The sequence below is a fragment of the Seriola dumerili genome, unplaced genomic scaffold, assembly GCF_002260705.1.
Source record: "Seriola dumerili isolate Sdu_G_001 unplaced genomic scaffold, Sdu_1.0 BDQW01000025.1, whole genome shotgun sequence".
Classification (NCBI taxonomy): domain Eukaryota; kingdom Metazoa; phylum Chordata; class Actinopteri; order Carangiformes; family Carangidae; genus Seriola; species Seriola dumerili.
The window spans coordinates 4967764-5101974 of NW_019174280.1; the positions used below are offsets into that span (position 1 = coordinate 4967764).

A 134211-nucleotide genomic window follows, 5' to 3' on the forward strand; every position below is an offset into this window, starting at 1 on the left:
GGGTCTCCAATAAAGGTGCTTTTAGCTGTATCCCATCTCTTTTTCTTTAACTCTCCCTGGATCAATTTCTATTGAATATTTTTCATCCTGTCGCGCCTGACAACATGAGCAGTTGCAGTGTAGCTGTCTGTGGTCATGTAAATCTGGTGTGTGTGTGTGTGTGTGTGTGTGTGTAATTTTAGGCAAATTGTATCAATATGTCACGAGCAGGATACAAATGCATTTTTCTTATTATAACAAGTGCTTTAATAGTGTTTTTTACCTTACAATGTCTGACTGCTGTCTTCCTGCGTCTTCCTCAGAAGAGTCACGTGATGTTGCTGTGACGGTCTTCATCAGCTATTGTTTTACAGGCGTTTCATCTGTTCAATTCGGATCAAGAGAAGCAACAAGCACCACTGTTTGATTTAGGGGAGCGCCATTGAGATTCGCAAAAAACGGGCCCCAAAGGACAAGTGAACCGCGGACGAGGGCGTAGTGTCAGCCCCTCTGCATCGCCAAATATGCTACCATCTTAATCTATATTCTCCATAAAAACCCTCACTTACATCCTCCCTTCAGCTCCGTCGTCATGTGACACACCTCCCCAGTGTCTTATCTCCACGGATCGCGATCTTCACTACACCGTCTCATCGCCTCAGTTCAATGCTATCCCGTCATCTTCTACTGACGCTTTGAACTCCCTGTTAACGTTACTCGGAACCAAGCAACTTTCCAGAACTACCTTCTGTACCCGCATACATCTATTTGTACTCTGCTCGCTCTAGTATCTGTCCACACTTGTATGCTAAATTGAGCCTTAACTCCTTCGTATCTGTTGCTCCCTCAGTACATACGGCACGTCACAGCGTCCCGTGAGCCTCCTAAGTACAGAACAGGCACGTATCTACACACGCCGCGCTAGATCGCTCTGCTCCCAACAATGACAGCACCTGCCGCAGTGGTGTACATATTTGCCATATAACTGTCTATTCGGCAACTTCGACCTACAACCATACATGTTATGATCGAATGACCTTGGCCTTTTCCCAGTTCATGATGTGATTTTCCCTTTTGCAGTGGTCTGATATGGTTGATTTTAGTTCTCCTGTTCCTCAGACCCCTGCAAAACATACATTGTTGTCCACACCTGGGATGCTGTCTGTAAGGAGCGGCTGAACAGCAGGGGGCGTGGTCATCCAGTCTGTCTAAACAACAGCTGATAAGACATGTCACAGCAACATCACATGACTCTTCCGAGGAAGACTGCAGAAAGACAACAGTCGAAACATGTCAAAATTAAAAAAAACCCTTTAAAGCACTTGTCTTCGATAAGAAAAAAGCATAAATAAGTGCAGTAGAGACAAGATGAACATTTTTGAAAGGGAACAATGCAGTTCACAATAGTTTCCACTCATATGCGTACAGAAGTGGCTGAAACTATGTTTTTACCATTTGGAGGATATTTCCAACTCTGGTTATTTTTATAATCACTATTATGACTACAGTGCCTACTTCTACACATCAAGTCTCTGCCCAACAGATTTATGGTGCAGAATGGTGACAGCAAAAATGTATTTACGAACGAGTCAAAATTTTCATCTTCACAATTTAGGTCTTTAGTATACTGCTGTGTTATGGGAATCTCCCTGCTCCCACTGTTTTCATGTATCTACCACTTGTTTTTGGTTGACAGTGAGTGCTTTTTCCATTAACACACATTCTGTTGCCCCCGAATCAACTAAAAATTCAACCCTTTGACCCGTGACCTGGAGAGTGAGTGAGGCAATGCTTTATAGGCGCCTGATTTCACCATTTGATAAACTCTCTCTCTCTATGCGTGGCTTCAGAATTTCAATAGGCTTAATTGCTTAATGTAGCAGTTGTAAATCATAAATCATTACTGCATTTTTCTTTCGAATTGTCTTTACTTTGCTGGGCTGAAGAGCAGCAGGAGAACAGGTGTGTTAACGCACCTCACACAGGTGTCTTGAGTGTTCTTAGTTCTGTGTCCTGAGCTCATCCTCTGTTTGCCCTTCAGATGAGCTGGCTCCCTCTGTCATTTCACCTTTGTTCCTGAGTGCGTTGAGTGAGTTTATTTCATTATATTTTCTCAAGTCACTTTATTTTGTTGTTAAGTAGTACATGTAATCTCCTTGGTTTGTTCTCACATGATTACATCATCATTTTTCACACTCAAAGCTTTTGTATTGTGTTGAAGGCCAGAGCAGCAACACAAGCCACAGTCTGCTGGACCTGACCTGGACCGTGCCGGATCCAGATCCAGTTGTGTGTCCATGAAGAGCGACTGGTTCATGGGTCATCCTATTTAGACAATCTGTTGATGGAAGGTCAGAATTTAAAACTGTCAGAAAGACATTTCAACAAAAAAGTTAATTGCTGTGTAAATTAAAAGATTGAACCTTTTTTTCCATCAGGTTTTATCCACCATAGACATTTATCAGTTGTGTTTTTGTTTCAGGATCCAGCAGCAGAGATCAGACTCTCCTGGGAGGATGTTTATCATTAACTTTAAGGACAACATCCAATCAGCTGATCAGATGTAAGCTCTAACTGACAGTAAGACTCAGGTTATTGTAGAAAAAAGAACTAGTTTGTACAACATGATGTTCAACCATGCCTGATGCCTGTTTTCATTAGTGACCGGCTACAGAGGGTATGATAATGTTAGCTAACTTGCTCTCACCCATATTATGAATTTGTCAGGCAAATGCAGTTATTGCTAGCTGGCGATGCTAGCATCGGCTAACGATTGTGTCTGGGGTTGTTTTTTTGTTGGCTCTCGTGCACACAGAAATAACTTTATTCAGTTATGCTTCTTGTTGTGTGTTTAGTGTCGCATCCATGGGGCTTTGTGTTATTGGAATAGTTCCCCTGTTGGAATGACCTCCAACTGCAAGTCATTAGTCCGCCAATGCTATTTAATGTTTGTTGTATTGAGTTTCATCAATGAGATTTATACATCCACATTGTTGCACCTCATTTACAGCTTCCTCTCCTGAGCTGAGCTGATACTCAGCGCATTAGATGTTTAGTTTGCACCATCTAGTGGACAAATAAGAACTACATCACCTGGTTTGTGATTTGCACATGGCACAGACTGGGCTTCTGTCACAGGTTAGACTAGTTTTGATGTCACTGATGTGTTTTTAGACTTGGACTTTGAAGTTATGAGGGTGTGACTTATCCTCAGATCAACACACACAGACACCAGGACAGACGAGGAGAAGTTTTGTAAGTTCTTCTGTTTAATAAACATTTTTCACCGTTTCCCTTTGTTCGCTGCATTTTGCGGTCCAGCCTTATGTTAAAACATGACACTTTGAGGTAATGACAGTTTTAGAAAGCAGATGGTTCAGAGCTTCTTTGTGCTTGCAGTGAAGATGATGAGCCAGTTTTATTACCGTTTTACACAAACACAGTAAACAGAAACCTCAAACTGTCTGACAACAAGAGGACTGTGACATGGGTGAGGAGGGTCAGTCATATCCTCATCATCCAGACAGATTTGACGAATTACCTCAGATGTTGTGTAGAAAGGTCTGACTGGTCGCTGTTACGGGAGGTTGATTGGAGAGAGGTAGTTCATATATCCGTGAGTTACAGAGGAATCAGAAGGAAAGGAAAGTTTGCTGTTTACTGTTTTATTTGGAAAGTAATGATTAGTTTTGGAGTCTGATCTGCTCTAATGTTCTTGTGTACTCTGCTTGTTGCAGAGTAACGGTGCAACACTGACAAGTCATAAATCCATGGAGATTGTGCCAAATGAAAGATGTGAGTTTCTAGATTAAATAATTGACAACCAACTGGAGAGCAAAGAGTTGAATGCTGTAAAGGTGTGAGAAGGAAATGATTCTGTGTGATTATCAGAGCAGAAAGAACAGTTCAATTCATCCCTATTTTGCATTCCACATATGTCCAACGGGCTGAGACTCTGCTTTTATGGCTTTTATAGTTTTTATACATTACACTGTATATTGCTTATCTGTTCAAAATTGTTTTTATACTTTAAATATTGTTTCTTTTGTTGTATATTTTGTTTAAGGGCATCCTTGAAAAAGAGAGCTTGTTCTCAATGGCCTTCCCTGTATAAATAAAGGTTTGAATGAATAAATGCATGAATGAAAAAGAAAATTTAGAGGGGTTACAATTACCATGTGGTTCATCATTACTGCAGTATGCTGATGATTTAATGATCTGTTCTCCAACAAAGCAGGCCTGCGAAACAGACACAAGAGCTCTCCTGAAACACCTGGCAGAAAGTGGTCACAAGGTCAGCTCATCTGAATTACAATGGGCATCACAGAGAGTGACACCAGAGGGCAAATCCCTCTCTCCCAAACAAGCAGAAGCCTCAAACAAAGAAACAGGTTATGAGTTTCCGAGGCATGACGTCATATTGCAGACAGTCGATATCTTCCTATGCAGAAATAGAGGCTCCACTCTCAGACTGACAAAGCAGAGCACAGCATTTAATCAGCTCAAAACAATGTTACAACAGGCAAGCTGTTGATGAAAAGTTGGGTTTTTATATATTATCTGTTTTATTACAGGAGCACGGCAGACGCAGAAGGCCAACAAAATGCTTGAGAGCAGTATTAGCCAACAAGTATTACTCTGTCTGTCATACTCCTGACACCAGGAGACAGTAGCATCATTAACAAATGAAGAAAGATGCATTTTGATGTGTTTGCTGTCGAGGTTTTCTTTTCATTTAAAAAATAAGATTAAAAAAATGTATTTGCCCAAACTTTTGCAGGCAAGTGTATCATTTCAGACTAATTTGAGAAATACATGAATTTGCTGGGTGGTAGGCAACTTTTTAGAATTCTAATAACTCCATGAGGGACAGCTGAGTTACAAAAAACCTGAGAGGGCAGATTATACAGCCTATTAACGGTAATTCACGTGGCAAACTAATGGAATTACTTACTCCAGAGATTTGATGTATTCATTACTTATGTTATAACCGCATTGATGTGAAAGTAGCTAAAGAGATTATTGGAGGATGCGGGCATCGATCCCGCTACCTCTCGCATGCTAAGCGAGCGCTCTACCATTTGAGCTAATCCCCCCTGACGGAAGTTTCTCCATATATGGAAATTGACGGATAGAATGTCGAATCGTGTTCGATATATTTACATTTATTTATTTGGCAGACACTTTTATCCAGAGCGACTGACAATCGAGAGACATCACGGAAGCTCCAGTGCAGTAGGAGACCTTTAAGTTACTTTTCTACAAACCGCTAATCTGTTTTCTCTTTACGTATAAATCTTAGTAGGCAGACAGTTTTTGTATGACACGTTCTTGTTCCCAAAGCACTCATTAGATTTCGGCAATTACAGGAGCAAAGATACAAACTCACCAGCTGGGAGACAGTCATTTCGGTTCAGTCATTCTTGTAAGGCACAAGAACCAGAGCCATGGCCCTGACAATACGATACCAGGTGGACGTGTAAAAGCGACGATTACACCCGTTTCTCAAAAGTAAAAGTGTCTTTGGAGGATGCGGGCATCGATCCCGCTACCTCTCGCATGCTAAGCGAGCGCTCTACCATTTGAGCTAATCCCCCATGGTGCCGTTAGCTTTGTGACGTCATATTATATACGTAGTTTGTATACATATGGTTGGCGGCTTCCGAGTATTTTTCAATGTGATGGGTAAGAACAGACACAGTAAAGACGATTTACAGTATAGAGGATCTTTGGTAGTACTTTCCAAAGGTTCAGGAACTTCGGGGGGTGTGGTCTGCAGTGCTGAACATTTCTGACTGGTCGCGTCCTCGCTGCATTTTATTTCACCCACGATGTTTAAAAGTCAATTTTTTTTAATTATCTTTTGTGCGTGTGTGTGTGTGTGTGTGTGTGTGTGTGTGTGTGTGTGTGTGTGTGTGTGTGTGTATTGGAGCTTGGGATCACAAAGTTGCTTGTAGGGGACCTAACTTCTTGTTATCTGAATGAATAGCTAGTTACAGCCAAAAGTTTTGGATTGTGTTTGTTCATTACACCATGCAAAGACGAAGAGAGAAGATACACAACTGCACTTTTACCATATCAACTTTATATATATGTCAGCATTGTGTTTGCAGCTTTTTCCATTGCCCTCAAGTGGCCAAACATCAGTTAATGTAGCTTTAAGCTAAATCGAAAAAGTAGTAGAAAATATATCTATATATATATATTAGATGCTGGTTGCAGTGGGATTGGACGCCACAAAGCTCTTCTCAATAAGTAGATAGCATTTTTTATTGTCATGTCTGTCTCATGACAATGAAAAATGCTAATATCAAGCACAAAAGGTCAGTCTATTTGGGGTTAGGTTAAAATTATAGCAAAGACAGACAGAGAGAGAGGAGCAGAGGGTAGTAAGAGTGAAAAAAAACAGAAAAGAGAGGAGAACAAAAGAAACAAGACAATTCCCCCATGTGTCTGTTTTTCTCCTCTCTTTATTCTTCAGTCTGTGCTAAAATTGTTGTGTTCTCAAGTGGTCTGGCAGGGAATGCTGGGAATTTTGATCTACAATACAGTATAAGCAGCTCCATCTGAAATTTCTGTGTGCTCCAACCTCAGTAACTCCTCCACTGTGTCAGTCACTGCTCTGTGTTTTGTTTTTACATATAATCATGTTTCCAATTAACCAATTCTGTAACATTCTATACCTCATTTTATCGGCCAAAATCAACCCACTCTGCTTTTCAGGCATGAAACTGAACTATTTCATTTCACTTTACCCATGTGATTTGAATTAATTATGCTTCTATAGCTGGTGGCTTAATGGAACATGTCAACCTATAAGGTCAGGGTACAAAAACATCAGATATTGTTTCATAATGTTGAAGTCCATCCAAGTCTTACCTGATTTTTGGCTCCAGTGCGAAAATACACAGAGAACAGATGCTATATAGTATTGTAATGGGCTGGGTCACATGTTAATGAAACTGTGTTACTGTCTTAAGCATGTTATATTTAGTTAAGGTAGAAAGGACTTGTTATTGCAGTTACTGAGTTTTCCAGATTGTCAGTGAATGTGTGTTATGTTTAAAGGCTGTGAAGCCTGTCGGTCATCGCAGCTACCTATGAAAGTGATTTGTGTGAGATAATGTACCTGTGATTGGTAGAGAGGGAGGAGGACAAGTTGTTGTTCATTCTGGGGAGCAAGTTTACGCTGTAAAACCAGCTAAGTTTGTTGTTTTGGCGTTGGCCACGTCCCACGGTAGCCTGTGTTCTTTGGATGAATAAAGAGCTGCTGAAATAAACTAACAACCCATAGCTTCATTATTGAGGGTTGCTACAGTATTAAAGGAGAGCAAAGAAAATATGGACTGGTGCTTCAAATTATAAATTAAAATATGGGTTCAGATTGCTGTCCCAGGCACCAAAGGGAAACATACATACATACATTTTTGGCATCTCTTGACAAGACACTCATTCAAGACTGTAATTAAATTACATGGTGACAGGGAGGACAATTAACTGTCTTGGTGATAAATGATGAGTTTTGGGGAATTGGGTGCAAAGGTCTGAACAGACAATCCTACATTAGTTCAGGACATTCATTGGCCTGAAACACAGATGTGTGCTTGAGGAAAAGTGAATTCCCCCCTCTGATCCCAAGGCCCGTCAGCTGACCACCACACTCTCGTAAACCAGAGCCAGGCCTCTGCCGCGCCTTTGATCACCTTACACCTTGAAGAACTGCCTCACATTTATCACCACTTTAAAGGGGCGTTCAGAGATCTGATGATCCGCTGCATTCCTTGTTTGTTCCATCATAGTGTTTTCTCAGAAGGAGTTCGTATTTCTTAGTGTAACGCATTGTATTACAAACAAGTATCAGCTTTGGAACACTGGAAAAGAGGGTTACCTGCTATTGAATGTGCACTGTTTACATAAGAAATATACAATATCAAAGAATAATACATTTCTTTCTCATTATTTGTAACTGTTGCTGCTTCAGTAAAAATATCAAAACTTAAAGGTGCACTACACAATATTTTTATATTAGCAATGGATCACAGTGTTTGATGTGAAAGGAGGTGCTTGTAGTTATAAACCCACAGAGGATTATCACTTCTGTAGTTCCCTGAAGCTCTGGAGCATTTTAGTCTTTTAGATGATTATTTTTCAAGTCTTACAAGTTTTCTGTTTTGGTTCACTCTCACTTCTCTGCTCAGCCTTGTTTTCAGTTGCCAGCAGCTGTTTATCTCTGATAAGCCCACTGTATGCCACGATACCAGCATCTCACAAACAAAGTTAGCGGCTAGCTGTTGAGCACAGCGCAGCGTTTAGCAGAATAAGATATTCCCCTGAGCAGTTGCAAAGGACCAAAAGAGAACGAAAAGGAGAGCCAGGTAGATAGAAACATAACTGCCAATGAACCCTTAAGTTGCTCTATATGAGCTGGATGTGTAATTAGGAAGCGAATTGCTAACACATTATCCATATCATCTTTACAAGGTGACAATATGTCAGTAAGTTTGTTTCCACACCCGAATGTTTTATGCACATTTTCAATTTGCACAAAAAAATGGAGGAAAAAAAGCATAAAAACTGAGGTAGAAAAATGATGTAATGACTAAAGGGATGAAAAATGGCATCGTATTAAAACTTCAGATCTGTCTGGACCAATGAAGAGACTTACTAACATTCACATAACTGTAGTGCACACGCTCTAATTTAGATTTTTTTGTCAAACTTCTCAAATTTTGTTTCAAATTTGCATTAAAATCGGATGAAAACTTAATTACTGGTGCATTTACAATTTTTTGTGCCCCTCACAATTATCTAAAAAAAAGAAAGGATCAATCATTTTACTTTCATGACTGAAACAAAGTTTCCAAACCTCAATAAAGTGCACACCATTCGACATGAGCAGTAAGAGTATGTTTAAAAAGTATGACCCCACTTTGGCTTTTTCAATAAAAACCCCTGGTGTGTGTCTTTACAGATCCCGGCTGGTGTTTCCTCAGCGGTGTCGTTTAGAAGCAGGAAAGATGGAGGCATTCTTCCTCCCAGGGCCTGCTGTTCTTTCTTTTCCTGTCCTCTTTCCACTCTTGCTCTAAATCACCGCGGCAGGACCTGCAGGGGGCAGAGGGGAACATAAAATATGCAGCTCTGACATGCATGAAAGACTGTGATGCTGCTGTTCAGTGCAGGAGCTGAGGCAAGACAGATACAGATGAATAAATGGATGAGGGTAGGATGGATGGATACCCTGAACTAATGTCCACCCCCTTGGAGTCGGACACGTGTAGGGGGAAAAGGGGAAATGTGAGGAAGCCTGTTAGTCTTCCTTTCAAACAATGCTTCAACTACATTTCTAGAGTTTCAGTAAAGCTTTATGGCATTTTAAGGTCTGGAAAGTTCAAGTAATTGTTTCAGATGTGAAAGTTATTAAACAGATGGAGTGTAGACAGCGTTTGCAGATATATTTTAGTCTGATTATAATCCAGAATAATGGCGCTTGCCAGATATGAGCATACAACAAGTTCCAGAGAGCGTTTTAAAATAATATGATTGATAATGTACCTGATGTAATCTGAATTGTTCTGCTAAACCTTCCCATCAGGTTATTCACGGAGCACAAGAAAAACGCTGGAAGTAATTGGCAAATGCTGTTGGGCCCAGGTCTGGTTTGAATCACCTTCAAAAACACACCACTACTTCATCCTGGAGCTTCGCAGAGCCGTATCATAACTCGCTGCTTTTGTTTTTAAAGGCTGATAATTGTATTTTCACTTGCTGCCTCCTTTCACCAGGCAGTAAAATGTCCCAGGACAGACTCAGGCGATCAGTTAGGACAGGAGCAACACTTCAGACAGCCCATTGTGTGTGAGTGTGAGTCTGAGTGCAAAGAATGACGCTTCACATTAACGCTAAGACACCTGGTATATTGTGAAAGAGATATAAGCGCACAGATATGAAACACCACTGACAGTTTTATATTGCTTCAGTCGAACCTAAAAACAACTGCAGCACAGATGATTTGAACAAGGTGAGGATCAATTGGAAGAGTTACTGACCTAAACTGCCAATAGATATAATATCAGATACAAGGTCAAACTATTATTGTGATGTATATACTGTATTACAGTAGTCTTTTATAGACTATCATGTCTTTTTTAATGGGTTAGTAACTTTAGCTCTGCTGGTAATGGTGCACCACGTTGGTCCACCTGAAACGTCTCAGCAACTGCTGAGGGATGAGCCACATGGTCCCCAGAGGATGGATCCTGGAGATTTCAGTAATCTCTTGACTTTTCATCAAACTCCACTATTTGGTTTTTTCCTTTTTTTAGTATTGCGTGAAATATCTCAACAAAAACTGGATGGATTGCCATGAAATCTGATACAGATACTAAAGGTCTCCAGATGATGTATTGTACTGACATCGGTGATTCCCTGACTCAGATCTAAAGCCACAGAAAGGTCTAAATCTAAATAGGTTTAATACTTTGGCTTATGACCAAATACCTGCAAAACTAATGATATTTCCATCAGCAAAAAGGTGCTAAACTAAAGCTGGATTTATACTTGAAGCCATGGGTTACTGTGAGTCCTGCTGTGGGTACATTTGGCGTAGGTTTTGATTTATACTTGAGTATCAGATTTCACTCCTTGATAACACCACCGCTAACTGTATTGTACATAATTACGCCATGCCATGCTTTAATTATATTCCCCACTGTAACTGTCTTTATATTGTTTCATTCAATTTGTAATAAAGAGCTATGATGTGTTTATAGGACTGGGGTTATATGCAGGTAACATTATTTCTGTCTTTATGTTATTTCTTTCATCATGATAAGAGAGTGATGATTGTGTTCAGCTGCAGGTTTATGTCTCTGTTAGACCTGCATTACTGGAAAGGAGACCCCCACTGAGTCGCCCTTAAACTTCCCTAATGTTGTCTTTATTATCAACAATCCCCACCTACACCTGCAAGCAGCCCAAACTGACCAATCACAGGTCTTGTGGTCACCACATGGTTTTCTCCGTAGGTACATTTTTGAGAAGCAGCTCCATAGCTATGGCACAACCCATAAATGTGCAACTATAAATTCACCTAAAGATATGAACAATAAATATTACATAAAACATCAGCAGGTTCACATTGTCATTGACTATGTTAGCACTCAGATGTTAGCATTTACTCCACAGCACCCTTATACTGTATAACGTGCCTGTTGACTCTTCGTCTTGTTTGTCATTCACTTGCATTACAGTCACAGTTACAGTTATTACATTGATCTCTGTGATCTCACTATGTGTAAAGATTAGCTCCACCCCCCATCCACCACCATTGCTCCATCAAAACCGCTCTGAAGAAGGAAGTCAACAGGGCCAGCTCATGCAGTTACAGAAAAGTAGAAATTAGCAATCATATTGCTTCACAGTGCTTATACAAGGCAAACTGAGTGTCTGGCTCACAAAGACCAGTATCCTGGTCACCTTTCAGAGACTTAGATGTATGCTTATAGCACACACCTGACTGAGAATTAAGTATTTTTTTTAGGTATTCATTTAGGGAATAATAATGTAAGAAAAGTATAGAAAACTTTTTCGACCACAGTGTGATTGTTTGGATATAAAACAGATGAACTAAGTCATGAAGAAGTTGTTACATACATGTCAGGAAGTCCCCTTAAGGAGATTTACAGTGTAAGACAGAGAAATAAATTTTGTTTTATCGTACATTATCTACAGATGAACTCATCATGATTTGATTTTTAACATCTATATTCTCACCAGCTAACGTTCTGTTAGAAACCATCCTGGTCATCCAGTCTGGCCTGAGGTGTATACCATGTCTGATGGCTCCATATTTAATTACATGATGAAGTTCGAAATGCACCAAATGAGAAGAAGTTAAACTGTTCATAAAGATTTTTTGGGCCTTCGTTTGACGGTATAGAGAAAGACAGGAAACGTGGGGAGAGGCAGTGGGTGAGCATGGTATGATGTGCCAGAAAAGGTTGACAGCCAGAATCAAAGCGGGGGTGCTGTAGTTTTGTGGTATGTGCTTTAACCATTAGGCAAAGACCAGAAAAGAACCTTTTAAAAATGTCTCCAGTAGTTTGTGGTTGATGGACCTTGAACTACATGTGGCACATGGTAGCTAACGACAACGCCTCCGTTCTTAGACCCTGAAAAAGTGAGTTATTGGAGATTCAAGGTTTTCACCTGACAGGCGACCATAACTTTCAAGTGACCATTGCCCCCAAAAAAAGAAATAGGACTGTTTTTCAAACTGTCACCATGGCAGCTCAGAGGAAGTGTGGAGTGATTATACTGCACTACAGGGAGTGAGCTTCAAGCTCTGGGGTTTTTTTACTGGGGAGGACATAGTGTGAAATGTGTTGGCTGTGTGTGTGTGAGACATATGTATAAAAGTGTGTGTTACATTGTCTGTCAGGTCTGTTACTTCAGGTCTCGGTAAGCTATGCTTTGTTGGTGCTATTACAACTGTTTGTTTTTTTTGTTTTTGTGTGTGTGTATGTGTGCGTGCGTGTGTGTGTTTGTGTGGCAAATTAACTTCTGTCTCGTTCCATTTAGTCTTGGGCCTAAACATTCATGACAGCCCCTCACTGTTGCTGCTGACCTCCACAGCCAACAGCCTTCAGCTTGTGACCCCCGACCAGCAGGAGTCCTCTTCTCAGCACAGCAGGGAGAAGCAGCTACTGAAGCCGCAGTCACACACTTATAATGACCAAACTGGGCTTGAAGGCCTGAAATAAAGAGGTTCTGTTGCTCTGTTACTCGTAGTTTTAAAGTTAAATTTGAACCTGCGTTGTCTCACAGTGTGATCTGCTGTATATGTGCCCAGACCAACAGAAGCCATCATGGGACATTTCAGCATGGAAAATAATGAAGATGACTGTCTTCACTGATGAGAATTACTGGAGGAATTACTTCTTCCCTTTGTTTTCTAAGTATGGTATCCCTAATAATCGTTTCATGACAGTTTCAGTGTGCAAAACTCTCCTTACCTTAAAACACAAAATGCTGTTCTAGCATATATAGAGCACTACATCACAATCTTCACAATGCAGCCACCTTGCTTATGTGTAGCTGTACACAGCACTGAATCAATTTAACACATTTGCAAGCATTTATTTACTGTAACATTATCCAGCTGTGCAACATTGCGACACAATTCCATTGTAATTCCAAGAAAAAAAGGGGGCAAATATTTCTTTTGTCTTCCCTCTGATTAGAAACGTTGCTTCATATGGAGTATCTGTTACTGTGTTCAGTGTTTTTCATCATTGCAGTGTGACTGTATTTTAGATCACTAGTCCTGTCAAAATGTGGCTGTATAGTTTTGTTCAAATCCAAACTTGCATAAAAAAACGATATTTGTTACAGTAATAGTTACTGCATCCGTGTGTATCCTTTATAACAGGCCATGTCATATAGTTATAGTTATACTGTATATCTGTTTTCAGAGAGGATGAGAAATGCAGAAATATGATTGAATTTTTTTTATTGGATTTTTTAATGCAGTTAAACACAGTTAGGGTTAATACAAATGAACTAATGTTGGCTGGTGAGAGAGAGAGGGACAGGCATAGATGGGGTTAGTGGTTAGGGTGTATAGATAGATAGATAGATAGATAGATAGATAGATAGATAGATAGATAGATAGATAGATAGATAGATAGATAGATAGCTTATATTATGCTTATATTTGTGTGTGTTATATGTGTTTTTCTTCTTGGTCTCAGACTTTTGGAACCCACTGTATATCATATCAACATATTGACAGACTTCAGGATGGATATATATTTACACATCTACATTATAAGCATACATACATAAACATACATATTTGTATAGGTTAGACATACAGTATATATCAATATATGAAATTGTTCCAATTTCTAACAGGTTTCAAATATAATTTTTTGTATATGTTTTTATTCTATATTTACATATATTTCATAAATGGAAATTCATTATATGTACATATATTGCCTTTGCGTATGGGACAGGCTACTTCACAGCTATCACTGATCTTACCTCTGTCTATTTTAGCCATCACCTGACATAGCTATCAAATGTCTCCATGTGCCCCCCTTCATGTCGACCTGGCTGCGATCACAATGTAAATCAGTGAAACTGTTTACAGCAGCCGAGGACTTGGATGAGGACCTAGCTGGAATCCATGGTTCATCTCCTGTTAGCAGCCCCCTGAAGACAAAACAATGAACAGTCTGACAGTAGCACCACAAACAGGTGTTAAACATTACAGCCATTTTTTAAAATGAGCCTCTTCAGAGCTATGATGAAGTCAGACTGAATGGTTAGAGATACTGCACAGGAGTAAAATTGCCTGCAGCTGAAGCATTTGGAAGCACAGACTTGTCATAAAGACAAAATGTAGACATAACATAGAGACCCACAAAGAAAAAACAGCATGAGGCGTCCGCTGTGATGGCTATGTTGCTGTTCAAATAGATAAAGTAGCACGATGGATTTTTCCAGACAAAGTGGTTATGAGTTACTCACAGGTAGTGACACTCCTGTGGCTGGTGATTTAAGAGGCTTACAGCTAGCTCCCAAAAAATGGACAGCAGGGAATGGAGTATTTATTAAAGCTGATCTATATTAATAACTGATCTTATGACCACTCATGTCACACAGAGAGTAATCACTCCAACTCCAACAAAGGTTTGTTGTGTTACCTGCTTTCTTATAGCTAATAAGTGCGCACAACTTCATCCATGTTGGCTGGTTCAACTATATCATACAACCCCAAATATTCCCAAACAGGGAGTCAGGTGTCATCATATTTCTCAACTCAGCTGCCTGCCTGTTCTGCCTACATCATGAATGTTGTGGACCACAATACATCACATTAAGAGATCGTCACTGTCAGTTTAATAGAAAAAGGGTGAGTTGTTTTTTCACAGTATCAAAAATCATAGTTTTGGGATTTATAAAAATGTAGTATGCCTCAATATCATGATATTGCTCTGTATTCTACTTGCCTTGCACCAACAGACAAAATTAGCAGCTAGCTGCTGAACATTGTGGAGTATTTAGCAGCTAAAGAGCCACATACTTTTCTCAGGAGTTGGTGGAGACCCAAAGAGAACTATAAGAAGATTAAATGTTGGACTTACATTCATCACATGGCCAGAAAATATGACTTAAAATGAATACTATTTTTGCTCAGTGTCTGCAAGATGTGTTAATAAGCCACTGTTTGGCAGCACAACATTATGAGTTGACAATATGTCTGTAAGTTTGTTTCCATTCACCTGCGTGCACTTTCAATTTGTGTAATAGAAAGACGTGGAAGTGGAGTGGAAACAATTTAACGTAACATAAATCATAAAATTAAAATTCTCAGCCATCATTTTAACTGTCTAGTAACGCTGACTCAAAATAGCGTTAAACAATTGTGCACTTTGCCAGCTGTATACAGTAATGTATCATGGCACTAAATCAATGATAAAGTTAAGTTTAACATTGACTAAGATTGACAGAGTAATGACCACAAACATGATTGACTGACTGCTGATCTTATCCTGCAGGTTGAGTGTGAACATTTGAGTAGTTAGAAAAATTCAACTTTCAACTGCATCTCACAGTCTTCATTAGTTGAGTTAAGTTTGCTGACTTGTCCTGGAAGATACTTTTTTCAGCAGTGGTAGTGGAAGAGCAGTAGAGGACTCTTTTCACAGTTGAGAGCTGAATACCATACAAGACACCACTTCTTATAATGCTAAATGAGTTTTAGAAACAACGATGGTGGCAGAAGTTAATAACGCTCTTGTGCAGATTAAATTCCTCTGTAAACATTCTCACTGTAGGTCATGAGCAATTGAAGGCAGGCCGAGGTCAAGTAAACACGTTAGCTGGATTGCTTCAGCTCCCCAAGTAGTCGTTGGCCACCTGCTGCTTGTCTGCGTGGCTACTGGGCCTCTGGAACCATAACAGTGTTTCTGTTACTGACACTATGTATGCAAAACACATTTAATTCACACAGGCCTGCTTACAGAAATGTGTGTTCCACGTGCAAACACATAATTTGTTAAACTTGTTTTGGGTTTGTTGCCCGTATTCATCTTTGGTAATAAAGTAAGTTAGATAAAGATGTTTGGACACTATGGCACAAATCTCTCCCACACTTATATAGACCTATGCACACCCACACACACACACACAGTCGCTCTAACCTTGGCAGACACATCCATTAGACGGCCCCAGTGCTGCCGCCTGTGAAAAGTGAGATTCCCAAAGTACAGTGTGAAATTAAAGAGAAGAAATAAGGTAATGTCAAAGGAATGTTTTACCATAACATTAGGCCTGTGGAAGGAGGTGATGACTCAGTGTGTATATTTCCCACCATCCAGTGAGGCATAAAGATAACTGAAGACAGTGACAGTGATGGACAAATTAAGGCATATAGGTTAAAGGGGAAACACAGTTACAATGCATTAACAAATTGTTTGAAGTAAAACTTTCAGTGTTTTGAACCACTGAGCCATTTTTAGTCTTTCACTTGAACCCCATCAGAAAAATTTATTTGAAATGCATCCGGTGTTTGGTGATTCAAAGGTGGTGATGTTATGAGAACTGTCCTTGATAAGTCAAACCACTCTGCCTGCCAGTTCTCAGAGATAAAAAGAAATCTTGTTCGCAGATCATTGAACCCTGACTATCTCTGACTTGTTGCTGAGGTCAAGGTGGCTGGCAGTCCAACTCTCACACAGCTGGCACACATACACACACAGTTATCTGCACTGGACACTCATTAAAGGAAAATTCTGGTATTTTTCAACCTAGGTTATAAGGCCCTGGTCACACCAACATGTGAAACTGCAAAATAAAGGAGAATCATTTTAAATTCCATGATTTCCACTAACAGATGTCAAGTAAAATCTTTTTTATGTTGAGTTCAATCTTGACCTGTAAACTTGAATCTTTAACTATTAGCTAGATACTGACGACTCTAACAAGCTTGCAAACAGACAATTAGCAAGGGTGTTAGCTTGTAAAAATGTATTTCCCCTCTTCAACTACTCTTTATTGAATGAAATGTATATATATATATATATATGTATGTATATGTAATGTATAATCTTATTAGCACAAACACCAGGAGGTAATAAACTGTTCAGTACAGAGAAAATAGAGACAAGGTTCAGTGAGCTGTTCAGTTGCTGTCTCTGACTAGCATGACAGCAACTTGCTAGAGTTAGCAGTTAGCACGCTAGCTGCAGTAATTCACCAACTAGCCCTGCGAGTAGTCACATCACCAAGCTTATAGAACGAAATATTTTTATATATATTATTTTTAGAAATATTTTATTAGGAGGCAACCACCCTGCTAAACAAGCTAGCTTGGCTAAACAAGCTAGCTGTTTAGCCAAGTCATGGCCATGTCTAGAGAAGAGGTCATTGTCTGAAAGGGGACTGAGTTCAAGAGATTCTTGCTTACATTTGATATATGGCACATATCATCCTTTAAGTGGCTTCCCACTCAAGAGATCTTAAGGAATGAGCAAAGAAAACCACAAGTATAAATAACTGTCTCCCACAGACAGTCCTTTTCACACTATTCTCTACAGTATAAACAACTTTTTTTTCATCCATGGGACATACTGGAGTAGCAGTTACACCTTTGCTTTTCTTGATAATTAAAAGTGGTGAAGCCTGACACAGTGGTGTGTTGTTCTCAAACACACAGCCCTTCAGACTTCAATGTTCAAAACGGTGTGTTGAGGGCACTATTCATTCAGTACTGTTCATGTTTTTCCTTTCCATGAAATATCAGCTCTACGTTTCTCCCCATCCTGTTGGCTGCTGCTTTCTGTATGCTGTCAGAGCTGTGGGCGTTGAGGACGGTGGACCAATGTATGAATGCTGGGCTTTGTATGCTGGCACCTCTAGTGTTACCATTTAGGTGGAGGCATGAGAGGGGAAAAAACATAGGGTTCTCCTTACTACTCCCATATAAAGACTTTACTTTTAATAGGGAATTCCAGACTGGTGCTTATGATTTTTAAAATTGAAATGAGTTTTGTTGAGCTCATTCACATGAAAGCACAGAGGGGAGCTGGGAAAGTTCTAGCTTAAATAAAAAATAAGTTGTTGTAATTTGAGGTATAAGCAGTAGCAGCAATTTACATCTCACTAGTCTAAGCCTCTTACTTGGAGGGAAAATTTGCAGGAAGGGAGGTAGAGGAGGAGGGTTGGGGGGCATAGAAAGGTCTTATTGGCAGGTCTGTGAGGGCCAATAACCAACTTTGCTACTAATCGTCAGCGTGCATATTCAGGTGGCAGTATCTGTTTCAGCTAAACAACCCACCTGGACCATTTTTAAGTGAGGGTGAACTCCCACGTGCCTCGCCAGATCAATACACGTCAGCGGGGACAAAGAGCGCCTTTTAGAAAACAAAAATTCCAAGTAGCGGGAATCCAAAGTGAAACAGAGGTAGTGTGGTGTTTGCTTTGGATGGGGTTTCACTGTTACACTGTTGCCTCCCCAGCTCAACCTGCTGCTGGAGGCAATGGGAGGTGTAAGTGGTGGTTTATAGGATGGTCTACTCCTACAAACACAAACATGCACACATAGAAAGAACCAACACATTTAAAGATATTTTCTCTCCCTTTTTTCATTCTTTCTCTCTTTCACACACACAAACACACACACACACACATACACACCCACAAACACACATAAAGGAGGGCTTTCTTCACTCAAGTCTTTTGCTTTTTTAACTCTTACTCTCATTAAAGTTCCTGCTGCTGCTGCTGCTGCTGCTGCTGGTACATGAGGGAATCAGTTGAGCAGTCAGGTTGGTCCCAGTGCAGTCAAGCACAAATTTGGCCCCAGAAGACCCTAAATTCTCAAGGCTGGACATTCCCTTCTAGGGAGTTTGGAAGTAAGGCCAGCAGGGGTTTGGGATCACTTCAGTATTAAATTTTGACATTTTAAAATGGCATTATACAAGATTATTTCACTTCGGTGACGTTTTTGTAAGAGGATTATCTCTGTGGTGTGTTGTCACAGTGAATACAGCATATTGTATGACTTTATCTCCTTTTCTATCTTCTTTTTCTCTTTTTTTTCAGCTACCGTAGCCATAACAACTATCAATACACTGTCATATTCTTCTGATTACCACTGATGTTGCTGTTGGAAACATAAAACACATGACTTCCTGTGGAGATTTCTCCTGTGAGGGACCTACCAAACACCAGACAGTAAATGTTTTCATGAACTGGATATAGGTAGAATCATAGCTGTGTAATTCTAAAGTGTCACAGATATCAGTTTATTAATAATTAAAGTTATGATGGAAATGTTTTTTTTTTACTTGCAGAGAACAGACTAAGCGCTTCTGACCTTCTGCTCTGACCCACAGCACACAGAGGTTCCTGTCCTTTGCTCAGAGACACTTCTGTGAGACAGATGTTTATCATCTGGTTGAGGAACAAGCTCTATGTCTGCACCACCCTCATCTTGTGTCAGGCAAATGAAAAACTTGGAGACAGGGCATAACAAGCCTTATCTCTCTTTTTTTGTTCAGAACCCAAACATTTGACCTTCCATCTCCATTTTTCTGCACAGCACACAAAGCACAAATAAGTACTCAGCCTTTGGTAAGTAGTGTGCAGTGTAAATGTCAGAACAGGCTGTTATTCAGCCGAGATCTAGCTGTTGTTCTGAATTCAAACTAATGTTTTCCCTGGAGTACCAGCCTCTGAGTGAAAGTTCAAATGAAGGGCTGTTGCACTGAAAAAGCACCAAAATGAATCAAGTAAGCAGAGTACAGATAAAAGGTCTACTCAGTTTCAAACAAGAGTAAGGCTTTGGTTTTTTTTCCCATGGGAGAGCAATGCAATGACAAACCAGCAACCGCAAGATGTGTGCAATTGCTGCAGACACATGGTAAACATTAAGTAGCAAGTGGAACATTTATAAATGGAGAAATTGTGCTAAACTATTGTTTTAATTTACTTATTCCAACCATGTGTGTGTTACAGTGTTGAACCTCTGGTTTAGGTTCGGCGTTAAAACCTCGCAGATGGGTGCAGGGCTGATGGACTCTCACTCCTCTCTTCCTTTCAGTCTGTCTTTGTGTCTGTTTCTCTCTCCCCATCTGGCGTCCCCTGCAGATAGTGTGAGAAAATGTTTTTTACCTCTCAGTTACAGAGCACACTGAAATTACAAACAAAACTTGTTAAGGTTATTTTACTTAACATTAAAGTGGTGTTGCTGAAGTTTAGCTGGGTAGTGGTTTCCAGTTTTACTGGACTATTACTGAGTGTGTCTGCAGGTTACACAACTCCAGAAGGCCTAGTGCTGCATGGTGTGTGTATCTGTATACATATCTGTATACATACATATATATGTATATATATATATATATATATACATATGTAATATATATATGTAATTGCACATGCATACATGTGTGTGTGTGTGTGGCAAGGGCCCTGGTGCTTCAACCCCTGCGGTTTCTAATTCATTCTACCTCACATCCCCATAAACATCCTGCTGCAACTCCCTCGTGGTTTGTTTATGAGCCGAGTCTCTTCAAACAAAGCCCACACAGGAGGTCGCTTCCATCTTCTATGACGACAGGGGATTCACAACAAAAAGCATCACATCATTCACACGGTGAACCATCGCTAGCAGCTATTAAGCAGTTTACAAAGTGCCATGAAATTTAAAAAAAAACACATCAGCAGTTATCTAAAACAGCAGAACAGGACTAAATAGGAACATTCATAGAACATAAAGAATTACTGCTTTCACAGACGCCTTCAGCACTCAAGAGTAAATTAGTAGCTTACACCCTGCATCTACTTTCCATTTGCACTGCATGATTTCCCTAATAAGAATAATAATCCCATGCCTTCCATTATGCTATGGACAATATGAAACTATTTGTATGATTTGTGAAGTGGTGTAATGCACATTGAAGGGCTGCCTTATACTGAATAAACTATGAAAGTTACAGAGGGTGAACCAGTCCACTTCATCTTCATCCTCATCAGGGATGGTACCATCACCCTCACAAGAACTGTGCAAATGCATGACTTTTTGGACAAACATCCGTGACGATAAGAGCCGTGGGTAATGACCATAATGATAGAGAAATTGCTTCCCCTAAGCCCCACCCAGCGTCACTGGGACACCAGTTTCAACAGAGCAGAATAGATAGAAAGAGCCAAGACCCTGGTCTGGGTATTTATTTCTACATGTGATAGTGATGAGACTTTATCTTGAGAAAATAAACTGAAGTGTGCCTGTGAGGGTTGGAGGGTATCACATTTGACAAGATGTAAAAGTAAAAGTATAACAATGACTCTTTTCTTTAGTTTTGGGTTTGTAGGTTGTAAAATTTACAATCTGTTTTAAAGCTAGTCTAATACTGTTTATTATAATAACAATCAGTCAGATGACTATGTGTAGTGTGACAGCCTCTGTAGTCCCCTCAGCTTTACAGAGCTCTTTAGCATCATTAAGCTCATTGTTTTGCTTTTATGGCCCACAACTTTACTGTTTTGGTTCAGTTTTACTGCTCTCATTGGCGCTGTTTCCAGCCACAACACACATCTGCCCTCCAGCAACAAAAAGCTCTGATAAACCCTCTGTACGCTACCTGTCTGGGAGCAACACACAGAGTTAGCAATTAGCTGGTGAACATAATTAATTACAGAAATTGCAAGTAATCGTAATTAAAAGTAGCTGAATGTGAAAATAATGTTAGCCTCCAAGTTGTAATTCAAGGTTAGATATATTGGAAATGTATGACAGATAAAATATCTTCCATTTGGTGAAAAGAAAAACAGAAGTGTTAGCAAACCTGTAGAAAAATGACTGCAAAGCTACCATCTCTGCCAACTAGCCAACATCTAAAAAAACCAACCTATTTTAACACTAATACATTTAGTTACTCTAAAAGGAGCAGTATAGTGTTTGTGTCTGGCTTCACTTGTTAACTTCAGTCACTTGTTAAAAGTTGCAACACAGCAGAAGTAGCTAGGCTAACGCAACAAGGGATAGCCTTGGGGTTAGCACATGGGAGATTTTCCTGTTCTTCCCATTCTGCTGAGATCATGTGACTGCAGCATTAGCAGTTCACCTAAAACATGGCTCTAAAAGAATCATAATGTTGATATATGTCTGCTCTATATGTAAAAAGTCAACTGTTTTGACATTTTTCTGTTGTGGTCTTGCTACACTTTGAAAATCCCCAAACCGCTCTGAGCCGAGTAAGACAAGTTGTAAGTGGTAACTTTTTTGTAAATGGTGGTAATCTGATTTAGCAGGGCAAGTCATCATTTCTTTTACTGTTACTCTAAAAGTTAACAGAAAATGCCTGACCACCACAGCTAAATTCAACAGGATTATAGAAATGAAACATTGAATTCATCATCCTAATAGGGCTGTAATACCTTGATCATAGTCCAAGAACACAGCTCAGGTTATGGATTGTTAATGTGGGATATAAATCATGCTCCCATTATCCTCTATATCATAAAGAATTCCTGTCGCAGTATAGAGGTGAACCAGTCGAGCCCCAGAGTTTCTCATAACAGAGGTTTATGAACTTGTTTTCTGTGAGGCAATTTCACTGCAAGAGTGAATGTATTTACATTACCTTTTGTGGAATATGAACCGGCTGTTGCTAATAATTCCTATGAAACTGAAGCTTCTGACTCTTGTATCTCACCACAGTCACATTTAATTTTACGTGTTGTTTTTCTTCATCTGACGGGAATCAGACTTTAAACAACGGTAACTTTCTTTTGAAGACTATAAAAGAGTAAAGATATGTTTCAGAAACAGTGGCTCCTGCTGTGTGTGTGTAAAGTCTGAGAAAACATGAAAGTACTTTGTGTGTAAGGAATCTGAGTTTGCTTAGGACGACTGTATGTTTGCTGCACACACACCGCAGTGTGACGTATGCTGTCTCAGAAGTACATGTGGTGTAGGCACCTAAAGCCTCCAAAGGAAAAAAAAAGCCAGTCAGTTGAGTCCAGAGCTTGATGGAGGCCTAACAGAAATGCACTCATAAGACACCTCCCCCGAGGCTTCGCTCTTTTTGGTGCAGCGGAGCACAGCACACCAGCAGAGGCATTTTAAAGGTTCCTCTAAAGTGCGAAATAACAACTGGGGGTCTCCCATAATAGTTAAAACAAACAAAACACCCTGACCTGCACAAATGTGAAATGCAGGCCAAGCCTTGAAGAATGTCAACATGGCAGCCACAAAGCATTGGAATCATGCGCCGGTCAAACAGCACACACACACACACACACACACAAACACACACACACGCACACACACTCACACAAAGTCTAGATAAAGCGGTGGAGGAAGCAGTGGGAGTAGATAGAAAAGAAATGGGGTACAATAGGAACAATAGGAAGGCAAAGAATACAAGTTTTCAAAGTACACAGAATTCAGACATGTATATTAACTGTTTAGAGGAATGGTGCCCTTATCAACACATATTGTATGTTGCTATACAACAGAAAGCTTTGTTGTTTGTTTCGTTGTGTATGGCCTAATCCTGCCTATTTATAATGGCAGAGATACAGTGGTCCCCCTGAAGGAATGTTAATCTGCCCAAGGGTTTTGGTCAAGAGTCCAGCAGCCCAGCCAGCAAACGCCGCACAGTTGACAGGGTCGATCCAAGTACATCCCAATGCAAGCTGGCTCTTTAAGGAAGACGCAATTAATCTAAAGCCACAGGAAAGGAAAGAAATGCTATCCAGTTGCATTTTTTACAGATAGCCTCATAGTGCAACCACATAGACCAAAAAAGCGCCAGATTCCAGTGAAATGAAGCTAACTGTGAGGAAGGAAAGCAGAAGAGACTCATCAGCAAGTTTCTCCCCTGCAGCATCCGCAAGAGAAAATAACAGTCAACAGCACATAAAGAAAAATAAACACTTGTCACACTGTCAAATGGTGAAGAGCTCCCTGTGGACGGGGGCTCTGGGGTATCTTTACCATGAATTTTTATCACGGTTTAGGGAGCAGAAGGAGGTCAAACTGTGTGGACCCTGAATGACATGAAGTGAAAGAGTAGCAGAGCCTTTTATATGTTTTATTTTTATTAGCCATGACTGCAAGTATGGATCTAGACTAAAACCAGTTGAATTGCCATGAAATGTGGTATATTCATGGTGCCCAGAGGATGCGTCCAAATTGCTTTCCTGATCCCCTGACTTTTCCTTTAGTGGCACCATGAGGTTAACTTGTGGTTTTGAGTGAAAACCCTTAACAAATATTAAATATATTGTCATGAAACAAGGTAAACACATCCACGCTCCCTTCAGGATGAACTGAAATATATCTGTGACCCTTTATCTTTTTTGTCTCGTGCTGTCATCAGGTCAAAGTTGTAATTCTAGCCTCAGTTGCACTGTGTGATAGTGTTGGCGTGTTAAACCTAGGATGGTGCAAACACGTTATGATGCGGACTTTACAAATTAGTTTAAAGCATCGCTGTGGCCAAGTACAGCATGCCCACCCACACACACACACACACACAGTGATTGAGCAAGACATATTCACTGTACTTGCATGCCTGAATGGCAGGAAAATAAAGCATAAAAAATATGTTTTCTGTGTTTATAGGCGTATAGCACGAGTAAAACACAAGCCATTAAATATCACGTGTTGTCAGCTGATATTGGTTAAAATAGAATCGCATCTGTTCCATCTGACGCACATGAGACGGATGACTGACAAATGCAGCTGTAGACACGGCGTAGTCTTGTTAGCTGTGCAGCACATCGAATGACAATTCAGAGATTCAGCTCCCACGCAGCCGATCCTGTTATAGGATCATTGTCTTCCTCTTTGATGGTAAAGGGAATTGAAAATTAGTCAGTGGGAAAATAGCCGCAGAAAGTCCTCTGAGATGTAGAAATACATTATGCTGTGCACAAGACACATTGTTGAATGCAAACAAGCCGATAATGCTTTTCAATTCCAACGAAGTTCTACATGTGATTCTGGAAATGTTACAGATTAATCTTGGCAAACTTTGGCGAGAGGAGGAAGTCATTTAGGGAAAGAATTTGGCTGAAATTTAACAGGGTGTGACTGTGTCTATGTGTATCTGTCCAGATTCATTGCTGTCGTAACAATTATGGTTTTCAAAGAAGGGATGTGGTTGATAATTTGTCCGTTCTAATATGATGAACGCCGCTCTCCTTCAAAGCCCTCACCGTTTGTTTCAACTCACCCGTACTCCGGTTTGACTTATATCTGGTTTGTGTCATGCATCACATGGTCTGTGAGGCCTCTCTCATTCAATCTCAGTCTTATCGCATACACTGCTGCCTGGCCAGCACCTCACACTAACCACTGTTCATTTGAAAGGTATAGAGGCCAAGTTGCAGCCTGTTAATGAGCCATAAGAAAAAGTAGATCGAGCCTCCAATCACCAAACAGAGGTCACCACTCCCCAGTCTGTTTTATATGTTCCAACTTCTGTTTGGCAAGCAAGTTCAGAGGTCTGTGTGCCTTCTGTATCTGCCAGATATTCTGACTCTTTTAGCTGTCAACTAAATTAACTGTGTACTGATGGTGAGGTACCAGCTTAAAAGTGCATGAAAACCAAGACAAGTATAGCAGTCATGGAACAAATGTGCCACAGTTTGACTGGCACTGTATCTGCAGGTAACATACAGTTTATTTAGTGCATGTCCTGGTTGATATGGTTGATGCATACTGGAATTAGATAGCAAGTTACCAGGTGTCTGTTTTGCATCATGCATGTACAAGTAGTGGTCGTACGTTTGCATTATCGTCTCACCCTCCTCAGTATGCCTGGCTACGCTCTCTGTAGGGAGTCACAGAGTCTGTGACAGAGCAGCTGGGAGAGCTGATCTCATTAGTGGGCTGATGGGAGGATTGCAGAGCTGGGCATTCCTCTGTGGCAGCAGTGGAAGAGATGCGCAGCTTTTCATTGAGTAAAACAAAACTTGGAGAACAACAGAACTGTAGGAAAAGCAAATAACCTCCTCCAAAAGTTCTCACAAAAGTTAGTCATGAGGAAAAAGAAAGTTTATCTCTCTGTTTACGTTTCACCCACAGATCTCCAAAAGCGCCTATCTCATTGGCTTCCGAAAAATCCCGAAAAATGTCTCATCCGCTGACAATTAACTGTAATTATTTGAAGTTTAAACCGACATTCATTCCAGCACAGTATCTCTGACAGAACTGCTGAGATTGCAGAGGTCTATTTTTAACTTTTTGGCATGTTTGCTAAATTTGGATACAGATAATGACGGGAAGAGGTAGAAGGGGAAATGAAGTGCAATGTAAATCATGGCAAGGAGTCAAACTCCCTCTTGGCTCCAACAGTACACCAGCATTAATCACACCTCAAGAAAAGCCCCTTTATCCAAAAGATATGGAGTTGCTACTGCGTGCTGTGTGTGTGTAGCCTGTGTGTCTTTCCTTTGAGTGGGGCAGTTAGATGTCATCCACTTCTCAGACTGAAATCTGCGTCACTGATCAAAAGGGAAACAGGGAAGACAGGCTGACTGCATTAAGGTTGACTGTGATTATGAAGAGGGAGGCAAGGGAACAAGCCATCAGTGGACGCAGGGACACACATGCACACTCACTCACTCACTCCTCCATGTGCTGAATGTAATAAAGCTGCTGCTAAACCTGTGTAGGCTTACTTGAAGGGATTTTTTAGTTTTCTCTTTGCTCAATTATTAACAAATCCAAAATCTTTTAGTGTGAGTCTATGTTACTTTTTAAAAGAAAAAAAACCCCACAATTTTCCTTTAACAAATGAAAAGTTGAATTCAGTATCAGTTCAATACACTCAGGGACTTACTTGGTCTGGTGTGACCATTAGCTTATGTTGGCTAATGTTAGCTAATGTTACCTAACATTTCATATTGCTCAATAACTGACATTACTGTTTCAGTTCACTGGCTATCATACAACATTTAAGCTCAGTGAGGTTGCCTTATGATGTTGTTTTAAAGGGGCTATTTGTAAGTTTTCTCTGCCACTGAATGTGGTTTCTTGCAAGTGGTGGTGATTGTCGCATCCTCTGAGCAGCGCTACTTCTTCAGGGTAGATTGGAGGTTAATAAGTCGCTATTGGTCGCTAGCTAGTTAGTATGCTAACAGTAAAAGAGAAGAAGTGAAAGAAACAAGATTGAACAAGAACATTGGTGCTCTTGGTGACTAAAGGAATGAAGTTTGATGCTGAACTCACAACTTTTCTTCTAGACTGGTGAGTAAACAGCTGTTAATGCTAATGTTAGCAATAGCAAAACTTACAAATGGGCTACCTCAAAATCAAGAATCGTCCTGTCATTGCCCCTTGTGGCCACAGTGGTTGCTGTTTGGCAAAACAAAAAATACAGTCTCAAGTGAAGCTAACATGGACGAAAAGTCTTTAAAGTGCTCTGAACTACATCTGCCTAGGAAGATCCTATGATATGACAACAGATACTAAATGGATGTTATGGCGAGTATGTTTTGTCAGCAACAGAAAAATGTTTTCAGGTGTGAAATGATAGTATTGGTCAAAAATGTTATTGTATATATAGACGTGGACGTATTCTTGAATTCTTTTCTGAAATAAATCATTTCTAATGATCTTGCAACCTTCAATGAGAAAAAATAGGTCATCCATACAAAGAAAAACTTTGCTCTAGCAGTAAAATATGTATAGGTCTATAACTCTGCCATAACATGAGGGTCAGCTGGAAGAAAACCCAGCCTCCTCACTCATGGAGTAAAGCCTACTATATACCATATGCTCTAATGTGGAACATTTTTTCATTAAAAAGTTGCACCTGTTTTTGAACTTTATCATAGGGCGCTTTAAAGTTTTCTAGAGCTTTCTTGTTTTTTTTGGACTGTCTTCTTCAACATTGTTATTTTGACATAAAATTGCTTAAGGTCAAAAATGTTTTATATATGCCAGTGAAGCAGTTTCAGGTGAACTGAACTGAACGGGGTTAGGTCTTAAGGAGAAACAGAGAAAACATGAGGGTAGAGGGAAAGGGTCCATCCATATGTAGAGAGAGAGAGAGAGAGAGAGAGAGAGAGAGAGAGAGAGAGAGAGAGAGAGACCCTGAGCTGGCATGACGGCACTTGGAGCTCTGACAGGAAACTTTCTTCCTGTTACTCGGCTCTTCTGCAGAAGTCAGACCCCATCGCTTCTTCAGCTGCGGATCACCATCTGAAATGCACTTGACTGGACTCTGCGGGGTTTGCGGGAATCTCTCGTGCTGTGAAGTCATGGCTTTCCATCCTCATTTACCGACTGCGCGTCACTGAAGATAAACACGCGGGAGGCAGAGTTTCTGAGACAGACTTTGGGACTAAATGACATTTGTTTCCCTTTGAACCACACTCGGTTTGACGATGGAGACCTTATTTTACCTGCTTGCCTTCATGTTGACCCGGGTCTGTTCGGGTCTCGGATATGCGGAGTCCAGTATTCATACCGGGCAGAGAGCGGCGAGTAGACACAGGTAGGAACGACACGAACCGAATTACACGTGCGTAAGTGTCATTAGCTTAGTTTGGCTTGTTTTTGCATCAGAGAGCCGCCGTTCAAAACCTTCATGGAAAAAAGGCTTATTTGAGGTTTTCAACGGTCAGCCATTGAACTGCTGCTGTCAGTTTGGGGCTTCTGGTGGGTCAGCCTAAAATAACACATTAGTCAATTAATTGATTAGTCAATTGAATTCTGGCTTCAGCTCCTCAAATGTGAAGGTTTGCTTTTTCTCTCTCCCTGTCAAATTCATATTCAAATAAGCTTTATTGGCATGGCAGATCAGAATCCTATATTGCCAAAGCAGTACAGACAATTCTAAACTTTGAAAGATGATTGATTAATGATTATGCAATAATATGCAAATATCAACAATAATATTAAATACAATATATCTCTCCCTGCCTTTATCAATGACATTTTAATATGTTTTGGACTGTGCACAAAATGAAATTTAAAGACTTCACCTTGGAAAATTGTGATGGGATTTTTCAACATTTTCTGACGTTTTACAGAATAAATGATTAATTGATAAAAAAAAAAAATCAACAAGTTAATTGATAGGCTAATGAAAATACTTGTTAGTTTAAACCCTAATTTAAGTTAATCAACTAATTTTAATTAGATCCTTAATTAATTTAAGAAAGACAAATGACAAAAAAAATCTTTCCCTGTGGGTTGCAATTAGACAAAATCAGTTTTGATGATTGTTTGTTCTCTTGTGAGAAACTGTTGCAGATGTAAACATGATGTATTTTGTATTTTCAGAGGAAATATCAGATTTGTGAGTAGGTCTGTTACTCAGCAGGGGCCCTCCCTGCATGGGGGGTGGGGGGGCAGTGATGTGGTTGTGATGAATCAGGGGGCCCAGAGTTGGACAGGGCTTACAAGGATTATAGATATTTACTGTTTCAGGGCCCCCTAGTGTAAAGTTTTCAGGGGGCCGAGAATCTCAAGCAGTGCCCTCAGTGTCAGCCTCATTGGAGGGGGATTTATCTTCCTTGCAGTCAGGCAGAGGTGAATGAGCTGCTGTGTCTCAGGGGTAGTGAACTTCGTCTGGACATCACTTCTCCAGAAGACTGATTCTGTATAATAAGTGAACTTTTTCCACTAAATCTCATCTTGAAATTTCCACTTGAGTGATTCAGATTTACTACCATCTTGTCCTGTTTTATGGGACAGTGAGGAAATCATTTACATCTTAGCAACTGTTGATTAATAGTCACTCATAAATCAGTGATGGCTGCTGGACGCTCCACTCATAAAGCTGTGAATATTGTAAGCCAGCCAACACGTGTATGTTTTTATTGTGCTGTTGCAGCCACACACTGTGTTATTAGCATGTAATTGAGCTTCTGCCGGAGGGGCCCGTGTGTGGACGACCCCCTCACCTCTATGGACAGATGTGTGTGTGCGTGTGTGTGACTTGTTTTTGGCAATTTCAATGACTATGTGTGTGCATATATGAATACAAGAGATCACAACAGAATGTCTGAGCGAATGAATGACAGAGCTCTGTCATATAGTGTGTGTCTGCCTGCATGTGTTTGCACTTAGCGTGTGTGTATGCAGGGCAGGCCAGGCTTCTGGGAGTTGAGCTCCTGCAATATGAGCTTCGATCGAGTTTGTCTCCACATCACAGCACAGTCTGCTGCTGCTGCTGCTGCTGCTGCCGCTGCTGTGGCTGCCTGAGTGATGAGATATGGATGGCTGGCCTCTCTGTCGGTGGATGTTGAAGCCGAACTGTTGACTACTGTGAATGAGAGGCACACAGAGAGGAGGACACAGGGTGAAACACAGAGAAGAAAAAAGAAAAATTTTGATTGACGAAACGGAAGTGAGAGATAAGAAGTCAAAAGAGAGACAGATGAATAGAAGAGAGGGAAATAGATAAAGTATCTGGTTGAGAGAGAGCAAGATAAGTGAGCTGAAGATAAGACAAAAAAAGAGGAAGAAAAAAGATGAGGAAAACTGGCAAGAGAAGAAAAAAGAGAGTAAAAGAAACAGAAGATCTGGAGAGAATTGAGAGAACCCGAGCAGGCGAGACAAGAGACGATGAAAGAGTGAGAAAAGACTGGGAGCAGTGACCCAACAAGAGCAAAGACAGACTGTCAGGAGCGCAGAAGTGGGCCAGGGTCCCTTAAATGCTTCGCTCCTGCTGAAACCAGTAAGCTATGAAGGAGTCAGCATGGCGGGCCTGTGGCATACACACACACACATACACACACATACACACAAAAACCACACACGCATTCAAAGTGACGCAACGGGGAGAAGAATGCGCTGGCCCAGTGCAATGCGGTTTGCCCCTTTGACATCTGTTTGAACTCAATTGATCTGTTTTGACAGATGTGTGAAGTATTCGATAAGTGTTAAAGGCTGTTAAATGAACTGAAGACATCCAGCAGGGGTCTTATGGGCGGGGGGGTGGGGGGGTCAGGAGGACCCGGAGCTGTCTGACACATCTTCTGCCAAAATGTTACACGTCACCCGACAGTGATAGAGGGAGGGAAGAGAGAAGGAGCAGTGTGTTGATGTGTCCGTGTAGATGCAGGTGGGCTGCTGATTTGTTGCAGCTCGCGTTCAGTTTAAAGGACAAAACATTAGATCACCACTGGAGGGAAGCAAGGAGCAGATACAGATGCATGCTTCATCATCATCATCATCATCTCTTTGTCATCTCTGTGTATGATTCATCATACTTAGCTTCCTACTTATTAGGGTGCTCACTGCAAGGGGCCATAAAGGTAGACAAATGCACTGTCCTCTTATTCAGTCTAAATATGTCCAGATGTTGTGTTGACATCAATTTATATGATAAACTATAAAAAAAGTAACAAAAACTTAATGTTCTGGGATATTTAGTAATGCAAGTGCACTATATGACTAAATGTGGACAGCCTACATACAGTTTTTGAATTTTACGTGCTAACTCATATGATCATAGATAATAGCGTGCTTTATTTGATTTTCCCAGTTGGGTTCGGAAAAAATTGACAGACCTCAACCCCATCCTACACCCAAAGTCGGTGCCAGACTAGTCCTGACTGTGTACTACATATCATGATCCTGTATGGATATCTGCTGGAACTTCAAAGTGACAGATCCACTCATAACATCTATTACTGAAAAAATTTGGAAAATAAAAATCATCTTATAGATCTAAAAGCTAGTGAAAGATGTCATCAGGTGACTGTGAAGTAATAAAAAACATGGTTTATCCACACTGAGAAAGGAGAAAGTTCTCTTCTATTAAAGACAATACAAGTCATGTAAAATCAAAGATGGCGCAGGACACTGACTGAAGACAGAGGAATCAGTCATTTCTTGTTGTTTCTGTCAGATATAATATCGTTTTTTTTATTTCTTTACAGACCCCTGATGTAGTTTTTTTTCCCAGCATCAAGATTTCCTGTCAGTTTATATTTTCAACATTGAGTTTACACAGAGTCTAAGTTCTGTAAGTTACTCATGCAGGACTGTGATAGGTGATATATGGTCCTTACTCCGGCCTGTGCCCTGCCTCAATAACGCTCCTGTGTATGTAATGGGAGCAAGTCCCTGCAGCCAGGTTTCAACAGACTGTGGAAAGCCTTCTCAGGAGGGTGGAGGCTGTTACTGCAGCAGATTAATGGCCATGGTTTCAGGAAGAGACGGTCACCACGCAATTATGGTGTGAGTCCACATTCTGTGTTCGGGTGTCCATATACTTTTGGCTATATAGTGTAAATACTACACATTTAGCTTCTGGAGCTCATTGATTAGGACATGCATGTTATATTTTTTGGATAGATGCCACTGGACTTAAGGAGAACATTGAAAAAGTCCGTGCAGAAGCTGTAAATAACTGCGTTCCAGCCTTGTGTTGATGTGTACTGGTGTTTATTTCTTATTCCTGTGGATAATGGAGATATCAATCTTAAACACCACATTTCACTCTCAGTCCTTTAGCATTAAACAACAAGGGCTTCTTTGTGCTGCTGCATCACAACATCACAATCATAAGGAGGAATCGATCAAAAAAGAGGCACAAACAACGAAGCTACAAGATATTCTACTCTTGATATTTCTCTCTACCTACACACAGTATAGAACCAGTGATACGTTGTTCATGCTGCTTCTGACGTCGAAAGGAACTTGGGGAAATGTAAAAGGTCATAACAAAATAACTCATCAAACATCAGCATTTCATATAGTCTAACGGTGCCAGAGTATCTAAGGACTGGGATTGAAATGAAATCCAAAAAAGTCAGTTTGGACTCAGAGAGAGAGAGTAATTGTCAGTAATTTAGCTTCTTTTAATAATTGCCCCAGAGCACGCTGTTCACCCCCAATGCCTCCAGTGCAGCAGAAGTAGACTGTGGTTGCACTGTGTTCTGTTGTAGTTGCTTAGCATTTTGCTTGCATGTGAAATCTAATGTTGCTAAGTTTCAAAGCCTTAAAATTCACCTCTAAACTATCAGAGGGAAAATAGTGGCATCTAACCATTATCTCAAGAATTAGATTCCCCAACAACTGGCCGTTATGAGCTTGTGATTTATACATTTTTTTCCATTATTCAAACCCTCTGACGTAGAGTTGTAAACTAAAAGAACTTGTTATGAAGTGCTCTTTGATCTGACCCTAATACAGTTGTACAAGAGTGAACACTGGCTGTGACTGATGGGGTCTATCTGCACTTTAGGTCACTTATCTCAGCTCTATTTTTTGGCTTCAAACATCAAGACTAAACAACTGTTGGTTAGTTTTCCCTCTAGGACCACCAAGAAGTTGAAATGTGATATTTTGACTTATTTTGATTTGTGGTTTTTAACTTTGATGATCCCGTCCTTTTTCATGTATCACCACGATCAGGTCAAATTTTTAGTTCGTCCAATTCTTTGGTTTATGACAAAGTACCTGCTAAAGTAATGACATTCCCATCAGCCTCAGCTGTAAATGTTTATCTAACATGTTAACATTATACCTGCTAAACATCAGCATGTTAGCATTGTCACTGTGAGCATGTGAGCGTGCTAACATTAGCCTTTAGCTCAAGGTGCTCAAGTAAGTACAGCCTCACAAGCTGCCACCAAGTCTGAATCTTAACATGCAACTGTGGAACACTTTCAGACAAGTGTGCATTTCCCACAATGCACTGTAATATAATGAAGAATCCTGGTCACTATAGTGACAGCACAGCTACCAAAATGCACCAGTGTGTCGTCAGGCAGTTAGACTGTAACAGGACTGTCCTCTCCTCGACCAACCTTTGGAAAGTGTCCAGATTCACTTCATCTGTGTGATTTTCTGCTTTCTGCTAATTGGGCCAGTAAACAAATCTCCTTACATATGGTAATTAAAATGTGGGAAAAGGGATCCTTTCCAGTCACAGCCATTGTAACCTAATTACCGTAGTTCCCAGCATGCATAGCATTTGAGATGGCCTTATTTACCTCGGTTAGAAAGAAGAAGAAGTTACAGAACAGTGATACATCCCGTCTTACTACACATGAACAATTGAAACCATTAATCTTCTGTCAAAGAATAAATGGAACAACCTGACAAGATGTTCGTTCACTGAACTTACTATTTTGTGCCTTGGAGCAGCTAAAAAAGATTTACCTGGGTAAGTAGTCCGCACTATTTTGGGCAACTGCAATAGTAAGGCTTTGAGGAGGCTTATGTTCCAAACGCACACGCCTCCATAAATGGCTAAAATTCAAGTGGGCCACAAAAAAGCCCCCTGCACACCTCTGAGCACGGACGTATCTGAACAATCATGTTGAGGTAAATGGCAGTATCATGGACATTCTCTGTATATCTTCGTGACCGCCAGGCTAAACAATCAGAGAGAAGTTTACACAGTCACATTGTCCCTTGATGTTGGAACTGGTCCAAAAGGGAAAATTGTGTGTGTGTGTGTGTGTGTGTGTGTGTGTGTGTGTGTGTGTGTGTGTGTGTGTGTGTGTGTGTGTGTGGGGGTGTGTGAGCGTGTGCAAGTAAAACCACATTTTAAGAGAGAACAGACAGACTGGAAGAATGTGTGCGTCTGTCGTTATGTGTGTTTGTCCGTCGCCATTGCGATCAATCAAGCATGAGTGAGTGCACTCAAGTGTGTATGTTGTCGTCTGTGACGGTCTGTGTGCTTTTCGGTGTGTGTACAGCAGGATACCTTTACAAGGACGTTGGAGGGGTGCTTGACCTCGGGGTCGCAGTTCAAACACTGAGACACTCCCCTTTTCATCCACTCATTCAGGTCGCTGTCAAAGCGTTTCCCTTGAAGCTAAATGAAAGATCTGATCACAATAGGCGTCACAAAGTGATGTCTTTGTTTAAGTATTAAACCTCGGCTTCCTTTTTTTTCTTTCATTCCTTCTCCCTCCCACTTAGCTATTTAAGTCGCTGAATATTCCACCTTTACCCACAATTCCTCTCTGTAGGGCTCATGCAGAGGTGCTTTTGAATAAAATGAACCTGGTATGTGTGGGGTGAGATGTCAGGCTGCGACTTCCTGCTCTCCTGTGAGGTGTCTGTCTGCTGTTTTATAAGGATGTGAAATTTATTGGGGAATAAAGAAATGCTGAGACAGGTGCAAGAGTTCCCTTCACGCTGTGTTAAGGCTCTGTAAATAAAATAATGGAAGTGTACAATGGAAGTTTCACAATAAAGATGTTTGTTTGTATGTGTCTGTCTGCAGGAGGACAGAGCGTGGGTGTGTTAAATAACATGCATGTAAGTGTGTCGGGGCCTGTTTCCTGTTCTTGTTTGTGATTCTGTAAAGGTAGTCACACTTTTTGGTTACTTGTTTGTGTAGCGAAGGTGGAGTTACAGGTTTTGTATGTTTCATCATTTACCGTACCTTCAGTTAACGTACAGTTTTCCTGTTTCTTTCCCCTTAAAGCTGCTATAATTGATTATTTCATCTTAACAATGCACCACTTGACTATGTAAACTTGAATTAGTTGTTTTAGTGCCGAACCCACAGAGAATTATTGCTAGACTCTGTAGTTCATTAACAGTGGACTGAGTGAATTTGGAGATTTGTGGATACTCTGATAAAGTCAAGTGAATGCATCATTTATTACTGTAGGACTCACTGGTGAATTTTAAAGCTGCTGTAATAAATATTTTTACGTATCAGTGGACCAATGTGTAATGGGAAAGAAGATGATCATAGTCCGTCTTACCTCTCTTCTGCGTTTTAGCATCTCCCAGCACATTGTTTGGATCTTAAGGCCCTCAACTTTACTGTTGTGCTTCACTTCCCCTCTTGTCATCCATGTTGTTTTCAGACATGGCAGGCGGCACTATCTTTGCTTTTCAGCAAAAAACAATCTCTAAAAACTCATTACACACTACCTGCTCAGCACCACATGGCAGACTGACAAAGTTAGCAGCTATTTGGTGAACACAGTGGAGCATTAGCAGCTAAAGAGCCAGATATTTTGCTCAGGAGGTGGTGGAGATCAAAAGGAGAATTAATATTGGATTTAGTACATTTAACAGGACAACATTGCTAACATGCTAACGTTGCTCCTTGTGTGTTGGTTGTGTACATTAGCAACTGTTTGCTAACACGTTTGTCATGTCAACTTAAAAGGTGATAATCAATGAAAATGTAGCAAAAAAAGGTATAGAGGTGCACTGTGGAGTTTTTGATAGTATTGTACTTATTCTGTATTAGCTCGTTCCAGCTCTTCATTGAAGCTATACAATGTTTACAATGACTTTTCAAACCCAAATAGTTTTCTTTTTGGCTGCAGCAGTCAAATCAAATATTTTTGAACCAGACATTTCCATCAAATGGAAATACTCTCATTTTATAGACATTACTCCAGCCCCAGCTGCACTTTATTATAGTGACGAAGCTAACTAGATGTGGATTTGCCAAACCAACCAGTTAGACCTCATCCTTGAGGTCTTTCCGCTTGTAATACTGAAAACATGGTGTTAGAAAACACATACGATATAAATTCTAACACCATGTTTTGGTTTTAGAAGAGAGAAGGCTATAAGGATGAACACTAAACCAAAATGGTTTGCCAAATCCGCCAAATCTGGTTAACTTTTCCTTCTCTGAGCGGTGCACAGCCACTCCTAAGGGATGAACGTTCCCCCAAAATTAGCTTTAAATATTTGGTATCTTAGGAAACTTTTCCTCATAAATTTTGTAAAAAGTTTCAACAATCTGTGGCTACACAGCATGACCCTGCATTGACTGTTCTGCTAGAGGCCATTGGGATTTGAAGGCTTAAGCAATGTTCAAATTCAAAGAAAGCATTGTACACTTCCGTCTTTATCTACTGTTCTCTGAGAGACACTGTGCAAGTACATATTGTAGTTATAAACATTCAGTAATATGTGCAGGAACTGGACTGTTTATGTGCTGCCTTTCCCTATGTTGCTGATAATGTAAAGGAAACAGGGAGATTAGCTGCTGAATATGCCATTGAAGGGAAACCAAGTACACACACACACACACACATTTTCTCACATGTTCTCTAAATGTTCTCCAAACATCATGTTGAATGGCTAAAGTTATAGACTGAAATTGTAATGCTTACCTGGCACGAAGGGATGTCGTGTGGTCAAGTGGAAAAATAAGCATGTATGGTGAAGTTTTTGTGTCTATGTGTGTATCTGCACGTCCCACAGCCTGCGTGAGTGTCCTTGTCTGTCTGAGTGGGACTCTTTTGAACGCATGTGTGTGTGTTTGTGTGTTTTTGTGTGTGTGTGTGCTTGTAATTGTATTTTACACTTATGGAAAAGATGCCAAGTCTAGTTAGTGGACTTTCATCTGAGCGATTTCTTTGCAGCCATTTGGATTAATGGGACTTTATTGGATTACTGTTTGGAATGCTTAACTTCACGCTGGTTAGAGAGAGAGAGAATAAAGAGAGAGAGAAGAAAAGGCCATGTAGTGCATGTTACCCATGTAGCAGAAAATGTGCACATAGAAACACATGCAGGATGTACATAAACAAATTCACTGCCTTTTTCTTTGTGGAGGGCAAACGTCTAGGCACAAGCACACACACACACACACACACACACACACACACACACACACACACACACGCACACACACACACACAATCTTTCAGTGCAACACTTAGTCATCCTCCTACTAACATAAAGGCTCCTCTTATGCATTTCATTGGAAAAGCTGGTGATGGAGCGATGGAAAATGAACTGGCAGGGAGGGCGGTATGTGCAACACCAGTAAGTGTGGGTGTTTGGAAGCTGCAGAGAAGTTGTGGGAGTTGTGTGTTTTGTATATGCATGCATATGCGTGTGCGTGTGTGTGTGAATCCACATCTGTGTCTGCTCCGCATCGAGAAAAGTTAGATGGTTAGGTTTATTTATATAAGCCACAGCGCCTGGTTTCCATCAGAGGAGATAGGGTGTGAACGTTGCCAGATTTATTCTTTATCTGCTGTCGGTGGCCCTGAGCGTGAGTAAGTCAGGATAACAGATCGGCAGAACTGGTTCACTGAATCACAGTGACAAAAAACAACACAGTGGGACTACAGGGGGAAGAGACAGGGTTGGTTTGATTTATCACTGCTGTCTGATATCAGATGTTACCAGTCTTATCTGCACTGGCTCAGCTCCTGATGGAGATATAAGATAGATACCCCTGTTCCTCAAGAACTTTTGAGTCTAACATACACAGCATAACAGACGACAACAAGATAACCCTGGAAATCCTTACATGGAGTAATGCAATAAGGATCACTGTGATGAGCCGCAAGACTCTGGAAACACAGGGGAGAAGCAGCTGTGTTTGGAGGCACTGACGGCGGCTGACTTCAGATGTATGTTGGCAGAGTTTTGCAGAATAGCAAAGCACAATGTGACACAGTTAGATACATAGCGTGAGGACCGCAAATCCGTGGAAATACACAGAGCAAGTAACAGTTGTTTAGATGCACGAACACTGGATGATTTCAGCCCAGTGACTTTCACTTATGCTCATCTGGTGCTGACCCGAAGCTCGGCTGAACCCCCCCCCCCCCCCCCACACATTAGGGNAAAAATGTTGGATTCATTTCAAATCAGTTCAAACACGCAACACGATATACTGTGAATATGCAAAACACGCAAATTTTATTTCTGCATAAGGTCTGTATCTGCAATCCATAGTCCTGGAATCCACTGAAAAAGCATCCATCACTCACAGCTCTCGCCTACAAGACTGCAGCACTGTCAGGATCATTAGTAACAAGAGTCACTTACATTGAAAAAAATGTTTATAGTTCTTGTGGTGAAAGATTTCTTTTTGTTCTTTAATAAAGTGACAGCAGATGGGAGAATTTTACTAATTTGAAACATATTTATTATGATAAGGTTAAAATGTGGGCTTTTAAATCCCAATGTGACATTGTATGACAGAGCAGGAAACAGTAAGACTGGAGAAAGAAGTATTTAGATTCTTCACTCCAGTAAAAGTAGCAACACTGCAGTGTAAAAATACTCAGTTACAAGGTACTGCATTCTTAAAGGTAAAAGGTTTTGTAATGTATTATTTAATTGGTATTACTGATGCATACACATGTAAGAAGAATGTAATGTATGATCAAATATTCTGAATGAAAAATCTGAATCTGCAAAGTGACTATTAACCTCACCTGATACACCCAAATTATTAAAAAGAAAAAAACTTATTTCACCATCTACCTCTAGTGGTATCTAGCATAATGTGACATCATTTATGCAGATGTGTCGGCTGCACATTCAGGCTGCCAATCTCCCGTTCTACTGGATTCAGGTCTGGTGTCTGGGGAGGTCACTGAAGTTCACTGACCTTACTGTCATCAGTAAGGTCATGAAACTAGTTTGAGACGACTGTTGCTTTGTGACATGCAGCTTTATCATGCTGGAAGTAGCCATTAGAAGATGGTAAATTGTGGTCATAAAGGGATGCACCTGGTCAGCAACAATACTCAGACAGGCTGTGGCATTCAAACCATTGATTGATGATTGACACAAGACAGGTTGTGTCCACGGTTTCATACTTTTGATGCCAAATTTGGACGCCTGAGCAGAAATCCAGACCCATCAGACCCGGCCGCTTCAACTGTTCAGTGTTGGGAATCACCACCAACACAGCAGGACTGCATACACAACTATATTCTTCCCTCTCAGCTGCACATGAGCATCAGAAAAGACTGTGACATTCACACCTGTTCCCCTGTAAACAATGGCAGGTGGGAACCAAAATTACTCCACACTAAAGGGGGTTGTAAATAAGGAACTTAAATGTATATTGCAGCAATGGATAAACAACGTGAATTGATATGGTAACCCAAATATGTACATAAGTCTACATATATGTACATATGTATACACTGACCGAGCACTTTATGCAATTAATGTATATATGTATTATATTCTGTAAATCCATGTGTGTGTGAGTGTGTATATACGTGTGTGTGTGTGTGTGTGTGTGTGTGTGTGTGTGTTCCTTGAGCAAAACCTTTACAGTAGAATGTGACAGCTAATTAGTAACTTTTACTTTCCCACGTACAGGAGTTACAGGAGCAGCAGATCATGTGGGGTTGGGGAGGATTGTAACATGATAAAGTCTTTCTCAGTCAGACAAGCTCTGGAATGAAGGGGCGGATCATGGTCTTAGAGGGAACTGGGGCGAGGTAGACAGAGTGAGGGACATGGATAGGAGGGAGAAGGAGATAAAAAGAGATGGACACAGAGGGACGCAAGTGGAGAGGGATGAAATGAAAGAAACAGCAGTGGCAAAGAAAAGTGTGTGGGAAGGATGAGGCAGATCCACACAGACAAGTGTGGCCTAAAAAAAAAAAATGAGTTCAATGTAGAGCAAGAGAGTAAGAGTGGCAGACATGAAGACCAACAGAAAAAAAGACAGAGACATGGAGAGACAGACTGACAGACATGAAGCCTGAGAGACGAAAGCTGCTGATTGACATACCAGCATGAAGGAACTCCTTGTACGCTCCAACTTTTATCCATAAACCCTTAGTTCTGTTCATATGAATGTGAGAGTGACACTAATTGGCCATAATAACCACCAGGGAAATAGTAGTGGATGGGGATTCTGGGTAATATGAAAATGATGATAGAAAGCGACTGAAGGACGTCTGTGTCTTAAATCTATCTGCAGTTGTTATCCAGAGAGATATCTAAGGGTCAGGGGAGGTCAGGGGGATGAGGACAAATTGAGAAGCATGCAGACTGAGAGGGAGTATCTGGGAATGTTGTAGTCCTACTTTGGGTTTCAATACATGTTTTTGAGAACATGTTTGTTATCTGAAGTCATTTATGACAGCCTTCACTTTAATGGGATTATTTTAGAATTAGTGTTTGAGTTAAGGTTAAGAGAAGGAGTTATTTCAGCAGGGTTAGGGTTAGGGTTAGTTATACAAAGTTATTTCAACACCAAAATCAGCACCAAAGGGGACAGACAAAGTTAATGACTAGCTGGTGAACATCAAGCTGCTATGTCCGCAATAATTCCCTAAAAAGTTGGTGGCAAAAAATACTAACTAATATGGGAGTGAATATTCCACTTACTTTTGCCAATTGGTCAGAAAATGACTCTAAATAAATATTAACAATGTCTGCTGGGTGTGTAAATAAGCAACTGTTAGTTAACAGCTTCTCTATATTAATTTAGGGCCACAAATTAGTTAAAAACTTAAAACTTCTGCGTTAAAGGAGGTTCAACCGTAAGTGTTGAATGCTCACCTTTAAGTCAAATGACAAACACACAGAATTAGCTGAATAGCCGTGTTTAGATCTATATTTTGGTTTTCCAGCTACACGTACGGTGGGCTGTCAATATAAATAGAAGTGTTGATGACGATTTAATTAGCAAAAGAAATTAAGGTACAATAAGTCAGCTAACTGCCCAGCATGAGAGCCAAAATGAACAACCGACTGGTTAAAGCTAGTACGCTAAAGATCAAAGTACTTTTCTTCTGAGTTTGTCGACTGAACCAGAAGGCTAGATGTGTGTGGGGTGCACAGAAACATGACTCCAGTGGGATGCTAATGTTGCTTTCTGTCTGCTGGATGTATCAGTAGGGATCTGTTTGCTAACACATTAGCCATAATAACATGATAATCCCTTAGTATGTCTTTGTTTTTTAAAGGTCTTTGTTTTTTCACTTTGTACAGAGGCTGTTGAGCTTTGTCTCTGCCTGCAGTGTTTCTGCTAACTTATGCTAACTTGACTAAACAAGTAGTGACTCCCATGTCCCAGTTGCTTGTGCTAACTTTAGTAACCTTAGTTATATGACAACTGCGCTCAGGCTTCGCTAGCTAACAAATTTAAATGTCAATAGCTGCTTAGCTGGCAGATTACTTGAACTGACGAAGCCCAATATGAATTTGCTTCAGATGAACTGTAAGAAGCATTGTACAGTATGAGGACTGTGGATTTTGTTCCCTACCTTACAGGCATTAAAAAGGTCTTTTTTCACAGTTTATGAATTATTACAGAGACCAGTAACTCTTTCAACGTACATATGGGTAAGTGATTACTATATAAAGGCAGAAAATCGATGCTTTAACACACAGACTTGACATTGATATCTTTCTTTTAGGGTCATTCTTGAAAGAAAAGCAAATACGTATTTCCAAAAGTGTTGAACTATCCCTTTATCCCAGTGGCCTGCTTTAGATACACTCATAATTTGATTTCCTGTCAAATATCTCAAAGGGTTTGAGATTAACTTGAAATTATACACATTTGAGAGGCAAGAAATGTTATTATCAATATCATATTAATGTGGAATAAACATTTCCATTGGTAGTTGGAGTATAAACACTACAAGGATATGTGTGTGTGTGTGTCTTTTTGTGGGTTGGTAGATGTGGAGTTGTGGAGGCATACAATGGGAGCCATTGTTGAATCATGCAGTTATCCTGAACTGATCTGACATTTGCACCAGCGGACAATTTCTCTTGAATGTTGTACAGAATAATAATCAGTCCGGGGTTTGAGATATTGATCTCAAATCTCACTGGAGCCGCACATTCAACAAGTGACCAGATTTCTGATTATTGTTTTTCCAAATCTTTCTTTTTTTGTCCAGAAACAATGAGCAGCAGCTGGGTGTATACTAACTGTGTATGTGTGTAAGAGGACCACAATGTTTGTGTCAAGGCCTGACTATAAACTTACGGTAAAACTGCCAGTCATTGCCAGTTATTCATTTGTCATTTCCTTTTTCCTGTTTGTGTTGTGTGATTTCATAGGAACTGGTGTGCTTATGTGGTGACACGCACGGTTAGCTGTGTGATGGAGGACGGGGTGGAGACGTACATCAAACCAGACTACCAGCGCTGCACCTGGGGCCAGTGTCCTAGAGTGGCGTGAGTATCCATTACTCTCTTCTTTAGTATCTCATATCTGCTCTGATTCACTCTCTCTGCCGCTGGAACCTAATCTGTATTCAGTCTTGCTCCTCCAACTTCCTGTCGTCAGCTCAACAGAAGTTTGTATCCTCTATCCGTGCATCATCTCTCCCCCTTTTCCGTTCTGTGGATACTGATCTCACTCAGCTCTTTTCATTTTCTGTCTAACTTTCTCCCAGGAGAATTTCAGCAGTCTGGTCAGGAAAGTGTCTGTTTGTAGTTGGGCTTGTGTGAAGCCAGGACGTCATATAATTACAGCTCAGTATTTGGCTTGTTAATCTCAGTAATGAAGTACTGGTCTTAAACAAACACATTACTGTGGTTAGCTCTGGTTTGCCTGGTGCAGACCTACAAATATCCAGTATGAATATTGCAGCAAATTTACTATAGATAAGATTGATTGAATTATTTCTCCAGATGTTCGTTTTATGTTGCAAGACAACGTTCATCAAGTGCTCCTTTGAAGTTTTGACCATATTGCCTGGCCTGGCTGCTTGATCCCCATGCCTGCCAGGGACCTCAGCCTAAACCTAGGCTATGCTAAGAATGAAGCCGGCAGGGGTTCCAGGCACCACAGTCTAGTATCCTACCCTGTAAAAGCAATCTCTTCTTCTTACTCTGTCTGTCTGTCTTTCTTTTTTATGACTCTCCTCCTTTCTTACTGTTTCACCAACTCTACCAAACTCCACCTCCCTCCATCTCTCCAAGCCCTGTTTTTGTTTTTCCTCTGAGAGCACGTTGGATCCCTTTTTCTCACGCTCTCAGAGCAGGGAGCTGGAAGATGAAATCTTTTCTATGGCACAGAAACAGCTCTGCGATACCTACACTGATGTTTGTGGGTTGGCATAAGGGAGAGCAACCTGCTGAACTCTCACAATCAGGGCTTGTTAACGTGCCTGTGACGCTGCCATAAATCTTTATGGCGACTTCCGGCCAATTCTGGTCTATTTATTGCATTGTTACTGTAACAGGGGCTCTCTTCAGTGGCAGAGCCGAATGACACATTAATGATAAAACTACAGAACACTGTGCCAAATAAAACATCCATATTTCTTTTCAGAGGAGTCATCTATGAGCAAAAAAGTAAGATATACTGCTGGCTGAACGCAGCTGATGTGTGTTGGAAAATGGGACAGGAATAACATTTAAAGTTTACAAAGCACTCTTAATCCGATCCATCATCAGTAGATGATTTGTGGGTATTTCCAGACATCTAATGGCTCAGTGCACATTAATGTGAACAGACTCCAGTGATTATATTTAGTACAGAGTTCAGGAACTGCTATAGGGCCTTGACCTGGTTTTCAGGACCAGACTACAAATTTTAAATCTCATAATGTCGTGATCTGCCGCAATCTAACTTTGCTCTAGTTCCAAGTTGATTGGAGTTTTAAGACACATATAAACAAGACTATAAGTCTACAGCCATGCTCGCTGCTCTATGAGACTGTACAGCAGTCCTTTGTTTTGCTAACGCCTTCACGGTAACATGCGCAAAAAACAATGCTAACATACTGATGGTACAATGTCTGCTATGTTCACCATCTTAAAGCACTAAACACAGAACAGTACAGATGGTAATGCCAAGTAGGTTTTGTAGGAATTTGGTCATAAACCAAAGTATTGGACAATATTCTGATATGTCCAATATGAAATGACACTAAATTCAGGAGGATACATCCACTGAGGACCATGATTGTCTGAAATAAAATGGCAATCCATCCAATGGTTATGGAGATAGTTTAGTTTGGAACTAAAGTGTTGGACCAACCAACCAACAGACTAACAGTGCTATCCATAAAGCCATGTCACCTGCATGGTGAAAGGATCAAGTGTCAAATATAGAATACCAACTCCAACCAACCAAGTTAGGTTCATGTCATTAGTGTTAAAGCTCAGTGTTTAAATGTAGAAAAGCAGCATTTACTCCTGTCAAGTCGGAACTAATAAAAATCCAAGATGACATTTCACAACTATTTCACCCTCAGCTACCGGACATACAGGAGGCCAAGGTACAAGGTAGCTTACAAGATGGTGACAGAAATGGAGTGGAAGTGTTGCCATGGTTACTCAGGGGAAGACTGCTATGATGGGCCACAAGTAACCACAGAAGGAGGGCGACCTCGTGTCACGGAAACGGGGTACAACCCAGGAGGCGGGCAGAAAGGAGCGGGTGGTAAGAAGACTGTATGAAATATAAATTGCATGTATCAAGGATCCAGATGTACTTTATTAATTTGGTGAAATATCACTCCCACATCTGTCTTGTGAGTCTTTATATCTTAAAGATGAATGAATGAATGAATTCTTTTCAGGAAGTCATATATACAGTTTCATGATGCATAACTGTAAAAGACAGGGGGAAATCTCCTTTCAAAAAAGTCTATAATTGAATCTAAGCCAGTCTGATTAAGTATTTCCCTATAATACAAAAAGCGACAATCAAAATTAAAGTTTTGGAAATAAAACATACTTAGTTATTATTTATGTAGAGTTTAACAGTCAAAAACTCAGCTAATCTGCCTCATCCGCACTGTTTGGGTGTGGTTTGATCAGATGTGGTGGACAGTGCTGGCAACATAAGCAGACAAACCATCAACTCCTCAGATTTAGATTCAGATTTTGCTAAACTCTGATTGGTTCACAGAAATAAATGACTTCATCTTTTCCCAATTGAGCGACGCCCTACGAAAACAAAGGAAGTGGTCAAAGTTTGGCGTAAAACATTGTGTTCATGTCAGGCCACATCGCTCATGTTAAGAAGCCAATTGAGAAAAAAAGGTTTTCTGAGTTTTAAACATTTGACATGTTCCATACTTTGTTGATTTTGCATGTGGCAAGATGATTTTTTAGAATTAAACTCATTTACATTTCCCCTCTCATATTGGCCTTTCATTTTCATTGCTTTTAGGTGACAATGAGAAGATTAGACAGCTGGAGGAGACGATCCGTGGTCTGACCAAAGACCTCCACAACATGCAGACCACCATTAATGGCATAAACCAGAAGCTGTATGTAAATGTTGTTTCTTAATACACAGTGTACAGTGTTTTATTTCATGAGGTGCAAACTCAAATACACTGATACAGTATCACTCAGAATCCTAGAGAATGTTCAGTGTATATCTTTTCCTGTTTATTCATGTTTATTGCAGCGGGTCAGTTTACGGAGAGAGGATGCACTTGTTTATTAATGTATATACTGAGATTTGGTAATTACTTTAGGAAGACATATATACGTATCCTCAGGAAGATACACCCTGTGACTTTTACCGCTCTTCACCCTAACCGCTAACCCTCACCTCCACACAACACATTCCTGAGTACATGATCAATTTTGTAGAAATTATTTTTACTCTTCCTCTATATAGGCCTGGTCTGAATGGGGCAATTGTCCCTGCTGATTCAGCTCAGCCACACATGAAAGAAACCATCAACAGCATCCAGACCAAGCTGGATCACCTGTATAATAGGACGCAGGTAAGACATGTCTGTTTTTACGCCTGTCTACATATCTACAATTTAAATGTAAGACTAGACTATATTCATTTATGTGAATATTTGTTTGTGGGTAGGTCCATGATCAGACCCTGCTCAACATCAACAACCACCTGGTGAACGGTGGGGGCAATGAACTGGACGGAGCGGCTAGAGGAGGAGGATCTGGGGGGAACCAGCTGAACACTCTGAAGGAGCAGATACTGACAGAACTTGAGAGAAGGGTGTCTTTGTCCTGCTCTGCCTGCCAGGTGAAACTTAATAAGCAAAAACAAAAACTAACATAAAAAAAACAAGTTTAATTTCTGTTTGTTTTGCTGTTCAATTTTCATGCATCTACTTTATTCCCAGTGGTGCTCTGTCAGTGATTTCTGCTGCCTCAAGCAGTAAAAAATAATGGCCACATGCAGGCTGTAATACAATCAAACAGAACTCCCACATGAGCCACTGCACAAACAAATAATAAAACTAAAAAACAATACTGCAAAAAAGTTAATATCATGCAGTGAAAGAAAGATTTTTTTTTTTTTTTTAAAGGAAAATGGCAACAAACCCAACCACCAGCTGTCTGAAATAACTGGTGGGTTAAAACTGAACATAAAAGAAAGTATATTTTTTTTATAACTTTTGTTTTTATTTGGCTTACGTGTATTTTCAAGTGCAATCACAGTTCCCTGGATACCTCTCCTGTCTACAACACCACCAAAGGTCGAAGGTTAAGGTCACCGTGAGCTCATGTCTGTCCCATTCGTGTGAACGTAATATATTGGAACGGACGGATGGAATTTCATTAGTTCTGGCACAAACGTTCACTTGGAGTCAAGGATAAACCTGATTAGAATTTGGTGGTCAAGAGTTTTTATTTTGTTGTTGGTTGAAAAAATGCACCTGAACTTAAATATGTGAATCATATAAGAAATGAAGAAAACCTGGCGTGTCAACTCTCTACTTCTTCACAAATACATACTGTAGCACAATAAACAAAGTATTATGGGAAAGCAACAAAGGAAAACTTGTGATGCATTTTCTATTTTCTAAACCGCTTTACTATATATGTGAAAAAAGATGTATGAAGTTTTTCATTTGCCTTAAGTGACGTCACTTGAGTCGGCATCGGTTTGGGCTGAAGACTACAAGTTTGAAAATGAAAAGAGAGTCAAAAAAAAGTTAGCTTACCAGACCTCCTAAACCCATTCCTTGAGGATAGCGGCTTAAGACTACATTAGCCACTGCTAGCATAACGCATTGTGGATAATGTAGGTGCACACCCGACACCGCTTAGGACTCAGAGGGCACTTTCAACTCTAATGGACCACAAGATACAGATTACTTTCAAATCAAACAAATTTGGGATGGAGTTACATCGGCAAAAACCTTGCATGAGACCCCTGAAATCATAAAACAGAAGACATAATTGATACAAGATATACAGCTAGGAATAACAATGACAGTTCTTGTTATCCCTGTTTGTTTCAGGCTGGTGTGGAAGACCTGAGGCGTCAGCAGCAGGAGGACAGGGAGAGGATCAGGGCCCTGGAGAAGCTGTTCAGCTCCATGGACCAACACTTTAGGCAGAGCCTGGAAATCTCACGCAGTGAGACTGAACGCTCCCAGGCCTGCTGCAAAAGAGTCACTGAGCTGGAGAAGAGGCTGTCTGACGTAGAGGTCCGCGTCACCTCCACTGCTAACAAGTGTGACACCATTAAAGGCCGTCTGGATAAGGAGCTTGCTGGGACCGGTGGTGGAAAGGGAAGAGTGACAGAGGACAGGTTCAATGGCAGACTGAGAGAATTAGAGAAGAGGGTGAATAACACCCTGAGGAAGACAGAGCAGAGGTGTACGAATACCGGGAACAACATGAAGGACACTGTCCAGAGAGACGTAACACAGCTGCGCAACATGGTCCTCAGTCGGCTGGATGACCACAGCTTCAAGATAGGAAAACTAGAGCTGGATGTGGCCGTTCTTGGAGATACGGTGACGGACCATAGTCGACGTTTAAGTCAGCTGGAGAACATTACAACCTTCTTGGACAGAAGACTAACATCGACCACAAAGATGTGCAATGAGACCTGTGGGCCTAATGGAAAAGGCCAAAAGACTGATGACACGGTGAAAACCTTACAGTGGAGAGTTGTGGCAAATCAAGAGGAGATCCAGAAGTTTAACACCAAGCTAAACAATCTGTCCGTGTCAGGAGACTCCCTGAGTGAGAGAGTGATCAACTTAACGGATGATGTCAAAAAGATAATCGCTGTGACAGGGAAAAATGGTGAAAACTTCAACCGGATTGTCACAGAAATTGAAATTTTGGGCCGTGACTTTGAGGACTGTTCCATTTGCAGCAGTATGAAGGAGGACTTACGCTCATTAACCAACTCCACCATCACCGGTATCAGCAGGTGCCAGACAGAGCTGACGGATCTGCGCAGAAAAGTCGACTCGGGAGAATCCATCTGCTCTCAGGTGTGCTCCAACCTTCAGGAGGAGGTAGGACGACTCAGAGAGGAAGTGGAGGAGTGCACTGGACAGTGTAAAATCAACATAAATGATCTCAAGACACGTCTGGATGGTCATACTGTCCACAATGGGAGATTAGGAGGCGATCTGAAGTCTATCCAAGGAGAGATTGCTGGTTTTATGGTCACGTTTAACTCCATAAATGAAACTCTGAAGGGGCTGGGAAGGACTGTACAGACACACGGGAACATGCTGATTGATCTGACCAACAACAAGGATGATATAGTATCTGAGGTAAGATGTTAAGAGGTTAAACTATCCTAGATTTCACAGTAGCTACAGTAAGAGTCTAATGCAGCTCTGTGCAGCTACATGTTAAGATCAGCCTGCTAGCCTGCCCACACTGACAATGCTAACATGTTGATGTTTAGAGGGTATAATGTTCCTCATCTTAGTTTAGCATGTTAGCATGCTAACATTTGGTAATTAGCACTAAACTAAAAGAAGTAGAGCTGATGATTGGAATGTCATTGGCCCAGAGTGTTGCCCAATTTTGACCTGGTAGTGGCGCTACATAAAAACTCAAGGGATCACTAAAGTTATTACTGTTCATCCTGAGGGGAACATTAGCAATCGTTCTAATAGTTGTCGAGACATTTCACTCAAAACCAAAAATGTCAACAAGCTAATTGAGCAAGAGAAAAGCTCAAAGTGTCACCAGAGTGATTAGGACTTGTCCTCTGAGCACCATGAATGTCTGTACAAGATTTCATGGCAATTTCATTCAGTAGTTATTGAGATATATCATTCTGGGTCAAAGTGGTGGACCAGCTGCCCACCATGCTTAAGAGTCAAGCTGCTACTGCGGCTAAAAAAAGCAAAAATTAGGGAAAAGTCAGAAAAATAATCATTATTTGTCAAGCGAAAATCCACCATTATTTTGTTTCTGGTAAACGCTTGGAATCCACTCATATTTTTCTTGTGACCTCTTTGGGGTTCCCTTGCCCCAGTTTGGGAACCACTGTATTATGTTGAACTGGTCCCTCAGCATTAGACAGAAAAGATCAAACTACCATTATGATGTTAATTGGCAGATCATGTGTGCTGTCATATTAAACTGTACATGTTGAAACATAACTTTTCTTTATGTACTGTTAAAACAACATTATGTCGATCAAACATGTCTCTTGGTTATCTTGGCAACTGCGTTTTCACATAGTGTTGTTATAGTTATGAAAATATTTGAGCACATAACAAATATTTGAGTCTTCTTGACAGACATGGCCTAGATGATAGTCTTACATATATTTGTGTGTATAAGATACGATAGAAAAATAAATCATAGCAAAGATGGAAAAAAGTTTATTTATAGTGGAACTTTGTCAAAGGAAACTCGCCCAAAATACACACATTAACATTAGTGCCTACATTCTCTACAAGGTGAACAACTTGCAGAACAAGCTGACGGAGCACGTTGCGGACTCGAGGAGTCGATTTGACAGCCTGGGCAGAGAGATCCAAATAATTAGGAGCAACTATGTGACAGAGGTGGGGGAGTGCCGACGGGCCAGCGACGGTCTGGACCGAAGACTCTCCAAGCTGGAGGGAGTGTGCGGACGATTCGACTCTTTTTCAGACAGCCTGGAGAGGATCAAGGAGGGCCTGAACCGACATGTGTCTGGGCTGTGGAGTTGCGTTAATGGACTCAATGTCACGGTAACATCGCAAGGAGATCTCATCGACAATATCCAGAACGTACAGCTGGAGAACGTCCACACCAAGATACGCAGGCTGAACTCCTCAGTGCTGGACTTGGCCAAGGAGTTCCACAGTTTCTTTGAGAAGGACTTCATGGGTAAGTCAGAGAGGAAGAAGGGGCATGGGATTTGACTTTTGGAGAAGAGATAGCACCACCGGTTGAAGGGAGGCAAGGTCAGGGTGAGGGGAAAATAGACCAACAACAGAATCCAGTCCGTCATCCTTTGAAGCATTCACTTAAGAGCCCATGAAGTCTGCAGTCTGTCTGAAAGAGTAGCTTTAGTAAACATGAGGGTGAAAGGCACATCCTGAATCAAACCGGGTTAAATGTCTTAGCGTTCTTGGCTTACTGTTCATGTTTTTTTCTCCTAAGAGACACTATTCCTGGTAAAAAAGATTTTCGTGTCTCAGTTGTGCTGTCTCACCAAACATTCTGCTACCTCCAGGTCCACCTGGTTTGCCAGGACCCCGTGGAGAGAGAGGCGAGCGTGGACTCGACGGTCCTGTAGGACCCCAAGGGAGGGTGGGACCTCCAGGCAGATTGGGAGAGCAGGGACCAATGGGACCGCCAGGTAAAGACAACAAACTTTGCCTTTACTTTGTTTACTTTAATAACAGTGACTGATTTAGAACTTATATCTTTGATCTTTCTTTCTGCACATCTACTGTAGATACAATGAGATAAGAATGAAAAATAAACAGACAGAGTGATATTGTTGGATGATTAACTCACTGTTTTTATCTTTCATCTTCCTTCTCAGGTCTCAGAGGTGAACAGGGTATGTGTTGTTCCTACTAAACAGCAGATGAAAGCACTCATTACTCTTTGATCTTTATTTCACTCTGACTCCTACTCTCCGTTTCTTCCCCACAATCAGGTCTTGCAGGGTCTGATGCCCACGTGCCACGCCTTTCTTTCTCCGCCGCTCTGACTCGTCCAATGAGAGGCGCAGGAACCATAGTGTTTAACGAGGTCTTTGTCAATGAAAACAATACCTACAACCCCAAAACAGGTCAGTTTTAGTTCAGCTGGAATTGCAACAGGTTCTTGGAAAGATCAATAATATCTTGTTACACCTTCAATTTTCTGAAAAATATTGTGATTTTTAAGGGTCATATCATCCAAATTACAAAAAACATATTGTCTCACTTACACTAGTTCTGGTTTTATCTAGCCACCAGACTTGGTTTTATTTTCCCAGGTTTTGAAATATCCATCTTTAAAATTTCTACTGGCCTCCAAAGTCAGCTGAGATTAAAAGAATTTTATTTGTGTGGTGAATTTTCTTTTTGATAAACTCAAAAGAAAAATGTTTTTCTTATTTCTGTAAGTTGAAGTGTAAAGTGTTTATACTTATGTCAGTATAAGCCACATTAGTCGCCATATTTCTGTTACTATTTTTCTTGAATGTAGCTTGGTAGTTAGCTAGCAAAATAGAAAGAAGGCGTCCATATTCTTAGTCCTGCCTACGAAGTTTTGATTTGAGAACCTGACCCTTTAAAATAGGGTCATTTCCATTCATTGACTTTTTAATGTGATCCAACATGCTAGAAAAAAATTATGATATTGTTTAATTGACCTTCAAAGACCTTCAAAGTACTCATGGAAAATAAATACAAATATGACAACAAATGAGGCTCATATTCTCACTTTTTCACACACAGCAAATGCACAACATTAATATCCTCCTCGTTACCCGCCTCCATCCTCCAGGTTATTTCACAGCTCCGGTGAGGGGGAGGTACTTCTTCAGCGGCATTCTTACGGGCCACAAGAACATAAAGATCGAGGCCGTGTTGTCCAAGTCCAACACTGGAGTGGCCCGAGTGGACTCGGCTGGGTATCAGCCCGAAGGCCTGGAGAAACCAATGGCAGAGGCCAAACACATTCCCGGAGCTCTGGCTGTCTTCAACATCATCCTGCCCATGGAGGCAGGGGACACAGTCTGCATCGACCTCGTCACGGGCAAGCTGGCCTACTCCTCTGAACCTTTGACCATCTTTAGTGGGATGCTGCTGTACGAGACCATCTGATTGGATGCGGTTTCATCATGACCTGTCAGTCTGGGTAAAACTTCCTGCACACGGGCATCTAATTTGTCTGTTGAACTCTTAAGCGACAGAGTCATTGACTGAGCAGTCAAAGAAACTGAAATACCTGGACTGGATTTATTCAGCAAGGAGAAATATACCTTATATTTTATCTTATGTGCTAAGAAAGAAGGAAATTTCAACACAGCTTTAAGGAAAATTATCTGAGTAAAGCAGTTGTGTTTTCTTCAGAAAAAGCCCCTCCAGGTTTATCTTATAATTCCATATTTCATGCTGTGCTATAAACTTGAATTCTTTACTGATTACACCAGGACAGCCTCCAGGTCTTTCTGGTGTCACTGAATGGAAAGTTGGTAAAATGATAAAGGATTAAGGATGTGGTTTTTTTGTTTTTTGCGTGTTATCCAGCCACAGCATATCAAATGTTCAGAGGTTATTACACATTCGTTTTCCCGTATTGCTCACAGTTTCATTTTGACCACAAGCAAATTTTCAGGAACATAATGCTGAGTGCCAATTGTCTTGAAAAAAAACTGCAGAGTGATGCAGGCAGAGGGGGGGGGGGGGCACGTCCAAACCACTATTCTTTAGAGGGAAGTGCACAAATTAAGTCACTAACAGTTCAGACGAGAAACCACAGGATTTTATAAATCATACGACAGCAAAACAATAAGACCATTTTAGGACATTAGCTATGCCCAGTAACACAAGGGGAGGAGGATGGCCAGGGGGAAGAATGAGGATTTTTTTTGTGTGTCCTAATAAGGGCCATCTAAACTTGGTGGAGGATCAAGTAGTTAAAGTTATGAAGCTGTTACTATTAGTCTGTCTTACAGTGGAATTTTTATGTAAAGCTAGCAATAACAAATAATAAAGCTACACATACCGTTGTTTCTATGCTACAAATCCCACCTCTTTCATGAATATACACACATATCCTGCTTTTAAAAGTCTAATTAAAATGGCTTCAGAGAAAAATATGTGCATGATATCAAGTTTGTAGATATTCTTGAATGGATTTTTAAAGGAACATTGTACATTTTCTGCAGAGATGACACAGCAGATTGGGCCCCATGTTGCATTATATTTATGTTATTGTTGAAGTAATACATCAGCATATCAGGGTTTGCTCACAATGCATATTGTTTGACAATTTTTTCCTCAGTGTTCAGTATGGAAATGTATTTTTATATGTTTCTGTGCATTGTATAACCGTGAAGGAATGTAAATATTTTTCAGCTGTTTTGCCCTTTTTTATGAATTACCACTTCACCGTTGCCAGGTACTGTATATGTTTTATATGTTTTTGCCACGTGTGCCTCAAATACAGATACCCAGTTTTACACAGCTGATGTCAACAGTCTCTCTTTTATCTGGATTTTCTTCCTTTATTAGATGAGCAGGAACGTGACAGATTTTACACACTGTTTAGCCTGTTTGGGACTGCACTTATTTAATCTGGCACTTTTTTGGCTTTCACAAATACACACAGCTGGGTTAATTTTGTTTCTGGCTCCTGCTTAAAATTCTCTCAAGCTCTTTCTTTCGGCTACAATGGGATATTTTTAGGCGAAGACTTTGAGGAAGGAGTTGAAAAGCCATTTCACATGCTGCACTGCAGTGACCCCTTGTGTTCAGTTTCATTATCCTCATTCTAGCTGATGGTTCTGCTGCTGATCCTTGAGGACCATAAGAAGTATGTAAGACTGTAAAGAGTATCACTTTTCTTCCATTATTTGCACATTCATTACTTATCAATGGGAATTACGGGTCTCTTTCTGAGCCTCTCCGCATTCAATAGCTGCCATTCCACTGTCACTCACACAAACAAAGTCATCCTCAAGACAATGTAAGTTGATCTATGCACTGGTGGTCAAGGGCAAAGAACAGGTAATTCTACCTACACTACTTAAGGATGTAAGGATGCATAACACGATAGGACATAGATGTACATGATGTTTATGATGGAATAATTTATATGGATTCTGTTACGACAAACTGCTACTGGAGGCTGGAAGAAAAAACAGCCCAGTGTTGTCAGGATGATCAGATAATGAAAATTGGATTATACAACACAAGTGGTTCTTCTTTGACACCTGAAAGTTGCTGAAATGTGAAGTTTAGAGGACATAGTATGGCTATTGTTAAATTGCCCATTATTTTATTATTATTCAGTTTAATTCAATTTAGTGAATTTTTTGTTTGTTTGTTTGTGTTTTTTGTATGATGTGCTTTAAGGTACATTTTCCTTGCTGTAGTCGTATTTGTTATTCTAATTTTCATATTACCGAGCTCATCTTCAGCACTTGAAAGCAGCATCAGACACCATCAAGGCACAACACGTCCTTCCCCGGGATTTTCACGCGTTCCGTTGCTATGGAGCTGAGTTTGTTTCCTTCCTCCGGCTCATACAAAGTGAAAGGTTGTGCTTTAAAATAAAGTAAGGAGCTTGTGAAAAAACTCGGAATAACCGTGACTGTCCTAGCTGTCCAGACGTGCTGGGTATGTGGATTGTGGACAACATAACGTAAGAATTTGTAAAGTTTTCCAGCATGGTAAGGAGCGCGTGCCAAACAGGAAACGCCAGGTTGCTAGCTAACAACATTATGTGGATGTTATGATAACTGCCGGTTTATCAGTCAACAGTTACTGTTCAGTTACTGCTCAATTAGGTAACGGTACGTTACGATTTAAAGTGGTTTTCAGATGAATTCAGGTTTGTTTTTCTTGTTGTATTTCAAACTGTAACATTCAGCAAAGGGTCAGTACGGGTCAAATGGTCAGTAGCAGTGAAAATATCAGTTTGTGATATAAAAATCTTTTCTTTTTGGAGTTAATGTAACGTTATGAAGTAACCTAGCTTACTTAAAATGTGCTGTACTAGTTCTCAGAGAGGAAAATGTCACTGAATGTTAGCTGAAGTGAGTGAAATTAAGGCCAGACTTGATTATTTTAGGTTAAACAACGTGGAAATTAAATATCAGTGGTCAAACAAATTCAAGCTTAAAGTAAGGCAGGTAATATTGCACTGAAGATCTCACTGTAAAGGCTCCACAGGCTGTTGTTAGTGGCATAACTAATAGTGCTCTGTGATGATTTCACATTACAGAGTGGTTTAACTATACAATACTTCAAAACTTCTACTTCTAAATTCAAATTTAACTTGATCAATTTTCACTTATATAACGCTACGCAATTGCTTCCACCCATGGTCGCATATATGCCTATTTGTCCACCAGCCTCTCCCTGCCCCTACAATGAGTAAGAGAGAAGCAGAGGGCCGCCTGCAGGTCCTCCAGATCTACCGCTTGCTGCAGTGGGTCCACGAAGGGGATAAGGTGCAGATAGAGAAGATGGTGAACCTTGGGGTGGAAAACCTCATAAATCTCGCTGAGCCACAGGATGGCACAGGGGTGCTTCACGTAGCAGTTTCAGCCAACAACCGAGGTGATGGGCCTCTTCCTTGTTCTGTCAGATTATATATAGTCTAGTCAAGTGGTCCTTGTATGGTCTGCTGTGGCTAACAACTGGACATCAGTTTGATATTTTTCAGATTCAGTTATATTTGGTAGTTGTCAAAACTGAAGCAGTTGGTTCATACACTAACTTTGATAATCCATATAAGGTAATTTAATTAAAGTGTTTGCTACTTCTAAAAACCCTATTTTATATTAATTTTTAAATAATGTGCAGAAAGAAGTGTACAGACTAATAAAACATGTGAATATGAATATATATATAAAATATATAATGAAAACATGAATTTTCGTACATTCTTAAAATATCTCAATACAAGGTCTATTACTATTCCCTTCAGTAATGTTGATGAGTGATAAATGTACAGTGCATTAGGGCAAAAAAGGGATTTAGCTAAATAAGAAGCATTGCAGGCTATTGTTGGACATAATAGACAACCCTGCCAGGTGGTTGTGTCATTACTTTTAAATTTAATCTAAAGAATCTCAGAGATATCAAGCTGTTCATAGAATGTACTGTCACTTCCTCCTCCTGACAGTTTCTCTATTCTCCCTGACTCCTCACAGACCTGGTCAGCTTCCTTCTCTCTCATGGAGCACAACCCAACATCCAGGACAAGAAGGGCCGCACCCCAATCATGTTAGCTGCTGAGCTGGGCAATGACACTATATTGGCACTGTTGGCACAAAGCCATGCTGACCTGAGGCTCGAAGACGCTGAGGGCAAAGGTGAGCAGTAGGAGGCATTGACATTTGGCATATAACACATGCTGATGGTGTGTTCTGGAGAGAAACAGATTCTTGGATATACTTAGATTATACTGCAGATTTAGTACTTAATTTAATTTGGTAGTCTTACTGAGATTGAGATCTTGAAAGAGATACTGGGAAACCAAAACTGTCTGCAAAGAAGTTACAGATTCGCACAGATCAGTCTCATATTTTAACAACTGGGATAAAGAGACAGTTACATCGATCATGGGAAAGGCCAGTAGCAAACTCTTCAAAATGGGACTATAATCTTGTTGACAAATACAGAAACAGCAGATTGAAGGTATAAGAATGAACGTTTTGAAAAAAAACTCAGGACAGAACCTGTTCTTAGTAGTAGAGAAGAGTTTAGGATAGGTAAATGTCCAGTCTAAATATACAGGAGGGATTTGATGGAATAATGCATCTGACACTTAAAAAGAACAAGTTTGCATACAGAACCTAAAAGATTAGACCATTAATTTTTAGTTAACAACTAGTCAATTGGCATCAAGTGAGCAAACTATCTGCATGTAACATCTGCATGTGTTCCAAATGTAAACAAAAGGGTTGTCCTACCTCTAAATATCAAAGCACAAGATTGGAAACTAGTAAACTGACCATTTTGCAATGATATTTATGATCATGTGTGGAAGTAAAATGCTTATAGAAAGTACAGGTCTGTACTTATAATGTGTATGGTCAGTCATTTATGTGTTTTTAATAATAAGAGGTATTGGAACAGCTTCTCTTCCACTAATGTATTCTCATTTGAACTTGAAGTGTCGATTTCGCAAATAGAGGTGTTTTCCATCTCATGTTAGAGCAGCAGTTTCGTTCTGAATGCCCGGCCTTGTCTTACAACTCATGAAAATGCATGGTGCATCTGTTTAGATATTGATGAGGAGGCTGTATCCCAGACAACTCCAATCAGACGGCCAAAAGTTCTTCTTCAGGACCTTTTTAAACCAATTGTGATAATTACCCCAATTACAGCGTGTCCGGGGAATCAATTACTGCAAATGGCACTCTTTTGAGAGTGAGTGAATGGGAGAGGGAGGGAGGGAGACGACTTGAGTTGGGCAGAGAAATATTCGTGTGTGTGCTTGTGGGCATGAATGCATGCTTTTGTGCAATGTACTGTATGCTGTATGTGTAATATGTACATGATTGTGTGTATGTGTGTGTCAGGGCGTGTGGGTACATCTAATTACAGATCAACCCCTAATGGTGATCCTCTCCTGTAAAACACGCTGAGTAACCTGATATCCTCCAGCTCTCTCAAAGGACTAGTTTGGCCTAGTCTCAACACTCACAGCCAAGCCTTTTCTCCAGTAAGCTGGGTGTCAGTAGTCACACACTTGCTTGTGTTATCGCTGAATATCAGAGGAGTGGGTTTGCGACACCAGTTTGATTTATATATCAGGATTACTCAGGCTGGAGAAACTGAAAAATCAACATCTGTCTGAGTGTGAGCAGGACATTCCTGAAAAATAGAGCATTTCTCACAGCAAAACTGGATGAATAAAGAAATGTACCCACACGTGAACCGTGGCTGCCTGTCCTACATGGCCAGTTGCAGATTCCTGGGTATGATCACACACAGGCTTAATGACAAAATTAGCACCATAGTGTGTTTACTTCAGCCCTAGAGCCCAACTGTTACACCTATAAGCTAAGAAGCTGTTTCTCCATCGTACAGCCAACATAAATACTGATAAATTCCCTGCCTCTTCTTGTCATTATAATAATATTTTCATGGCATTTTTGCCCATATTAAACACTAGATAACTGCAACAGACAGGAAATAAGGCTGTAGCATTCACAGTATATGGTGAGTGTCTGAACCGGCTCCCAGGACGCCTCTGCCCAAAACTGTATTTGATAATATTGATACAGACATCTCATTTGATTTAGAGTCACTTTGTCTATCTGGTCTCGTCAACCTTTGCTAACTTTTGGTAAACTTTTTTTAAATCTCATTTTAGGTGTGCTATTCTACTGTATGTACCCTACCAAGCGCCACACCCGCTGCTTGCAGTTGGCGCTGAGGTGCCAGGCAGATGTCAACAACATGTCAGCACAGGGGACTCATGTCTTCCAGCTGATGTGTGAAAAAGCTTCAGAGTGCACCCCCATGTGTCTCATTATGCTGGATAGTGGGACAGACCCCAATGCAACAAACCAGGTTAAAAATTAGATGGTGGGAATGACACTGTGGAACTATGGGAACTGTATTCTGAAGGCATGAAGTATGAAGGAACTGATTGCTGATCCTTGAGGACACAACATAGTGTGATGCTGTCCTCTCCTCCGCTCTCCTCTCTTTAGAAAACTGGCATCACAGCGTTGATGGAGGCAGCCAAGGCAGGCTCTGTGCAGCTTGTGAGAGCCATTCTCAAGGCAGGGGGACACCCCAACTCCCTGGACTGGAAGCGCTTCACAGCAGTGCACTACGCCGCCATGGGGGGCTTTTTTGAGGTGCCTTAGCTACTTAGACACCAAACCTCAGTTTTATAGTGCTGATTAATTACGTTATATTAATCATATGTTTTCATAAAAAAATGTTCCTGTAAATTTCACATCACTTTCAAGTACAATATACAATACTTATTACTTATTATTCTCATTAAGTTTTTCCTCTATGTTTCAAATTAAATTGAACTAAATTTCCAGTTCAGTGACTATCAGTGTAGAGAGTATTTTAGATTACAGACTTTGATCTGTTTTCCTCTGGTGTTTTGTGCCTTCCAGGTGATTCAGGTGCTGTCTGCATACTCAGCAGACATGGGCGTGATTAACCTTGAAGACTGTACACCCCTACACTACGCCGCTGCCACGGGCAATGCTAACTGCTGCAAGTTCCTGGCACAGAGAGGTGTTGTGAGAGAGTCCAATAATCATGAGCATCCTGATGTTAATGCAGTGACTTTCAGCTTGTTGGGTTTTCAAAGATAAGACAAACATAACTCTGTGATCACTACTCCTAATGACTGCCATCAACAGGATCAACACAGGCCCTCTAATGGTCTCTTCATGTATTTGTATGTTGTAAGCTTATATCTCTGTTGAGCCAGGAAATTAAATGAAATAGCAAATTTTAGCAGCTGCAAACACAGTCCCAAATTAAATTAGGTAATTCAACCTTGTGTTTATATTTTTCATAAAACTGTGCTCTGTGTTCAGGTTGTAACCCCAAACTAAAGAACCAAGAGGGTTCGCTGCCACGTCAGATTGCCAAAGACGCTGGTCACAAAGCAGCAGCCAAGGAGCTGAGGAAAGCTGAGAAGCAACAGGGAAAAGGCAACAAATCCAGTGGAGTCGGCCTCATGTCAGATTTCTGGGCCCTGACCCTCCATGACTGGTCTTACGAGTATGAGACTGAACTACGGCAAGAGTTTGGGGACAAATCTGACACCGTTACCTCAGAGATGTTTATTTCAGTGTTAGAGGAACTAAAAGCTCCAGTAGAATCAGAACAGCTGCAAACAGTCATTTCAGCACACGACAAGGGAAAAGATGGATGTGTCAACATTAGTGATTTCCTCAAAGGTGTCAAGTACATCAAGAAACCTTTCCTCCTCTCATCTTATATGCCGAAAAAGAAAAAGGAGAAGGGAGGAAAAGGAGGTAAGAAGAAGAAGGGTAAATTTGAACTCCCAATGCCCATTTGCACCCTCCCACCGGAGCTCATGCCCCGGCGATCAGACGGAGGCCCACCTAACTTCATGATCGAGACATACTACAACTGCTCAGACATCTCTCGATTCGACCGTGACCACCCACCAGAACATCCCATAATGAATGACTCGGGATGGTACATGGAGAAGCCCGAGAAGATCTACGTCAACATCAACTACTGTGTAAAAAGTGGAGATCTGGAGTCTTTGGACCTCGCATTCAGTCAGGGGGTTCCTGTTGATGTTCAGGATCAGTTATATAAAACCCCGCTGATGGTGGCCTGCTCCAGTGGCAACTACAAGGTGGCTCAGTACCTCCTCAGCCGGGGGTGAGGAAACTCGAGTTCTTTTCTTCCTGGTTTTAGAAACAGAGATGTCACACATGACATGTTTTTTAGTTGCATTTAAGAAATAAGCGTAATAACATATTTAGGGCAAGTTAGCAAAATAGTTGGAAAAAATGTTGGATTATTACTAAAGCAAAGTAAGCAGTTTCCTAAATGTCTTTAGATTTATTTCCAAGCTTAATTTCTTTAATTTCATCACTCAGTTAGTTTTCAGAAGTTATTTATAATATGTAATGTGCGATTGATCAGCAGTGAACATTTCAGCATCTTCTTTATATACAAAAAGTTAGGTTTTTACTGCATGATACAACCAGGGGCCATTTTGAAAATTCTCCTCGCTGGTGTGTTCAGGGACACCTGGGTACTTAATAATTGAGATTTGGTGACTAAAGTCATTCCATGTATGAGGTAAATAATATTTTTAAAAAATCAGACCATGATGTGATCTGTTCCTGACAGGGCTGATGTAAATGCGTGTGACCAGTTTCTCTGGACGCCGCTGCACCATGCGGCTCATGCTGGACAAGTGGAACTTATTGATCTTCTGGTGAATGCCGGGGCCGATGTAGATGCTCAAGCCCTCAGTGGGGGCACACCCCTCATGAGGGCCATTGAGAGCTCTCGACCCTCCTGTGTGGACTTCCTCATCAAGGCCGGTGCCAATGTTAATGCGGAGAACAAGAAAGGTTTGAGTGTACATCTAAAAATGTGTTAAAGTTAATATGTTTAATGTGTACAGTAGTAAAAGATTAATATATATAAACATCTGGAAATATAAGAGTTAATTTTCATTAGATTTAGGGGGAGTAACATGGGAAATAGGAGCCTTTAGATTCAGTTTTAAGTGTAAATTCATGATAAGTTTGTCAGTTTTCAGACATTCTTTATATTTGTTGACTGAACTGTCTTTTGAACCAAATTTACCAACAAAATATACTGCAGTTATTGTAGCAAGCTGTCCCACTGTTATATTTAACTCTGACTTGTGCTGTTATTATTTGACTTGACTTATTATTACATATTTTATTTCTCTTCAGAACAAAACTGCCTTGACATCGCTAGAGCATTTGCAGACTCCAGGATAATTGACTTGGTCAAAGACAAAATGGATTCACAGCCTAAACCAAAGGAGGCAGTAAAGGGGAAGGGAGGCAAAGCTCAGAAAACTAAATCTGCTAAAGAGAAGGTACCAAAGTAACTATTAAAATCTTTTAACGAGCCAGCTACAAACAAAATTAAAATCGTGTGGCTTCAAATTGTTCTTGTTTTCTTTGTTTGTGTACCGTAAGTGTGCAAAACAAAAATTGCATACTGTTCCATGCAACCGAATCTGACACATTCAGGGAAAAAAATCATGGCTGCAACTGTGGGAATATACATAACTTTCCTTTTCTCTGAAGTCATGAATGTGAAAAGGTAACTTCCTGCAGAGACAACAGACTTTTTGTCCACTAGCACTGGCCCTGTATTCCATAAGCTTACAACAGAAGCTGACCTCTGAATGACATTAAACTAAAACTTAACCGACATTAGACTGAAAGCACTCTCTCACCCTGGTTTTCAACTGTGCACCGTAGCCTCTTTTTTCAGCATGAGAAACTCAAGCCTGTAAAGAGATCTGGTGACTGTAAGGCACCGACTTGTAAAGCAAATTAGACCAGATGTGTTATGTTACAACTAGAGCACACTAGAGTTGAATTTGCATTTCCTATAACCCGGCCACCATTAGACAAAATGTATTGATTTTGTCATTAAGTCTCTGAAAGTAGCAGGTGGTGCTGTTGCACAAATTCATCAGGAATATTCATAGCTCAGTGTAGCTGTGAGCAGCGGTTGTAGGGGGCAAGAAAGAGGCCATCAAGCAGAATAAATTGCACACAGGTGTAATATGGAGCTGTCTACCCTCTAAGCATTTATGATCATAACAGAAGAAAACACAGGCCCCTGTGCTTTCCTGTTTTCTACTAATGACAAATAATAATGACAATAATTCTCAACAGAACAGCAGGAATTCACTTACTAATATAAGAAAGTGACTGGCCTATTAAACTTCCATCCACTGTGACTCATGAGCAAGTCAGTCACTGTAAATAATACATGCACCCTCGAGTCAAAGTATGCTTTTCATTCATTATACGTTATACTCGTGGCTTTGAACCTGTGATCCTGAAATAATGTACTACCTACTGATCACACTAAAGGACAGATGCAGGTATTAAATCTTCTTTGTTAGTAACAGACGAACAAACAATCAAAACACACACAATAGATCTCTGTAAGATCTCTCTGACAGTCAAACTTGGTGATTATATGAAATAACCTATAAAGACCACATTGACATTCTTTGAACACATCGTAAACCAAATAATTTAAACTAACAAAAAGAAGTGTATTGAGACATGGAAGGGTTTAAGTTTATATGTAGAATTGTGAGGAGACTGTGAAGATGGAGTGGATAGAGTGATTGTTGTATTTGATCTTCATTTCAGATATCAGTCAGTCAGTTAAATGTCCTGCCCATGTCCTGCCATAGAAACAGAAAGACACCAACAGTCTGAAGACCTGTAACATACAGTGTAGATCGTAGAGCTACTAAGAGAACTGTATTTGAAACTGATTGATCTTGAAGCAGGGCGTGACAGAAGGAGACAGTGGAAATGATGCAAAGCACTTGAAACCAGGCCTAGATAATGTCGTTCAAGATCTTCAGTTCCAGTCCAACAGCAACAGCAGGTTAAAAATGCAGATGCAAACATCTGGTTTTACATCTAGAGGCAAGGAAAGTTATAATTACTACCATAACTGTAGTCCTTTGTAGCTTCCATTTGTGTGTGTGTGTGTGTGTGTGTGTGTGTGTGTGTGTGTGTGTGTGTGTGTGTGTGTGTGTGTGTGTGTGTGTGTGTGTGTGTGTGTGTGTGTGTAGTGTGTTAGTGCTATATATTTGGCATTTCTAATATGCAAGATGAGTTTGGTCATGACTGTTCACATAGTTGTGTATTTTAGAAAGGGGAGGAGGGTGTCTGAACCAGATTTTATTTATGAGGTAAAACAGATCAGTTGTTTTATCTGTTATTCTTATTTGTAGGACAGATTGCTCTTTCTACAGACTAATGGCACTTACATCAACTTGTCTGATAGTCAAGTGTCTGAAAAAGCTTAGTGTTTTTACCAGTTGATGTTTATTTTTATCACTACCCACCAAGATTTTATGATTTGAATTCATTAAATGTTGATTTAAATGCTTTTCATAGTTTTAAATAATGAACATTATTGTAAAACGGTTTTATGTCCTTTGTGTAACAGGTGTAATTTCTGCTCAGACCTCCCACCACCCTTTCACTCTGGAACCTCAATATGATTTATTGGAAAATCAAATAGGTTACAATTTTAATCTTGAAAGTGACAAATTTTACATTGACATTTTGCTACCGAAATGCATGTGTTATTCTTCATGTCTCTGGCTGTCTTGTTTCAGCTAAACCCTTGCAGACCTGTTGAGTAACTCTCTCTCTCTCTCTCTCTCTCTCTCTCTCTCTCTCTCTCTCTGACTGACCTGAATCTGACGTGTTCTGAATCTGAATCTGACGTTTGCTTTTGTAGCAACTGCACAAAGTACTTGGTTAAAATAAGTCAAATCTGAAAAACAAAGTGTCTCCTACAGGGCGTTGCTGCAGAAGGTGCAGTGCACACAGAGACGTCGACTTCAACAGCAGGGAAGACTCCTCAGAAGGATTCAAACAGCATCATCCTGCAAAACACCAGGATCACTACAAGGAAAACCAACTCTACGGATATCACCTTTGTGCCAAAGACGGTAGGTCGCACCACAGCTTATTGCTCCGAAAGATCAGCTCTGTTGTTAAAGTAACTTTTACCAAGATAAACTTGTTTCCAATCTAGAAACATTTGAAGAGGAGGCTTTGACGGGATAAATTCATGTACATTTTACCTCATCACCAAATGCGTACTGTATAACAAAAGCATTATTTGTAGCACACTCAGTTCAGTACTGTAACGAACTTACTGACTAATTGCACACAGTCTCTGTCTATATCTTTTTGTGACTTGTCTGTTTGCCTCAGCTTTGGGGGAAGCCGCCCACCACCAGCCAGCTGATGTCAAAGATAGAGAGACGGAAGGAGCCCTTATCCCTCGAGGTGGACTTTGACGACTTCATGATGCCTTTCAGCCAGAACATCCAGAGGACGACGCTGGAGCTTGCAAAGACCACAGACTAGACTGGAAGTAGGTTAGACAGAGAGAGACACTCCACGGCCACCTGCAACAATTATGGACATTCAATTTATTTTGGATTAATCTATTTCCATAACAGCTTCCTTTAATCGACACAGTTGGACAACATGTTACTAAACCTCTTACTTTTTAATCCTGTCATTTAGTATCAGAATTTGAAACACCATTACATACAGTACATGTATAGTTTCCATCATGCTAATCTTAATTAGGTAAAATCTGCTTTTATTAACAATCAAATAGCAAAACAATAATATGAATGTAAATAATCAATTAAAAAATAGATTTCTTAGGTACACACTGTTAAGTCCTGTATATCCACAGTGCTCAGCAGGGACTGTTTGTGTCTCTTGGCAACTGTCAAACAGCAAAAACCCAACAGATATATATATATATTTGTCAATACACTGGAACATACTATTTACTAAATATAAAGATTTTGTACATGAATACAGAATTGGTTGTTACTGTACTTTGTTTTCAGCCTGGTTCAAATCCAGAACCATTTATCTGCCTAAGATTACACGGCCATGAAAGTTAAATACCCTGATAGAGCAACTGCAGTAAGACATTAATCACATTACACTCGCTCAGTGTAACTTAGTCAAATGATCCAAGCAGCTAATAGGCCCAGTTAGATGGATATCGAATTAAGAATGCAAAGAAGAAGAGTTTTAGTGTTACAGACTGTGACTGAATTGTAACTGCCAGTAGAGCACAGGGGTAAAACAGTAGTGTACACACTGCAGTTAGGAAGTTGGTTAAAATCCTCCCCTGACTCTGCAGTGTCTGGAGCTGCAGTGAGAGACATGAGGAGTCTGGTAGAAGTGGCAGGAGGAAGCTGCTTAGGAGAGGAGGAGACAGGAGGCTGGTGGCACATTTAATGAATGCTTGCTCTCTCCTTGTTTGTTTGTTTCTTTCCTTTATATATTTCTTTCTTTCTTTTTCTTCCTTGTGTCCTGGAACATTCTTGTGAAAGATGCGTTTGACCTCTGCCGAATCCAATTATTCACTCTCCCTCTACATGCAGCCACAGACTCTGTGAGACACTGTGTCTCCTTAATGCTGTGATATTTGATTCCACTACCAGTCCTCCATGTTGCTGCTATTAACTGCAAGCCTATATCTGCTCTCCAGCCAAATGCAATTCCACGTTGATGCCAGCGAATGGCGCTGTTTGGCAAAATTTAGCAATGCAGGGGTTTGGTTGTTTATGAAGCTATGAGGACAGAAAACTTGCACTTGTGTTTCTAGCACAGAAGACATCAAAATGGCAGCCATGTGTATTTACTGTTCTCATATCAGCCACTCAGACTGCTTTGACATTTCACATATTAATGTAAAGAGGATATCATCATAAGAAGGTCAAGAATTTACTTTCTCCCTCCCTGTTTTATGTTTGTTTTGATGATGTGACTTCATTAAGGTCTTCAGGGCGGCTGGCTCTGAAGCCCCCAGTGGCTGGGTCATATTTTAGTTGTTGATGTGCGTATCAGGAATCATCTGAGAAGACACACATCCTTTTCTGCGTTTAATGTCACATCGATGCACTCTCCCATCATCACCACCACCATCACCAGATAAAATTAGATTGCAGTGTCCTCAAGGTCCATGGGGACTCAGTTATATAATCAAATATACGAGCAGAGGGGAGGGGGGCGGGGGGTAGCAGCTTTGAGGTTCGTAATACAGGGCCTGGATTGTTTAAATATACATAGTCACAATACCATTGATGACATGGATGTGAGAGAAGAAAGAGGCAGTGGATGAGAGCGATGACAGTGAGGCAGAGATGAAGAGAGGAATGAAAGCAGAGAGAAGCATGCACATATGTAATGATATACAAACAGAGTGAGTGAAAAAGATCCCTGAAAGAGCCAGGGACTAACAGCGAGGAAAGGGAAGGCAAAAGGACATGAGGATAGGAGAGGAGAAGAGGTGGAAGTTGGGGAGGGGGGTGTAGAGGATGGGGAGGGAGCACGACGGAGGAATGAGAGGGGAAGTGGATGAGTGGGCGGGAGGAGAAGATGAGGGCTTTTCTAGCACAATCAGTGGCACACAGGTTATAGGGAGTAAACAAGGCTGCTGGCTCTGATTGCTGGCCATGACGCAGTGTGTCTGTCAGGGCGTGGGCTCGGGCTTATATGGTCATGCAGTATGTGTGCTGTGTGTGTGCGTGTGTGTGCGTGTGTGTGTGGTTCTGTGTATTTCTGTTACACGGGCATGTGTCTGTGTAAAAGTGCATATAGAGATAAATGTGGCTGTTCAATAACATAGACAGATATTAGTTTTCCTATGTGAACACAGTATGTTTATGTGTGTAAATGCATGTTTGTCTTTGCATCACTCTTCATGTATGTGTACGTTTGTCTGTGTGATTGTATGTACCTGTGATTTTGTGCTTTACTATGTATGGAAGTTGATGTTCTTGTTATATTTGTCTGCGTGAGTGGGAGTGTGTGTGTGTTGTGCTAAACTGTGAGTGTACATACATGCTAATAGCTTATGTCCAAGGATATTTTTTATAGTGTAAGAGCCTTTTTTCTCCTCTCCTCTCCTTCTCTCCTCCTCCCCCCTCTGCTGAGTATCAGTCTGAGCTCAAATCAGTGTGTGTTGCTGCCAGCAGCACTGCAGTCTCCCAGCTCTGGTCCTGCACCGCTTACTCAGCACTCAGGACTCCAACCCTTCACTTCCCAAAACAACCCACTGGGACGCACAAACACAAACACACACACACACACACACACACACACACACACACACACACACACACACACACAGACTATATTACCGCTGTTTACCACATTATTGTACGGTATTATTACTATCTATTATAGCATTACTTACATTAAGTATGCATGCACACAGTAACAGATGTGCTCAGACATGCATATAATCCAATAATTGCATACTTTATGCAAGCAAGCATATACAGACAAATACGCTGGACATCACACACACACATGCACACACATATGCTGAGATACACACAGATGCACTGTCAGTGCTGTCTGTTTCTGCCTGCAGCCTCCTGGAGCAAACGTAAACAACATGAATACATGCAGACTGGGGCTGCATGGAATGATTATTTTCATTAATGATTAATCTGCTGTTAAATCTTCTCAAACAATTGGCCTGTCTATAAAATGTCAACATCAGTTCATCCACCACAGATATATAGTTTGCTATCATATATGACAAAGAAAAGCAGCAAATCTTTGTGTTTAAGAAGCTGCAACCAGAATTTTTTTTTTTTTAATTTTTGCTTGAAAATGACACAAAGGAGTAGGATTAATCTATTATAAAAATACTTCCCAATTAATTTTCTAGTGATTGATTTATCAACTAATAGATTAAACTCTAATGTGGATAGACATAACACATACATACTGTATATATATGTATGTATGAACATAGTGTAAATTCCTAGATTACAGTATGTTTCCTAAGTAGCCTCATTCTAAATACTGCAGTTGGTACATTGTAATTTACTAAGTGGTCAGCCTTTGCATTTTTGATTAGATTCATTTAATTAATGATATAAAATACAGCACATGTACATATGTTAAAAAGTTAGATGATAAAATATATTCCCAAATTCAGGTTCAAAGAAAATCTATTGTCTGCAATTTCATGGCAGGATGGATTCAGAGCTCAGTCGAGTGTCTCTGTTTCCCAAAGAATAGATAACTGTAAACACAGTAGCGGTGGTATAGAAATGCTGTGTCTAGTGAAACAATGGCGACTTTGTACGGATCCTGGTTTACATCCATTATTGATGAGGGAGTCGTGTTTCACACCACTGACTGAACTGTGTGTGACACAACAGGACCACATGTGTGTGTTGTGTTTGGTGTGTGTGTGTGTGTGTGTAAGCATTTTTTATTTGTGAATGTTTGGTACCTGTGCAGGTTAACTGAGTGGGCAACTGTATTTCTATGTGTGTGTGTGTGTATGTGTGTGTGTGTGTGTGCATGTGTGTTGCAGTGATTCATCATTCATTAGCGCAGCCTTGGCAGTGCCATAGATCTCTTTAGCTCTCCAAGCTATAGATTCCAATTTGCTGCAGGCCTGGGACTTTTATTATGAGGATATTGATTTGAATTTCATAGTGAGACCAATAATGCTGGGTGGTGAACAGAGTATTGGGTCTTGGCTCAGATAAACAGACCGATTCCTGGGAAAGAGACCCAAAACAGATACAATAAATATCCCACTAGACAGATTACAGCTGCAGCATTTTACAGACTATACTTCCTTCATAAAAAGGTCATTTCAAAAGGCGTTAATTGTGAAAGATCAGTAAATACATCACAGTTTATCTCTATCTTTTCTACTATAAATGTTCTATAACAATGGGAATCACAGGATCACCATATTTAATAATGTCATCATGAAAATACTTAGTAGATAGAGAAACCTTTCATGTTGTAATTTATTATGCATTTCTTGTAAGAGATACATTATCTTTACTGAGATTTTCTTAACCTGCCTACCTCTAATTGTAGAAACAGAAGTTTCCTCTTCCCTAAAACAGCTCATTAGTGTTGCTGGCAGTGATCATGAAAACCAGAGGGGTGCCATTAGCCTGAAACCACAGTAGTTTCTGCCTCATTTTACTTGGCTTTTAGTGATACATTAAAATGGAAAGAAAAATAACTAGAATGGAAGCTCAGCTAACGTGAACAGGGTTATAAGGAAGGAAAGCAAAAGTGTAACTTCAAAGATATCACATTTTAAAAAGTAGAAACAAAACAAGAAACAATTGTAACTCATCTCTGACATGGACAATCAAAACAAAACTTGGCTCTATTCTTCTCCCATAGGAGGTGTTTCCCTGGTTGTATTTACTTTCTCTGCTATTTAAAGCTCCTCTAATCAATATATTTAAACTATCATATAAGGGAAAAAGCTCTAATCAATATATTTATACTTTATTATATAAAGGAAAAAGCTCTAATCAATATATTTATACTTAATTATATCAAGGAGCCAGATATTTTGCCTCAGGACTCAATGGAGCCCAAAAACAGCTAAAAGAGAGTGAATATTGAAATGACATTCATCAGGTGGACAGAAAGATGACCCAAAACAAATGGTAATAATAAAAAACACAACTGATGCAAGTTTTATTCATTCTTATTATTGTCTATCCGTTACTACAAATACATTTCCTATTAAGGGCAATAAAGGCTTAACCTGAACAGAAGTACAGTAGCGCATTATATTTGGTTTGATTGGTTTTACGATACTATCAAAATGAAATGGGCACTTTAATCTATTAAATTTTATATTACATTATTGACTGCGTGTGTTCAGATACTCCCAAAGTTTAAAAGCTGTTGTTATGTCTTTGCATTTGGCTCCATTCTACACTGCAGTATCATCTGCACCCTCCCCAAACCGTCTCCTTCAGTCCTTCAGAAAAAAAGGGAAAGAAGAGATGGGCTCAGCCTCTCTCTCTCTCTCTCTCTCTCTCACACACACCCATTTATGAATACACACTCCCTGTTGATTAAGGCCTCCTCAGTGGCCAATAGCTCAGCAGCGGTTGGATTCCTGTGCAAGAGGGGCATTTTAATCAAACTTCAACCAGGAAACACAGTCATAAAATATGAATGTTATATAAGGAATTGTCTGCATGGCTTTTTGATAAGCCTATAAATAATACAGATGAATGTTATGTAAAAGGCTAGGGTGACAAGAGGAGAGAACAACTTTTAGAAATCCTCCCGACACTCATGCATCAGCACATGACTTACACCTTTCAGTATAATTCCCACAATTTATTTAAATCTCTGTAGAGTTTTACTGTCACATCGGCATTCATTTTATTCTAATAACAAGTAAAAACTTCTAATTATGAATGTATTATTTTAGAGAAAATCACTCTGTCCTTTTCTGTCTGTGATATCTTGTAAAATATCATTGGGCCTAATGAGGAGTCTGAAGAGTTTTTGTCACTTGTGATTATGTTTCTCATTAGCATTATTTCCCTCAAAGCTCTGCACATCACATTCATCATTCCCACTGTTTTCTCTCGCTGCATGGTAATGATGCTGCATCCAGTTTGCTGCATCCGGAAGACCGAAATATACTAAGAGAAAACAATTAACCCAACAACACCAAACAGCCTGAATATTCATGTGTTCCTGATCTTATCGAGTAAAGATAAAGAAATATGCTACAGGGCAGACGAGACTCACAGTGGGTGAGGGTTTGTTCCCTGGCAGCCTGTGAGGGATAAAGAGGAGTTAAAGTGAGCAACAGAGGAGAAGGAGACGAGTGAGGTGACTAAAAACGAGGCTCTGCATGGGGGTTATTGTAGGTCAAGAGCGAGGAACGCTTTGTTATTCCAAGTCAGACACAATAGAGGTTGAAATGAGATTTAGCTGGATTCAGAAGTGTGGTTGCACATAGATGTGTGTAACAGAGGGATAAAGTAAGACAGGAGAAGTGGCAAAGAGGTGTCTTCTGAAAAATTGGCCTCTTATCATTGATTTTTTGAAATGTAGGAGGTGTGAAAAGGAGGAGGTGGCAGTGTTTGGGGTGGGGTCGTGAGGAGGAAGATGAATGCAGGCAGCAATAAAAAAAAAAAAAAAGAAGAAGAAAAAAAAAAGGGGTGTTTTCCCAAAGCTGGGCAGCCACTGCAGAGCCTGTAGCAGAGGAGTTTTTTTTTTTTTTTTTTTTTTTTTTTTGGTTAGAGTTTTGTTATGCTGCTGCCGCTGCTGCACCACTGAATCGATGAGGAGAGGAGGGAAAGGGAGAAAGGGGAGGAGGGGGGTCAGCCTGATCGGGGATGTTTCACTGCAGTGGAGGATTTTTGTCCTCCCCCACTTGCTTCACATTGAGACCCCATCTCTCTCTCTCTCTCTCTCTCTCTCTCTCTCTCTCTCTCTCTCTCTCTCTCCTGCTGTCCTTCTTACTGGAGTCTCATCTGTCTGTTTTTGCTTGACTCTCTGTCTCTTTGTGTCCTTATCCTCATTTTCCTCCAGGCAGGACTGATACCTGGCGCCCTCCTGTCCAAAACTAATCTGGCAACCTCTGGGTGAAGTTGTCTCACAGTCTTGGTCTGTGTAGGTATCACACAGCTAGCCAAGACCTACACTTTTCCTTATTAGCTGCATCAGCGTCTGCCAAATAGTAACTTAGCACAATGGCACAAAACTTCTTCTTCTAGAGTTTGTCTGAGACAGTTTAACACACAGCTGGTGTGTGTGTAATGGGTGGCAGTCTTTCAGTAGGAAAGCACTGATCCAGTCTGTTGGATTGGACTCACAAATGCTGACCTAAGCATATTGGGTGTCAGTGAGACGTGACGTGACATTATATGTTAGCAGTTAGCATCAGTTGTGGCCATTTCCGACAGAAAGTTTTTTTTAGGCATGAAAATGATTCTTCCCTAATTTTAAGTACATGTTTATTATTGTAACCGTGACAACTGTGGTCCCCTAACCTTAAAGAAGAAGGCATTTAAACCCAAACCACAATCTCTCCCTCAAACCAAACCAAACCTTAACCATAGTGTTGTCACATCATAAAGCATTTATATTTTTGGACAGTGATTTGTAATGGAAAGCAAAGACATGAAAATGCTTAGCCGATATGTATTGTTTTCGAGGGCATGGACAAACATAAAACACATATTTTGTTGTTTAATTTGGAGGACATGTTGTAACGTTAATACCACACCATTTCCTGACTGTGCTTCACAATAAATGTGTTTTAATGTGAAGGCAGTGATTGGTACTGTGAAACCAGAAGGTTTGAAGGTGACATTCAAACCTTTACTCAGCATGATTCACTTAAAGAAGCTATTCATATGTATTGCTATTGCTACATAGCCAACATTAGCATTAACAGCTGTTTACTTACCAGTCTTATCCTGTTGATGTCAACGTTGGCTATGTGGCAACAGCAAAACTTACAAATAGCTTCTTTAACTAAGATGCTGTTTTTGTTCAAGTAGATTTGGAAAGAAGTTTGAAGTTTAGAAGTTTGTTTTAAAACATTACATGGATGAAATACATTTTATTAGACGATTAGCAACTCGGCAAAGGAGTTAAGGTGTTTTATGATGCTGTCATTACATCTAATTAACTGTTTCCAGTGTTTGTGCTAAGCTATGCTGAGCTAACTGGCTGCTGGCTATAGCTTCATATTTATTGGAAAGATATGAGTGTGGTATCAATATAAGTAGTATCAGATCGATACTCAATATCAGCTGATACCCTGTGTTTGCGATCAGTCATATTATATTATTATAGTGGGTACGTTGTTACTTTCACAGCTGTATAATCCCAGCCAATGATTTGCAGCTGGTCACACCTACTGCCCATATGAGACACTAACATGTTGTTTTTCTCACTATGATCCTTGTGTTCTCAATAGATTTCATGTTTTATTAGTGTTAGAGTGTGTGTGTGTGTGTGTGTGTGTGTGTGTGTATGGTTTTTGGTTGTGTGTGTACAGCTTGATGCATGTTTAGTGTATAGCTTATGCAAATTCTCTTATTAATTCATTTGGTTAACAGAAGGCTGCGGTTTGTGTCCAGTGCTTGATATGTGTAGTGTGTGTGTATGTGTGGGTTTCTGTTATAGAGTGCGTGGTCTACAGGGAGAGGGAGAGAGACATAGACTGTAAATAAGGACAAGGGAGAGAGGGAGAGAGTGAGAGGGAAGCTGATAGAAGGGAGCAGGAAACCAGACCAAACATGGGCACAGGTGACGCACAGAGGATACCCAGTTTCCATAGCAACAGGCAGGTGCAAGACACTGGGAGCTAATCTAGCTTTCGATCTGCTGAGGTGAAACATTTGCATGCACACCGCAGTGTGAGTAGCCCAATTCACACACACACGATATGTACACTAACACAAAGACAGAGCTTTGTGATTCTCAGAGGAAAATAAACAACACACACACACACACACACACACACACACACACACACATACACAAACACATGTGAAGAGCCATGCTGAGATAAATGGTGAAAAGGATACAGAAAACTTTGCACAAACCAAAACTAGAGCAGAGCATGTGGCATGACAAGCACACATACAGTATGTTAACATGCTACCAGTAATTGAGAAGACGTGACTGGCCAACCAGGACCCTGACCTTGATGACCCTGCACACACATACTGGGAAACGCCTGACGCATTGAAGCTACAGAGGGAAAGGAGGAGGATGAAAGAGGGTTGACAAGAAGGGGAGAGGAGGAGAAGGATGAGGCAGGAGAGTGAGATTAAAGGGGAAGGGGAGCTAGGGGAAAGGAGTGTTGATCTGTACCCTCGGGGTGTGACATGATGGAGAGGAAGGAGGAGAGCAAGGAGGGGGGTTATTGCATGTTGAGGAGTGAGTGAAAGAAAAAAAACAGTTAAGAGGGAGGTGATGAGAGGGGGAGGAAAAGTTAAGGGAAGTGAAGGCAGCCATATATAATATTGGGTCTTAAGATATTGTCCGGTTCTTTTGAAAAAAGGACAAAACAAAGAGCTATTCAGGCTTCTGAAGCACTGGCTATTTGGCTGAAATAGTAAAACATTTAACTTACCAGTCTCCATTGCATCAACGTGTAATGATACTCCTTTCTCATTTTGGTTTAAAATCGCTATGTGCAGAATTTATGTGATTGTCATTCAAATTATTACTGGCATAATGTTTTGAGTGTAGAATAAGACTGAGGCCCTGGGTATGCTTGAAAAGAACACGTTTGTACAACGTGTTGCTTGCCACTTTCATAGTTTTGTACTTATTTTTGACCCCCATACTGACCCCTTAAAAGTTTACAGCCTTGCTAGTAGCTCTGTGAGGCTCCATTTAGGACTAAATGCTAACATCAGCATGGTAACATGCTAATGTTTAGCTAAGTTTAACTATGTTCACTTTCCTAGTTAAAGTAATTAGTGCTACACAAAGTAGAGCTGAGTCTGATGGGAGTGTCATTAGTTAAGCTAAGTGATAAGTGATATCTGTTCATACTAAGGAGGGCATGAATTGCTGAACAAAAATTCATGGCAATCCATCAAATAGATGCTGAGATATCACTAAAAGCCCTAAAGCTTTGAGTTGAAGCTAAAGGGATCACAAAAGACGTTAGGATTCATCCTTTGGGGATTATAAAATTAGTTGAAAATAAAAATGAAACAATCCTGATGAAAAATTATGCATTATGCTTTGGGCCCATTTATTTTCAGGGTCCCCAAGTCTGTCTGTGTGGATTAGTCTGCCAGACTGTCTTTTTATGATACAACCACTGGGGGGTGATGAAGTCAGGAATTTTTTTGAAAGTCTACACATGGGTGCTTTAATGGACTTGTTTACATAATTTGCACTAGATTGAGTGAAATAGCTTTTAAAACTTCAGTGTTCCTTGGCCTGTTGTCATCCTTTTTGATGTAGATTCTAATGTTCCTTTGTTAAGATATGAATATTCAAGTGCTTTATAAATTATAGTCACAGTGACTAGGCAATTGAAAGGGGGTTAAGGATTGAAGATAAGGGAAGTTAGAAGGGAAGAAGAGAAGGATTTATTACTAGAAAATATTAATCCACGTACTTTAACCATCTGAAATAGTCTCTGGTTCCCATATAAACACACAGTCTTATTTTCCCTATCCTGATACATAGTGTAGGTCGGTGAATTTCTCTGCTCACTGGGCATTTCAGCCCCAGTCATGCAGCAGGGCAATCTCAGCTGTTCCAACATTTTCCCACACACACAGTTAGGTGCAATTTTATATATGCACATATGCACATATGGGAGATTGAGAGAAGACACATTTTGAGTTCAGTCAGCAGTGGTGTGCCACTTCCTGTGAGCTCGCCAGGAGGGACGTTAGATTCTGGGCCAGTGAACCCTCACAACTTCTGTTCTGTTTGTTTCCTTTTACTCTGTTTTGCTGTTCCATTACATAGTGTTGCATTATGTTACACTACCTTTACTTGTGTTACTTTATGTGACACTACCTAGGGTGTGTGTATGTTTTATTGTACAAGATTAAGACACTTGATAACTTACATAACCGCATGTTGCATCATGTGGTGCTCTGTTTTTCTGCTCTGTCTGGCTGCTTCGCCCTGCTCTGTCCTCTTCTACTCTGTTCTCTGCTCTGTTGTGCTTAGCTGTTTACACACAACCCTCCTAACATAGGGTTTTACTCTTTTCTGTTGATTCACAAATACTACATACCACTTGAAAACTGGTTTACGTGCTACACACTAGCAAGAAAAGAGACAATGAAGAGAGGAGAAAGGAAGAGAAATTCAACCAAAAAGCATATGAACACACAGTGAGGAGAGTAAATAAGGAAAAAGAAAAACAAAAGAAAGAAAATAAAAAAAACCAAGGATAGAAAAGACAAGAAAAAATAGGCCAGTGAAGTGTAGAGCTGCAGGTCGATGTTGATCGATTCTCCCTCTGACAACCATCCTCACCATCGGATACAAGACCTTCAGTCCCACACTTATCAATGTCGCCACTCACTCCCGATCTATCAATACCTCAATTATCAGATTGAATATCACTCTCCCCAGTGGGCTGGATGACAATGAGAGCTATTCTTCATACACGTCTTTGTTGATGTGCATTCGCTCACAGCTCAGTGCCTCTGTAAAGACGAGACTAGACAACAGGCCTGCAGCTAAACGCAATGCGAAATGAAACAGAATTGGAAGGTGAGGATGCAGAAATTCAGACAAATTATTTTTATGCTATAAAACGTTTCAGTGTTTAGATACATATATACACATCAGTGGTGTAAAGTACATTTACTTATGTGCAGGTACAATTCAATGCTACTTAATACTTCTACGTTTAAGAAGGAAATACTGTTCTTTTTACTGTGCTGTATTTTTTTGACAGCTATGGTCAAACTGCAGATTAAGATTTTAAAAACCTTCAAATGAGCCAAATATAATCATTTTTATGCAGTTAATAAAACTACCAAACAGCATACAGTTTGGTAGTTTGGTAGTCGTAACTTAGTATGTTTACATTGCATCAGTGCAACTTTTAATTAAGTAGAGGATCTGAGTACTTTTAATGCCACAACCGATAATTTGGACAAATGTAGAATGGAACATGTAACAATTCATGTTACAAAACTTACATATGTACATACACATACTTACACACATTTTTTACATTTAGCCCTGTAAGTATACACAAGACATACATATTAAGTAAATGTAATAATACAAAAAAAATATTCCATCTACAGGAAAAAATCATATTTTAAAAGCTGATTTATATTTTGTGTGGTAAATGTTAATCAGTAAAACAAACAGTAAATTAACCTGTAACATAGTGAGGTAGTAAAATGTCCCTCTGAACTTAAGTGAAGTTGAAACTTAAAGAAGCATAAAATAGAAATAGAATAAAAGTATAAGGCACCTCAGAAATTGTAATTAAATACTTTACTTTCTACCTCTTGGGCAAATACAGAAACCAACTTATATTCAAATGCACTCGCTGTTGTTTTATACATGTTGAATCTGCCTGGAGAAATAGCCTACATGCAATCTTAATCAGATGTAACATTTCAACACAACGGTAACATCACAGATGCACTGTCGTGACAAGCTCTCCAAAGACTGATGAGAAAGAGGCCTGATAGTGTGCTTGCTACGATGACTAAGGAATGATATTTGAGGGAGAGGAGAGGAGAGAGAGGCAGATTTTAGTGCTGAGTCACAGCAAGGCTGCCACTGCTGCTGCTGCAGCACCCTCCCCCACACTGAACCACACAGCCTGGCTGACTGGCTTCATCTCTCATCTTGTCCTCTTTCTCTTCACACACACACACACACACACACACACACACACACACAATATCCCCTCCCTGTACATCCCATGAAGTGTGTTCCCTCCCCGCCTCTCCTCATCTTTAATGTCATACTTCTTTCTCAGTCGATTTTGTCGTTTCCAAATCTTTCACACTTCTTTTTCTGCCTATTGTTTTTTTCGCCTCGTCACTCTTTCACAAATCACCCACATCCTCTCCTCCTCCTCCTCCCTCGGTTCCTCCAGCCTCTCACCTTCCCTGTGAAGTTTAATTAAGAATGAAATCAGTCAGAGAGGGGGAGAGAGATCAGAGTGCGCGAGCTTGTCTGCTACAGGGCTGATAATGCTGCTGCTAATCTTCTCCTCCACTTGCTGTGTTTTGCTCTTTGACCGTGAGATGAAGCACCGCTAAAGCCAAACTCTCCATCCCCTGAGTTCCCCAGACACTTCACACATACACACACCCTCCCTGCAAACATCACTCTGACTTCAAAGGCCTCCACTGAAAAGTTAGACATTCTCTTTAATCTTTGCAAAAAGTGAAAATACAGAAAGCTTTAATGGATGAAAAGAAAAGGGAAAGTGAAGAAAGGAAGAGTGGTGGAAGGTTTTATTCTCTCATTGACAGTCTTCTGTTAATGTCTGCTCTTTTGAATAATCAACATCTTACCATTGTAAAAATGCTAAATGACAGTGACAAACAGAAAACACGAGCCAAACAACTACGAACCTGCAATATTAAGACTCCATCACATTGTTCAGTCTGCAGCTGCTCTGTGGAGGATAAAATAAGCAGCAGAAGTGCCAGAGGGACGTTTCCAGCAATAATCTGTCAATTCCCAGTTCACACAGCTGATAATTTCGTTAGACAAAAGAAATAATATTAATTTGAAATCCTCATTGTTAACAGAATAACATTTAAAACAGGATCAACCTGAATCAAGTCTGAGTAATATTATTTCATAAATCTGGTATTCTGGGAGTAAAACAACGCAGATATTTTTAGATGAACATGCTGAGTCACTGGAAGACGTATTCAACTATTTCTTGTCCTGGATGGCATTAAATATAGCATGAGTGTGTAGGAGCCATGTGCTGTAAAAATGGGAGAGTAAATGAATGAACAACAGCATGATATAACCAGTGGTAAGCTTCATAGACATATCTCAGTATTGTTTAGACAGGTTTACCAAAAAGAGTCTGATTATATCAAATATTAAAGTAATTCTGAGACTTGGGAATGTAATGTTCCCATAACAAAGCAATTTGCAGCTTTTTTTCTGTGGAGTTGGTGGAGATCAAAATGGAGCTAAAAGGAAAGTGAATATAGGACTTTATTAATCGGGTGAAAATCAGATGGCCAGAGACACGACTCCGCTTCTTTGCCGCTGAATATGGTTTCTTGACGGGAGTGGGTGGTGGTGGTGATGGTCACTTGCCAACAGCTTCAGATACTGTTGCGTTTATAAGATAAGAAGTTATATTACGGCCTCTGAACAGCATGTGTCTTCAGGGCAGACTGGACACTACAGTGACTCGGTATCGGAAAGTGGTGAGATGGGCTGGCTGGGCCAGGGCTAGCTTGTTAGGATGCTAACTACAGCAGAAGAAAAGAAGTGATAGAAATAGAAACAAAATAAGAGTTAACAGTGGCATTGCTTTCCACTGCTGGAGACAGCTCGTGGTATTTAAACGTATGAAGTCTTCTCACACAACTCAACTTCACAGCTTGTTTCTGCTGCCCCCAGGTGGTGAACAGGTCAAAGGAATTTACCACTAAGGTAAAGTATCAGCAGGTCAACATCAAGGTCCTACATTATTATGTAACATTGTGGCCATGTATTGTGGAAGGGCCCTTTGGCAAATCTATATTTGAGACCTCTATTAGACAGATTTTAGTTTAATTATGTTTAACCATATTAACCAGACTAACTGACACACAGAAACCTTGGGGCTAGTTAATATTACTGCAGCCAGGAGTACTGTTTGGTATGTAGACATTACACAATTGGTGGTTGGCGGGGGACCCAGCAGCTAGTTTTGCTCCATTGACATTTAATGGACACGCAGTGCGTGTATTTTTCTTTTTATACTATTTTTTTAATGAAACATCAGCAACTCAGTGTGATCGACCACAATTACATGAAAATAGTTTTGAAAGTCCAGCAACAAAATTGGATTTTAATGCACAATTATTTTTTTTGTATTTTCTTTTTTTCTTGTTATGTATTCTTCTATCACATAGACTTTCTTGTATTATTTAAGAGCTGCGGTTGATCATCTTGACTTGAAAACCTGTTAACTGCAAAATAATTAATTAGTCTGGGTTTCAGGGACAAGTTTTAGAGTCCTTGAATTATCTAAAGACTCTCTCAAAGACATTTCAACCTAGTGGTAAAACTTCTTCACTGAATACTTGTTATACTGTGGAGTGAAAATCAAAGTATAAATTACAATGACTAAAACCATTTAAAAAAAACACAAACAACAAAATAATCAAAATAATCATTTTAAAGTTAATTTCATTTACACTCACTTTATTAGGAACACCATAAAACTGGGCAGTCCCTCCCTTTGCTCTCAACACAGCCTTAGTTCTTTGTACCATTGATTCCACAAGATGTTGGAAACTGAGACACCACACATCCTAAAGGTGTTCTGCTGGATTCAGCTCTGGAGACGGAACTAAAGTTCACCGACCTCACTGTCATGTTCATGAACCAGTTTGAGACGATTTTTGCTCTGTGACATAGTGTATTATCCTTCTGGAAGTAACCATTAGAAGGTGGTAAATTGTGGACATAAAGGGATGCACATAGTCTGCAACAATACTCAGAAAGACTGTGGTGTTAAAACGCTGATTGATTGAAATTAAAGAGGCTGACAGGAGTGAAACCTGATGTGGTCTTCTGCTGTTGTAGCTCATCCACCTCAAGGTTTGACTTGTTTATGCTTTTCTGCTCACCACAGTTGTAAAGAGTGGTTATCTTAGTTACTGTAGCCTTTCTCCAACCAGTGTAGCTGTTCTCCTCTGACCTTTCTCTTCAACCAGGTTTATGTCCACCGAGCTGCTGCTCACTGGATGTTTTTTTTTTTTTGTTTGTTTGTTTTTGGCTCCATTCTGAGTAAAACTTGTGTGTGAAAATCTCAGGAGATCAGCAGTTTCAGAAAAACTCAAACCAGCTCATCTGACACCAACAATAATGCCACAGTCAAAGTCAATGAGATCACATTTTGTCCCCATTCGGATGTTTGATGTGAACATTAACTGAAGCTCCTGACCTGTCTCTGCAGGATTTTATGCATTGCACTGCTGCCACACGATTGGCTGATTGGGTAATTGCAAGAATAAGCAGGTGTATAGGTATTCCTAATAAAGTGCTTGGTGATTGTACATGCCAGCTGGTTCTCCTGGCATTGACTTATCAAGCATAAAAAAATATGTACATACTGTTGTTCATGTTAGACCCAGTTTCAGGAATATTTGAGCTAATTAACCCCATTTATGTACATTTTGCTCTTGGTTATGACTTATAGTGTTATCAAAGTCCATCACTGTGGCTAACAGTCTGTGCACATTCTCTTAACAGTGAAATGAATTGATGTATTGTCTGTTGCGTAGGTACCCATGCAGCCGCCTCGGGGACCCTTAGAGGGCCACGGACCTCTGTTTGGAAACCCCATCTACTCTAACCTGATCATGCATGGTTTCTCTTGCCTCCCTTTAAACAGAACCACAATTCTCCACTTCCATCTATTCCTAATTTGGTTTGTTATACTCCTGTAATATTGTTTTAGAGGAGAGTGAATGAATGAGGGACCTGTAGATTTATTCTCCACACACACACACACACACACACACACGCACACAGACACAGAGGTCTGATCACACCTTGAACACAATACACTCACATGCTTCCCTCGTAGTCATATATGGAGTGCACACTCACGTTCACACTCTCTTCTTTTCTTCTCCTCTGGCTTCCCTCGCCAAATGGATTTTTCATGCAGAGTTATCATTATCATTAATTTAGGAGACAGGTTCGCTTCAGAGCAATTGAAGACACATTTGTTACAGTGCCAAGCAGAGGCAGCTGCCGGAGGAGAAGAGAGAGGGGACATTCCCACTATGCAGAGTGCACATATGATCCAGTGTGGACGTGCTGAGAAAACATCAATCGAGCCCATTTTAGATGTTTCAGAAAGAAGCAGTATTCTGCACGAGGTCAGTCTGTCTGTTTGTTCTGAATAACTGACAGGGAAAATGTGACGAATGATAAGTTTTGCTGATATATGGGTCTGTAAAGCCCATTGAAACAGCCGTTAATGTCACAGAGGTACATAAATATCTTGACCTAAAAAGGTTTAAGTCTAAACGAGAAGGAAAACCTTAAAGGATAGGGCTGGTGGTATTCTATACTTTTGTTATTGTCAACAAATCCCATATATTAATCCAACTATCAATACCTCCTGACTCATCTTTGTTTGTGGCTCTCAGCACCCAGTCTGTTGGCCCCTACTGAAAATGTAAACCTTCAAGTCACAGATATACGTATACTTTGATTATTAAAAGAAGCTGCCACTCAATGCTTTTAATAATTTTTAGGACAACAGCAGAGCTACATGGCACAGAGGAATAAGCTATATCAGGCTTTGGATAAACACACTACTTATTACTAGTCTTTTCATGGGTTTGTTAATAATAACAAAGAAATATCACCATCCTTATTGTTTAAAACTGTGGTAGTGAAGCATCTACCCATAGAAGAATCTGTACTTCACAACAGGCCTGTAAATATTTCTAATATATTCATCTTTGTCTAGAACCTTAAAAAATGTCCTCAAAGGTCATTAGGAATTAGAATACAATATGCATGCTATATCATTTTCTTCTAGTTACTGTGCTTATATGAGAAAGCAAGAAATCACTCACTAAATCACTGTAGCCATGGAGCTAGTCTTAAAGAAGGTCCCTATGTTGAAATCTGGTTTTATGCCCGTCATTACTACAGATGATGCCTAGCTTGAATGGTGCATATTCCTAAACTATTTGTGTTTCATCAAATTGCCACACAGCAAACCTGCAGGCTGCACCATTTAAGCTCAGCATCAACTGTTAGAATGAAGGGCATGAAACCAGATTTCAACATGTGGACCTTCTTTAAGACTGTCCTTCACAATCAGGTAGTAATACAGGACCCAACACTTTATTATGTCGGTATATATTGTGATTTAGTGGTGCATATTACCATGTTCCCAAACAATTAATCAAATTACACAAAATCCATCACCACACCAATCCTTTGGGGAGCTGATGGGAGGTCTGGAGCTCTAGGCCAGTTGCCCACTTTGCCTGATTAGTAATCCATTCTTGGATACCACAGACACTGTCACATCAATCAGTCAAATATGATTATTCATATTGGTGGGAAACATCTATGACGGGATGTTAATTTAAAATTTTAGTGAAGATGTTCCCATTAAAATCCCACTGATACTGACCTTTGTGCACTGGCCACTTTTACTGGAATATGGGTACATTTTATTCTGCTGCATAATGAACTCATACCTATGAAACTCTTAACAAATATCCTCTGAAAGAGATGTGTTGCAACTGGCAAGATCGAGATGCCTCAAACCAAGATGAACCCGCCATCAAGCTATGTCTATATTAATATAGCCTATATAAAAACTGATAATCATGAATAATGTACAATGGGGTCCAAAAGTGGCTGTATATTGTCTATATCTGCAGCCTACATGTAGACTGTAGCTTATATCCAGTCTATATGTAGGCTGCAGTATACCTACATGCCTTTTGATGGGATGTGAAACATGCAACAGCAGCATTTCAAAAACATCTAAAATATTCAGTTGTTGTGTTGCTATCCGTGCAGCTGCCCATTATAACAAAGACTTTTTGAAGTCTCTCCCCCTTTCTCTCTCTCTCTCTCTCTCTCTCTCTCTCTCTCTCTCTCTCTCTCTCTGACAGATATCTATTAAAAGCTGCTGCTGCTGACGTCAAAAGTGTCCGCCATCTTTGACGAGAGCTGCACCGCTTTACCCCCATTGAAGAAGAAGTGAGGAGGACTCAGCCGACGCACAGTGCCTTTGCAGCATCGCAGTCATATACAGAGACAGACTGGTATCGGTTTGCTGTTGATATACGCAGACATTTCCTCCCATACTGACTGCGGGGCACCCACAACAGGCACAGGTAAGACTGAAGACCTTTTTACTTCATTTTCACCACTTCTATTTCTCGCTTTTTGCACATTGAAGCAGCAGATGTTTGTGTATTTGTGAAACGTGAGCAGTGGAGGTCTGTTTTCTCTCAGCCTGAATCCTTTTTGATGCAGTCGCCTATTAGATGCTTTTGGGTTTCATCTTGTTTGGGATGATTTTCAGCTTTGTTAGTGGGTAAAGGAAGGAAGAAAGATAGAAGCCAATGGAGGCAATGCGTGACCTACCGGGTGATAAATCTCAAACGCGCAGTGGATTGCTGAGAGGATGGATGCGGTGCGCTATAATGCGTATGTTCACTGTGGGCGTTTTCGGTGTTTCAGCACCGTGGACAGCGGCAAGGAGGGAAAACACACGGAGGAGGTGAAATGGACATCTCAGCAGGTCCATTTAGTGTCCAAACACCGCATTGTAAAGAGGGTTAGGGGGTGTTGTATTTAGCCATAGTCCTCCTATCCATTTCGGAGGGGATCGCTCTCTTAAAAACCAGTGTCGTGGCTGAGTGAGAGCCTCATCTCCCGCCTCCAAGCTGCAGCAGCAGCAAGTAGACTGCTGATGTCGCAGCAACACAGTGAAACATGCATCAATCTGTCGCACACATGTCAGCCGGAGAAAAAAACACACACAACAAAAACAGCATCACCCCTGATTTGTGATCTGATTGAGGGAATGTCATGTAATAGTAAACTGCGCCATGGTGAGGTCGGTCGGTGGGAGGAGGATAGCCGATATAAACAGGGGGGAGGGGGTGGGGGGTGAAGCATGACCCAGCTCCATGAATGCGCCTCTTCATTTTATTTTTTATTATTTTTTTACGCAGTGGCTTTGCATCACAAGCGGCCAAATCCGCGCCACATTTAGCTATGTGACCGAGGCATGAAGAGAGTTCGAAAGTATCCCGGTGGTGTAAAGGTGGGCGGGGGTTTTTACAGGCGTGAGACGGGGGGAGAAGAGCGCCGGGGAGGACCGCGGTGAAACCCGCACTATGACACCCAACACCCCCGCCCCCTCTCATCTCCTCCTCCTCTTCCTCCACCTCAGCATCCCAAACCCATCCATCCAGCCAGTCGTCGCCGTAGCGACGCACAGAACTGTCAATGAGCTCCGCACGCGCTGTCTGTCGATCGCGCATGGCGCACAATGGCTGAGCGCTCCACAGGCGCAAGAGTGCCAGTTTGGTTTGCTGGATTTATGATGCAGGGCATTCAGCTCCGTACACACTACATATAAAGCTATTAAGAGTATCATGTTGGTTCCTAATGTGACCTAGTTAGCTATGTGTGAAAAGCATACAGGAGCAGTCCAAACCGGGTTAGGATGAGGATAACGTGGTTGATATCTGCAGGTGTGGAGGATTTGGTGGCAAACAATAGTCAATGTGAGGATTCTGTGTGGTGAATTGACGTCGTGTGCTGCCTGTCACGCGTGGCGCACATTACCGTGGCTGCTGTGAGAGGTGTCCGAGCCTCGTGATTCAGACATAGAGACTTGATTGTTGGTCATCCTGGGGTTTGACGATGCGGCAGATCAGATGCTGAAGTCGTGTTGATCTCTGGCGCATCTGGAATTGTTTTATATCACCACATGGGGGGTGGGCTGGCTTGCTGGCTGGCTGTTGGTCACTGACAGATGCCTTCACTTGAGGGTTGATTTAGTGTTTGCCACATCACTGGATATCTTGCAATGGGCACTACAGCATGAATAGACCATTACATTTACCACAAGATGTACTCAGACCACATTCCTTCAGTGGGTCTGTGGGGATTCTTAATGACCTTATAATAACCGATTTGATTTTAAAGGCAGAAGGAAACAGAAATACGAGTTCATATAGAAGAAAGGAAGCAGTCTTGGAACACTGGCGGCCGTGTGTTCATGACAATGGCAGATTATAGCCTACAGTATATAGAGAGCAAAGTAAGGATGCTCCAGTTGCCATGACCGCTATACCATATCGCATTATGCGGCTTGCACTATTTGGACTGCAGAGAGGCAGAGAGAGAGAGAGACAGAAACAGGGAGGGGGTGGTGGTGGTGATGGGGGGGTGTCAGGCCTTTACTGCACACACTGAAAAGGGGGCTGCTCGCTGGATAAATGGTGACTCACAACACAATCACCATCCACTGATTGTTTCTTAGAAACACGCTGGCCGTTGTTCATTTGACGGGGGGGGGGGGGGGGGCACTTTCACACATGCGGCTGTATTGTGCTGTTCTGAAGTGGAGCTAGAGCCTCCGTGATCGATGCTGGTGAATACTGAGCCGGCTGGCTGCGCATTGCGTGTTTTGGCGCAGGTATATTTGTTTCTCTTTCTAGCAGCTCTTTTCTCCAGACTCAAGCTCTCAGCCTGGTTTGAAAGGCATTTAACAGGCCCAACTATTCACCTCATGTCTGCCCATGTACAAGCAACTACACATTTTATTCTCAGGCTACAGCCACATAAACTCTCACTTCTCACGATCTTAAATGACATGAGTCATATTTGACAGGCTGACGGATCTCTGGCATTTCTCCAACCGTGTCTCTGCAGACTAGATGAGCTTCTGCAATGTTGACATATCAGACACCTTTAGTGGCCTATTGTTTCATATTTCACATTAGCAGTAATATGCAAGAAAAGGTGTTGCTTTTTCTTCATGTGGTGGATATTTCATTCAAAAGTAAGCGTCTTGTTTCACTCTACAAAGGTCAGGCGCATTATCACAAAAGGAGTTTACTTTCTGAGTCTGTATCTGCTTGAGGTACACATAGAGGAGCATTCGTACTTCTTAACTCAAGGGCATTAATAAAGTGCCCTTGAGCAAAGAACTAGGCCTGCTCCCTCCTTTGTAGAGTGATCTGGATTGGGAATGGGAACTAAAAGCCTACTGTGGTTGTTTCTCTCAGTTCAGGGTTTAGCTGCATGACAAACAAAATCATCCTCATGGATTCAGCTGAGCTTGTTATGCTGCTGTCGCATTTAGCAACTCTGAGATATCCTGAATGATTCCCTGTGGTGGTCGAATACGCTGCTGTTTCTCTCCTTTCTCTGAATAGTGAAGCCTGTTCTGGGTTCATCATCTAGAGCCGGAGGAGACATGACTGTTCTGTCTGAGTTTACAACAAGGAATTATGAGACATCATGAAAGGGGTTATTTAGTTTTTAGGATATTTTATTTGGCACTGAGCAAAGTCACTGTGTCCTGGAAAAGACAAATTTATCATCAAGACTTAAAGGTCTTTTCCTGACTTTTGCCCAGTGGTCAGTAGATCCCAAGTGGTTGGGCTTCCTACTGTTTCTTTTCATTACAATCTCTACTTTATGGCTTTAGCTTTGAAAGGAAATGCTCAGATATTACACTTTAGCTACATAAGCTGATATTTTACAAAGGTCTAAACATTACAAAGGAATTGTAAATAGACAAAAACTGTGAAACAGACGACAGAAACAAAGGCTTCTAGACAAAGAAGTTAATTAACGCTGCATTTTTTTAAAGTAAGACAAAGTGAGACATTTTTGGGAGGTGAGTTTATTCTCTGTCTATAAATATTAAGATAAGCCAATAGCCACCAGCCAGTTATCTTAGATTACCACAAAGAGTGAAAACAGGAATACTGTTAGTGTTGCACTGTCCACACATAACAAACTCCACCAACTTGTACCTCTAAAGTTACGTATCTCGTAAGTACGTAACATAGCTGTAATTTTGTGGAAGTTATATAACCTGTGATACAGCATAACATATCCCCTGTCACACCAAAACGTGTTGCTTTTACTCTTCAGTTTTGGTATGGATTAAACAAACGAGATATAATGTGTTAATTAGTCAGCTTTAAAGGTGCTGGTAGGTGACTTTTGTTACCTTTGGACAGTGTTGATTCCCCCTGTTTCCAGTGTTTCATCTAAGCCAACCAGCTGCTGGGTGTAGCTTCATATTTAGCGTAAAGTCCTGGGAGTGGGATCCGTCTTCTCATTTGACTCTCAGTAAGAAAGTGAATAAGCATATTTCCCAAAACGTCCCATTTCCCAAAAGTGCTTTAAAAGAGACGGGAAGGGGAAAGAGCGTTTTCTTGCAAGTGAGTGTGACCTACTTGACAGCAACAGCCAAGCAGCAGAGAAAATGGCAAGTCAGGTTGAAAGGCAGCGTTGAGCTTTGTTTTTGTGTCCAGTCAGCCCACATGGGACGGCCTCTCACTTTCTCAGAGGCACTCTGCATGTAAACAAAAACAGAGAAACAAAATGGCCGCTCCTGAGGCCTCGAGAGTGTGGCAATGCACAGAGAGAAAACGCAGTGGTGCATTTTTTCTCTCACCAAACCTCATCAAGAAAACTTTCTTCTTTTCTTTCGACACAGCACTAATTTGCTGTTTTTATTAGTTGGTTATTGGTTTTATTTTCTTTCGGTTATGCAGTCTTTTCAGGCTTTGGGATGTCGGCTTTCAAAAATTGTCTTTTGTGTTTTTCTAAAACTTGTCAGGCTTTATGTAGGGTAGTTAAATGGTTATTAATGGAGATAAGTAGCTGATATGAGCAGCACACCTGTCATGAATCTTTTCATGTTCGCACAAAAGCATGACTTCTCTAAATTTAGTTTTATTTATCTTACCTCAGTTGTGCTCTCTAACAGAAGTGATGTGTTAAATATTGTCTCCCAAGTGACGCTCATGCTTTTGAAGCTTTTCTGGAACGGAAAATCAAAAAAAAAAATCCTCCACGATTTTACCTTTTAAAGTTACTTTTATGAGACAGCCACCAGTGAGGCCGATCCACCGCGCTGTCAGGCACTGTCATCGTTCTGCCATCTGTCCTCTCTCCTGCTCTCTCAGGGTTAGATTATTATTCTTTTGATTAATGAAATGAATTTTAGGGAGAGAAAATTATTAGAGAGAGAAGGAAAAGAGTGAGGCGGAGAGACAGAAGTTGGAAACACAGAACTTCCAAAATGAATAATTGCCAGGTTGATTCATTTGAAGAAAGTGTGCACACTCTCTATTGGAAAAATGGCATAAATGTTTCATATACAGATCGTTGCTGGTATTATCCATATCCATATGATAACCAGAAATCGGAAGAAGTCTTACTAACATATGTCCAGGAATAAATATACGGTGTCAGATTTTGTTATGGCAAGCTGATACATACAGTTACTTGTATGCGTGCGTGTGTAGCGTATGATGCAGCCTGCTTCAGTTTCACATTGATCTATAGCTTCAATCATATCATTTTCACCACCAGCATTAGCCGTGGCTTCAGTAGTATTGTAAAGCATCTCTACATGACAAAAGCTTCCATTTCCAGAATAAAAGCATGTATAGACATCTTATCCCTGGATCAGTGGAGCACAAAGTCACCAATTTATCTGCTCGGGTCAACATGAATACGCCCTCTGCGCTCTACATTACATGGGTCAGGTTTGTGTGCTCAGGTGCAGGGACAATACGACTGAATCAGTCTTCTGCAAACACAACACTGTGTGGAGTGAGGAGATGGTTTTGATTTAAGGATCAGTGGCGTGTGGTGAGTGTGGTGGGTTTTTTTTGGTGCTATTGTTGCTGTAGGTCTGTCCGTCGGGCTGGGTAATTTATGATGCTGCAGTGCAGCTGACCACAGTTGTTGGTGCAGGTCAGCCTCTGCATCTGCACTGCTTTTACATAAACCTTAAACAGTCTGGTATGTGTTGGATAGTTAACAATCAGAGGATGTTTGATCTTTGATTTTTAACTCTATCAAACAGTACACATGCACTGTTACTGCTTGAAGTTCAGTATGAAGACAGCATGTATTATAGGGCAAAATGGCAAGCATGGTGTGATGTATTATGTATTATGCATCTGGTTTTACTTAGTAATGAATTTGTTTTTACGCAGTCTCCACACAGGCTATCAAACCTGTCAGTGTTTCTCATGTTTACAGTAAATTTTAAGATATTTTGGTTGTGCTGGTTAGAATGAATCCATAATGTGTTGACATGAAGTTCCATGTGTATATAATGTCTTAAAATGCCTTGTGAGCAGAACATCATCAGTATGATTGATTCTTTCAGACTGATCAGCACTGGAGGTCAACATTGCAGTGTTTACTGTAGGAATTAATATGACAGTATTCTACTGATTCTACTATGATAGGTCACTGAATATCCTTGGGTTAAATGATAAATGGGCTGCAGGTAGATACATAGTCTTAACAACTCCTCAAAGAGCTTTACAGCACCTGTTCTTTACATAGCATTTCTCTCTTACACACACGTTCACACCGATGGTACATCATCGGGGGCAATTTAGTGTTAAGTAACTTGCCCACGGACACTACGACACACAGACTGGAGGAGCCGGGGATCGAACCGCAGCCCCTCCAATTAGTGGACGACCGACTCTCCCTCCTGGGCTGCATTGTAGAATGTTCTTTGCGGACTTGGATTCTGCAAACTGGACCAAGCAATTAACTGATTTTTACCAATGATATATTTTTGCTGCATATAAATAGCGTTATCATTAATAATATTAGATATTGACAAAAAAGTCAAAAAGAACAGAAGCAACAGAGGTGTAATTTGATATTTTTGGGTGTATTCTGTCAGAAGTTATTTCTGATTACCTGAGTGCAACTAATTGCTTTTTAATGTCTTTGTTTTTATGACTTCTCAAATACTTAACAGGCTCTTATGTGACACTGAAGTGGCTAGGCTACTGGGGCCCTTGACCATGAATGAAGTAGGGAATCATTAAAAAAAAAAAAAACTGAATGTGTCCAGTTGAGCTGGAAAATAAGCCACTGTGGTTCCCTAATTGGATTTGTTTTGCTGGAGTCTCGTGTCATAACCCTCCAGTGTACAAATATGCTCCATGGCAAAAACCTGTGAGTCATCAAAGTCATCAACATTGATCAAGGTGTTACAGTTTGATGGTTTGTTACTGTTGCTTCGCTAAAGCGTCAGGAATTGTGCCTTTTCACTCTGCGGTTTACTTGAACATCTCCTGCCCGAGACTCCGTCAAACACGCAGATATAAAAAGGACATCTGCTGCATTTTTCACCCGGAGAGCCTTCACATCGCTCTCCCCTGACATTTATTAGGTTGTAAAACACGAGAGGTTGTGCTCCTAATTCCAAACCGGGCTGTGGTGCCCTGTTCAGAAATTGCTTGGTTGATCTAATGTTCGTCTGCGCCACCAACCCCCTACCCCCATCTGAACCCGTCCCTACACCCCTGTCGTGTTTGGCTTGTCAAACGTCTCCATGGCCCTCTAGAAGCCAAAACGTCATAGCTACATGTTAATAACTGTGGCTCTGAGTGGACACATGATGAAACCCCTCTCATACACAGAAACCACAAAGGTGACTGTGAGCACGGGGCTGAAGGGCGTTGGCAGGGCTCATACTTGCTGTGGTGTGCTGTGCATACTGAATTATGGCCTTATTTTATTCTCTTTTTCATCCTTGTTCGTGAGAGCTTTCTGCTCCTCATCTTCCTACAGTAGCTTCAAATAAACACATCAGTCTGCACCACTGAGATTCTCTTGTCTTGTCTACCCGCGTATTGTCCTCTCTGCTCTGCTCTCCACTTGTTCCCAAGGTGCAGGGAGCTGGCTGATAAGGAGCCATGCAGCTCAGCACCGGTGAGGAGAGGGATGGGGGGTAAATCACCAGACTTGCCCTTGTCTTCACCCTCAGACTATCTGGTCTCTATTAGCAAATGCAGCCGCAACGCCTCCTCCAAGAAACAATAAATAGGATGATGACATTGTTTACGGCAGTTTTTACATTAACATACACACAGGTCATCGTGTGGCTATCCCTCAAGCTGTTTAGAACGAGTGGTCACTCTGGAAAGAGAGAGTGTATGAGTGTAGGTGTGTGACTGGAATATCAAGTGAGTAACCTCCCGTCAACATCTCCTCATGTAGCTTGGGGCCAACACTTCCAGAAAGCTGTAAACTGTAAGTTTCAGCATCCCAGAACAACAGTCACTCCCCATACTGATGACAAACTAATAAACCCAAGGACCAAGTTGACTGCCAGCAGCTCATTAAACACTGTAGAAACCACAATGCACAGTTCCAACAGTAATTTCCCAAAGTAGCATCCTTTGTCTGCTTTTCTCTACTGTAAATAGCTTAGTAAGCTGCCATGGGCAGGGATCAGATATGTCTTGTTGGATTTAAATATGTGTTGTATAACATGCCTTGTGGGATATTGTGAACAGATTATGTTTGAATGTTCGTATCTCTGTACATAGAGGACACAGTATATGGGATCTTCACCAACCCAGTGGTTGTGGCTTTTCTGGTGATCACAGAAAGTCATACATTAGGGAATGTATTCATACATATCTCAATACTCTAAAGCTGTCTCTGCTGCCTAGCGTAACAAACGGCGTTGACATTTCTTCCCATTTCCCAATGTTGATGATACTCCAAACAAAACATCACTAATAAAACATAACGTTTCAGGCAAATGTGGTTATTCTGTATTCAAACTGTTAGGACAACATGGTCTGCAGTCTCACAGCAAGGACTCATGATTACTGCTCAACCTGAGCCAGTTCCTACAGTTTATGTAGGATAATTTTAAAAGACAGTATATTATAAGAATGTATATTGCTCAGACCACATTGCAGCTATTTCTTTTTGCTTGCTGGGGTTAGGGAATGCATTTTACATGAGATATGTATGTGCAAATGCATATAGCCTATATGTGATTTTATATGGTCTTTTTAATCGGTGGTGGAGTTTTTACATTGTTTTTGTAATATACTGTTCCTTTAAGGAATGCTACTTAATATTTTCATTATCTATTCATTTTTAAATTATTTTCTCAATTAATAATTTTCTCCATAAAAATCAGAAAATCATAGAAAGAAAGCCCCCACAATTTCCTATCATATCAAAATGTTTGATATGTTTTGTCTGACAGTCCAACATCCTATTCGTTCAAATATAATAGAAGTTAAAGAAAATTATCAAATATTCAGATATAAAAAGCTAGAACCATTGAATTTTGTTTAAACTCTGAGAGTAAGTAACTACCTGTAAATAAGCAAGCAAGTGTATCTAACTACTAAGTGTCTACAACCATGCTAGCAGTGCTTCAAGCTAACTTAAGTATGCTAACATGGTCACAGTGACAGTGCTAACATGCTGATGTTTAGCAGGCATAACATTTAGCATGTTCACCATCTGAATTTAGTCTATTAGCATGCTTACATTTGCTAACATTTGACTGACCCTATAAATCCATGTCGGTAGTTTGGCTAACATGACTAAAAGTGGCTAAAAATCATCAAGTACTTCCTCACTAATGTTGTGTTGATGAAGTGTTAGACACCTCTAGCTTCTTTACTCTTCTGTAGCTCACCTTCACTTCATCTCTGTAAAGTCATAACACAGGAGATTTTGAAGCGCTATCCTGTCTGAAGCAGTTAGCTTGCACTGTTATGATCCTCTACCTCCTGCTCTTCAGCCATGTGTTTCTGAGATGTAAATGGTTACACTGGGGCCAGATGAATAAGTGATGGGGTTTTGGACTCCTCAGGTCAATAATGCAGGGCAGGCCACCGGGTTGTCGCTTCAGCACTTAATGCTAGCTCCCCTGTGGGGAGAGAGATGCAGCTGTAGTGACACTTGGGCTTGTTGAGTAATGTTGCTGGTATTATTCAGGCTCGCTGTGGTTCCTGGAAGGGCAGCGTCATCTTTTTGTCGTGGTTATATGTGATTAAACTTACAAACAAGAAAGGCCTCTGGATACAAGAAGCATTTTAGGGTACAGAATTATTTATTGTTCTTTCAAGCTGCAAAATGGCTGCTGGAATTTTTACAGCATTAGATATCATTTTACATTAACAGTGTCATGTGTAGCTAAATGACTGAGTTTAAAAAGGAACGCCCACTCGATCCATTACAGTTCAGTGCATTTGTTACTACAGTCCTCTGTAAGGAGCGATAACAGCCGCACCAAGTAAAGCACTATAGTAACCTTAACAATTAAGTCGTTTAAAGCAACAAGATTTATTTTTACAAGGGTAATTCATATTTCATATTAGTTCATACTAATCTTTTATCAGTCACTATGCTAACTGTATGCACATGGCTAGTTTTAAACTGCCAGGCCTGAAGATGACTTTTATTTTCAGATATTATAGTTTGAAAACAGTGTTAATGTTAATCTAGCTCTGAATTTGAGAGATATTTTAAAAATTTATCTGTATCAATCACACTCGAGTGATGTTTCACAATTATCAATGTGTTGTGTGACATACAACCCCCCATTTCCATCAAAGATAATACATTCAAGAGATAGAAGATAGAAAAGAAAGATGCTTGATAACAGACACGGAGAATCTGAAGCTAAAACTGGGAAGCAAACAAAATGGCAGCCACGCACACACACATTCATACACATTTAGAGCCAGAGAAGAAAAACACACATCCAACTCTGTGCATGAAAGAGTGAAAAACAAAGATCTATTGTGTCTCTTGCCACAAGGCGCAACAAAGCTCTGCAGTATCTCACCCACATGGTGATATTCTGTCTTCATATCTATATGTCTGACTTGGTCAGACTAAAATAAGCCATTAAAAGGTTTGTTTTGTAGCAACAATAGCACAAAATTAACAGAGGTAGCCTCAATTTTGTCACCTTTTCTTATAAATTACATTGTAAAAAGGAAAAAGGAGCAATACTTTTCAGCATTATGTAACACATTTACTGATTTGTTTTCGGTATTCTGTAGTGCAATGCAGTTATTTGGCAATCTTAATGTGAGATTCAGTCAGATACTTATGGACACAGTGTGTGGTTTGTGGTTGGAGGTGTGGTCCAGTCCAAGTTTTACAGAGGAAAAGAGGAAGAAAAAAGACAAGATTTAAAAAACGGATGGAGGAGATGAGCGATATTAAAGGCAAGGGAGGGGAGGAAAAGAAATGAGAGAGTGTTGTGGTGAGGTGGAGCAGCTGGTGGGGGCTGGTAATATTCTCCAGGTAGAATGTGATTGGACAGGGTATGAAATATGCCATCCTCCAGGAGGGGGTGTGTGGGGAATGGAAATAAGGGCATCTTCATATCTTTCGTTATTGTTCCCATGGTGATTACACTGAGGTGTCACTCCTGAGGTAGTAAACAGGGTGATGGATGGATGGATGGATGGATGGATGGATGGATGGATGGATGGATGGATGGATGGATGGATGGATGTTCTATTAATAATTATTTTTTTGCCACAGAGAGTGTAGCACAGTACATAAATTCAGGTATTACCCATATTTTATTGCTCAACCAATTATTCCAAATACTGCTGATGGATGTGCAGCGTTCGGCCTTTTTCCAGTAATTGCCTTGAAACCTGTGATAACTGCCACTTAAGTCATGTATCACAGCACCTTTTCTAGTGCCATAAATTAAATCATGCTGCTAATCAGCAAACCTCCCTCTGCCACTGTCCTCACGGCAACATGGATGTAATAAAGTGTGTGTATATGCCTGCATGCACAGAATAGTAGGTACTTAGATAGATTTGTGTGTTTAGTGCACCCTGCTACAGCCTAGTTGTGTGATTTTAATAACTTTGAGCATATTTTTTTTTCCCTTTGAGCTTTCCTGTTCCTGTTCTTTATTACCTTCCTGTTTAATTCAGGACAAAGGTCACAGTGCTTACCATTTCCTGCCATAAATGTCAGGATCAGAGTAACACACGATGACAAGGTGACAAAAACTCAGGGGCAAAGGGTGTATGGGTGTGTGTCAACACACAGCGTCAGCGACACACAATGGTTCATTTGTTTAAAATGAACAAAGGAGATATACAGTATATGGTGGCTGTTGATTTCCTCCACATTTTCCCCAAATCCTGTGTGTTAACAAATGGAACGAGGACTTTTTGAGGCAGCTGTGTGCCAGATGTTTGGTGATGTTACACTGTGTTAATTACCTAAATGATTCAGTCAGTGTCTGTAGCATTCCTTTTACTGACAGATGGGAAGCAGTATGCAGGACATTAGTCTGTTTGGGATTACACATAACTGGATTACTGTTAAAATTAAGTAATGTAGTTTCATAAACAAGTTACTTATTTGAGTGGGCAGCGTAGTTGTTCCTAATTACCACCACTTTATAGCACATTATGTTAGTATAACTTTGCAAACTTGAATCTGTTGCAGCTTTAGTGTGCAGAACCATATTATATTAAGTGTTATGATTAATATTTTACGTGCACACTAGAGACCCTCCTTCAATCAGATTAAGGATTCCTGATTTGTCCAGTCAGAATTTTATTATCCTTGCCCAAACTGCTGACAGACAAGAGGACTTTCTCTGAGTGATTAAAAATTAAGTATTTCTCAGATGGGCTGCCCAACATTTAATCAGATGGGAATCTCCAGACAAATGAGTTTCCTTTGAGAGAGAGAGCGTTTCATGCCTGACAGGGCGGCCCGCTGGTTAAAGATTCTCATAACTTAAAGGTCACCAGTTTGGTTCTTGTAATGGTATCTCTCAAAGACATTTAACTCTTTCAGGTGGCCTCTACCTGCTCTGTCTCTGCATCAGTTTATGGATACCTTGTTATTGCTTTACGGGATCAGTGATAGTTGGTCTGGAGAAAAGGTCAGAATTAGTACAACACCTCATTTTTTACCTTTTGGGTGATGATCAGCCAGAATCAATTAGTTCAAACACCTATTTCTTCATTCATTTGATTGACACTAGTTGTTGACTTAGTAGAAGAGCGCCATGTGATTTTGCACTGGACATGAACACAGAGCTTCCTGTCAGTGCATAAAAACAAATTTACAAGAGGAGAGATGATTTTTACAATTTTATCACAGACATCTGGAGTTAACCAAATGGACAAATTATCTCCTTGATTGCATTTACTTACATTCAAAATACAGAAGTGGCAACAATAGATATAAAAACCATCAATATATTATCGATACAATTTGCCAAATCCCAGAAACAAATTAAAATCAATTACAAATCATTAATAATAAACAAAAAACATTTGCCAGTAGCTTTTGGCTATATCCCATTTTCTTCTTCATGGTCATTCACTATAGGTGGCTGTGGGATACAGTTGAAAGCTCCATTAAGGGTTAAGTAAGTGAGTTTTAATCAAATCCTTTTTAATCTACATGTTACTCCTCATTTCTTTTGTTATGAACGACTCTGCTCACTGATCTGGCACAACTAATTATATTACATTATCTGTCTTTACCCATTTCTTACTCAGGGCTCTTCTAATTTTTGCAGTTTACCAGTCTACATACTCTGATGAACGTTAGTATAATCTGACCTCAAAATCATGCAGACAGATGAATGCATTGATTATAAAAACTTGTTCTTACATAGCATCTACTCCACCATTATTTTGTATCTATCCTGATGATGAACTTGGTCGGGTGTTGAAGCAGGCAGTGCTGAGGGCAGCTAAGATGCGAAATGTGAAGCTTGTAATTGAGACGTATAAAGTAAAAGGTCAGCGTGGCCTGTTAAAACTTAATTGCCTGAATTTAGTTACGTAACTGGAAAGGCAGGCGACAATGCCCTCTCTTCCTTCAGCGAGTCGTTCTGATGCGTTTTCGACTCGGTTCAGACATTAGGCGCTGCACAGTCCAGTCTGAGGTTTATATAACCCAACATGGCCGCTGCTTTTGTGAAGCGATGCAGGAGAGCGAGAGGAAAAAAGAGAGAGGGAGAGGACTGGAAGAGATCAGAGCAGGGAGAGATGGAGTAAACATGATGCATAAAATATACGTGTTTCTGATTCAACATACAAATTGTATCTGCAAAATAATGGAAGGATCTATATAAACTGCCCACTAAAAAATGTAATAATAAAAAAGAGCAGGACTTTATGATGCAGCCATCGATCTATAGACGTAAACACGACTGAATCCATCCACAGAGATGAATGATGCAGATGGATCTGTATACCACCCAGGGAGGCTTTAATGATTCAGCCCATAACGTGCTGCCTGATTTTGCCAGTAAAAAAAAAAAAAAAAAAAAAAAAAAAACCTTCATATTTTTTGTATGTGCCACGATTGTGTGTGGCCAGCAGATGTTGTTGTGAACATCTCTGGACAGACGAGGGAATGAAGCAAACACGGAGGGTACATCGGGACCTCCGAGGCAGAATGTCAACCAGATTGATCGCTCAGTCACCAGGATGAGACACGTCCAGGTGGGCGAAGCCGTCTGTCCCACAAGAAACACAGACTCTCGCCATGTACTCGATCGGTGTTTACCTGACATCTTGCTGCGGACTTGGATTACTTTCCCATGTAATATTTTGTGGTGGTGGTGATTCAGGATAGTGTGACTGTGGTTACATTTTTATTGACATTTTGGGCATTTTTTTGTAGCAAGAAACAGTGGTCTTACAAAGATACCTAAAGGTGTGTTGGTCTTTACAAGCAATGTATTGACTGTTCTACCAATAACATCAATCATTACATACAGAAATAGGAGTTGCACTTCATAAAAGTCCATTAACATAGCTTGGTTTGCGAGTCAAGTTTGTATATTTTCTCCCTCAAAACTACAAGTTTGACCTTTAAGATTAGAGAAGTAAGCTTAACTAAACAAAGCTTGTAGCTTTACGCAATACTGAGGAAATCAGTCTGCTACCTGTTTTTTGTTTCTTCTCCTGCAGTACAATGTTTTTTCTGACTCTCATTCTTGTACTGCAGAGGATGGAGATCCAACAACCCTTAAGAGGGTTCTGACAAAGTCAAGATGCCTTCACACCCACCACTGCTAAATTAACTTGGGGGAGGCAGAAACAAGCTGTAAACACAACACTGACATGTTGTCACTTTATAAAGTTAAATAAGGGAAACAGTTTACATTTACACATTCTGTACAGCAGATACAAAGCAACAGGGAAATATCTGACTCTTTGTAGCAGCTAAACGTGTGAACCAGATGGTTTCTAACTTTGTCTGTCTGCTTTTTTGTGGTAGATTTGGTGGTAGACGAGTAGACTTGGATGATAATTTACGACCCTCCAGAACAATGGACCAAAAGAGTTTAAAACCTTTGCAAAGCTGCAGTTTGGTGTTGACTCACAGTGGGATTGGCGCTACTTGTGGCCTGGTCATATTTTAGTCATTTGATTCAGTGATGATATCAAAAATATCTCTTAAGGAAGCTTTATTTAGATGCACATAGTCTTTTTATCTCCCCGAAGTTATGCATAAAACATATGTTGCTTCCTCTTTTCAACCCAGTAGCCCAGTAGTCATTCATCATTATTTCCCCCTGGCTACTAAAGGTCATTACCATAACAAGATTGCCTCTTAGCTAGAAAACTGTGGAAAGGAATTATATTTGATTCTTTATGAGGTTTAAATAATTTCTCAAGCTAAACTTGGAAACTAGTTTGTGAGGATGTCTTGTAGACATATCCGCTGATAATCTCTAACTCATCTGACACATGACAAATTGTTTCAAGATCATCTTTAGAGTTTGCTCCCAGTAATCCTACATCTGGAGATGCCCCCGCTGTTTGTGTGGTGATACTAGCGTCTCATGACCCACAGAGGGTAGGAAAGGATCACAGCTACAGGGCTAACAGGCTGTTTATGTCTCTCTGTGGCTAATCCTCCGAAATCCCAGCCAACCCTGTGTCTGAGACCGGTATTCCTCCGCAAACATCAGTCGCCTTTTTCCTTCCCATTCATCCCCCAACAAACACACACTGCTGCTGCAAGAGCTTCTTAATCCTCCATTATACCGCCCGCAACAGCAAACAGAGACCTGGGAGACAGCAGCTCCCAAATGGCTACCCCCTTGGTTTTATTTGTTTTATTGTATGACTTTTATAAATATGATCCAATTTCATTTCGGCCCTTTTGTTACATGCCACGCTTTTTGTGTTCTCTCATTTTGCAGAATACGTTTCACATTTTGTACCTTTGGGCTTTTAGCAGCTGTTGTTATCCAGAGCGACTTGATGCCAGTGAACCACTTTGCTCAAGGGCATGACAGGACAAATGCCCAATGATGGATGATATATAGCCTACAAATATAAACAGGAATGAATTGCTTTTGAATTAGTCTGAGTTTGTCTTGAATAAGTCATAACGCAATTAGAAACCCTAAGTAAGCCTTTGTGGCTAAGCCTTTAAATTTTCGGTCAATATTGGGCCGTCTCAGCCTCCAGTCGAATGCTGCCTATGGTGATTCTGTCTAATCCTTCATTTACCGGTACCAACTGTTCAGAGAGCTCACAGGGGTTCAGAGAGAGGAGCATGCATGTATGATGTTGTAGATGTTTGTTCTTTGATAAAACAACAGTCGCACATCAAATTATCCAAGTTGTCCAAAGCCTGGAGACGGTTTGTGCCTCAGTGGATCCATCTATCCATCCTAACAGTGTTTCCTTATGTTTTTGTCTCTCTTCCAGCCCTCCCCGGATTCCCACTAGGATCTTCTCTTCCTTTTTGGAGACCTTCTCCACCCCCCACATCCAGCAGCCATGGCAGATGACGCAGACATGCGCAATGAGTTGTCAGACATGCAGCAACGTGCTGACCAGCTTGCCGATGAGGTGAGAACAGCAAGGCTGGCTGCATCACATTGGTTTGACTTATGATGGTGCACAGACATGAAGGCATACTGACTCACAGAGACCTGACCTGAGTACAGTCAGACATAATCTAAGAAGTTCGATGAAGAATACATCGGGTAAAAACTGTTTCTGTTTGTAAGACTTTCCAAATCTAAAAGGATTTTTTATTTTTTTATTTAAGAAAATACAAGCCTCAGTGCATTCTCATAATATGAAGGATGTTTTTTACCATAACCTCAAAATGAAACAGTTGCAGAGGAGGTGCTTAAATCCTCTAACGCATAATAATAGAAATTATACAGCACCATGTTATTGTCTGCCTTTGGCTCTGGCTGTTTGCTTGTGTGCGTGTGCAGTTGACTTTACAGAACGTTGCATGGTACCATCTTGAGTGTGTGTTTGTAGGTATATCTGATTTGTGTGTGAGACACAAATGTGTGTGAATGTACAAATCTGATTGTGCGAGTGCCTCCGTTTTCATGTGTAGGAATGTGCCACAGACTTTGTGTGTGTGTGTGTGTGTGTGTGCGCAGATCAGCCCACACCCCTCCAGCTTCACATATGACTCACACTGGCACAGCTGAGCAGAATATTAAACACTCACGCACACATGCATGAACGCAGGGCATGCACAAAATGGCGGTGTCAGAATAACAGTTTTCGTCTCTGTTGCATTGACTTACATGAGCTCTCAGATCCACAAAGAGGACAACAGCTCATGTAATACCCATGTCAGATCAAAGAATATGAGGACAAGCTCTAATTGAGCAGTGCGACTTTGTTTTGGAGGCTTGACCTCAGATGAAAATAAGAAAAACAGGCAAAAAGGAAAGATGAAAGAATGAGGGACGAGATAAGATGAAAATGAAGAAGAAGAACAGAAAGAAGAATGGCTACATCAAAAATGGCCGTTCAATCTAAGGCTGAGCCCCATTTGATTCCTTACCCAACCCCCACTGCTCCGGGAGAGCGCCCGTGCTCGCAGCGAGCACAGCGAGGCGAAGCTGTGTCATTGTAAGAAGGACGAGATATCACAGAGCGCCATCCCCGCCGAGCGGCTCCAGCCGGCAAGCTGTGCTCTGCAGCCTCACGCTTGTTAGAGAGGGAATTGAAACCTGCAGCTACATATCTATCACCACACAGGCTAATAATAGACATCCAGCAGTCAGGGATGAAGGGACAGAGAGGAGGAATCAAACAACGCTTTTTTAAAAGAGTGTAGTTATTTTTATTGGCAGAGCTGATGTTTTCCAGAGTAAATCACTGGTGAGTTACTCGATCTCAAACGTGCCTTAAAGCACTTCAAATTTAGTTAGCAGTAATTCTTCAATTTATTCCTAATGAGAAAATAAACTCCTTAGAAATCATCACTGTTGCTGCTACTTTCGAATTTCCCATCACAAGGTGGGACATATATTCTACGGTCAAAGTGCAGACAGTCGGTCTCTGTGAGGTCATGTTGAGTTCATGTTGATAAACGTCAGATATTGATCCTTCTCGTGTCCTGCTGATTGTTCAAATTGACTCCACTTTGTTGTGATACATGCTCGCTTATGCTCAATTCAATGAGAGCACACACACACACACATACACACACACACACACATGATTGTGTAGGCTTATTCGCATTATTTGCTATCCGCTGTAGATGTAACACTACTCATAAAAACCCTCCTTTTTGTAGCTGTGTGAATGTGTCCTGTGATCTCAAAAACTAATCATGTCTTTTATTTGTCCACAGTCACTTGAGAGCACTCGTCGTATGCTACAGCTGGTGGAAGAGGTAAGAAAAACCCATAACACTTTGAATCATGGCTCCGCGTTGTTTGTCATCACAGTAATGAAACCTAGGACGAAGTATGACAGCAAGACTAGGAAATGAGTGCAGTGACACTGGAAGTCGTCATCTCTGATATACTTTGGGCAAAGTTCTGCTGCACAGGACAAACTGATATGCTGTTTATTCTGTCAGAAGAAAGAAATGACTCCACTGAGTCCTGGGTACAATCAGGGAATTAACTTTTAAAAAGGAAAAACTGCAGCAGCCTGTTCAATTCTTACAGTTGTAGGAGTTTAAAAATTACAGTTAAGAGGCTATTGCGATTTGGTAAAGGAGGAGTGAGTCCAACACTGAATTAGTGTAGTTAGAACCAATGTTCACATTCATTTCATGCACAGTTGGTATTTCGAGTGCTTGATTCAGAAATACTTACGTTTATAGATGGGAGCATTTACAATTTACAAATTACAATGAATTATTTAGTCCTGCTTTAATTGAGGGATGGAGGCTGCATTAATAAGACAGTTTTACACAATGTCCACATTATTCCCTGTTTTCAACTAAAGAATGCTGCAGTTCACAATAACTGCTTGATAGAGAAGCTCAGTATGTAACAACACGCATGAAGCGTACTAGAGGAGGACAGTACTGTAGGTTGTCTTACAGGACCGGAGCGGACTGGTACAGTGAGGACAATAAGAATCTCATTGTTATCTTCAGATGCATGGGTGCACTGTGGTAAATCTGTAACAAGTAGTTAAAGAATGTAACTCGACTGGTGGAAAAAAGTAATGAGACTTTATTTCTTCTTACAACAGGGCTAAACAAACTGAAAATTAAAACACTGCTGCCATTTTTGTATCTCAAATGAATCTAATAGTAACAATATTAGAAATATTTCAGGAGATACACTTTTGCTATCTTGAGCTTGGTGGGGAGACTGATTCCCCTGTCAAGTTAAGCTGGAGCCAGGAAACCATTAGCTTAGCACAAAGACTGGAAGCAGGGGGAAACAACTCACCTTCTCTGTTCAGAGGTTTCAAAAGAAGTCCACCTACTAGCGCATTTTAAAGCTCAGTAACTACCACTTTATTGATTTCTCACACTACTGAATCTAAAGTCAAGAGTTGGCTTCATGATGCGCTGTATTGTTCTGTTCTAAGTGCCTGAATCCATTAGTCCTGTCAGGCTGGACAGAGGGAAGCATGAGTCAACTGAGTGATGGCGTGAATAACACGTTATAGGAAAGGAACTAACGTCAGAGAGAGAGCATACACACACACATTTTTATTTGCTCATGTAACATTCATGCCAATAAATGATACTGTAATAAACTGAGGGTGAAAGATGAGGAGAAAGAGAAACGGAAAGGATGAGAGCAACACGCCAGCGAGCAGACGGGGGGAAGGAGGGAATAAAAGGGAGAGTGAAGGACAGAGGGAGAGAAAAGGCATGGACAGCTGGGGGGCGGGGTTGTCTGACAAGCTCTCGGTCCACATCTCAAGGTCATATTGATCATCAGTTGACATATCACACCTTGCAGCTCCACCCCTACTACTGTACTGCGGGTGTGGAGGTACTGAAGGAGGGAGACAGGAAGAGAGAGAGGAGAAAGTTTACAGCTCCTTCAGTTCAATAGTCGGTCAGAGAATTAGAGGAAGGGACAAAACGAGAGAAAAGAGCCTGAGGGGGCTGAAAGATATGCAGAGTGAATACAATCATTATTTTTTTAAAAATCCTAGTGGAGACAGCAGTAGCTCTCCACTACTAAAAACATCACTGGGTGAGAAAATGGAGGAAATGAGGAAGACAGTCATCAGTTTAGTGATTACATAAGTCATTCTTCCTGCTTTGATGAAAATTAACGCAGGAGGAATGGACTTCATTAACAAATTGCTTTTCCATTACCACAAAAATAGCTAATGTGAAGCTGGAATTCACTACTCTGTAGATAACATGCAGTCGCATTCATGATACTTAAGAGATGTGTGGCAGTATGATAGCAATCGCACCATAGCAACAATATTAGTTATTTTTTCAGTATTTTTGAGTGAAAATTTGTTATTATTTGTCTAAATTTGCCCCTCTGCAGTGTATAAAATGTATAAATCTGTAACCGGGTTTGAAGGGACAAGCTCCACTGAACCCTCTTCAGTCCTTGTACGGGATCATGTGTGATTCCGGTTTCCTGAGGGACACATTTCGACTCCTTTGGAATTTCTCTCGGACGGAGACTTGCTGGATTACAGAATAATTGCTCCCCTCTCGCCTCTCGAACATCAATGTGTAGCTTTCCTTCCAAACTGCTAAGAAGGCAGGGGGGGATGTGTGTGTAATGGCGTGTAATGGCGTGTAAGTGCGCGCCTGCACATTGACACACCTTAATCTTATTTATGCCTATCAAGCCGAGCCAGGTGCCAAATCTTAGTGCAGCATTACTGAGAAGCACAGAGGTGGAAGAGTTTTGTATGAGCAAGTGCAGCTATCTTCCTCCTCTTCCTAAAGCCGTTTCTACCTGCATCAAAACCTGTAGCCTACCTGGCCCATCAGTGACTAATAACTTTACTGCTGAATGCTCATGTATCAGTCAGGGAGGATTTCAAATGAAACTCTTATAGCTAAAGGAAAACAGAAAACCAACATTTTGAATTTGAAGGATCGTGGAAGGATTGTGGTGGTCTCACTTACAGTTTACAAGCAGTACTAATGCAAGGCCCAAAGGTCTAACAGTTGCTGACTCTTAGTCAGAAGGGGTGTTGGGATCCCATGTTATTAATTGCTTCATTTGTAGAAGGAAATTCAGTGACAGGGCTCTCATTTTAATGAGATCCCCCCTTTGCTGTTAGCAGTCTCCTGGGAGCTATTTCCATGTTTCCTGGTTGGGTGTAATAGCCAAATGACCTTTGCTCTTTCTAATCAATAAGGAGGCTACATGCTGATGTTGGGGGAGCAAAATATACTAAATTTGTTCCTTCAGAAGGACGGGAACATCAACAAAGGAATCCCAGGGTATCAAAGTGTTAAAATTAGATGCTGTTTAGCTTTTCTGGGAACATGGTAAAGTATTGACATCATAAGTATTTTACATTTTCGGAGAACCTGTGTGTTATTCTCTACCTTCACTATGATTTTAAGATGTGTGCTGTGGATATAATAATACAACATTTTGGGGAGTAGTTTGCTTTCTTGCCCAGAGTTAGCTAAGAAAAATTATACCACTCTCATGGCTGTACACTAAATACAAAGCTAGAGCCTGAGGAGGTTAGATTTGCAAAAAGTCAAGAAGCAAGCTAGCCTGCCTCTCTCCAAAGGTTAAAATTATATCTTACCATGACCTCTACGGCAACCTAATTGACATATTATATCTAATTAGTTAAATACTAACAACAACTAAAATATAAAAACAACTAATTGTGGTTGGGCTCTTGACTAGCTTTAGCCAAGCTAGCTGTTTCCTGGTCTCCAAGCTAACCACCTGCTAGCTCTAGCCTCTTATCTTCTTATTTAGGGTACAGACATAAGAGTGGCATCAATCTTCTCATCTAACTCTCAGCAAGAAAGAAAATAAGCATTAAAAAATGTCAAAATATTCCTTTATTCGTGTCACGTGTGTAGCTCTTTAGTTGTGAAAGAGCTATATGGCCTCCTTAGTCTTTAGCCTTGTCACCACTGTTAATTTAAAGGCGAGCAGAGGAAGCCTCGGCTGTCCTCCCTCTGCTAGCTACACATTTAATTGTCTTCAGTCCCTGTGTTTGATTGCATTAGAAGAATTTAATATCAAAGAATAGAAAATGGAAAGAAAGAGCGGGGAAGAAGAGGCTAGTGACGCTGGTGAAAAGTGATAAAGGAGAAAGTGGAAATTACTTATGACACATATTATTCAATAACCACTGTTTCCCTAAGCTGTTATGGCCTGATTACTGACCTCTATTTCATTTTGTCTTTCTCTCCCTTTACCCGTCCCTACTGCCTGTCCTTGGGGAGTAGAGCAAAGATGCCGGTATCAGGACTTTGGTTATGTTGGACGAGCAGGGAGGTAAGTCTGCAAGAGTTTAGTTACAACACACAGGTATTAATAAAGTTATTCACATTCAACAAAGCTGCTATAATGATTGTGCATTAGATAATTATTATATTCACATGCAAGCAGCACCACAGGTGACAATATTATTTGAAGATAATGTTGCTGTTAAGTTTATAGTATCGAAACACTTGTGAATGGATGAATTGTTTCATATGCAGTTGCTTGTTTTCATTTTAATGCATTTCCAAACTAATTCATTTTTTTCCAGCTTTTTTTTCTTAAGTAATAATTTCTGATTGGGGTTTTGATTTGACACATGGTTTATTTTGATTGATACAGTACCAGTTTAACTTTGGGGTAATTTTTCTTTCTTTCAGCTTCCTTTAACCTTTGTTTCCTTTGGCTAACATGTTTCTTTTTGATTTGCCTAACTGCGTTTGATTTGCCAGCAGCTTGTTTTTTTCTTCATTAGCTAACAAAGACAGCGAAAGGAGCTCTTGAAAGTGCCAAAACATTAACAGATCCAGTGAAGAATATTAATGCCATCCACTGCAGTGCCAAAACCCTACAGCTCAACATCAGGACAAATTATTTCCCTCTCCATAATCAGGTTGGGTTAACGTGTTTGTGCCTGTGGCAGCCAGTGGCAGGGTGACTTCAAGGCTGTTCTTAGATCTGTTTGTGCTTCCCCAAAATCACTGAGGAAAACTGATAGGATGTTAAAATTATTAACTTGCAGCCATGTTGGTGTCGCAGACTTAGTAACCTTGAATTCAGTGCCAACAGATTTTACATTTTACCACATCATTTACAGCGAATGAGCCCTAATACCAGTGGCAGCAAGAATAGCACCTGCCCATGAATATGCCCCATTATATGGCACAGGTCCCTTATTATTTATTACAATTTGGCCAACCTGTCTTTACTCCTTTGCTTCTAAATACTACTGGAGCTGTAAATGTCCTAACAGGCCAGAGAACAGCTGATCAGACCCTGCCACCCTGCTGACAATCCAAAGCTGTAAAAATACAAAAGGTGGATCAGAAAAACGATCGATTTAGCTGGTAAAGACAAAATACTCACTTTCTCTGTCAGCTCATATACTGCTTTGTACAATCCCTGGTTACATGCAGTTTGTGAAAGAACAAGCCCAGTTTAAAGTCAGTGGTTAAAAGTGTTTAACATCAGCTAGTTAAAATTGGTACTATGAAAGTAGGAATGAAAAGGTACTTCACTTCAAGCTTCACTTGGCTCTGGGGGGGACATGGGCCCTCAACTCTCCCAATGGCCTGGGGGGCATGTAAACTCACCAATCCTGTCAGCGGGAGCCTTATTTGTACCGTCGTGGTTGTTCACTCAGGGGAATGAAAGCTCTATCCCTCCTCTGACTATCCATTTATTCCCTCATCCGTAGTCTGTCCTCAGCACTATTCTGCGCCCACAGGGTCACTCCTCAAAAACCAATTGCAACGGCTGACTAGACACACAGGAGGCTGTAAGCCTGAGCCGACCTCTGACCCCGTGTTATTGACTTTTGTGTAGGCAAAGCTGCGGAGCACTTGACATTGGAGACAGTTATTAAAGGATGTAGAGGTTTGCTTTAGGTGAAATAAAATCTAAACTTTTAGTGACCATATTCTAATCAGTCTTCAATGAGTGCAGCATGTTCAATGCCGTTACCCCACTTCACGCTAGTAACACTGACTCAACATGGATCCTGTCTCAATTGAATATATTTACATAAATGCATGGCAACCAGGGATTTTACAAATCTGAAAAAGTCAATGAACTAGTTTCTCAGTCCGCTCCATATTTAACTGTGCCTCACCCTTTCACACTCTGCCTGCACCGTATTTCCTTTAATCAGGATGGAAATCCTTTGTGCCGTGGAACAGTCACCAACCCACCATCCACCACATCAGCATGACAAAGGCCTGACGCTCATAAACCAGAATACAGTCATATTTTAGATCCTTTGAGTTACCTTGACGATGTACAAAACCAGACAAAGCAACACAGGCAGGTTTTAGCTAAACAAGTCAGTTTCTCCAGTCTCTCCAACGTGGCAGCAAAATTTGACAATCAAGAATAGTAAGCAGCTTCTTAAAGGGTCCCCTACTTAAAGAGAGTATACGACACCACGCGCATGCCTTGATCCACAGCCCTTAAGGCCTTGTAACCACTCAGATCTTTTCCAGTAAGTGTTATGGTTCATGTAGTAGCTTCGGGGGCTCAGTCAGACCAGAGCAGATGTTATATTACACGGCGATGTAAAGCTGTTCATATGTTGTCACTTGTTGGCATTGTTTCAACCAAAGCTATCATTATTTTGCCTTAAATTAGTTCAATATCTGAATAGCAAAAAGGAATTGGTTTAACTCAGCATCCTAATTCTTACAACTAGAGTCACTAGTCACTAGAGTAAATAGCTCTCAAAGGAGATTTCTTTGCTCTAGTCTGATGAAATTTAAAAATATTTGCTCTGATACAGTTGCAAGGATCTGAACTGCACTTTGACACTTAGCATGTGTTACGAGGAATAGTTTGGCATACTAAGGAAATCATGTTAATTAACTTTGCTTGCCAAGAGTTAGATGAGAAGATCGATACCACTCTCATCTCTGTATCCTAAATATGAAGCTAGAGCCACGAGGCAATTTGCCAAGCTCAGCATAAAGACAGTAAATAGGGGGAAACAGCTGTCTTCGGTCTGTCCAGAGTTAACAAAACAAAAACTTCCTACTAGCAAATCTAATAATTTATTATTTAATCCATGAAGAAATCAAAATATAAGAACAACAAGTAGTTTTATCAGTCGTGAACTGTTTCGTTCTACTTCCTCTGGAAAGCATATTTGTTTATGCTAAGCTAAGCTAGCTGTCAGTTGCCTCTTGCTTCATATTTAGCATACAGAAATGTGAGTGATATTGATATTAACATCTAACTCTGTAGCTAGGAAACAAGTGAGCATCTTTCCCAAAATGTCAGACTGTTCCTCAACATGAATGTTGAAAGATTTCTTTCAACTGAACTGAATTACACTGACAAATTATATTTACTGGCATTATTTGGTTTGCTGTGTTTTTTATATCATTTTCTGGCCCAAAAATTCAGTTCGTGCACATAATTGTGTTTTATCCCGCCAAATCTAGCACTCAGTAGAAACTTAGTTCAATCTGAATCTCTTGCCCTGACACACACACCAACAACACACACACACACACACACACACACACACACACACCCCAGGGTACACACACGACTCAGTTACTGCTCATCATAACTCATATTTCTGTCAATCAGTCAATGAAATTCATTCCACTACTGTCATCCCTTTGTCCTGACCAGAGCAACTCGATCGTGTTGAAGATGGCATGAACCATATCAACCAAGACATGAAGGAAGCCGAGAAAAATTTAAAAGATTTAGGGAAATGCTGTGGGCTTTTCATATGTCCATGTAACAAGTAGGTACTGACAATGTGCCCCAAAGGTTCTTTACATATGTGGTGGCGTCCAGTTTTTCCTCTTTTTTTTTTCTTTTTTTTTTTTACTTTCTTTTGTCACAGTGAGTGTCTGAAGTTGTTGTCTTCTCTCCTTTGTCCTCTCTTTATCTCTCTCTTCCTCTCCTCTTCCTCCCTCTCTCTCTCTTCTCGTGCTTCGTTCTGTGGGGGATAAATGACTTGTGTTTAATCAGAGCAACTGGAGCGCATCGAGGAGGGAATGGACCAAATCAATAAGGACATGAAGGATGCAGAAAAGAATTTGAACGATCTAGGGAAATTCTGTGGTCTTTGCTCCTGTCCATGTAACAAGTAGGTGCTGCTTGCCTGCCTGCCTGCCTGCCATTCAGAAATAAGAGTAAATATCTAAGAAATTGATAAAATAGCCGAGGTAGAAGTGACATCACGATGGCCATCAGCCAATAGTCCGCTCTGCTCCAGCTCCAAATAAACATTGACTCCGCCCCTTTCACAGCTATATGAGGTGAACACAGGAGGATATGATGTGCTTTGACATACTTTCTCACACACACACTCACACTCACACACACTCACACACACACACACACACACACATTGTACTTAAAGTCGAACTGAAATTAGTAATCTCTTCACCTTTCTAGTTGGTTTCTCATGGCAGTGGTAACATTTTGCTTGTAGACGCGCTGTTAACTTCATGGTGTGCTACTAAATTGGGTGTGTGACATAGTCCTGTTCAGTTTACTAACATTGATACAGGACGTTTTCTTTTCTTTCTTCAAGTGTAGTTTATTAGCTTTTATTGATTACAACATTCCAAGCTAAACTAACTAGCTCCCACTCAGGAAGTGGCATAGCATTAGTGGTCTCTCTTTGGGTCCAGATGTGACGATGGTAAATGACCAGACTGTCAAAACTCACAGCAACGAGCAAGTCTCTGTGACTTACAGAGTCACAGAGTAACGTATAGTAGGGAGTGCTCAGTTCACAGATGGCAAACGTCAGCCCTCAAGCTGGTTAACCGCCTGTGCGTCTGATGTAACTGAAGTGATGTAACAAACCATTTGTAGTATCTGCCCACACACATATTGCAGCAATCAAATTATCAATACTGACAGTACTGTCAGTTGTAACCAAAAATTCATGCCCTCTGACACTAATGTAGGGGGCGCTATCAAGACAGAAGAGTAAATCAAAGTTAAATTTTCTTTTTTCTTTTGTTTTTGGTAATTTCAAATTTGACCACATAAGTACACAAGTCAAAAGGACATATTTACTGATTACTCAGCAGTTTCAGTTCGACTTTAATGCAACTTCAGACAGTGTACGCCGACTCCCACTGTAGATAACTGCGGGCACATGCAGCAGCCTTGGATTCTTACAGAGATTCTCCACTGGACTGGCCTCCAGAGATACAGTACAGTATCCAGTATCCCAGAGTTCATAGCTCCACAACTGGCAAGCATCACATAATCCGTTAGTCTGAGCCATCGCCACCTGATTGGCCCCTAAGAAGTAACATCGATGCTTCCAAATTACCTACTGTATCATTGACCATGTAAACACTCTATTCAAACTTATGTCTTTCCTGATGCTGTTGTGCAGTGGAACCAGACATGTGCAAACAGACTGACAAAACCCAAATCCTATACAGCCAATCTCAAAAAGTCCAGTCCTCCACATAAGCTCTCCTCCACTCAGCCAAGGCCATGGTTCATCAATAAGTGCCTCTCTTAACACCCTTCTACCAAGTGCCCTTCTCCAAGTGCCCTATTCTCTAAGCTTCCACTTCTCCAAACACCTTTATAATGGGAGTCATATACATGCAGGTGTAGCCACTGTAGAAGTCCCTCTTCTAACATTTGTACTGATTTCTCCTGAAGAGGATTTTTTTTTTAGTATTAATGCAAAGTGATGGAACAAGGGGACTTCTACAACTCTATCTCTTTAGCTGTTGGCCCTATCCAACTGTAATTCAACTTAGCGTCAACTAAAAGAGCAGGGCTGGGGCTCCCGAAGCATCTTGGCACTCGGATCATTTTATATGTTGACCCAGTCTGGTAATTCAGTGATCTTGGTTCCAAAATGCCTTCGGTCAGCCTGGTCCAGGACTGTTTGACACTTCTCCTCATCTGCATGATCTCTATACCACCACCACAACGCTCTAACATCCAGTAGATCCTCACCTTTTTTCAGGAAACGAGACCGTTTTGTTCCCCCCCCAACCCCCACCCCACCCACTGAACACCCCCTCCCCCCACCTTCATTTTTGAACTACAGAGCGCCAATGACATGGAATGACTGGCGAGCATGACCCTCTGAATGCTCATGCATGCATGACGATGCAACTCATAACAGCAATGCTACACATGAAGATGCTAAGATCATTATAGTGCTGATATTAACAATGAAGATGATGTTGATGATGTTGATGGTGATGATGAACAAATCTTTTTATGTTTCATTTACCGTGAGAAGTACGAAGCATTGTCTTATTTTGAAAAGGTCTGAGAAGAAGAAAAACATTGTTGACAAAAGAAATAACTGATTCAGGTTAAAACAGATATGTCTCCAAAAAAGATTTTGTATTTTTTACAGCAAAATTGTCAGTGTTGAAAACTATATTCATATAATTTGGCCTTGTTAGCACTGAAAAACAGTTATGTGTGCCACTTTTAGGATAATCACAGACATAATTTTGTAATTTTACAAGTCAGACCAAATCCAAAATCATAGAGACAGTTTGTTGCAGTGCTTTCATGAGAAGCAAACAAAGAAAGAATGGTTTAAAAAAGGAACCAAAGGGAGAATGCTACATGACAACATTGTCAAATGCTAGAAGGAATGCAGTGAACACATCACAGGGAGGCAGAAATGACAGTATGACACATTCAGAGGAAAAGAGAAAAACAGGAGTGATCTGTGTTGTTCCTGGGAGCTGGAAACTGGGTTAGGACACATGCGCAGTGAGATATTTTCGGGGATGTAGCCGTGTTTGTTCTGTAAAATGGGTACATCATGCCACTGAGCGTTCACTGTGTGGTGCCCTTGTCTTTACATGGCTCTGCGTGGTGATCCAGCCCACTGCTGCCTTGTTTTTCCCCCCTCTGGTTTTGCTGCAGTTTCTCTGCGGTGCCACCTCTCCTGCAGAGCGCTGTGCTAAATTAGCCTTCATCCTGCACTGGCTGTTCAAAATTACTGTTCGCTAAGCTCCCTCTCCCGAGGGGAACTCGCTTACATGTAGGTCAGCATATCAGATAGTGGCATGAGAGCCTGCTGGGAAGTTGACTCATACTGAATGCACATATAGATGGATGCTAGAAAGAAAAAATATTTTTTTTTACATATTTTTGTCGGATTTTTTTCCAAGAGACTCTTTATTCCTTCGTACATGCTGTTTCTTTAATCCCTTCAGCATGCAGGCTGTCTATCAGAATTAGCTGGCTGTTTTTGGTGCTTAATGCCTTCAGATTCTGGCTGTCTGCATGCTGCTGTGAGTGGATTTTGATTGGTAGATAGCTCAACTTGCAGGTCACTCAGGGAATGAATTGGATAGAATGAGTTCAGTTTTACCACGGGATCGGCAATACTCATAGGATCTAATCAGATCATCTCAGTTCAATCACAGTAAAGCTGATTAGGGAAGTGCATTATATCCATTCTGAGACTGTGGGGAAGAAAACTGCACAGGAGAACAAACTACATATCAATTGAAAGGAAAAGGGAGAGGACAGGAAAAGAAACAACCATATGTACAATATTATGCAACAAGATAAACAGCACAAAAAAAAGAACAAAGAAGGGAGAGAAAGAAAGGACTCAGACAAGGGTAGCGTGTATGTTCATGTCAGCATGGACAGGGAACTAAGCGAAGCCTTGCCTCAGTCCATTTCTATTAATAAAAGCAGTGTAGGAGGCTGAGCCATCGCCATCCCTGATACAGCTAGGATACATCCACACAGCACTCCAAGGTTATACAAAACCCAGCAACTCACACCACAACACAGGCAGAAGAAATGACACAACATCGTTGAATGAAAAATGTATAAATATGTGATTAATCACTCAGAAATATCAGAGTCAAAGTGGTTAAAAGGTGAATGATGTGTGGCTATCCTGCCACCAAAAGTGCCTTAAAAGCTCTAGAGATGAAACAACAACTAAGAAATGAAAACAAGTCTCTAACTGTTACCTTCCTCTCTGTCCCGACTCTGTTGTGCCAAAGCAGATGCTGAATCTGACGGTGTGAGATTTAACATTCAGAAAGCCAAGCAGCTCAGCTGTGATTGCTTATCACGTTAGCACAGCTGTTTTTGTCAGCATACTTTTCTACTCTTGAAACAGAAGCGGTGTTAGTGTCAAAATCCTTATCACGCTCTTCACTCCACTGCCTCACCGCTACCTGACACCTGAGCTTGCACAGAGCTGAACCTGGAAGAAAAGCAGTGACATTTAAATACACAAATCGGAGGGCGGGGGGTAGGATTAGTTGAGCATGGTGTTATTCTCTGTTGACTCCCTCCAGTTTCTTGCTTTGTTTTGTTTCCTTTAGTCGTTTCGCAGTTTGTTCTCCACATTAATCGTCGTCCCTTCCAACAATGTGACAGTCCTGTACACTCTGTGTTGTGTGTCTGCCAAAAGCTCGTCTCTTCTCTGTTTTCTGTCACACTGGGACATTTAACTGTGGGAGTCGGGTGGGCTTCATCAATACAACAATACAGAAGTGCCAGTAGGATGGTTAGAAATTAAAAAAAAAAAAAAAAAAAAAAAGGATCCTAATTGCATGTCTAGATTATGCAGAACACGCAGATGTGACTTAGCATACAAGGCTTGCCCGATTCTGAACAGTATGTTATACACAAGATATAACATCACACACATTACTATTTTGTAACAACAGAATGAGCCTGTATCAAACCCAAACTACCAACCAGTCCATGCCTGCTATGCTTTGCTTGACTTAATCTAGTCCCTACCATATATTTATGTGCTGAATGCATGAAACCAAATAACCTTTGTGTCAGCTGATCACGCTACATACTGATATTTATATATTTATATATATATACGGTATATATGCTGTTGCAGTACCTCAAATCCAAGGCTCTCTTTGTAGATTTGACTAATGGGAAGCCAGCCTGGTTGAGGTAAAAGATACATCGTACGGTCAAACTGTTGAGTAACTGTCCCTCCTCATCCTCGTTCCTGTCGCTTCCGGTGGCCAGGATGAAGAGCGGAGCCAGCAAGGCCTGGGGGAACAACCAGGATGGGGTTGTGGCCAGCCAGCCTGCCCGCGTGGTGGACGAGCGTGAACAGATGGCCATCAGTGGAGGCTTCATCCGCAGGTAAGAGAGGATTTAGGTTTCTGCATCAAAACGCCAAAAGCTTAAAATGGATATACAAGGATGGATATAAAATGTAAATGCAATAAAAGCCCCAATAAAACCGCTACTCATCATTTTTACACTTACACAAACAAACAAGATACAACATTTTAGCAGGAGGTGCTTGTTGGGAGTTTTTTTTTTACCTTCAGAAAGCCAGTTCAAGCTGTGTCCCCAGTCTTCTAGCTAAGCTAAGCTAACAGTCTCATGGCTCCAGCTACATATTTACCGTACAGACATGACAGTGGTATCAAACTTCAGCAAGAGAGTGAATATGTGTTTTTCCAAAAATATCAAACTGTTATTTTAAAAGATGAAGCTTTTTGTTCTTTAGTGTAAAAATAAAAAGACAAAATCATCAGTCTGAGTTTTGAACGTCAAGATGGATCCTCAAGTGTGAGAAATCCAGCTGCCTCACAAGGTTAATTATTCTACCTATCTTATCTATATGGGAAGTCTGTATGTGGATCTTTAAGTTATAGTTAGCAAACTGAAGTTATTTACACGATGTAACACACAGTGCAGCAGTGGTGTTTACAAGGCTATAATAGTATATAATAGGTCACCACCATAGACAGTGTATGTGCATATTTCACTACATGTATAACTACTGTAATCATTAGGGACAAAGGAAAATGATAGATGACGCTTCACATTTACATTTTTATGTTTTCTCTCAAACGCTGCTTGTAGTGTCAGAAAAGGGAAAGATGCAGAGATGCAACAGATGCAGCTCTGTTTGATCAGACTCTGGTCAACAACAACCTTATGACATGATCACTGTGTATGGTCATTTAATATGGTCATTTTGTATTAATATGATCATGAATGCTGCAGTGGAGTTGTACGGATGTGGACTCAAAGTCATACAGTGTTGTAGCATCTTGAATGTGGGTGGGTCAGAGACGTTTGTAATTGTCCTGAATACTTTTTTTTCAAACTTAAGAGCTGCAACAAGATTAGTGGAGAGAGATAAAGTTATCTCCATTGTAGTAAACCAATCACATTGTCAACAATAAAGCTAACCATCGACATATCACACATACGTACATAAAACTTGTGACCGACGCACGTGCTGTTTGGTCATGTGACATGACATACCTGCCCCTGAGCCTGCACCTTTTATAAAGTCTGAGAAAACAGTACTAAATATCTCCTGATGATGTCATCAGGCTTACCTCTGTTTGGGCTTGAAGACTTTCAAACTGCGTGTAACTGCAGGTATAACTTTGGTGATGTCACTATTCATCTAGTGACATCATCATTGTTCAAACCTGTTTCTTGAAGTGCAGCACTACAGAATGAATGATTCTATAAAACACTACCTACAAACTACAGCTAAGATACTTTTTCCAAAGAAAATAATGGGCGAGTGTTTGACATTAACTAAAAGTCCTGTGGAGGTCAGAACAGCCAGTGCACATATGAAAAGGACACTGGAGAAAGCTGCAGTTAAGTGGAAATGAGGAGAGATGTAGAGGAGGTGAAGAGATTAATTAATTCCTCTCATCTTATTTCTACGTCAGCGTTTCCCCCTCAGGACACTTGTCACTGCGGTGAGAAGTGGATCCGGCGCTAACAGACACAGACTAGAGAAGTGAACATTTTCAACAAGCTGCTTAAACGTTCTGTTCAGTTAACCATCATTTAATATGTGTCGTGACAAGGTTTTACCAAAACTATAAGTAATACATGAATCTTTCTTGTCCCAAACATCACTGTGTCAAACTGATGTCAAAGTCAGTCTATTTAGGAAATATAACAAAAAAAAACTAAGTATAATACTTTGTGTTTGGTGAGTGGAGATCATGTTTTATATCTCTTTATCAGACACTGCTGCTAGTAATATAAGCCTGTGTTATATAGTGTCTATTATATAGATATATATAGATCCTTATTGAATCTTTGTAATGTGTAATTGATTTGATTTTTATCTCAGTTTATGTTCTTTATATTTTGCTGTAAATTGACTTGGACCAGTACTTGTATCAGGTGACATATTTAATGCTCTGGTGTCACACACTGTTTATTTAAAAATAGATTTTAATGTCAGCATTATAAGCATTAGATAATTAAAGCTGAGCGACTAAAGCAGTAAAACAGAATATAAACTGCTGTGCAGAGGAATCTCCTCATGTCCAGATGCCTGGTCTGAGGTCAGACTCTGCTCCAGAGACAAAACAGGATCAGAGGTGACATATGGACGAGAACATCACAGAGGGAGCAGGCAGCGCCTCTCTGAACCCGAGCAACGTGGCAATATGCGGTGTGTGTGACCTGGTGTTCCTGCAGACGTAACCTCTTACCTTGAGTGTGTGTGTGTGTTTTTAGGGTAACAGACGATGCCCGGGAAAATGAGATGGACGAGAACCTGGAGCAAGTGGGCGGCATCATCGGTAACCTGCGCCACATGGCCCTGGACATGGGCAACGAGATCGACACCCAGAACCGCCAGATCGACAGGATCATGGAGAAGGTGCACACACGACGAGATCTAGATTTAACAGCTTTAACTTTTTCATATTCATTGCAGAACACTTTGCATGTAAACATTGCTTTGATCAAGTCTTACTGCACACATTTGAATTACCTGTTACCTGAGGAGAGATTTCAAAACCACCATTTAGATCCTGCCCTAGTTTCCCTCCACAGTCATATAGAGAGCAGCGGGACAGGCAAATTAAACTGTCCCTTTATCATATTCAACATTAAGGAAAATCAACAGCATATGTCTGCATCTCTTCAACTCACTTTCGAAAATACATTTTGGGAAATGCACAGACCTGCTCTAATTTTAAAAGTAATTAGAAATGTGTTCATTCACATTTTTTTTTTCTACCCTTGTTATAAGTCACATACCTGTAGCATTTACACACAGTATATTTGTCTCTATACTGGGATCTTGGCCAGGTCTCTTTTGAAAAGGTTATTCATAATCGGGGCCATCGCCAGACTATGCAAGGAAGAAAAATAATGTTTTAAATTATTTGTATATTTTAGAATCAGTTCAGTCAAACTAATATTCCTCTCTTCTCTCTTTCCCTCCTTTTCCTCCACCCAGGCGGATTCCAACAAGACCAGGATCGACGAGGCCAACCAGCGCGCCACAAAGATGCTGGGCAGTGGCTAAGCGCCCTCTCCGAAGCACGATCATCCCGGCGTCCCGCGCCACACATCGACAGGCGCTGACATGCTTTCATCATGGTATTGACCTTCTAGGTTTGCACACATGCACATATCACCTCCCCTCCCCATTGTAAATGTTGTTCTGTGTGTCGTCTGTCCAGCTTTTTCAAGATGATTGTCCTCGTAAAAAGATGATTTCTTATACTCCGTATGTCATTCTTTCCAAAGGTTGTATATAGTGCTGACTTGATGGCTCTCTAGCTCACCTGTGAAGTTTTTATTCTCTTTATCAGAATATATATATATATCATATATTATTATATATCATATATAATATATATATATAAAAATACACTGCTCTGGATGACAAGTATATAATAGGAATGCTATACAAGCTGTTTGTTTTTATTCTTTTTCCTTTTCAGTATCTCAGTATCGTCCTAGTAAAACTGTGTCATTCCATTTAGGCTACTGTCATGCTCCTTATTTTGGTGTTGTCACGACAAAAAGGCAGAAGACTGACGGAAAAACATGAGTAAAGATTTACTAAGTGACGGTGCAGATGAATGGGGATTGCAAAGAGCACTTACAATCAAAAGGCAGTCGTTGGTACATTTTCCTTCATCGCAATCATACTGTTCATACTGAGTTACTGTTTAGACAATGTGCAACTAGACTCTCTGTAGCTGTATTAGACATTGCATTCCAAGTGATGTGAATTGTGCGTTCTCTGCATGACAAATGGTAGATTTTAGTCTTATAAATAAAACTTGTCTGAAAAATATATATAAAAAACGATAACATGGCAGTAGCAAATTGACAAAACGCATGCTCAGTATTAGGACACAGTTGATCGTTCCATACTCCTGCAAGTTTGCAATAGTGCCACTCTTTCTGTCTCGATATATTTACCAACTGTGACCATCTCGTTGTACAATAATGCAAAAGGGATCAAAAAAGTGAGAAAAAGATGAAAAAAATACGAGGACTTGGGGTTGTATTGCAAAAAAATGACCTGTTTTCTAAATGATTATGCAGTTCAGTGATGAAGATGTTGATAATGTGCTGAAAGAGGAGGACTGGTTGTGTACTGTATCATAGGTTTTGGATGCTCTGAAAAAAAAAATAAACGTTTGCAATGTAAAGCAAAGACGCATATTTCTGAGAGACCTTACTTTTATAAGAAGACTGTATCTGTAAGTTTATTCTCCCCGTGTGGTTTGTTATTGGTAAAAATAATAATACTATTGAATAACAATGATAACTATACTCTGAAACAAAAAAATACAAACAAAAGGGTTTTTTTGTTGCTTCTGTACTTTAGAGCTATGCACACCAAATCGCCAAAATGTTGAGTAGTTAGAGTAAGGTGATTAAATACCTAAACCTGAATGACACAATAGGTTAAACTGTGAGATTGATGTCCTCAACGCATGTAATATTAAAGACTCCCTCTCTGTATCCTGTCAGTGTGTGAAGTGGTGGACATTTTGTAGTTAGCTGAATTGATTAAAAGTAATAAACCCTAGTCACACCAGTGTCTGTCTTTATTGCTCCTTTGAGTCGAGAGGCTTTTGTCTCCTCCTGTAAAGTCCAGGGTGATATTTGCAGAGAATACCACTCAGTATAGGCATTATTTTACATGTAGATTATCACAGATGTGGCAGACAGTCCACCCAAAGTCCAGGAATGTGACTAAAATCATGATTAATACACTGACAGTTACCAAGATTGAGGGTTTAATATTAATATCGGCTGTGTGCAGCTACAGTGGGATCTTGCAAGAAAGAAATGACCATGATTCATCATCCTTATACCCTGAAATCCAGTCAATAAACATGAGGCCATGTTGAAAATCAGCTGCAAGTTATAGATGATGCTTTAAGGCACTGAAAACAACATTAATTGAGGAAAAACATCCTTAAGTAAATACACAAATCTCTCAAACTGTTCTAGCTATAGCACAAAGTTAACCCCACCACTCAGTAAGAAACTGATTGAAAAAGTAGACTTTCTGGGGCCATTAAGAAGCAACAAAGTTCTTTTTATTAGTTGATCATTTATTCATTTGACTGAAAAAACTGAATTTAATCAATACTGCTTAATCCCTCCTGATACATCAAGTATATATTCCCTTTCACATAGTTTTTTTAAATTATTAATCCAGAATATTTAATATTATATTATTATAGAACATTACATTCTGTTTTTTTCTTGTTATTGCCCTCGCTGATACTTGGGTTATTCAAATTAGGTACAATAAAATGAAATTGAAGAAACTGTAATGAAGCAGCATTCACACATTCAGGATAAATAATTTAATCATATTTCTTATTTGGGGTATTTTTCCCACTATGTACCTTGTTTCTGGACATATTTTGGGTTGGACAAGAAGATCAACACCACGCTCAAAACTGTTTGCAAAATATGCAGCTACTACTAGCACCTAGCTAACCTAGCTCAGTAGAGACTGGGAACAAGGAAAAACCATAGCATCAGTCCAAGGGTAACAAAGTTAACCAACCTCCACCTCTTAGCTTCAAAAAGATATAAAGACACATTTAATGTTTGTCAAATCATCTGTTCAATCTGTACAAAAACCAAAGTGTAAAAAAGTCAAGTTCTGTCCTGTTTGCAGTTTATACACTTAGCTAAGCTAAAAGGCTACTAGCTAAAGCTTCACATTTACTTTACATACAGTATATGAGAGAGGCATCAATCTTCTCATCTAACTCTTGACAAGAAAGCAAATAAATAAAGTTGTCAGTTCTTGATGATATCATTAGCACCTCAGTGTAATGTTAGCACTTAGTGTAGAAGAGCTAAGGTGCTGTGGGTGTCTGGATAATGACATAAGAATAGCCTAAATTGATCCTGATGGTGTTGTTGAAAGGTCGTCATGTTTCTAAAATCAATATTGTAGCCTCAATTACTCTTGGGTGCATGAATGTCCAAAGCAACTATTGTGCATTAATGACTATAATGTTTCAGGAGACACAGTTTGAAAATTAAATGTTTGGTGGTACCAGAAGAAAGTCTGTACAAAGTCTTCAACAAAATCAATATGTTCTTTCTGTCAGGAGCATAAATGTGTGGACCAAATTTCATGCCCATGAAGTGAGTATGTTTTGAGACATGTTGGTCAGAGACCAACAAACAAAACACATATGGACGTGGATGGACAGAAGGACTGAAGAATGGATGGATGAACAGAGGTAACCATGTAACATCTGCTCAATGCTGGAGGTTAATATTGTTTCTCTGAATGTAAAAGAAAGCATAAACCTTCTCCCTTTCTTTAGTCTTTATTTAGCTTTAGTACAGAATAAAGTGCATTTCACCCACAGAGATCACACAGAAAACTTTATAGATAACCACATTTCCTCATGTAAGAGACTATTTACTTACTGCGTCTGCAAACAAGGTGCACATTATTTTGTTCATAAATTAATTGATTACTTTGTGTTCAAATTCACGCAAACAAATTAACTTTAACAAGTAATTTCATTTTAATAACATTTTTTTGAAAGTGCTGCTTCATTAAGGAAGTTACAAAACGATTTCACCCACTTGATGTAATTAGTTGAATTTAGTCATTAAGACTGATTAGCCGAGGACTTGTTGATTGAGGCTTTGATAAGATATAATGGACTTGCAGTAATCAGGTTTTGCTTCAGGATAACAGTGACAGTGTGCCTTACAGTCTGAAGGCAGGGTGTGAAAGCACTTGGGATGAGAGGGTATTCAGAGATCTGCTCTCCCTTCACCTCTCTGCAGAACACAGATGTTACTAAAGATTAAATAGATTTATATGAGTCAACACTAAAATCTTTCCATCAACACAAATCAGTGCAGTTACAGTGCAGCGTAATGTATGAGTAGTTTCAATCTTGATTTAATAAAAGGAAGAATTAGATGAGAATTAGAGCAGAGATATGTGGTGAATAAGAACTGCATGCTGCTTCTCCATGTTTTATTTTGATCTCGGGGACAGTACCAGACCATCTGAGAGGTATGGATGGTTCATAACAGAGCAACAAATCATAAATGTATTTTGGCCCTTTAACCATTCAGTGCTCTATTACCCAGCAGTGGTATTCTAAAGTCTTTGACAAACAGGAAGCCAGCGTAAAGACCTGAGAACTGGAACTGAACTGGTCCTAGCCAGGACTCCAGCAGCAGTATTCTGATCACTGTCTGATTTTAAAGCGACCTGCACGGACAGCATTACATTAGTCGAGCCTGCTGAAGATAAATGAATGGACGTGGAGATTCTTGGTTTGGTTTGTGGTCTTGTCCCGGGGCCATGCAGAAATAAACTCCAGGTCTGTGAGGCTGGAGGCTAACAGCCCTGACAGGATAAGCTGAGGCAGCAGATCAGCCACTTCCTGTTTGTGCATCTCTGATTATTTTGTCGACTTCAAGTGAGCATGAAGTTATATTATTACTTTTAGTTCTTTGTAAAATGTGCAACACCATTTTATCTGGCTAAAGATTCAATTATATTCTTTGTACCGTATATTTTCTTTCAATTTATGATTTCCTGTACATACAAATTCAAAGATATAGATAGATAGTGTTAAACATCCCTCCACTGGGCTCCACAACCACAAATCCAACTTTAATTTATGTGCCTGTGACCTGATGCAAGAATTGGTCAAATATTATGGCCTTGCTCATATTTTTGGTGTTCAAAATGACAAATACAGCATTACAGAGGGAAAACACCAGGTGTTGGTGGTATCATCAATCAGTTACAATACAAATAGGAACCTGTCTTGAAGGGAATTCCAAACATTGAAGCTTTTTGAGACAGTCGGACTTAAAAATCCTAATTATTACAGCGTTTCGAGCCAGTCTGAAAACCTTCCTTTTTAGGCCAAATCCTTTTGTTTCAGATCAAACAGCAGAGTTTTGGCTCAGAGGAGGCCGAGACTTCAGAAAACTCCTGAGCAAAGAAAGTGAAAACAAGTGCTGCAATACTGCTCAATCGCCAAAAGACTCTCTCTCTCTCCCTCTCTCTCCCTCTCTCTGTCTCTGGTTCATCCATTATTCAGCAGGATAACAAAAATACCCTTGAAGGAGACCACAGGATAGTACTGGAACATTATGGACTGTTCTGGTTTCTGGAGCGGCTGTAATACATTCTGCCTCATCATCTCATATTGCCTTTGTTTCATTAGTTAGTTTGCTGTTTTCATGAATCCGTCCACCTACTCCTCAGCCTGGAGAGCACAGAAGTGAAATGAGACCAGAGCTTGGCCTGAAAGTGCTGACACATGGGCATGGATACAGGTTGATGCAGCACTCTTGACTCAGAGGTAAAGCACAGTGCATCAGTCTCCACTTTAATAACCAGCGGTGGGGAAACCACAGTTTCATCACTAAGCTGCAGAATGAAACGTCTCTCGGATTTCTTTATGCTGCATACATGTAGTGAAGGAAACTAGAAAACACAGAGCAGAAAATGAAAAGAAGAAGAGGAAGGAATCCTTTTTTTTTTTTTTAGGATTTTATGTGTGTTTAATCTATACAAAAATAGAGGGTATTATGCAGCCATTAACACCTGTGCCACCTTGTCTCTCAGATGGAGGGGGAGAGTAGAGGGGAGAGATCACAGAAACACTCCTGCGCTGTCAGCACATTCATACAGACACTAATGAGCACAGCACACTTTATCTCCCCAAAACCTCTGTCAGCAAACAGCTAACGTTAGAATAATTTGGAATTAAGTTTCTGGCCACCTCACTCACTCTCCTTTGAACTCCGTTTTGGTCTCCCCCGACTCCAGACAGAAACTCTTTAGCAGCTAAATGCTCCAGAATGTCGACGCTAACAGTGTGTGTCTGCTCTTTGGTCCTGTGTGGGTACAGTACAGTGGGTTTCAGACAAGGACGTAGGTGTGCATCTGGACGGTAGGGACATGTCCATACCAATATTTGAGTGAACTCGTTCGCACTATGTTTGGAGTGAAGTCATATTGGATGATGCCTTACTATACTATAACATTTTTATGCCTTAGTATACTATGACTTATGACACATATATAGCCTTTAGCATTTATGTCCCTATATCAAGAGTGATGTTACCATATGTCTGACTTATGATAGGATATATATTATTATGATATATTCACATCCTCTGGATATATGAAGATATGTGTTTATAATATCCATGAAATACACACAGTAAAATGCAACTTTATTAAAACAACATGTTTATTAAACTTATATATAATTGTATATGATTATTTTTAATTATTTCTTATAAAATATAAACATACATGTCTGTCTTTTATATTTATATATATAGGCTAATATGAACATATCCTGACCGGCTTTGGGATGGATAAATATTCATATAACATATTTCTATACTAAAATACATGTTATTATTAGCTAGATATATATATCATTATATGAAATTGTTCCAATTTCCAACAGGTTTCATATATAACTTTTACTTATATAGGCTATACATATATGATTTTACTTCATATGTAAATATCTTTACAAATACATATACAGTAGATACATGGAAATTCAGCACATGTACATGAATGTAAAGTCAGATCTTAATAAACTATTTGGTTGACAGCATTAAGACGCCAATGTCTTTGTTTTGGAAGGTGGTGGGTTTGTTACATCCCCACCAATGCTAAGACCAAATCTACGCCCTTGGCTTCAAAGCATTTTTTGCAGCTGCATCAAGAAACATAAGATTCCAAAAAACCAAAACATAAAAGCCATAAAACAAAACAAATGAGCTGAGAGACAGTAAAACGCTCCGTAGAGACCCCCTTCATGTGTCGCAGTCATTTGATCCACTGTTAATGTAAACACATTTGGCTCAGGCAGCTTTCATGTAACAGAAGAAAATAACACAGTGTGTCTCACTGCCTCAGTGCTGTCTTCCAGCTTTATCAACTAACAACCAGATGCAGTGATGCACCTGGTTCATTCAAGAAGCTGCAGGTTCAATTTGTTGCTTTGAAGCAGCCGTCAGTGAGGGGGAGCAGACGGTCTGTTTGAAAAGACAATCAGACAGAAAGTCTGGGCCAAAAGCATTAGGCAAGAGGCTTCAACTGCTCACTCTGAAATACAGACTGATAAAGCTTGAAGCTGTAACATGAGACAATGTTTATTTAAAAGTAAGATACAAAAAAGAATATATTTTATGCAAAAAAAAAAAAAAAAATGGTCAGCTGATGTTTAAATGACATTTCTCCAAATGTAACCTGTGAACTGTCACTGAGTTAGAAGAAACATAACTGAGTTTCTTGGGAGCAAAATTTAATAACTACAGAAAAAGACCATGTCCATTTATTTGCTTTTTCCCAAGCTTTCAACTTCATTTTCCATGGTCTTCTTAATCAGCAGATGGAGCGGAGACAGCTCAGCTGTCATCAATGGAACTAATTCTGAAGAACATTGAGAGTGGTCTCTGAGTTTAGATTTTTTTTAAATAATGATATTATTATACACATAGACATACATGTAAATATTTATGATATAATATCAAATAATAAATGGCAGCAGACCTTATGTACCACGTTGGCTTGAAGCTGTTGTAGCTCTGTGCTGCAAAATAAACTGTATATTTACACTTTTTTTAATTAATTATGTTTACTCATACACACACACACACACACACACACACACACAAACACATAAATATATGTGTATATATATATATATATAAATCTGGCTGTACTGTCCTGGAAATGACTTCTGGTAAAACTTATGGCTGCTTTGGGATGTGTGTGTACTGTATCTGTCAGCAGGCAAACCTCCAAGCTCTTCACCCCTCATTCTTTACACGTCCACTCCCTCACTTCCTTATTTGTCATTCTTGTCTCCTCTCACTCTCCTCTAATTCTCTCTGACTCTCCAGCCACTCCCTCCTCTCAACAACGTCTCGAGCACCATCTCGTCTTTTTTATCAGCGTGTCTTCTCCTCTCGTCCCTCCTCAATCTCTATTCCCAACTCGCCTGAGTGGTGTCTGCAGTCTCTCAGTCGCTGACACTGTCTGGGATTCAGATTTGTCAAGAGTCAGCAAATAAAGGCTGCAGAAACAACACTTCAGCACACACTGGAAGACACAAATAAACAGACGGGGAACAGAAATGCACGTGATCTCATGCATGGGGACATTCTCAAATCCAAATGAACAAATGATTTGTCACAGACACATTTCAAACACACACTTTAATAAGGGACTGTACAAAGCTTATTGTGGTGGTGAAGGAGGGCTGAATGTTCCACTTTGTGATAAAGTGGGTTATTGTTATTTTCTTTGAAATGCAGCACCTCCCCACAGTAAGTCACAATAATATAACTGTGTTTAATCTTATACACCAGTTCAAACCTTAAGGGAAACTCTGCTGTGAGCCACCAATGTAGGCCACACATTAATAAAACCCTGATACAGCGACAGAAGTGTTGTCCTCTGCACATGGTATGAATTGCATCTTTGGACTATGACGCAGGTCAAAGTTTGATGGAACATTTTATGTAAGAACCCAGGCTGCATCACGTTAGTGTGCAGTGCACAATGTTGGTCTGAAAGGTGGGAAAAACCCAATAATGGAAGACTTGAAATACTCTATATATTTAGAGGTCTCCTGCATCCTGGCAACAGCCCAAACTCCACTAATGAACACATTACACAGAGATATCAAAATGGCAATTGATATCTCAAATTGTAGTTTTAGGTGGAGTTATGGAGTACAACTATTTTGTCACAAATACTTTATCCTCCTGTTCAACATTTAAGCAGTTTCTCTGCTGCTTGCCTGGTTACATCACAGCAACAACAACAACAACTGTTGTTCAGGTTTTACAGCATGTAACCCCCCAGAAAAACACTCACATTTCTGCTTACATATAGATTAAACAAATGGGAAACAAGTGCAGTTACAGGCCTAAAACTGAAGGGAGCTAAAACTGAAAAACAAATTGTGGATTTTCACCATTGAAAGCAGACCATTTTGGCATTTTAAAGGGACGTTGAGCCAGAGAGTCCAATGAAGAGGAAGCCATTGTAGCTTAGATGAATCCTCCACAACCTCCTTGACCTCTTCAATAACTTTTTATTGAGAAAGAAATGGTGTTCAGTGGTGAACAAAATGCCGGGGAAGCAAAAGAAGTAAAGAGAAAAAAGAGAGTAAAGCTTTGGATTGGTCAGTGGTAACATTCACTGGGGTGAAATATGACATCACGATATAGCCTACACTATGACATACTGTATATAACATATCATTTCTATATAAGCGCTCCTGTTTGCATCTGAATCCAGGATGTAATGTTATACCTTTGTCACAGTGAAATGCACAACAGGCCCATGAAAGTGTGAGATCTAACAAAGAGCATCATGGGCCAGAAAATATTGAGAAACTGCAGAGCAGCTCTGCCACACTGGTTTAGCTGCAGCTACATGAGCCAAATTCACTCCATGTTAAATCAATATGATCGACAATTCTCAAGAAACTAATTATGTTAATTAGAATGATGAGATAAGGTGTCCTGTTTAACCTCTCCACAGTAAGGCACTTTAAAAACATGCGTATGGCACAATTAGGGGTTGCCTGCTGCACGGTTTTGTACAACTCATGCAAGTAATTCAAAGAGTTTTTTGTTTTGTTGAGCATGCACAGAAAAAGTAAATAGAGCCTTTACATAACAGATCTTTATCTGCTGAGTGGGTCAGTTTATTCTAATTAGCGAGAGAGTCATTTGTAACCACATTACGTTGTTATTATGAGTAGTTGTTAAATAAAAGGCTGTGTGTAAATGTAGACAGTGGGATCATGGACCTTCTCATTGCATTAAAGCTCTTTAAATGTGTATTTGACTCAACACCCCCCTGGAGTGACGGAGGAAAAGAGTCCAGACAGAGACAAAGGGAGACAAAGAACAAAGCAGAAACACAATGAAAGATTCAGAGAGAAACAGACAGTTTCTGTATGAACGAGAGTCAGAGCGGCGCATCCTGCTACACCGCAGTCTGAATAAAGACAGAGGAGCCTTATACCTACAAGAAAAAATAAACATACACGATGAGTGTGACACACTCTCAGACTCTCAGACCAAAACAAAATTCAATATTTACTGACATTGTCGCAAAAGCAGAAAAACATGTCAGAGCGTGTAAGAGCCGGAGGGGAAACAGCAGAGCAACACAGGACTGTGACTGAGCTTTAAAGTCTGACAAACATTACATTTCTATTTGATGTCTCTTCTTCTATAGTTTACTCCATCTATAATACAATCGTTTAACTATATTTACTGTATTTTTTCATTCAAAAAAAACAATTTATTTTTCTTTTGTGATAGTGAGCTACAAATGTTGTGTAGTCATGTAGCTAGATACTGTAGTACAGTGTATATTGTGCTTTTTTTTCTGATGTGATTTGGTGTGTAGTGACTTTTTCTTACATTCTGAATTATTCTTCTTACATTGTAAACAGCTGTAGTTACAGCTTCTGTGCTTACTTCAAATCAGCTCCACTCTCACCAATCACAACGGCAGCAACATGAACTTTAAGTAAAAAATGGCTGCCATGTGTATATACAGTAGGGGCAGTATCATTCTTATACATCAGGCATTTAAGTGCTGGGGAATTTAACAGTAAACGCTTATATAAAACACAAATAACTGAGGGAAACATTTGATTGGGACTTTTAAACTTTGGAACTTTTAAGCACAGTCATGTTGGCTTTTTCTCTGTCCTCATCTCAGTGTGTTACTCTTATGTTTTGTTTATTTTCTCTGTGGTCATTGTGGTCTCTGCGGTTTTCTTCTCTAATGTTTCATGTCACTTGTGGTTGAAATATTTGAATATGTTTTGTTTTTTGTGAAACCCTATTAATCATAAAACAATGTCATACACTTCCCTCTTTACCATTTGAAACCATTTTAGGATCAGGCAGATCAAGTCCAAATCTTTTCTGAAATCAAAACAGCAAGAGGTTTTTAATCACATCATTATTTTGATGGACAAGTCTATGGTCTTTCTTTACATCTACACAGGTGTGAAGGGTTATGACACAGTCTGTTGTCTGATAGTCTGTCTTAATTATACTTTTATTGTAAACCTGGTACAACATGCTTTAGTAAGGCTGTTCTCAATTAAGGTCTTGCCATTAAAACTAATGAGAGTTTGAGAGTAGAGGCAGATGATTGGTCAGACAGACAGATCCAAAGGGGGAGAGGAGGAGGAGGAGGAGGAGGAGGAGGAGGAGGANCATTTCTCCAAATGTAACCTGTGAACTGTCACTGAGTTAGAAGAAACATAACTTTGAGTTTCTTGGGAGCAAAATTTAATAACTACAGAAAAAGACCATGTCCATTTATTTGCTTTTTCCCAAGCTTTCAACTTCATTTTCCATGGTCTTCTTAATCAGCAGATGGAGCGGAGACAGCTCAGCTGTCATCAATGGAACTAATTCTGAAGAACATTGAGAGTGGTCTCTGAGTTTAGATTTTTTTTAAATAATGATATTATTATACACATAGACATACATGTAAATATTTATGATATAATATCAAATAATAAATGGCAGCAGACCTTATGTACCACGTTGGCTTGAAGCTGTTGTAGCTCTGTGCTGCAAAATAAACTGTATATTTACACTTTTTTTAATTAATTATGTTTACTCATACACACACACACACACACACACACACACACAAACACATAAATATATGTGTATATATATATATATATAAATCTGGCTGTACTGTCCTGGAAATGACTTCTGGTAAAACTTATGGCTGCTTTGGGATGTGTGTGTACTGTATCTGTCAGCAGGCAAACCTCCAAGCTCTTCACCCCTCATTCTTTACACGTCCACTCCCTCACTTCCTTATTTGTCATTCTTGTCTCCTCTCACTCTCCTCTAATTCTCTCTGACTCTCCAGCCACTCCCTCCTCTCAACAACGTCTCGAGCACCATCTCGTCTTTTTTATCAGCGTGTCTTCTCCTCTCGTCCCTCCTCAATCTCTATTCCCAACTCGCCTGAGTGGTGTCTGCAGTCTCTCAGTCGCTGACACTGTCTGGGATTCAGATTTGTCAAGAGTCAGCAAATAAAGGCTGCAGAAACAACACTTCAGCACACACTGGAAGACACAAATAAACAGACGGGGAACAGAAATGCACGTGATCTCATGCATGGGGACATTCTCAAATCCAAATGAACAAATGATTTGTCACAGACACATTTCAAACACACACTTTAATAAGGGACTGTACAAAGCTTATTGTGGTGGTGAAGGAGGGCTGAATGTTCCACTTTGTGATAAAGTGGGTTATTGTTATTTTCTTTGAAATGCAGCACCTCCCCACAGTAAGTCACAATAATATAACTGTGTTTAATCTTATACACCAGTTCAAACCTTAAGGGAAACTCTGCTGTGAGCCACCAATGTAGGCCACACATTAATAAAACCCTGATACAGCGACAGAAGTGTTGTCCTCTGCACATGGTATGAATTGCATCTTTGGACTATGACGCAGGTCAAAGTTTGATGGAACATTTTATGTAAGAACCCAGGCTGCATCACGTTAGTGTGCAGTGCACAATGTTGGTCTGAAAGGTGGGAAAAACCCAATAATGGAAGACTTGAAATACTCTATATATTTAGAGGTCTCCTGCATCCTGGCAACAGCCCAAACTCCACTAATGAACACATTACACAGAGATATCAAAATGGCAATTGATATCTCAAATTGTAGTTTTAGGTGGAGTTATGGAGTACAACTATTTTGTCACAAATACTTTATCCTCCTGTTCAACATTTAAGCAGTTTCTCTGCTGCTTGCCTGGTTACATCACAGCAACAACAACAACAACTGTTGTTCAGGTTTTACAGCATGTAACCCCCCAGAAAAACACTCACATTTCTGCTTACATATAGATTAAACAAATGGGAAACAAGTGCAGTTACAGGCCTAAAACTGAAGGGAGCTAAAACTGAAAAACAAATTGTGGATTTTCACCATTGACCAATAGCAGACCATTTTGGCATTTTAAAGGGACGTTGAGCCAGAGTCCAATGAAGAGGAAGCCATTGTAGCTTAGATGAATCCTCCACAACCTCCTTGACCTCTTCAATAACTTTTTATTGAGAAAGAAATGGTGTTCAGTGGTGAACAAAATGCCGGGGAAGCAAAAGAAGTAAAGAGAAAAAAGAGAGTAAAGCTTTGGATTGGTCAGTGGTAACATTCACTGGGGTGAAATATGACATCACGATATAGCCTACACTATGACATACTGTATATAACATATCATTTCTATATAAGCGCTCCTGTTTGCATCTGAATCCAGGATGTAATGTTATACCTTTGTCACAGTGAAATGCACAACAGGCCCATGAAAGTGTGAGATCTAACAAAGAGCATCATGGGCCAGAAAATATTGAGAAACTGCAGAGCAGCTCTGCCACACTGGTTTAGCTGCAGCTACATGAGCCAAATTCACTCCATGTTAAATCAATATGATCGACAATTCTCAAGAAACTAATTATGTTAATTAGAATGATGAGATAAGGTGTCCTGTTTAACCTCTCCACAGTAAGGCACTTTAAAAACATGCGTATGGCACAATTAGGGGTTGCCTGCTGCACGGTTTTGTACAACTCATGCAAGTAATTCAAAGAGTTTTTTGTTTTGTTGAGCATGCACAGAAAAAGTAAATAGAGCCTTTACATAACAGATCTTTATCTGCTGAGTGGGTCAGTTTATTCTAATTAGCGAGAGAGTCATTTGTAACCACATTACGTTGTTATTATGAGTAGTTGTTAAATAAAAGGCTGTGTGTAAATGTAGACAGTGGGATCATGGACCTTCTCATTGCATTAAAGCTCTTTAAATGTGTATTTGACTCAACACCCCCCTGGAGTGACGGAGGAAAAGAGTCCAGACAGAGACAAAGGGAGACAAAGGGAGACAAAGAACAAAGCAGAAACACAATGAAAGATTCAGAGAGAAACAGACAGTTTCTGTATGAACGAGAGTCAGAGCGGCGCATCCTGCTACACCGCAGTCTGAATAAAGACAGAGGAGCCTTATACCTACAAGAAAAAATAAACATACACGATGAGTGTGACACACTCTCAGACTCTCAGACCAAAACAAAATTCAATATTTACTGACATTGTCGCAAAAGCAGAAAAACATGTCAGAGCGTGTAAGAGCCGGAGGGGAAACAGCAGAGCAACACAGGACTGTGACTGAGCTTTAAAGTCTGACAAACATTACATTTCTATTTGATGTCTCTTCTTCTATAGTTTACTCCATCTATAATACAATCGTTTAACTATATTTACTGTATTTTTTCATTCAAAAAAAACAATTTATTTTTCTTTTGTGATAGTGAGCTACAAATGTTGTGTAGTCATGTAGCTAGATACTGTAGTACAGTGTATATTGTGCTTTTTTTTCTGATGTGATTTGGTGTGTAGTGAATTTTTCTTACATTCTGAATTATTCGTCTTACATTGTAAACGGCTGTAGTTACAGCTTCTGTGCTTACTTCAAATTAGCTCCACTCTCACCAATCACAACAGCAGCAACATGAACTTTAAGTAAAAAATGGCTGCCATGTGTATATACAGTAGGGGCAGTATCATTCTTATACATCAGGCATTTAAGGGCTGGGGAATTTAACAGTAAACGCTTATATAAAACACAAATAACTGAGGGAAACATTTGATTGGGACTTTTAAACTTTGGAACTTTTAAGCACAGTCATGTTGGCTTTTTCTCTGTCCTCATCTCAGTGTGTTACTCTTATGTTTTGTTTATTTTCTCTGTGGTCATTGTGGTCTCTGCGGTTTTCTTCTCTAATGTTTCATGTCACTTGTGGTTGAAATATTTGAATATGTTTTGTTTTTTGTGAAACCCTATTAATCATAAAACAATGTCATACACTTCCCTCTTTACCATTTGAAACCATTTTAGGATCAGGCAGATCAAGTCCAAATCTTTTCTGAAATCAAAACAGCAAGAGGTTTTTAATCACATCATTATTTTGATGGACAAGTCTATGGTCTTTTCATTACATCTACACAGGTGTGAAGGGTTATGACACAGTCTGTTGTCTGATAGTCTGTCTTAATTATACTTTTATTGTAAACCTGGTACAACATGCTTTAGTAAGGCTGTTCTCAATTAAGGTCTTGCCATTAAAACTAATGAGAGTTTGAGAGTAGAGGCAGATGATTGGTCAGACAGACAGATNGAGAGGGGAAGGGGGTGGGGTGGGGGGGAGGAGGAGGAGGAGGAGGAGGAGAGAGGAGCTGTCTGAGGTGAGGGACATGACATGAATATCTGCACAGCCACAATGGCGGCCTGGAGATGTGCATGGGCAAGCGAGAGGGGTGGGGCTGCTCTCTGTTACGCAATGGGAAACCACTGCAATCCCCCCTCTCATTCTTGTACATTCACACAGGGCAAAAAAAATGCCACCCCACCCGTCCCTCCAACTGCTTCTCATCACACTGTACTTAGGAGCTATTTAACATACAAACTACCCCACTGACATTTTGTGTCAGCAGACAGTGTTTTCAGTGCACACACAGAGATACAACCAGCTTTGTGTGTGTGTGTGTGTGTGTGTGTGTGTGTGTGTGTGTGTGTGTGTGTGTGTGTGTG

At 40.3% G+C, this 134211-nt stretch overlaps 3 protein-coding genes, 1 long non-coding RNA gene and 2 other non-coding genes across 7 annotated transcripts in view; 3 read left to right on the forward strand and 3 right to left on the reverse strand.

Annotated features, from left to right (window-relative positions):
- LOC111216447 overlaps positions 1-5628 on the reverse strand; it is a 7463-nt gene extending 1835 nt beyond the window's left edge. Inside the window, exons 1-2 of one of the 2 annotated variants that reach the window (XR_002664917.1) lie at positions 5369-5628; positions 4155-4218 (exon numbers count right to left, since the gene is read on the reverse strand). This is a non-coding gene — a long non-coding RNA (uncharacterized LOC111216447). The remainder of the gene's footprint in view (positions 1-4154; positions 4219-5368) is intronic. The other variant, XR_002664916.1, reaches the window with a different exon arrangement.
- On the reverse strand, positions 5003-5075 carry trnaa-agc. The gene has a single exon. It is a non-coding gene; the product is annotated as a tRNA-Ala (tRNA).
- Positions 5504-5576, reverse strand: trnaa-agc. Its single transcript has one exon. It is a non-coding gene; the product is annotated as a tRNA-Ala (tRNA).
- A 22545-nt stretch (positions 5629-28173) lies between the features above and the next one.
- On the forward strand, positions 28174-53233 carry LOC111216299 (EMILIN-1-like). The gene is made up of 12 exons (XM_022737786.1): positions 28174-28505; positions 42752-42868; positions 44899-45086; positions 45822-45921; positions 46281-46389; positions 46485-46658; positions 47884-49161; positions 50308-50722; positions 51072-51197; positions 51387-51404; positions 51504-51638; positions 52340-53233. The coding sequence occupies exons 1-12, from the start codon at positions 28396-28398 to the stop codon at positions 52657-52659; spliced, it is 3090 nt and encodes a 1029-aa protein (XP_022593507.1). The 5' UTR covers positions 28174-28395; the 3' UTR covers positions 52660-53233.
- A 1966-nt stretch (positions 53234-55199) lies between these two features.
- On the forward strand, positions 55200-65551 carry ankef1 (ankyrin repeat and EF-hand domain containing 1). Its single transcript, XM_022737861.1, has 11 exons — positions 55200-55232; positions 55917-56124; positions 56721-56882; positions 58892-59091; positions 59235-59384; positions 59658-59781; positions 60090-60912; positions 61390-61616; positions 61968-62116; positions 64592-64744; positions 65013-65551. Exons 1-11 carry the CDS (start codon positions 55230-55232, stop codon positions 65166-65168), a joined length of 2355 nt encoding a protein of 784 aa, XP_022593582.1. The 5' UTR covers positions 55200-55229; the 3' UTR covers positions 65169-65551.
- Positions 65552-84023: 18472 nt separating this feature from the next.
- On the forward strand, positions 84024-120082 carry snap25 (synaptosome associated protein 25). Its single transcript, XM_022770408.1, has 8 exons — positions 84024-84187; positions 100595-100738; positions 102501-102542; positions 106527-106575; positions 110260-110377; positions 115270-115389; positions 117760-117904; positions 118490-120082. Exons 2-8 carry the CDS (start codon positions 100667-100669, stop codon positions 118556-118558), a joined length of 615 nt encoding a protein of 204 aa, XP_022626129.1. The 5' UTR covers positions 84024-84187; positions 100595-100666; the 3' UTR covers positions 118559-120082.
- Positions 120083-134211: the final 14129 nt, after the last annotated feature.

Bases quoted from the DNA above. Each gene is read 5' to 3' on its own strand.
- LOC111216299 (XM_022737786.1), top strand. From the start codon at position 28,396: ATGGAGACCTTATTTTACCTGCTTGCCTTCATGTTGACCCGGGTCTGT. The intron at 42,869-44,898 runs GTGAGTATCCAT...TTTCACCCTCAG, and splicing joins GGCCAGTGTCCTAGAGTGGC to CTACCGGACATACAGGAGGC. The intron at 50,723-51,071 runs GTAAGTCAGAGA...TGCTACCTCCAG, and splicing joins CTTTGAGAAGGACTTCATGG to GTCCACCTGGTTTGCCAGGA.
- ankef1 (XM_022737861.1), top strand. The intron at 56,125-56,720 runs GTGATGGGCCTC...GACTCCTCACAG, and splicing joins AGTTTCAGCCAACAACCGAG to ACCTGGTCAGCTTCCTTCTC. The intron at 60,913-61,389 runs GTGAGGAAACTC...TGTTCCTGACAG, and splicing joins CAGTACCTCCTCAGCCGGGG to GGCTGATGTAAATGCGTGTG.
- snap25 (XM_022770408.1), top strand. From the start codon at position 100,667: ATGGCAGATGACGCAGACATGCGCAATGAGTTGTCAGACATGCAGCAA. The intron at 100,739-102,500 runs GTGAGAACAGCA...ATTTGTCCACAG, and splicing joins CTGACCAGCTTGCCGATGAG to TCACTTGAGAGCACTCGTCG. The intron at 102,543-106,526 runs GTAAGAAAAACC...CTTGGGGAGTAG, and splicing joins TGCTACAGCTGGTGGAAGAG to AGCAAAGATGCCGGTATCAG.